The sequence below is a fragment of the Alosa alosa genome, chromosome 23 (genome assembly GCF_017589495.1).
Source record: "Alosa alosa isolate M-15738 ecotype Scorff River chromosome 23, AALO_Geno_1.1, whole genome shotgun sequence".
Classification (NCBI taxonomy): domain Eukaryota; kingdom Metazoa; phylum Chordata; class Actinopteri; order Clupeiformes; family Clupeidae; genus Alosa; species Alosa alosa.
In genome coordinates, this window is record NC_063211.1 from 21,952,984 (window position 1) to 22,082,741 (window position 129,758).

Here is a 129,758-nt window from a genome sequence, read left to right on the forward strand (position 1 = left end):
TTTAAGTGGAACATTGCACAGTGCAACAGTGTGGGTATAATGACATTGAAATTCTACTCTCTCCATCCATGAAGTGTCATTGTTTACCTGAGCAATGGTCTACTGTATCTGCTCTCTGTCTTTCACCAAGTAATGCAGCTAAAGGCATAGATATCATTTGCTCCGATCTTGACCCCAGTCCACTTCATCTGAGTCCTGAGGTAAGTCCTCATATTTGTTTATTTATTTTACACAATGTCACCTTCTAGGCGAGCTTATATGGCTTGGTGCCGCAGAGCTTGGCCTGTCTGGGGAAAGGCCTTTTGGATAACAAGTCACCATCACCATAAAATATGGCAGAAGGGATGTTTTCTTTCCTCGCGAAGGTCAGTTTGCAAAGTGTTGAGTGGTGCTTGTATATTGTGTCATGACCTTCAAGGGGACATTTATGCATTGGGCCCCTGACACCCAAGTTACCGCCACTCCAGTCCAAAAAAAAGCTTGACTAGCCAAAACAAATACGTCACTGTAATGTACAACTGTCAATTTCAGGCAATCCATTCTGAGGTGCTGTTCAACTCCCACTCCCGCAGTTTCTTACTGCCACAAATCCCACCTCGTGTAATTCCTCATTGTTAGTTATATATCTCAGGAATCGGCCATGGAAGCCTTTGGATATCATTACGGCAGATTGATCTGGGACTCCTCCGGAATCAGCATGTTTTGCAGGCTAGATATCACTGCGAGTGAACTTTGAGTGAGTAGCCCATCCGTTATCTCTGTAGCAGAGGCAATATCTACGGGACAGGCTCATTATGAGCGAGCTGGGAAGAGAGAGAGAGAGAGAGAGAGAGAGAGAGAGAGAGAGAGCGGCAGCTGGCGAGGGGGCACCGTATTTCAGTCCCACATTTGCGAGGCGCGCGTCTGCTGAAGGTTGCCCTTTCTTCCCTAGGAGTAGAAACGCGCCATTCATCAACCTGGTGCCGCGCTTAAGACGAAGAACTGCATCAGGAATTAAAGGAAAAAAATACATTGGGAGAAAGAAATATATGTTTCTCACATGGTCCCATTTGAACCACCCACAAGCACTCTGATTGCTAGAATTGGGAAATAAGACTGCAAAATGATTTGCTTTGTTTTGTTGAGGTGGAGGGAAATGCTTGCAACGGAAGCAGGCCTAGTCATGAAAGTGGCGGTGTGGGTGTATGTTGTGATTGCAAGAAACTAGGCTAGATGCACAATGATAAGACAAGGGCTAGATTTAGCACAGAATTTTTTGGGCGACCTGAAAAATTACCTGTTTTCTTTCTCACCCTACCTAGACCAGACATCCCCTGCAGCCTGCTCAGTAACGGCCACACCATATTCTACTGCACAGAGGGGGTTTGCCTATTTGGGTAGCAGGAGACATTGGGAATTTGTGAGGAGCCATTTTAAATCTGATACTATGCTAAAATCTATGAAGTTACCTGTAGCAAATAATATTTCTTGACAATTCTATTACACATGTGTGTGTAAATACACTTTGTACACTGACTTTAATCTTTAATTTTAATAGAACTTTAATCAACTTTCAAATTTCTTATCTAAATGTTAGGCCTATGCAAGCATGAAAGGTCATTCATTTTGAGACACATTATTGTATGACCCATTTCAGGCAGTTGTCTGTTGTTTTTTTTAAACATTTTGGGCTATTCTGTGCTCCTAAAATGTAATGCAAATGTAGCCATGAGGATTATGTTGTTCAAAGTTAAGCCCTTTTGACACGTGACATTAAAGTATGTTAAAGGGTTGGGGGTTACCGAGTTTGTGGTCTGTATTTACACTTTTATTTCCCGTTCTCGGGCTCTTTTTTCAAGCACTCTTGTGCTGCATTAGCTTTGGCTCTCCACCAGGAAGGAGACATGGAGAGATGGCAAGAGAGAGAGAGAGAGAAAGAGAGCGAGAGAGAGAAGCGTGCAAGCTTTCACACCACCATAGTCCACAGAGCAAGATCTCTAGGCAACAAGAGATGAGGGAGAACGCTATTTATACTCCTTCCCCGTTTATGGGCTCTCCGTAGAAAAAAAGTCCTGACCATCTCGGTCCTCGTCTGCTCTCAGAGAACTGTTGTCCACCCACCTCCTCCATTAGAGTCAAACGTTTCACAAATGCGTCACGTGGGTGTCGATATGCTTTGGTAAAGAGGCGTGAGTCCATTAAAGATGTATGTAAACATGTCAACATAATTATTCCACAAAATTCAGGCCAACGCTTTATAAAATGTCATACCTTTCTACATTTCATTAACCAACGTGCTCAGTGGTCAGTGGACAGAGGCAGCATATAGAACAGAGCACAGAGCTTGTTAATGTGATGACTGTGAGTGCTGAGTTTCACAGCATTTAGTTCTGGTGGCTCCTGGGTCTGGACCACAGCTGGACGTGAGGTGGGTTCTGACTCCCTCTGCTGGTGATTGATGACTTATTTCACGTTTTCTCTGAACATTCCATTCCTCTTTCTTTCTCTTTTCATCCTCTCTTTCATTTCTCATTCTCTCACTCTCTCATAGCCTCTGGCATAGTGCTACAGAGTGCTGAACTTTCCCATACAATCAAGCATGAGAACCATGGGGGAAAGTAACGTATACATATTTTTTGCACAAGTATTGCACTGAAGTTCAGTTTTGAGGCACTGGTACTTTCCATATGCAGCTTTAGGGCTCTATTTTGGCGATCAGAAATGGATGGTCAGAGGCGTAAAGTTTATAGACATTAAAGGCGTGGCCAGTCCACAATCCCTAATTTAATGGAGTGATTTTGTAATCAAACGTCGGGCGCTTGGCACAAAAAAGATTGTCTTGATGTTTCTTAATCAGTCTTGGGTGTGTTTTGGGCATAACATCCTTTAAACCAATGAGAATGACATCTGTCATTCCCTTTAACAGCAAGCAGCACTACTTCAAACAGCGCATTGGTATTTTGATAGTCAGCGGCATATATGAAGGAATCTGCTTGCACATGTGACCGTATGGAACAGGGATTCCACTAAACCATGCTTTACTAAAACCTGTTGTGTGACTAGCAAACTAACTAACTTCACCATGGTCTCATAGTCAATGACAAAACATACCTAAACAAACATAGCCTAAAAAAACAACACTTAATTGCCACACCCCTGGGCGCAAGGTTTAATAAAAGTGGAGGGCATGGCGAAAAATTCCTCACTTTATTGAGTGTAAGATAAGAAAAGCCTTGTGTCGCACTTTGCGCCACCTTGCGCCGGGTGCACGATAGGGCGCCTAAACGTCCACAATACCATTTCATCAAATCTTTCATATGGTTTAATTTCAATAAATGTTCAAATGATCCAATATCTCACCAAAAACTAGAAAATACTAGAGTAAAAAGTAAAAGAAAATATTTGTTTATCAGAATTTTTTTTTTCTTTCTCTCTCTCATTAATCATCTCATGGCCCCTCAGATTTATCTTTATAAGCTACTATAAACTTTACCTACCTCAAATATTCACAATATTCAGGTGAACTTGAGTTTCTCTCTCTCACACAAACATGTATACACTCTTTCTGTCGCTCTCTCTCTCTCACACACACACATATATATATTGTGCCTGTAAACTATACATGTTCATGCTACAGACTGAAGTCCTATGAGACTGAAGGCTCTGCTGCAGGCCACTGCGCACTGTTAATCAATCTTTGTCAATACAATGTATCCACTCACTCTTAAATCTCAGCTCTGAAATAAGCTACAATGACAATTCATGGCATTTGGCGTGGGGAAACTATGTGGAATAACTGTAATAATTATAGGAGAAAACACACAAGAAACACCTCACATTCCATCAAATAGAAAAAATAAAGAAAGCTTCTTCACAGTCAGACCCAAGGATATTTCACAAAACTCTTTCAATTGTCTTATTGGTAGTGTGTAGTGTGTGTTTTCAGTGTCTTCCCAAAAAATATGACATCCGCAATTGGCAAAATACAGCAAAGACAGAAATAAAATTATTCCACTATTTATTTACTGCTCTGTCTCTGCAGTCTGCACTGCACTAGAAATACCTACATTTAGAAATAATGCTTATAACAGTTATCACTGCATAGCCTTGCTAGAGGTGACCACAAATTAATTTTTTCTGACATTCGTTCATAACATACCTGGAGGGGAGATAATTGATTACCACACCTCCATGTATAACTGAAAAATACAGCAGTTCACCAGCAAATTCACATTCACAACATCACATCTCATTTAGGGCACAGCTAATATCTACTTGTCAGCACAACATTGCTTCTAAAGATCGGTAGCATGCCGGATATAACTAACAAGCTGGGGGTGTTCAGCAACAACATCTCATATGCATTTACCCTTATCACCGACAAGTATAATTGGTGACACTTAAAGTAGCAATCCCTTGGGAGGGCAACGATTTTGAAAACATTCCTTAATTAAAAGGCCTGTGTTTCCCAAGTGATTTTATTAGACCCAGAAACAATTCTTCCTCATTTCAAATGTACTGCATGGGAGACACTGAATCCTTTGTGATAGCAACATGGAGAGTTCCATTTAAGTATTGTGTCCAGTAAATTTCCATACAAAAAGGCGATTGATTGAGAAGACTTACTGTATGGTATATATTGCGGCTCTTACTTTGTTTTCAAGGACAGCTGCATACTGTAGGTGTAGGTACAATGGTTCATTTGTGTGTGGTTGAATGAACATGTGAAAATCATTGATTGGTTTTCCGTGCGGTGACAATGCTTGTGCTTTACCGGGGACATATTACCTCTCATTCTTATATTATAGGCTCTTAGCCAGTGAAAGGGTTCATTTCAGCATACAAGGTTAAGCCTATCTGTAAACCCTCATCAGTCAATTCCTATCTGCAGCTGTTATCCAAGCTTAATTCTCGCCTTTCAATAGATGAAAAATAAGAGTTATTACTGACTATGTACAATGGGCTCCATGAAGGCTGAAGGCTGGTATGAGGTGAGCCAACCCGACTCAAGGAACTTCATCTTTAACTGCACCCAGAGGGAAATGTAGCATGAAGACCTGGAATAATTTGTTGTTGCTGTATAGAAAGAGGGTTTGTAGCATGTATGGAGTAAAAAGGAGCCATTCATAGGCCCAGGGCCTCAGTCACTGCAGTGCTTTGATTATTGTTTGCTATTAGTATTGCTGTCCTCAGTTCTGGAGGGCCAGAGCTGATTACTCGGGAATTATTCTAGGTGGTGTCTACCTTAATTCTGAGTGGCCTATTTGGTTATTGTTTTTTCACCGCAACATCATTCACCTCTTCTGAAACTGGGTTCATATTAATATTATGAACTGACATAGCACAAAATTGCCTGTAAACATCTTTTTTTTTGCATACTCTGCACACAATCAGTCCCTTTTGCAGAGTAAACAAAAATGTCCCCTATCTGTTACTTACTGGCTACAAGAGATACTTGTATAGTATATAGAGCGAAGACCACTGTAATTAGGTAGATCTATTTACCCAGACCCCATTACAAAGTGAAATGTGGCCCCTCAACAAATAAACAAGGATGCAGTTTACAAGAAATACATTTCCGTAATGCATTTCAATGAGGCACGCCAGTGAACCATGGCTTTTAAACTGGCTGTTGTGAACCAGTTCTGCTCTATTGGTCAGTTTAAGGGTTGTTGGAAGCTAAGCAAGCACAGCACAACCAGAACCGAATATTTAAGAAAGCTTTTTGTATTTTCTCAAATATAAATATGTGCCTTCATCTCAGAAGCTTGCCATTTTCACTGTCTTTCACCTTCATAAACGGCACTTTTGTGTATGCCTGTGATGCGGTTCAGATTCAGGAACTTCTAGACAGATACCACTATGCTATCACATGCTGTTAAACCAAGAATTTAGTGTCTAAATGAAATGGAATCATGAAATGAAGCTGTACTGATGTTATTAACATTTTATTAGCATTAAATGTCAGATTGTTACTACTCATCTACTCATCTCATCAGAGTTAGCTGCTGTCAATGTATTCAATTGTAGATGAGATGATTGCTTTTGTGATTACAGTATCAAACTTGAAGGGATCCTTTTTACTTGAATGTGTGTATGTGTGTGTGTGTGTGTGTGTGTGTGTGTGTGTGTGTGTGGGGGTTAAAGAGGGTGTTATTGGACCTGAACACTCCAGATAAATTCTATGAGACCTTGGACCACATCGCACTACATTAATCCTACATGCTTTGAGTCACTGCACCTTGTGCACGTGGTAGGGTTCCCCGCCCCCTGGCCACCTGACACCCCATGCAATTTGTGAAATTGCTGACGTAGAATTATGGAACCTGGGGGGGAGAGGGCGATTAAGTCACTGGCAGAATAAAAGAGTCGCTCTCAGCAAAGATTTCTGGGCTATTTAACAAATGCCGCTATAATCCTATAAGGGTTTTACAAAGTTATGTTAAAAGCTTGGAAATCTTTTTAAAACCTGGATAGTCAGGCCTTAACCACATTTGATACAGCTTGCTGTGTAATTTTACATTCTGTTAAAGAGCCTTAGCAGCTTGTCTCATTCAGGGCGATCACAAAATAGTCACTACAGTGAGACCTTTCATTATGCTATATGTAAAGGCAGAATAAGGCAAAGTCTGGGAAAGACAGTGTACGAAGGATTCATGAGCAGTCATGCTGTTCACAAGAGATGTTGTCTTCTGTTTTGTTTTGCCTGAGTGTGACCTTGTTCCTCCTAAACCACTGTGATTTCACTACTTCCACCTTGGAGGTCCTCCATCACCGCGTCAGGCTTACGTGCCCCTCCAGGCTGTCTGTTTATGAGCTCATGAAGAGCTTGAAGGCTCTAAAGCGCAATAAGAGGTATCTGGACAGCCACCCTGCACTGTTTCATTGGGTATGTGTTTTTTTTTCTAGTTTACTCTAAGCCTGTTCATGGTCTGTCCATCCAGGACTGGGCAGCTGGAGTTAAAGATATCCTGCCCAAAAGCTGGCCAGGCTCCTGCAGTGACCACAGGCCAAGAGGAGACCAGAGAGGCTGCATGGGGAATCAAGCCCCCTGCAACACGATAGATTGTACATCTCACATACACACACGCATGCAACACACACACACACAGACATACACACACAAAAAAACACACACATACGCACGCAAACACACACACGCACGCATGCACACACACACACGTATGCATGCAAGCATGCACACACACACTCTATCTCTCTCTTGCACATATACACACACTAACACAAACACACGACGCACGCACGCACGCACGCACGCACACACACACACACACACACACACACACACACACACCGCCACTGCATTTTCACTTCAAAACTCACTACTTACTATTTCACTTACTTAAACTCACTATACTATTTCAATTATATACAATAAAATGAGGAAAGCATCATAGTGCCAACCAGCAACCAGTGACACAGATTGATATGTCAATAAGGCGTAGACGTCAGTAACACAGACATCTATTGCGACAGCCAACTCTCCCAGGCTTTTGTCCCATGTTTTTCCTCTCCTGTCACAGGCTCATTGACATCTCTACTCGCAGTGGCCTGTAAAGCCTGCAGGGATTTTAACCGTAGCATTGGCTCCAGTGAAATCCCCACAAACCCCGCCGGTCCACTGCTGGAGAAGGTGCACTTGAATGTTAGTATTCCGAGCGTGCAAAGTGCCTTATAGGCGCTTTTCCCCGCTAATGCTGTTTACATAAAGCCCCCCAGATGCCAGAGGAGGAGGAGTGCTCTGGGAAAAAGGGTCCTGCTGGCTCTTGAGATTGAAGTATGGCAAAAAAAGAAGTTGTGATGGGAAGGCCATTTTGGGGGAGGACTTTTAATGTGCATATGAACAGCAGACGCGGTCAGTCTCGTGAGGGAGTGGACTTGTAGCACGGAGCTGGAGCGTCGTGGCTCTCGTTTAACTGGATGTGGTGGTGATGCGCATGTTTTCCAGCAGAGTTATTACCACCATTGGCTCCTGAGCTGAGGACGTATGAGGGTGGGCAAGATGGGGGACTCCACAGTATTTGGGCTTGTGACAACCACAATGTGAGCACACAATTTGAACAGAAGATTATGATTGATGGGAAAGCCTCTTAAAGGTATACTATGCAGGTTTGGCGACTGTAGAGCTCCCCCTAGAGTCGCAATATATTTAAAGTGCATGAAAATGCACTATACTGTTCTTCCTAGGCTTCTTCTTCTTATTATAGTGCATGAAAATGCACTATACTGTTCTTCCTAGGCTTCTTCTTCTTCTTATTCTTCTTCTAACGCAATTAATGCATCTTCAACCGTTTAACGTAGAAACTTCATTCAAACTATGTTATGTAGGTCTTACTTAGGACATGTAGGCTTTGTATTTTTCATCTTTGTAACTTTTATACTTTTTAAACTATTTATTAAAAACTACTCAAAATTTCCCCATAGACTTAACATTAGGCTGATGACATCACAATGGTCTAATTAACTTGATTTGCACCTGTATCAACTTCCAGCTGCTCATCTAGGCCCCATCAAAGAACCAGTTCAACTGATTGATTGATTGATTGATTAAACTATTAATTATAAACTATTAGGCCTTTATGACATAACAGAAATTAGAATCTTGTGCCAGGTGGCCAGGCCACCTGCATCAACTGTCAGTTTCTCAGGCCTCATTCTTTTAATATAAGACTACACATCCTGTTCAACTGTTTCAACTGTTCAGTCATTCCAACTATATTAAACCTCATCTACCTAGCAAATAATTTTACCATTTAAACTATCCACCTATATTAAACCTCATCTACCTAGCAAATAATTTAACCATTTAAACCATCCACCTATTAACATTTTTCATGTGACGTATTCTAGGTTCTATAGCTTTGTTTACATCCACCTGGTAGGCAAGGGACAAGTTGAACCCATTGAACATCGTTTTCTACAGCTGCCTCTCAGTAGGCTACATCTCTGTATTTCAGCAATGTCAACATTTCAGGCATCAATAAAGGTGATGATGAAACGTTATCTCATTGTTCAATATTTGATAGCCTGTCACAGGAACGTTATTTCGCTAAAATCGCCCTGATTTGGTGCATTGATCTGTATCGATAACGTTATGGGAGAACCTGCATGTAGCCTAATGGTAGCCTAACTTTTTTTCTCTGTTCAAAACTCGGTTTACACGAAGACGATAGACTTTTTTAGGCCACCTGGATCAACTGCCAGTCTCAGCATACAAACTGGCTCTATTAAGACTACACATCCTGTTCAACTGCTTCCTCTGCCAAAAACGGTTTCAAAATAATAGGTCCTCACTACAATATTTTACTGTTAAACAATTTAACCCTTTAAACTACTGAACTTTTTAACTGTTCAGCCATTGTAACTGTTACTTGTCATCAGCTATGACTCCTACCCACTGTGGCTAGTTAGCATGGTTAGCATATTAGCATTGCTAACATTGTTAACATTTTTAGCAAAACTGCTAAAACTGATTAGCTAAGTTAGCTAAGTAATATGGTTTGCATAGTAAGCATGTTAGCATGCTAGTTAGCATAGTTAGCATAACTACTAAAAATTATTAGCTAAGTTAGCAAAGTCATATGGTTAGCATTGTTAGCATTGCTAGCATGCTAGTTAGCATTGTTAGCATAGTTATCATTTTTGACAAAACTACTAGAAAACATTAGCTAAGTTAGCTAAGTAACATGGTTAACATAGTTAACATGGTTAGCATAACTACTACAAATGAATAGCTAAGTTAGCTGAGTCACATGGTTAACATGTTAGCATTCTTAGCATAGTTAACAGCATTAGCATTATTAACATTTTTCAAAAAACTGCTAGAAAACATTAGCTAAGTGAACGATTCCCCTATTACAAGTTCGTTTACCATCAAATTGGCTTCGTGAAGGTTATATTAAGGTGAAAATCTTGTAGCTGGATAGTGTACTTTTAAGTCACTTATGTCCAGTTCAGTTCAGTTTTATTTTGTCATTGTTACAGGATAACAACGAAATGTTGTTAGAGCAAAAAAGACAGGCATATACTGTAGTTTTTAGTTGCTCAACCATTTACCTTATATCAATTAACATTTACATCTCCATGAATCACCCATTACTTTATACATAATTAACTCCCCATAAATGCCCCCTAGAAAAACCCAGAAAGTGCTAGTATGTCCAGTAAAGTACATCGAGTGTAAAGTGTATGCATTACTTTATCATCTCTTTTCTTTCAAGCTGTCTTCAGTTCATGTTTACACCAAAGGGCATTTAGCATGCAGCATAATAGCATTGACGCAGAATATCAGACCACTATTTACTAAGCTGGTTTCCAAAGTGGATCAAATCAAGTGACAACAACACTGGTGAAGGCTAGGCTACATAATTAAATGTTAATTGGTAATGTTTAAAGCACAGTAGCCAGTGGTGTATAAAGTGTCTGACATTGGGACGGGGTGGAGGGTGGGTACTGATCGTAAAAGAGGGGAGGGTGGTGAAGGCTATCTCAGTCGATGAAATGAAATGGGTATATTTCATGAATCATATTTGGCGTAATGCCAGTCCATCAATTTCTGTCTGCACTTTGCCACAGCCTAGCCTTCATTTTCCCCTCACAATCACGTAGCGTAAAATGGGGCCACAAATATTCTGAGGTGACTACAACTGTCCATTGTTGGACTTCTGTCAGACACCCACACCTACATGCTGTACAGTAACAGTACTCTCTACTGAGTCTGCCACAAGACAGAAGGACAAGAGACAAGTTACAGCTTCACCAAGCCTTTTTCAACACCAGCAAAAAACAAGGTACTGACAGCTAGAGAGGAGGTGAATGTGAATCACCTACAAAAGCATCCCTCAATACAACTGTGAATGCAGACACAAGCAACCATGGTTCACTTGTGAAATACATCTAGTGGCTGGGGTGAATTTGGGAGACGGAGTAAGAAAACAGCATTGTGTTTGGGGGTGAGGAAGTGTTTCAGGGGAAAAAAATAACAGATTCATTTGTAAAGGTGCTGAAGTAGCTTAACTCAGCAGGCCATCTTGACGTGACCACAATAAATAACAATGGCGTCAGTGGAATTTTAGTGCTAGCAAACCCGTGGACTCTCACAGCGAATAAATTAACCTGGGAGAGAGTACAGGGGAAAGCGGCGAGAGCATCAGCTTTCATGCATATCCCCACATCAAACTCAACAACATTAATATTGAGACTGAATGCTTGCGGCCCAATGTATGCTTTGCTCAATGGTCCTCGCTGGGATGTGGGTAAGTTTGTCATGCATAAAGGAAGAGGGACTTGCATTAAATGGTTATTTTTTTTGCCATCTTCTTACTTTTAGCCATACTGCATTTATGCAGATTCTGCAAATAAGCCACTTAATGCTGTGCTTGCGTTAGTCCTGGCTGACTTTGAGGAAAGTCAGAATATACTAAGAGGGCGGTTATTTTCAAAGCACTGTGTCAATTTGCAGGTGAGTACAGCCTTGTATTTTGTACAGGCCGGACGGGTACTTTGAAGCCTGGTGGGTTACAAATCCAGAGGGTGTCCTAGTTGGCCAGAGTATGGCTTCTTTCATGCCAAAACAGGCCTAGGAGAGTGGTCTAGATTTGGAGCCAGTTGTAGACTGAAATACCGTGTTTATTTAGGTAAAATAATTGTCCTACTTTCATGCACTGAAAACACTTGCCTGGCTCTCATGCCACTAGTAGCTCTGAATGCAGAACAATACCTGAAACAGGTCCCAAATAACAGAGGTCCCAAATAACAGAGAACTCACAAGGATGTCCGTTTTTGTGTTTACTCACAAGCTGGCTTACATGAAATTTGACAAATATGACTATGAAGTGTTAAGAACTTAAGTTGGTTCCAAAATGCAGTCCACCATCTTAATGAGTTTTCATAAATATTTTGTTCTTTTAAGTTTCTTTAAGGTATAGTCTGCTACTCAAGACCCTCTTCTTGTTTGTTTAGTGTTTAAACGAAAAAAAAAAGTGAAACTGGTGTTTGTAATCTACATAGTCCTGCCTCTTGTAACTTGGAAATAAACATAGTGACTCGATCGAGCCATAAACAGTGCCAATGAACATAGTTCTTCAGGAGCATGGAAAGGAGGTGTGTTATTGGATTAACTGTTACACTCAAATATCAACAACATTTGTGAAAAGGAATTACAGAGTGCATCTTTAAAGCATCTCAGCCAGGGCCATAATAATAATGTAGATCTAAAGCCAAATCATTGAGATGGAGATGCAACAAACAGCTTAATAACCAAACCAGGATTCAACGTCTTAAAAGAAAACCTTCACTGAACAACTGCTATAGTCTCTAAACAACTATGCACCAAACCTAAAAATGGTGACAGAGCTGGTTTGTGTGTGTGTGTGTGTGTGTGTGTGTGTGTGTGTGTGTGAAGCTGACATTGGTTCTGCCCTTGACAGAGGCACTCTTTGAACCTCTGCAGGAGAGTAACGGGGGATGGGAAGGGACAGGACATTCAGCATATTGTGCCCATTGGGCACCCCCTGCACGCCGGTCAAAAATAACGAGCAAAACATGGAAGAGCTTCCTGTGACAGATGGGAAAGCGAGTGAAGAGCATGAGGCTCCAAAACGTGGGAAGAAGCACATGAGAATAATGGACCACAGGATGGATGGATGGATGGACAGATGAAGGAATATAGATGCTTGGATGGATGGAGGGATGGATGGATGGGTAGCTGGATGGATGGATTGGGTGGATGGATGGATGAATGGATGAAGGGGTGAAATTGAATGGGTCTTGGAATGAAGGAGAAAACTGTCAGGGACTCAATGAGGCATGGCACTCCATATGCTGGTTAATTTCCCCCCCAGCCCATCCAAGCCAACAGGGCGATGCTGTTAGCACTGATTCTTACATGCCCTCAGAGTGGAGCGAGTGATGTGCACACAACAGAGATTGAATGTCTGGTCAATCAACTTGTACACTAATGAACTGTAATTGAGACTGAAGTGCTTTGCGTCCAGGCTACCATAAAGGACAATAATAAGATGACAGTGACAGATGCAATAACATGTTTCACAGTCAATAAAACAGTATAGGAAGCAATTAAATCAGTCTTTAGGAAGATGCGCAAGGGAGCTATTCATGAAATCACCAGCATAGCATGGAAGAAGAATCAAAATCCCCAGGGAATATAATGTTTTGCAGAGTACCAGCTGTTTAAAAGACTAACAATGTCAGAATGCTATCTACATAAGACACAATGTCTCAGTCTTCAGTTGTAGAGTGCAGATATATGCCACATTGTCAATTTCCAACACTTTGAGAATATATAATCTATGCTGTTTTTATGCTCTGAAATCAAACATGTGAAGTTTAAAATGTACATTTTTATTTTTTAAAATGTTAAAAAGGTAAATTATTGTAAATTATCATATTGTTTACGCAGACTAATCTTAACTACATCAACATAATGTTTGGATTATGTAGCATAAACCAAAAGGCAGAGTCTGTGATTCTGAGGTTATTGATGAATTAGCTCAAATTAAATAACCCTCCCTTCCTTACTCTTAAAGCATCATGTTGATTGACTGGAATTGTTTATGACTTACATGTACTGTAGTATGTGCAACTTAGTTTGTCTCCCAATTTACCGTACATTGTCAGGACTGTGTATGAACAGTGGAGTATTTCCAGTGCACTCACTACACAGGATGATAACTGTAAGACGCAAATCACTGAATTTGACAGATAGTGTATTTGATAAGAATCATGAACAATACCTTTAACTGAGTCTAGACTAGAAAATCTATAGACTCATTAAGCAAAGGCTAATGCCCACTGGTGTAATTCAGCGTGGCCATGGAAAGCTGGATCCATAGTTTACCTTTGCCGGGTCTAGACAAATGCATTTCAGCAAACCGTGTATTGTACTGTACTGTACTAGAGTATTGTTTGAAAGATCCACCCAATGAGTCTGCATTATGCATCATTATGACAATCAATATCAGTGAGTGAAATATCAAATGTCCTCAGTTGGGATCGATGTGATTGCAATATACTGTATGCTTTTTGCTAGAAGAATCATTCTAAACCAGTGTTCCCTTCAAATGATTATTGGGCCAAGTAAATTGTTGTTCCAATATGTTTTTAGCAGATGGTAACGTTCCCTAGAGTACTACACAAGTAGTATTTAGTTTTAAATGAATCCATATGATTAAAAATGCATAGGTTTCTCATTCATGTTCTTTGTTGAGACTGAGCATATACAGTACAGTAGCTGGGAAATTCTATTTGTTTTTTTCTAAATGAATTGTAACTGGGAAGTTAGCTCTTTGCAAAAATGTGTAATGTTAAAAAAAACAACTGTCTTTCGCTGATTTCACATTGTTTGACTGTACAATTGTTCAACTGTAAAATTTAATATTATGTACTTATTAAATATTATGTACTTATACATGCTATAAACTGAGCTCACAACTCGGTACACAGCATGTAAATCTCACACAGTTCTAAAGATTGCATACAGTAGGTGCCGATATTGTATTATATGGAAAATTGATTTTATAAAAAACAAACTCATCTTGGATGTTTGAAAACCAACAGCAGTTATAGCACACAGACTAAAGCATGAGGGCTGAATGGGAGATTTCCCCCCGAAAGCTGCCTGCATGTCAGCCTGTCTACCCCTCCATCTTGCTTCCCTTGTGTTGTTATTATCTGGATGTGAATCACACCCTAATATATTCCTTCTGAAATCAGTGCCCAATAAATTCATAATCACTTCACTCCAGTGTTCCCTTCCTCGAGGGTTCTCCCTACTGGCACGACTGGTCTGTCCAGCATGTTCGCATTCGGGGGAGATGAGCGAACTGCCAGGTTCCTGCTCAAAGATGCAGTCAGTTCCGCGGCCCATGAGATTGTCGGGTGAAGTAAAAGGAGATTTTGCCTCAAAGCAAACTCTCTCTGAGAATATTTTTCTGTGCATGTTCTTTTACTTTCATGCCATACTCTGTGCCTTATATGTGTGCCAAGCTGTGCAAACCATGTTCATGTTCCCTATGTGCAGTGTGCATGCATTGTAGTGTGTAGTCTAGATGTGTGACAGATATTTCATGAAGTACGCTTGGTAAATTACCATTGGAACATTTGATACCAATATCATACTGAAAAGTAGGCCAATGTTATCCATTCAATCCTATCCTATGTAGGGATGATGCATTCACTGGACACTGCAGCAAATGTGGCAAAACATTTGGTGATATCCCTTCCAGCACCTTCAATATTGCCAAAGAATGATTGATAGACTTGACCATGCCTCTGAGATGTAAATAATGTAAATGTGCCTATGTAATCCACACAATCTACATCTACAATGTCCAGAAACAGCTCGCTAATGATGCATTACCATGCTACAACTGAGGATGGGTCACTCACCTGGGCCACGACTGATTGGCTGATGTGTCTCGGAGAGACACAGTGGCAACGGCGGAACAGGAAAGCGGTGGTACATTTCAAGCTCACTTCCTGAAGCGCACTGGGGTCCTGGCGTTCCCCTCTGCTCTTCTCTTATCTCACTGGAGACACACGCAGAACTGGGGCCAGATCCAGGCCTGGCAATTAGAGAAGAGAACTGATACTCGGCCCTGAGAAAAAAAATGTGTCAAGTTAAACCTACTACTTGGCATGAAGAGCCACATAGGGTGGGTTGGTGTTACATTAACAATATAAAAACACAAACAAAATTATTGAGAATAAAGAAATGTCAGCAATTGAAAGAAATTAGTATCTTCTTTCATGGTTTTATTGAAAAGCCGTTACATGGTTTTACCTAAAAGCCTTTACACCTACAACATTACTGAGCGCTCCGACTTATACCTTTATACCACATAATGTACCGTGTCAGTATCAGTGGATGATTCAGAGTCTGCCATTGTTTTGCGCTGGACAGCATTACCGGTATCATAACAATTTCTTTTTTTCCTTAAGCAAAATGGTAAGTATACTCTTCCAATTTCATTTTCTTTGGTTTGTGTTTTCCATTTAAACTGTTGTATAGTGACATGACTTTGTGCTCTCTCTATATGTAGAAAAAAATCCTGTTTGTGCGATGTAGGTTGGCCGCCTTGTCCACCACTGCAAAAGATCCTCCTGCCAACTGTTTATGATTGATTCAGGCACACAGCTTGCAATTTCTAAAAGCAAACCACACTGCTGAAACAGATACTTCTATCTCTTCACAGAATACACTTTGCTCTACCTGATTCAGCAATTTAAGATGCTTATATTTCACCATGTGAAATAAGCCTATAACTGCATCTAAGGCTTAACACTAGATGCGTAATATGAGGAGTTTTTAATGCTAAGGTGTCTCCAAAGTACCAGTATGTACGCCAACATTTGCAACATAGGAGAAGTATGCCACCTTTATAAAAATCAGTTGTGTCTGCCATAACAGAGATACTGTATGTGTCCCCGGGGGCTGCACCTTATGCCAGCTGCACTGGTCTCACAGACTGGAGCACAAGGACAGGGTGTCCAGCATCTGTTTCACCCGTTCACACCGAAGGCAAATTTGGACACTATTCTGGGCTCTCCCTCCAGTCAGTCTGCACCACTCATGGTCAGGTCCGCTCTCTAGTGCATAGTGAACAGGACGTTTCCTGGTGGACACGAGAGACAAAGACAACGTAGAGACAGCGCTTTCCTAGATGAGCTCCCTCAGGGCCATAACCTGGAAAAGTCCTACAGAAAAAAATAATATAGGACATAATCTTGGTTTCCTCAACTGAAGTCACTGTCATGAAAACCAATAGTTCCCAATACATCATCAAACGTCAAGGTCCATGGGTTTCCCCCTGAAGGAAAGAGCTCCCTCATTTTTGTAACAGATAACATAAGACCTATTTTTAGGCTTCCACTTGATATGACCTGTTCTACATGCTCTTGTTTCATGAATTTCATTTTAATGATCTTCATTATGATCATATTGACTCAGTTTGTAATGACTGAGCTTGATTTCACTGGCAGCTCTGACACCTGGTGGTAGCATAAAGGAAGTGCACAATGACAAATATTCTTCACGAGGTTGCAGAGTAGCCTACCAATTACAATTCATGACATTGCTCAAAACGTGGCTCAAACATTAATTGAAATTGATTCATGAAGATAAAAATAATCACTACCTATGTCTTTCTGTTTTTATCCTGTGATTGTTAATAGTACAGGAAGCAAAGCCCCAAAAAGGCATTCGTTTTTGAGATACCTCCTTCTGAGAACAAAAACCAAACCATGTTTTTTTTATATGTGACATGTGATAATTGCAAGCTGTAAGAAACATGACCACATTACTCCAGTCCTGGCTTCCTTGCATTGGCTCCCTGTTAATTTTAGAGTCCAGTTCAAGGTACTTTTGATTGTTTTTTTAAAAAACTCTTAATGGGCAGGCCCCTATTACATCACTGACCTCCTCCATCTGCACCAAGCCCCCAGATCTCTCAGATCAAATGACAAAGCTCTCCTCCATGTGCCCCGGGTCAAGGCTCAAACAAAAAGGTGACCGAGCCTTTGCAGTTGCAGCGCCATGGCTGTGGAATCAATTGCCCCTGGACATTAAAAATGCTCCCTCCATCTGTGTTCTTAAGTCTAGGCTCAAAACCTACCTTTTTACCTTATCCTCTCCAGCTCCCTAACTCTCTGTCTGTTGCCCTGTCTGTAACTCTGTACATGTCTCCTGTTGTCATTGTTGATCTGTGTCTGTCTGTTGCCCTGTCTGTAACTCTGTACATGTCTGTTGCCCTGTCTGTAACTCTGTACATGTCTCCTGTTGTCATTGTTGATCTGTGTCTGTCTGTTGCCCTGTCTGTAACTCTGTACATGTCTGTTGCCCTGTCTGTAACTCTGTACATGTCTCCTGTTGTCATTGCTGATCTGTGTCTGTCTGCTTTTTCTGCTTTATTTCTTTTTTTGTTTCTTTATTTGATTCTGTACCGTTTGGTACATGTATATTTGGAAATAATGATCAGAAACTCACCAAATTTGAACTGTATGTCCACAGGTTCATACAATGAAGTGATAAATTAACCAGTTTTTATGAGTATATAGCAAAAATACATACCCTTCAACATACTGTACATGGAATGCACTGTAGGTAGAAATGGCAATGGTAATACAAAATGACATAACATAGCCTGTTTGTAATTTTAAAAGTAAATACATCAAAATCACCATTGAATGTAATTATATGTAGTACAGACAGATGCTTTTAGAAAGGTTAAAGAAAGAAAGGTTTTGAACAACTCACTTAAGCAGTTGGTTTGTCCACTCTCCGGCATCTTGTCAAAACCTTTCTTTTTAGTAAACTCTGTGTACACAAACAATGTTCTCAATGCTCGAGTTCATGTGTAGAGACCCTGGTGATATTTTGAGCAAAGTTTCATGTTGTGCCGAGACTTCTTAATGTTTTAAAAATAGCGATTTTGATGCGATCATAGTGCCCCAGCACTCCCATTCAAAAGGTCAATACGGTCCATGTTAAAAGTGGCGCTTCCGTCCTAATTATGCTTCTAAACTAAAGTTGGACTTGGTTACATTCACAAAAAGACCATAGGTTGCAATTTGGCGAGTGTTACGCTTTAAGCACAACAATTCGTAACTTTGATCAGATTTGGTAAAAAAACTTTTTTGATCTGATCAGATTTAGAATCATAGACACCTTGTATTTGGCCCCTGGGGGCCACGGTGGCCATTTATAAAAATGGCGAACAAATATGGGTTTTGTTACCGGTAAGTGAAAAGAGATTGAAAGCAGAAACTAACAACTATACAGTTACATATTATACCATAAATTTATGTAATTCTTCACACATACTCATGAACATGGCACTTAAATATTTAAAAATATATTTTTATATACAGTTTGGCTCCTGCCAAAATGTATATTTGGCTCCTGCAATACTAGTACCATACTGTATGCAAGTTCAGTATAAGTAAGTATATATACTCTTTTGATCCCGTGAGGGAAATTTTGTCTCTGCATTTATCCCAATCCGTGAATTAGTGAAACACACTCAGCACACAGTGAGATGAAGCACACACTAATCCCGATGCAGTGAGCTGCCTTCTACAGTGGCGCTCGCGGAGCAGTGAGGGGTTAGGTGCCTTGCTCAAGGGCACTTCAGCCATTCCTACTGGTCGGGGTCCGAACCGGCTGAAGTCTGAAGCCCTATCCAGTAGGCCACGGCTGCCCCTCAGTTCACGTAGTGTGACACTTTTATCCAAAGCGACAAAAAAGCGACATACAGTCCAAATTGGGTGAGTTTCTGATCATTATTTCCAAAGATACATGTGACAAAGTAAATAATGTCCTTTTTGCAGAATCCAGAATTTTCACAATTTCCGGTCTTGGGGAGGATTAAAATACCATAAAAAATATACAAATATTTTAATACAATACAACAATCCATTTAATAAACTAGACATATAAAAAATATTAAAAAACATGGTTGTGTTTTGTTTTACCCCCAGTGGAGGTATCTTTTGAGGGCTCTCAAAACATGCCTCTGTGCTGGATAAAAAAGCTTAAAAGGAGATTAAAACCTTTTGATCACTCTAAAATATGTCTATTTTCCAGAGGATCTTGCAAACTGCTGGACAGAATTTTCCCAACTTATTATGCTCAAATGATGGTACTATTGACCAAGCAATGGGTCAGTTAGTTAGCTTAGCTAACTTGCTGATGTCATACGGGCTTAATTGGCTTGTACAGTAGACAACTTACAAATGATCTCAGGCAATTTTGTTTAAAGAGTTTTTAGATTGTACCTACAATCAATGTCTTTGTCTCTGTGCATTTTAATGTTTACTTTTTTGTGAAAAATACATGCTCATTATGAATTTGATGTTTCTTATTTGTGTTTTTCATTCCATAGAACACCAAAAGTGACAGATCGGGACTGTAGACACTTGGACCCCTCTACTATGAAACCTGTTTTAATATGTGCAAAATGCAGTTTGACATTGTTTGTCTGAAATACCAAAAGCCTTCCCTGAAAAAAGACATAGGACCCTAATTTATAAGCCACAAAGGTTTTTTTGTGATTCAGGTGTTTTTCATGGAGTTAAATTAGAAAATTGATTTTAGTTATCTAGTTATTTATATTGAATTAGCTTCAGTTAGACTTAAGACTTTGCACCCATCAATGGGTCTGGGGAACATTAGTGACTTTCCTATACCTGACTTTTGAATAATATTTCAAGAAAAGTTTGGAATTAAATATTGTCCCAGTGGTTATCCAAAAATCCAAATGCTGTTTTCACAGGAACAAGTGAAATTGGTTTGTTTTCAGTTAGGCTACATCCTGTAGGCTAAGTGTTAATTAATTTTGTTTTTGTTATTTGAACTGTTTCTGATCCCTCATAAATTAAACAAAATGTGTAACAATAACAAATCATCATAATATCAATAACCATAAACATATAAAAAGACTGTGACTATAAGGAGAATGAATTAGTTAGGCATATACAGATGGAGTTTTTACACACTTTTTGAAAATGCCCAAACAACACCCCAGATGAAACACAAACCCAATGAGGCCATTGGCCTATTCATTTAAGTGAAAGTTTGTCAGTTCAATCTTTCTGAATGTTGTATTCAGCAGCCTTTTCATTCTTCTTTTCTTTTGAAGTGTAGGCTACTAATTATTGTGCCCAGACACATTTTGCATACCTCACTCAAGAACCTAATCAGGGTTTGTGAGCTTGGATCAAGGATGTTTGTGAGCTTGTGTGTGTATTTTTCAAACGATACCATTTCCATTTCTGGTAAATGTGGCTGGCAATTTCCTGATATTAGCTTACTACACTATTTAGCCTACACAAGAAAATGCATCGAATTTCTGCACTATTTAGGCCTACAATTGGTTACTAGAGTCAAATTCACTCAATTTCAGCCACAATTCAGAATTCCTGCAGAATTCCAACAATTTTTGGTTGCAACAAACACCAACCAAACAGCCTGACAAAATCACCTTTTTAAATAAAAAATAAAAAAGTAAATAAATCAAAATCAACCATTTGTATAGTCTCAATGTTCAGAGCCACTGCAGCTAAATGTATCTGGGCAGTCACAATATTTGGCAGTGACTGCTGAATACAACTGTCACGATTAAATGTTTCAGTTTCTCCCTTTTTTGTATGCTTACCAGGAACGAGATAGCTCAAATCTAATGTTATTTGAGGTGACGACTACAGTTCATTGCTCCTATTTGAACATTTTTTACGACCCTACGGCCCCTAAACAGCTTTATGCGTGCACTGCACAGAGAATTTCTTCGTTGCTGGTGCCAGACTTGATTTTGAACAAAACAGTCTTGCAGTAACATTGCATGCTGGGATGTCTCCCCCGGTATTCGGTGAGTCTTGTGGAAGTCAAGATGGCAGAAGATAGTAATATCAGAACAGAGAGTGAAACAGGCCTTAAATGAAGTTGCATAGATCTGTGTGTGCATTTGACACCATCGTTTAAGACCCGTTGCAGGAGCTAAATTTGATTTTGCTGGATTGCATCCGATCTGTGGCGGAATTGCAAATTCTAACACAAACACGCACAAACAACTGAGGGATCAAGTCTCGTATGAATTCCGACGAGAAGGAGGACTGTGAGTGTGCGCCACCACAGGCCGAATCCAACCCCACAGGAGGATACGACAGGTCGGCTTGAGTTTTAAGCGACAGCGGCGGCTGGCGGGGAAACTTGTATGTTATTTTAGCAAAGGTTGTCTTACAAGAGAAGGGGACGCACCATAACTCCAACTGGAAATGGTCAGGTTGGACTGGTGGATCATAGCGGTCTGAGTGGGTTTCTACGCTGCATTTGGTTTTATATTGAGTTGCCACGTTATTTTATTTTATTATACCACCACTGGTCAGACTTGCTCGATAGTGTTAGCTTGCTATGTAGCCTACCGATTGGGCATGGGGCCTTCACAGAAAGCTAGCTGGTTAGCACAGCTTCCTAGCACTAACCGAAGTTTGTGTATAGTTGAATCTTATGAACTTATCGACAGTATCAGCAGCGAACGTTAGTGTTTCCAGCAACACCGTCACTATAATCCAGGACACAGCAATTGCATACAGATATGAAGGCTACTAAGTGCATCGTGTAGCATAAAGTATAGCATTAGGTCGTTAATGAACAGTTACGTTGTTTTCCATTAAACTCGTCTGTCTTGAACAGATCTCCGAGCTCGCTAACTTATACAGCTAGCTTGTTAACTTTAGATGCATGCAATTTGTTTTCTATTGCCGTCTCAAACAACAGCAGTAGAAGCTAACTGTTTTACAAGAACAATAACGTTATGTGTTCGGTACCGCCTGGAAGATTTGTTTTGCGTGCAATCAAGGCATTTGACAGGGGATCAATCTGTTAGCTTGTAAGCTAAATGGTAACGTTAAGCTAGCTAATGTTTTTATGTTGAATTTCTAGCGATCGAAAACTATAGATTGCAAGTAGACAGCGTTACCGCCTCAAACAGTTCAGAAGTTATTAAGGTACAAAACAGTTGCAATAGTTTTAGTTGGATGGATAGCTAAATGAACGTGCATGTTAAGTTAAATCCCTGCACCTGCCTGGCTGGCATGTCGATGTTTTTCCGTGAATGTTTGATAGCATTAGCTATGTTAGTAGGCTAATGCTAATGTGCATGTTTTTTAGTCAGCTATCTACCTAGCATAGCTAATAGTCCAATAAAGTGTTGCAATGTACGTGTTGTTGACAATATATTGGGATCACTTGCTTAGCAGACATGTGACACTGTGTTGTTACAATACCATATGACATTACGGTCTGCCATTGTAGACCGCCTTCTAAGCAGCAGGGATATTACTGTAATGGTAGCGTAGTTTTGCTAAATGACTACAGTAGTTAGCTACCGCTAATCAACCGTCCTAGCCAACTTGGCTATCGCTAGCTGTCAAGCGGTTCCCTGAAATTGCTGCATCATAGCGAGGTAGCTAATGTTAGCTGGGCAGACTAGCCAGCTTCCAATCAATGATAGTCCTTTTATTTTAAACATTGCGATGTTTTGTAGTGTGTAGATCTATTTGGTCAAACACCGTTTATCTCACCTATTCCACTTGATAGTTAACTGTCATGGTCGTGCGAGGTGTTTTGTGTTCTCACTGTACAATCTTGATTGTAAACTAGCAACTGCCATGCTCCAATCCATAATGCAATAGTATCTGTCGTAAACGGAACCTGACTAATTTTTATTGCGTTTTAAATCTCCCCAATAGATTACAAGAGGAGTCCATCTTTGAAAACGCAGAAGCAAGCCGAATGTAAGTTGTGTTAGCTGTTAAACTTCCTTTAAGTCTAACAAGAGCTTGGACCATACTCCAAGCAGTGTTGGCATCATCTTTGAGTCTTGTTTCCCCCATTCTGCACGCGTAACGGATGTAGCCTATGAATGTAGAAGTTAGAGAAATTATTTCTATTAAAAATCAGTGCGTGTCAGAGAGAATCTCAGATGTGCAATCCCTTATGCTGCTTACTGTATAAGAAAATTTGAAAACACAGAAGCAAGCCGAAAGTAAGTTGTGTTAGAGGTATAAACTTCCTTTGAAGTCTAATAAGAGCTTGGAGTAGTGTTGGCATCATCTTTTTGTATTAATTCTCCCATGCTCTATGATTTTGTTGGCTTACTCTTTGCTTTCTTTGGTGGTCTTTCTTTGTTTGTGTATTAAATGAGTTTGCTTGCATGTGAAAAATATACAAATGCTTGAGCAAATCAGTCGGTAAAAATTAAACGTTACTGGTACATCTCCAAAAATCCTTTTCCCATTATTGATTCTGTCCAAATTTCTATTTCAACGATTTCAAGAAGTAGGAGGAATGTATGATTTATGTTAAAAATGTGTGTGTTTGAGAGAATCTGAAACTGGAAAACAAGTCTTGTAAGCCATAACTAAGGCACTTTTTGGTAAAAAAAAAAAAGGAAGTGTATATATTCAGAGCATAGGCAAGCAGATCAATACATTTCAACTCCTAGACCTTCATCTGGGTTCGGCAAACCCACAATCAGTCTGAAATAGCAGCTGTGTGTCATTTCACTCCAATGTCTGAGTACTTATGTGCAAGGTAAAATAGTCTGTTTGCCAAAATGCTTCTTGCTTTTTGACTGCAATGTCCAGAGGTTAGGTTTAGCATCGCAGGCATCCCGCTGCTTTTTCTTCCTGTTTGTCTGCATATAGTTCCTCTTTGTCTGTGAGTCCAGTGACTGCGCTCCTCAGGAGAGCAGAGGCGCACCACTGTTGACTTAACTTGCTTTTTAAACAGCACACTAATTATTTCTTTCAGTCGTGCCAGTAATAAGATTTTCATTATTTTGTGTGGTGCAAGGATGTGTGGTTCCTGAGTGTTTTTCAGCACAGTGTGATAAAGGGATGCTGTAAGGGTTTCATAAGTGAGCAATGACTGAACCTAAATCCACCACTCTCACTACAATCACATTTTCCCGGTGTAGATTTTTGAAGGACTTTCATGCAGACTTGCCACATACTTGCCAAGAGTCAAACTGGTTCACTTTATTAAATCACAAGCAAGTAATTCATCATTAGGTGCTTTAGCATCCATGATCATTGTTTGTCCTCTGTGAATGCTGTCCAGTTTGGTCATTTACAACATTACATTTGGCAGCATTCAATGTGTCCTGTGCATACTTGTTGACACCATTTTGAAAAATTGTATTTTGTCAGTCTGTGGTTTGCTTTTTTTCTAGATTTTTAATGATTAATGTCTGTCACAGGATTCCCTTTCTGTTGAATAACCAAACGCTTGGTCCCAATCTTCTTGTCACAGGAAGCGAGCAGCCGCCAAGCATCTCATTGAACGTTACTACCACCAGTTAACGGAAGGCTGTGGAAACGAGTCATGCAGCAATGACTGCTGTGCCTCCAGCCCGAGCTTCCACCGCATGGACAACAATGCAGCGGCGGTCAAAGCTCTGGAGCTCTACAAGGTCAACGCCAAACTGTGCGACCCCCACCCTTCTAAGAAGGGCACCAGCTCTGCTTACCTGGAGAACAGCTCCTTCAACAGTGCTGGACATCACAACATGGCGTGCGGTAACCGCAAGATGAACCACAAGGAACTGCACCCAGTTCGAGAGGATTTCAAAGGTGAGGGCCGCAACACAGGCAGCATGGTGCCACCATTCAAATATAATGAAGGCTCTTCGGCTACTTGGTTTGTTTTTTTGTAAAGCTTCTTGTGCAGCCGCCTACTCTCCCAATTCAGAGTTGGAAAGGCAGTATGCTGTATGGTTTTTTATATTTGCAGTTTGTTAAAATAAGATCCTTGTAAAAGTGTGTCTTTGGTGTCTTTGTGTGTAAATAAACAAAAATGTACAACACTGAGGTTTAATTATGTAATGAGTCCCTCAGGTTTTGCCTCCCTCATAATATTTTGGTGTTTTTCTTTTGTTGGTAGCTGGAGTTGAGTGTCTGTAGTTCTAGAACCTTCTAGTGAGCGGCTCACCAGTAAAGCCTATTGCACCCAAGGTGCACTCTCTGCCTTTGTCTTGTGTTGGGTCATGGCCACTCTGGGTTATTTGTGAATGTCACAGGCTGTAAACTATTTTTGAGTCTGCATTTGTCCGTCTGTCTGGCATTGAAAAAGACAGGTCTGTCTTTATGTCTGTCCCATTCTCCTGAGCCCTGCAGCAGTGACATATCCAACTGCCAACTGAAACATGTATTTCTCATGTTTGATTTCTATCTGGCACACATCTATATTCCACGGTAATCATATGCACCAGGTGTAGCCCTCTACCCATAAGTGTGCTTTGTCATTCTGAGAATATCCATCTGACATCTGGGAGTGCATGAAATGTCATTCTATAGAGTATATTATTTTTTGATGGGGGAATCTCATTATGCTGAGGTGTCCTGGGAACTTGCTTACAGGCAAAGGCGACTTCTCTGTGTAGCTCCCCTTCCCAAATGTCCGCAACATGGTCCTTAGTATTCTTACTAAAGATGAAATTGCATTGTCTAGATACAAGTTCTGTGTTTGGATTATCTGAAGTGTATATTAAGGCTGGTGCAACATACCATGGGGGTGAAGTCACAAGCGGGAGATTGGCCTTTGGCCAGTGTAGCCACACTGAAAATAACTTGACTACATACGGCCCTCTCTTTCTGGTTCCAGACGTGAACTTCCTGACGGAGGAGAAGGTCTACGAGATCCTGGAGAGCTGCGGCGAGAAGGAGGACTACTCTCCGCTAATCCGCGTCATTGGCCGCGTCTTCTCAAGCGCCGAGGGCCTTGTCCAGAGTTTCCGCCGCTCCAAGCAGCACACCAAGGAGGAGCTGAAGTCGCTGCAGGCCAAAGATGAGGACAAGGACGAGGACGAGAAGGAGGCGGCCTCAGGGGGTGCCTGCTCAGTGACCGCCATGGAGGAGGGTGGCGGCACGGACCTGGAGGCGTCCTCGTCATCGCGGTCAGGCGAAGGGGGGGACGGGCAGAAGTTGGGCCCAGATGAGGTGTCTGTGGACATTGAAGCAGTCCGCCGCGTCTACGGCCGCCTCCTGTCCAACGAGAAGGTGGAGGCGGCCTTCCTAAATGCGCTGGTCTACCTGTCGCCCAACGTGGAGTGCGATCTGACCTACCACAACGTGTACTCGCGCGACCCCAACTACCTGAACCTCTTCGTCATCGTCATGGAGAACGGCAACCTGCACAGCCCCGAGTACCTGGAGATTGCGCTGCCACAGTTCTGCAAGGCCATGAGCAAGCTGCCGCTCCCGGCCCAGGCCAAGCTGGCGCGGCTCTGGGCGTGTTACCACGCCGACCAGATCCGACGCATGATGGAGACCTTCCAGCAGCTCATCACCTACAAGGTCATCAGCAACGAGTTCAACAACCGCAACCTGGTCAACGACGACGACGCCGTGGTGGCTGCCACCAAGTGCTTGAAGATTGTCTACTATGCAAACGTGCTCGGCGGAGACGTGGACAGAGAGCACAATGAGGAGGTAACAAACAGCACAGGGGATAAAACAGGCCCATCACCTTAGTCCTGTTTGGAAAAAGGCCACTGTGTAGCTGCAGTTAAAGAGAAATGATTTAGTGTTGCGATACCAAATGTATGATTTTGAGACAATACCATACCTAACTATCTTGATACCAATGCTGAAATGATAATGAAAAACCTTTAACATCAGTAGTTGGAAGTCAGAATAGGCCTAGATGAGTTGAACCTTGAAACCTAAAATATATTTTTTATTAAATGATTAAAAATTAGCTTTTTATTAAAACGTGATTAACAACCTATTCTTAAAGAAGAACTATCGGTACTAATAGAATGAAAATATTATAACATTTTTAATATCAGGGTAGCACATTCCATGTGACCTCAGACAGAATGTAGGAAAGTGGTTGGCACACAGTGTCAGATTTTGCCGTAGGATTTGGACAGAAGTATTTTACAAGTCCTTGGTTTTGGGACCCATTAGTTATAGACAAGGTTTGAACAAAATGGTGCAGAAACAACCTTCTCTAATTTGACATGGAATGACCATTCTAGTCTTGTTGCATCATGCAAAAGTAATGTGACTAAATTAACTTTACTGCGTCAGTCTAGTGGGCCTGGGTATGTGAGTGGAGGCCAGGGAAAGGTAGAAGTTGAGCAGTGGTTAAACATGATTGTTATTGATTGATCAAAATCATTCAAAATCTCCTTGTCCTTAAATAGGAACACATTCTCAAGACAATATATTGCTTCCTTGTTGCTCAGCAAATAGTGGAACATACAGCCACTACATTTTACAATGTCTGCACTTTCAGACTTGGGCTAATCATCAGCCTGATCAGCTGTTTATGGTGATGTTTAGTTCCATTTTGAGTAGTTTCACTTTCAGTTTAAAATGAACACTGGCAGCTTGCGAGTTGACTGATGTTTTAGAGATATTGTTATTAACATAAATCAGGGTTACTCTGTATCTTATCTTTATCTCTGTTAGATAATATTACTGTAGATAGATTTTCTCGTGCCTCAGTACAGCCAAAGATTCTTTTTTAATTGCCAGTGTCATGTTGAGGTGTCATGGCAAGAGGCCATGACAAGAAGACACTTGTGTAATGTGTTATGGAGGCTTCCAGAAACAGGCCATTAAGGGTGAATTCACCTGTCCTTCTCACAAAGCGTACTTGACATTTTTACTTTGTACAGTAGTAAAGTGGTCATTCTGAGTCAAATCAGACAGAATACAAGAAATTGGTTGTGTCTCAGATTTTGTCTGTACAATAAGTTTGTCTACACAATGTTTAGGTCCCAAAGCTAATATCTATTGGATAAATATGAGCTAATAGCTCATTTAATGCCATGATATTTATAATTATGCCATGTTTGGGTATAAAAGTATTATTCCTTGCCTTACCAAACTTGACAAACATGTTCTCAGTTTGATTGATTGTTGATTGATTAATGATATTAAAATGTCATGCATGCTCAAAGACTTTATAAAAGGCCCTAGATTTGGAAAAAAATGTCCAAAAAGAGTGATATTGAGGTAATTGTTTTCTACCCACATGGCATCATTCAGTATTTTGTCTAGGTATGTTATGTTCTGCCAATATTTTAGCTCTCCACAACATAGGAACATGAAGATATTCGTTTTGTGATAGCATTTTCGGGGCATTTTCATAGAAATAAAATACAATTTGGGGTAACTAGTAGGAACATGAAAATCTATGTGGAAATAGCTCAGAGTGTGATCATTTAGGCCTAGTGTGTTATACATTCATAAATAAATTCACATAATTAGTAACATTGTTATACCTATGTATACTATTTTATTTTTATGATACAACACTGCCACTTTGTACACAAAATACCCATACAATGAGCTACTTCCACATAGATTTTCCAGGCCCTACTAGCTACCCCACATACCATTTTAGCCCTTTGAAAATGACTGAAAAACCCAACCTCCCAAGAAAGATTTGTTTTAATATCAATTGAGCTTTGTGTCCAATTGTCGTTCTGTCTGAGTCATTGATATCTCTTGTTGAAAAGGATGAGGACCCATGACTGGAATTGTGTATACTGCTCATCTGTTTATTTTCCATTTATGTGTGTGTTGTCAAAGTAACTGATAACTGATAACTGCGTTAACTGATATTAACTGTTATTCTGTTACCATGAATGGATTCCTGTCTTAATTTGTCTTGTTTTGTGTCTGTTGAGGAGCCACTTTTGGAATTGAGTGCTCTGAATCTTTTCACCCCCGGTTAACAATTCCTCTCACCACCTCTCTGTGTGTCTCGTCGTTGCCGTGGCTCCAGGAGGACGAGGAGCCGTTGCCGGAGTCGAGCGAGCTGACGCTACAGGAGTTGTTGGGTGAGGAGCGCCGCAACAAGAAGGGGCCGCGCGTGGACCCGCTGGAAACGGAGCTGGGCGCACGGGTGTCCGACTGCCGCCGGCCGCTCATCCCCTTCGAGGAGTTCATCAATGAGCCGCTCAACGACGTGCTGGAGATGGACAAGGACTACACCTTCTTCAAGGTGGAGACGGAGAACAAGTTCTCCTTCATGACGTGTCCGTTCATCCTCAACGCTGTCACCAAGAACCTGGGGCTATACTACGACAACCGCATCCGCATGTACAGTGAGCGGCGCATCACCGTGCTCTACAGCCTGGTGCAGGGGCAGCAGCTCAACCCCTACCTGCGGCTCAAAGTGCGGCGAGACCACATTATCGACGATGCGCTCGTCAGAGTGAGTGTCCCCGTCCACACTTGGAAACACGTCTCTAACTTAAAAGTGAATGTCAGATTTTCCATTGGTTTAAAGTCGACTCTATAGAGCTCAACAGTCCCGTCCCCCTCCGATTCCAGACGCTAGTTTTAAGTTATTCTTTTCCATTGAGAACTGGATAATAATCCATAAAGTCGTAACTGTCTACGGTAGACTCAAAACCAGCTATGTCATGATTAAGCGATGGTGTATGCTCTAACCAAAGCACCAAAAGTTCATGGGGCATCAACCTTGTTTTGATAAAAATGTGTTTTCTTCGCGATTCAATGGGAAAGTACTACACTACCCAAAATCCTGTAAAAGCAGAGCTTTTGATTGGTAGAGATCACCGTTGCCATGGAAATGTTTATGCCTGAACTCCCGCCACTGGAAGCATGTTAAATTATTGTTAGGCTGGAAAATGTTTGAAATGTATTTCGCAATGGCTGATGGGATGAGTTGTCCCTTTGCTTGGAAATTAAAATATGTACTCTCGGAGGAGGGGCGGGATTGTTGAGCTCTATAAAGTGTAGACAGTGATTTGTCCACGCTTTGATATGGTCAAATATGATACCTGAGTGATTAAAATATTTATAATTACGGGAGTTATACACATATTTTGTCCTTAATGATGAAGTTATGACTGTCAAAGTGTGTATTGCTAGAGCCTTCCCTTGCATTCATTAAGCCACCACTGGTGCTGGCTTGCACTTTGAGTAGTTGGCAGTGTGAGTGTTTGCTGTGGGTGCAGTTTGTTTATGCTGTCATTCAGCTCCTCATCAGTTCAATTAGTTTGAGCTGCCAGGTTCCCTGACCAGGCTCTGATGCCATCTTCTCTTCCTCCTCCTCCTCCTCCTCATCTTCTGCAGCTTGAGATGATCGCCATGGAGAATCCTGCCGACTTGAAGAAGCAGCTGTACGTAGAGTTTGAAGGAGAGCAGGGTGTCGACGAGGGCGGCGTGTCCAAAGAGTTCTTCCAGCTGGTGGTGGAGGAGATCTTCAACCCAGATATCGGTAGGTTGATGTCCGCTAAACCTACTTTTTATAGCATCGTAATATCAGTTGTGTGTTTGCGAACAACTGTAAACTGTGGATGTCTACAGGAATGTTCTCGTATGATGAAAGCACAAGGCTGTTTTGGTTCAACCCATCATCGTTTGAAAATGAGGGCCAGTTCACTCTCATCGGGATCGTCCTGGGCCTGGCAATCTACAACAACTGCATCCTGGACGTTCACTTCCCCATGGTGGTCTACAGGAAGCTCATGGGCAAAAAGGGGACCTTCCGGGACCTGGCCGATTCACATCCGGTACGTGCCATTCTGAAACAGAAGTGCATTTTGATAACATGCATATATCGTGTGACTTTTTGTCCACCCAGTGAGTTAAACTTTGCTGCAATATGCAAGAATATACAAAGGACCTAATTACAATGCTTTTATCTTGAATATGATCTTTGCACTTGCATGTGGTGTACTCAGCTACAGATAGTGTTTGTGTTGTATTTACAGTACTGTACAGGAGTACAGAATTTCCTGTCTATTAGCTGCACCACAGTATTGTATGCAGATGGAAAAAAAACTGTGTGTAGTGACTGCACCAGTCTATTAACCGCAGCACAGTGTATAAACCTCAGTTGAGTTTTATAGTGAAGTAATTGCTAAATTACGAAATATCGCCTATCGCTGGTTGTCTCCTGTAATAGTGCACAGAGCAATGTTGACTCACCTAAATGTGTGCTGTGTTGCAGGTTTTGTCTCAGAGTTTGAAAGAGCTGATGGAGTATGAGGGCTCAGTCGAGGAGGACATGATGATCACCTTCCAGATTTCCCAGACAGACCTTTTTGGAAACACCCTCATGTACGACTTACGAGAAAATGGTGACAAGATCCCCGTTACCAACAGCAACAGAAAAGTAAGTGAGCCCAGTTTGATATTTTGTTTTATTTGAATTATTATTGGAGGACTTCCTTTGAAGTCAGAGGGGGTACCAGAAAGTAAATTGGATGTAGTCACGATTAGCAACGATTAGTCAGTTGGCTGACCTATCATTAACTGTTACATTAACTGTCATTTTGCTGTTGTCAGATATTCCAACAAGTTTTTCTGTGTTATTTGTTTTATTTTTTTACTCTTGATTCTTGCGGTTAACTTAATTATATTTGAATGAATGTATATGACATGAATGACAGATAACATGAATTATCATAAAGTCCTAACTCATTTACATATATCCCCTCTGTGTAAAACCTGAACTGCAGAGATGTATTGTTGTAACGTTTGCACATTCTCTCTCTTTCTTTCTTTCTTTCTTTCTTTCTTTCTTTCTTTTTCTCTTTCTCTCTCTCTCTCTCTCTCTTTCTCTCTCTTTCTCTCTCTCTCTGTCTCTCTCTCTCTCTCTCTCTCTCTCTCTCTCTCTCTCTCTCTCTCTCTCTCTCTCTGTACAGGATTTCGTGGCCCAGTATGCAGAGTACATGCTGAACAAGAGCGTGGAGAAGCAGTTCAAGGCTTTCAGGAGAGGATTCCACATGGTGACAAACGAGTCTCCCTTAAAGTATTTGTTTCGACCTGAAGAGATTGAGCTACTCATCTGTGGAAGCAGGGTAAGTTAAGGGACATACACCACTTTGCATCACTTCATCTACATTCAGAAATCATAGATGTGTTTTTGTAACCCTATCTATTGTGTCTGCTTTTGATTCCAGCAGAACCTAGACTTTCAAGCACTTGAAGAAACCACAGAGTACGACGGAGGCTATAGTAGAGACTGCCAAATTATTAGGTAAGCAGTCTGTTGGCATGTATAGAGAAGGTATTAGTCACACAGTGCTGCTTGAAAGTGTGTGAACTAGGGCTGGGCGATAAAATGATAGCGATATGTATCGCAATAGACATGTAATCGATATCAATAAAAAATATGTTCGATAGAACATTCGATAATTAAAAGCAACACACACCTCCTTACGTTGTTCATAAATAAAGAGGCTAAATATATCTTGCATTGTAGCTATGTGCAACTCTACCAGAGTAGGCGATAGAAGTAGGCCTACCTACACAGACTCAACAATGAGTCCTTCTCAATGAGTCCTCTCTCTCTCTCTCTCTCTCCCTCTCTCCCTCCCTCCCAACAGGCGCATCCCTCCTCAGCATGCACGTAATCCAAACATTCACAATCGTGCAATCGAGCTAAATTGCTATTAAATCCGGTTAGCATCATTAGCAAGCTGCACGAATTTGTTCAAAACTGTTGCATTCAAATTGACTGCTAAATTCTAATCATCTCAAGCCCAATGCAAATGGAAAAGTACTTTCCAAGACTCAAACAGGCCTGTCCCAAGAAGAAAAGATATTAATTTGAAACTTAAACACACGTGGGGAAACTGAACAGTCTAACCAGTATGATATGATAAACTAGCAAATTAAGCTACTTTGTTTACAATATTTCCAGGCTTCAACCAGTGCTGCTTTTTATTCAGACTTATGTGCACATTTATTTATTTGAGTGTTCCCTGTTTGCTTTGATTGATAACTGAGGTAATTAAAATCAGAGGAAGGGTAAGTTTAAAATAAAAGGGTTTAATTTGAACTTTTTTCACTTCTGGTCCTTATCTGAAATAGATTTAAAAAATATATATATATATATATATCGATATCGACTGATATGAAATACTTATATTGTGATAGTTTTCAGCCATATCACCCAGCCCTAGTGTGAACTCTCAGACATGGTCAGTTGTTTTTTTTTTTACAAAAAACAAAACAAAATAACCTTATTTAATGCACATCCAAACCCCAATTTGTAAAGCTGACCTTCCAAATAATAGACAGAAACAAAAGAAAGTTATATAGTTTCATTATATATTTAACAAATGTGGTTTAGTTCACAAAAACTCAAAGTATGACATTTGCAAAAGTATGTGAACCCATGTCTTGTAGCATCTCCTTTTGCATCCACTACTTCAACCAAACGTCTTCTGTACCCATTAACCAGTGTCTCGCATCTGGTTTTGCACATTTTTGCCTACTCCTCCTTGCAGAACTCAGCCAGTTGAGAGAGGTTGGAGGGACAACTGGCATGTACTGCCCGCTTCAGATCTAGCCGAAACATTTCTATTGAATTGAGGTCTGGATTTTTCAGTCCCGCTCCCACAGCATTCTGTCCCGCCGCTCCTGCAATAATGTGTCATTTTTAGTCCCGCTCCTGCCCGCATCTGCAACATTAGGCCCCGCTCCCGCCCGCAAAAAGCCTGCAAGATATGCAGGAGGGATATTCAGTTTTGCCTTCTGTCTCTCAAAAGGAGCACTCAACTGAAAAAGACTGTCTGATTTTAAGTTTCTTGATTCTGAATGTAGGCTACTGTAACACAGCTATGCTAGCTGGCATCCGTTCTGTAGAAATGCACAAACATCTGAAGTGCGTAGTGGTGTCCTTCCTCTGTCATGCTTTCGATTTCGAGTTTTGACAACAGAGCAGCAGGAAAGAATTGAAACCCACGTAGAAAAGAACCCACATAGGCCTAAACGACAATATCCGTCTCAACTATAATTATATACTGTACACTACTTTAATCCTTTCTGTGTTATTTTACGCATGTATTTCATTTGCGGGAGAGCAGTGAATCATCTGTTTCTCCTGCAAACGCACCTCATCTTGCTCCCGCACAGAACATTCAAAACTTGTCCCGTTTAAAATCTGGTGATGATGCATCAAGAAAATCACGATAGAACAACAGAAAACTCCAAACTGTTTAAGGGGTTCACATACTTTCAAGCAGGACTGTATCTGCAAATATAGAATGACTATTTTGATTGATAATACAATTAGTATGTTTTTTTTTCCATAGTTATGTAACCTTCAAGGCTCACAACTTTTCACACATAGCTGCTTTAACAGCTAAATAATCAAAAATGTATGACACAAAATAATAGTTACGCATAGCTAAAGCCCTTTTGGTGACTTTCTTTGCAGGGACTTCTGGGAGACATTGCACTCGTTCGGTGAGGAGCAGAAGAGGCTATTTCTTCAGTTCACGACCGGCACAGACAGAGCGCCTGTAGGAGGGCTGGGCAAGCTCAAGATGATCATCGCCAAGAACGGACCTGACACCGACAGGTAAGGAACACCTGGGGCCTTATGGACAACGCCTTGTTGAATTTAAATTAGAACATAATAAATAGACACACAACACGTAAGTAGCTAAAAAGCGGTGTTTGCCCAATACAATTCAAATGGCCACGAGTATGCAGGATTTCTTGCACCTTTTCTTTGTACATCCTATCTGACAAATGGAGCAAACATGCATAATCTCCACACTCCTCCTTCCCTTCCTCCCTCAACTGCTCATTTTAATATGCTTATTAATGGAAATAGGCCAAGGCTACTCAATGTTTGGACTGAGACAAAATGGCAAAAGCAAGCAATAAAAAGGACATTTCAGGGAATGCAAGGTGCAAATGTTCTTCTCTAATGTAAATACAATAAATACAAAATGAGTGACATTTTGTCATTCAGTAACAGTAGAAACGGCAGAAAATCAGTGGAGTGGCAGGGGCTATTAATTTGGTGTGGTTAGAGAAGTGTTTGATAAAAATCCTCTGTCAGTCTGGGCAGTTGATGAGCAGTTGAACAATATAGCAACATAACTCCACTCATAACGGCACATAAATAAATCAAAAAGCCATTACACACCCGGTCACCTAGCATAGATGAATCATGTGTTGATCCAGACCACCCTGCCACAGTCAGATGTTCCTCTGGACAGACCTTGAAGAGGATTTCCTATGAAGCCCATTTCTGAATTCTGATTGTGTAAATAATTTTGAGATGTAAAAGTTATTACACATGGGGCCTACAGACTTCTAAACAAACTCATAATATGCATAGTTGCACTGCTTCTGATTGTGATGAAATCATTCGTAATGTGCACACAGCAGATATGAAGTTGCTGGGAAGTCATGCACAATTTCACATTCATCTCACTCTTCATATAGATTCATATACCTGATGCTGAGCGAGAAAGATGGATGTTTTTTTGTATAGACCCTTTCAAGAGTTCCATTCTCAGCATCATAGTTGGCTCCACAAGACTTCCTTTTTAACATTCCATATGTTATCTTAATGCAGAGGAAGTAGATTGGGGCCCAAATAGAACGTTCAAGCATTGTTTTTGTTTTTATTGTTGAAAGGGTCCATACGACATTTGCTCACGAGACCCCAGGTGTCCTGGGGATGGGTATTGCTGTGCATATGGTTTCTAATATCCGTCCAGATTCCTTTCTAACCCAAACATGGAATTAAAGGCAGAGTCTGCATTTCCAGGCGAAGGGCTGTTGATATTTGACTTCAACTACCAGTCAGGCTACTTTGCCATTTGTATGTGTTTTCAATGCTTCACTCTGCCTTTGTATCTGCAGGTTACCCACGTCCCACACCTGCTTCAACGTGCTTCTCCTTCCTGAATACACAACCAAGGAGAAACTGCGGGACAGACTGCTGAAGGCCATCACTTACGCCAAAGGCTTCGGCATGCTCTGAGCTCGCCCTGCTCAAGCAAACAACCACGGACTCCTTTTCGCACAGACACACACACACACACACACACACACACGCACACACACACACTCTCACACACATAAACATACACACACGCACACTTCTCTAGTCCCTATCTTACATCAAAAATAAACTGAAGCGACAAGTGTCAAGCGACAAAAAAAGAGGAAATGATTCACATTCTGAAGACGAGGAAATTAAAAGAACCGAAACAGAAGAAAAAAAAAAACAAAAAAACAAAGCAAAATGCTACAAAATGAAAGCTAAACAGGAGGAGTCCAAAATGGCGCATAAAGTTAGCGTGCTCTAGTTGTCCTTTTTGTTTCTTCCCTAGCCCCTAACCCCATACCCCTTTTTTCTCTTTTCCAAAATACCATTGTCTTGACTCAATGGCGCATCAGACCATATGATCAAATTCTACACGCCCGTGACCCAACCACTCCTTCAATCATCCTTATGTGAATGTGTTACACAGCTCATATGTACTGAACATTTCCCTCACTATTTATTTCAAGGTTTAAACTGCCTGATTTTTCATTCCCCCATAGGAAAGAAATGAGGCTAATGCATACTTAAGAGAGATGTGGTAAAACCAAAATAAATGTGTGGAAAAAACGAGCTGTAATGATGTATGTAAGACGTGGGGATAAGAAAGGAACTTTGGGTTCTTTTCTGCATGTGGTTCTGGTTCCTCCTGTTCTCAGATTGTGTACCCACCCCCATCCACTTCCATATCGATCCCTTTTCTTTTTCTCTCTCTCTCTTCACTTATCTGTACCCACGTGCATTAAGTCACTGTGAGGGGCCGTACATTTAATGGATTTCATTCCCATTCAAATGTCAAACAGTGGGAAGAGGAAAACAGAACACAAAGCAAAGATATGTCTGGGGGACATTTTGTTGGAAGATCCATTTTTCTACAGTAGAAAAACAAAAGTGTTTGAAAGCACCATGGAGGAGTTGGACTTATTTTCTTGACAGAGATTGTGTAAGTGCACTTAGACATTTTTCGAATGTTTTGTCGAAGCGTCCAGTTTCCACCTGTTTCTTGCTTTCCTTTCCCAAGCACCACTCTGAAGTCTAAATGGTATGCCCATGTTTAAATTTCACATGTTTTCCTAAACACGTTTATATTGAAATAGACTCCACTTTTATGTCTAGCTATTTGTTACATTCATTCTTTTTTGCCAAATGAAGGGAGTATTCATGCAGTAACGCGTTACAATTATTTACAGTAATTATCAATGTTAAGATGCTTTGGATTCGGATCTAGACTAAACATAGTCTCCCATAACTGAACATTTAAAAGTGGCACTTGTATTTTATTTTTATTTTTTGTATTATTTTTTATAAAGCTAACTGTGAAATGTTCCCTTGTCAACAGTAAATTGTGTATGGAATGGGACTATACTTAAACAATAACTGTTGACTGTGTCTATTAGAATGGCATAAATGCCTGTGTAAATGCCAGTCTGCAGCAGCATAATGTGGTAGCATCTGACAGTAGTAGTATTTACAATCTGTGAGTTTTACGCCAGTTTTTATTATGGTATGTTGTATACAGAAGCCCCGGTAAAGACCAGGTTTAAACAACCCACATTCTTGTGTTTTCTTTCAATGATATCTAAAATATATGTAACAGTTTTGCAAAGGCAACCCTCTTCAGTTGCTGAAGATGCCTGACTTAACCATGGTAAATATAGCAATATAACTTTTACATCCTTAAAACTGGCACATTGCATGGATTCTAACAAAGCTTTGGAAATTGAACAGTGCAACCATTACAGGAACCATCCTGAAAGAATGAGGGTTTTTTTTAAACTGGTTCTTTTGAGCCTATGTCCGGTGAACCACTAGGATAAACAAAACAAAAATGCCCAACTGCATGTCAGGACCCAGCCTGTCAGTTCTCCTCGTAAGCATTCTGAGCCACTGCTCTCATGTTTGCGTCTTTGTTTTGGGTTTGTTTGTTTCGTCTGGAGTACCTCTCCTTTTCGAACTGCTGGTGACTATGCTGATGATGATACCGCTGCTGCTGCTCCTCCCCCTAAACCTCCCACAGTTTAAAAGGACTCTAGAGCCATGCAGGAGAAAAATGTCAGGTTGCGTTCTCAAACGGAAGCCATTCCTTGTAGATGTGTTTTTTTTGGAAGACTGTTGCTCTTGAAATTATAAAAATATAAACAAAAGGTTTAATCTAAAGGGGAGAAACAAAAAGGCTTCAAGTATCACGTGGTGTGAAAAACATAATGCTAAATAAAAGTGACTGCTTTTTTCCATCTTGTATTTAATGATGAGTAAATTCTGGTTTTCACTATCACCAGCATCCCCGTAGATCAATTTCAGTACGTTATATCTATAATGCCCTTCTCAGTTAACTACTGTACTACAGAAAAGGTTTGTTAGAGGTTCTGAACATTACAAGTGGTAAAAAAAAGTATTGAACTGTTTGCATCACTGAAAAGTATCTTTTCAGTGATGCAAACCCTTTTGTTTACACTAAAAATAGGCATATACTGTAACAAGTAGCCTTGAGGTTCATCCTCAAGCAGGTGGTACTCCTGAAAACATAGGAGGCTAACTTGAAGATGAAGTCTGTTGTTGTAATCCCATACACTTCTTCGTGTTCATTCTTTAAAACGAATGTGTTGAAAATAACACAACTTGTGTTGTTTTTAACACATCTCTATGTTGTTTCTAACACATTCCTTTTAAGAGTGGGCATGCACAGTCCTGGCTCCAAACATGAGAAAGATAGTGGCTTGCATAGAGCCATGAACAACTATAGCCAATCAGTGCAGTGCTTTAATCCCACAGGGAGGGGTCATTTTATTGAATTTCTCTTAATTTGTAGAAATATGAAAGATTTTTGTCTAATGACCCCAGAGCACAATTTCCAATTACGTACCTTGTGTCTTCAGAAATCATGCCAGCATCCTCTGCCAAGTCATAATGGCTCAGCTCACAAATGTTTGACCCCATCAGTCAACAGAGGTTATATGCATTACTGCAGACACTTTCTCATGGATACCTTAAATTCTCAGGGTCAATAGTCAGCAGTCCCAATTCACATTTTTGTATACTATTTTGGGGCATCGTATTTAGTATACTCAATTAGTGTGTGTGTGTTTGTTTACTGGTCATTTGGAAGATTAGTTATCCCTTTCTTTAATACAAATTGTGATTGGCAATGTTTATCATTGCCATAGCTGCATATTTTTCAACTGATTGACTGAAGTTCTTGTCTAGTCAAAATGAACCTCAAGCTTAAATCTGGTAAAATATGGTTCATCTCCCAATGTCAAAGACAAATTCCAGAATGTAGTAGACATTCTGGAATTACTCAAGTCTCCAAGGTATTCTATGTTATCTATAATGCTACTCATAGACTGTATATACTGTATATAGTCATATATACGTGTGAATTGGAAGTGACCAAAGAATCCAGATTCAAAAATTGTGTTGGACCACCTGCTTATCTTAATTCACAAGCAATAGTGGGAGAGTGCAATGTATTTCAACTGTCAAAGCAGCTTTTATTCATTGAAAATGTACATTTACAAGAGTATAAACAACAGATTATGGACCACATTCTGACAGGTGAACTTCAAATGTTGCTGATGCGAAGCATCAAGTACATCACTGAAGATCAGGTGTTTTGTTTTTACTCTCAAACAAAGTATGGTGAATCTGAATGATTCACAAACAGCATGCCAGTGCTGTATTAAACTCATATGCAGTCCTTGGTTTAAAAAGAAGAGGAAAAATCCACACACATTCTGTTCTTCACAGCCTTTCCACTATGAGTATCAATACATAGTATATTTTTTATACATACAGTTCATTTGGAAGGTAGCCCTGCTATATTAGGTGAATAACTCAAAAAGAAAAAATAAATGCCCTTATGATCCTTTTTTGGTATAGTATGGTATATAGGCATTATTGTAATACTGTGCAAGTCTATTTCTTTTCTTCCTTCTTGTCTGCTACAACTTCTGAGAGATCCTCCTCCCTCAGATTTTTGCACCTGGCCTCCATGTTGGTGATCCTCTGCTTGAGTCTGCACTGACCGGCGGACCAGTCGACCATCAGCTTCTTCAGCTTGGCGGTCATGACCTCCAGATTGTTCTCCAGTTGGTCGATCTTCTCCTCCATGTCTTTGGGGTCTCCGGCTGCATTGGCCGCCTCCAAGTCGATCAGGTTGTCCTTCATCAGGATGGCTGTCCCCTTCTCCGCGATGGCCTTCTTGGTTTCGGGGTACTCCAGGAGTGCCTCCATGAGGTCATCCTTGGAGAGGGCAAAGAGGTCGGAGTAGCCCACGCTTCGGATGTTGGCCGTTCGCCTGTTGCCAGCTTTACTGCCCTTGATACCGAGGATACTGATCTCGCCAAAGTAGGCCCCATCACTCAACACAACAAACTGTGTCACCCCATCGTCTGCCACCACAGCCAGCTTGCCCTCCTTGATGATGTACATCTCACGTCCAATATCTCCTTTCTTACAGATGTAGTCACCAGGGCTGAACACCTGTGGTTGAAGCTTTAGCACCAACTCGATGAGCAGACCAACCTCACAGTCCTGGAAGATGCGCACTTTACGGAGGGTGTCCATGTGTACGTTAATGGCGATCTCGGCCTTCAGCTTGTCAGGAAGGTTCTTGAGCACCTCCTTCTCATCACAGGTCTTCTTCTCTGTCCAGAGGTAGTCAAACCACTTGACCACCCGGGCCTCCAGGTCTTTGGTGACTTTACGGAACTGCATGTACTGCTTGATGGAGTCGATCTTTGCCTGGAACTCGGCGCGGGAAGCATTCATGTTGGAAATCATGGCACCGACATTACCGACAATGGTGGCGAAGATCAGCACACCGATCAGGAAGTCAGCAACAACAAAGAGGTACTCGATATCCCTCACAGGCGGTGGCGTCTCTCCAATTGTGGTAAGGGTGAGGGTGGACCAGTAGAGACAGTAGATGTACTTTCTGGCAAGTCGGCCATACTCAGGGTGGCTGATGTTGGGGTAGACCCAAGTGTCTGAGCCGAAGCCGAGGATTTTGGAGATGGCGTAAAAAATGCAGGCGTTCCAGTGTATGATGATCAAGATGTACAACACAAGGTTACTGATACGGAAAATGTTAGGATAGTTGGTTCTGGTCTCAGTCCGGTCAAAAAACTCAAAGAGCCTTGCCATTTTGAACAGACGGTTGAAACGAACCTCAGGATTGTCATAGCCCATGTAAATCATAAGTACGTCAGTTGGGAGCATTGATATCATGTCGTATTTGAACTGTGGTGTTCCTTTGTAGTGTTCTTTTAGCTTTGCTATATCTTTCACTAACAGGCCTTGTTCCAAGAAACCTGTGAAAGATAACAAGCAGTTGTAGTTATACTCATACTCATGTATATTCTTGTTAAAGGTTTATTTATGGGATTTTTTGGCATTTATTGATAGGACAGTGGAGAAGACAGGAATGAGTGGGAGAGAGATGGGGAGTGAGACTGAGAAATGGCCTTAGGCCTGACCTTAAACCTGGGTCCTCATAGTGAATGCTCAACTGAAATTTCTTTTTTTTTACCTGTCCTTGATCTCACAAAAGTGTCCATGTAGTAGATCGCATCTGCTGTGTAGTCAAGAGCAATCCAAAGGTAGGTATTGCGTTGTTGTAGTTCATTAAAGCAAGCCCTGTGGAAACATAGGATTGTTAGACACTTTGGAACCTGGAAAAAATAACACTACCTTCAAATATTTCTGAAATATCTCTCACTTAATTGTTACAAGTGATCAGATTTATCTTCTTGGCCTTAGAATAGATTTTTTTCCTTTTACGAACATCATTATGTGCTATTGTGCATGAACAAATTTAAATACATTAAAACATGATCTGAAGGTAAACCTTGTGATGAGCAACATCAAATTGTAAAATGCTGGAACAGCAACTATTGTTAGCCAGCGGTAGTACAAGTCTGTGGAAGGATCCATAATCCAGTATTCCTTCCTAAAACACAAAATCAAAACAATGTTAAAATAATCAGTGGAACTGACTGAAAAGTTATTTTTTACTACATGCTTAAGAGGTTGCTCTTTGTTCTGCGTCATTCTCTACTGCTATAGACCCTTTCAAGAGAGTTCCATTATCAGCATCATAGTTGGCCCCACAAGACTTCCTTTTTAACATTCCATATGTTATCTTAATGCAGAGGAAGTAGATTGGGGCCCAAATAGAATGTTCAAGCATTGTTTTTGTTTTTATTGTTGAAAGGGTCCATACTTACGGAGGTTCCTCTTTCTTTTTATCATCCTTTTTGTCATCTTTCTTGTCATCCTTCTTCTCATCTTTCTTCTCGTCTTTCTTCTCATCTTTCTTCTCATCTTTCTTCTCATCTTTCTTCTCGTCTTTCTTCTCATCTTTCTTCTCGTCTTTTTCATCCTTTTTCTCATCTTTCTTTATTTCATCTTTTTTGTCATCTTTTTTGCTAAAGACAAGGATGACCAAACATTCATTCAGACACAACATATATTAATCTTGTATTCTGATATAGTCTGAGGACTGACAAAACAAATTACAGTTTGTACAGATACAGGAAAGGCTCAAATTTACACCAGAAGCCACATGACTGTGTTTGGATGTTCAGTGTACCTTATTGCTAAAGGGGATCTGAAAGGAAGTATCTAAGCACCTTTCCTAAGCATTTAGAGAATCCAAACAGCTCTTATCATCAAATCTTTCACTAGGGACCTTCCTAAGCAAAAAAAGACCATCCAAACAGCCATAGACATCGACTCTCCTCAAAGTGACAATCGACACTAAAGATTTCAGCCAGTAGGGGGCAGTGATACTCTCGCTTTGAATTCATTGTAAACTTGAAGCCTTGAAGACAGATGCAGTAGCACATTGGGATGATTGACAAGACAATCATCAAACAACAATTTATTTCCGATTATGGTGATTTTACTTACTCGTCTGTGTTGTTGCAGTTGTTCATATTATAGGTGGCAAGAGGCCATTGGCTGACATGACTGGAAAGGAGAGATATAAAGGGTTCAATTTAACATTTAAGTATAATGACAACAAATGATGGCATATCTTCATTTTCTTCCTGTTAGGATTTAGTGTAAATCACCTAAATACACAGAAATATTTTTAGGGTCAATTTCAGTCCATGATATGATACAAAAATACAACAGCAATCTTGCCTTGCTGAATCTCAGTTTGCACTACATAAAGAAACAAGTGCATTATCCCTCTATCATCAATCATGGACTGCATTTATATAGCACTTTCCTACTCCACAGAACATTCAAAGTGCTTTACAAGTTACTGCCTTACATTCACACACACACACACAGTAACATGACTACTGTCACCAGCTAAAAACCAAGCAGCTCTCTGGTATGGGCAGACTCACTTTCTCCTGCGTAAGTGGAGGGCCTGTTCTCTGGTCTCGGTGCAGGTCTCCTGGAACTCCTCCTCCTGGGAGTGCTCCATGATGGAGGTGCGCCTCCCGTCCTCTTGGCCTGAGGACATCCAGCCTTGGACCATGTGCACGAAACGCGACACTCTTATGATTCAAAGCAGAGATAAAGGCTTTAGCTGGTTCTAAAGCAGACATCTTTCATTACATCAGTAAATAGTATAACATTCTATGTAATAATCATACTACATACAATCATAATCATGATCTGTAATTTTCAAATAACATACCCCCCACCCTTCAAATTAATCTTTTTTCATGAAAGTCATACCATCGATTTAAGTATTTCTTCAACTACTTTAAAATTCTCTCATCATATTCTAACCTATGCATTTCAAATCATACCCCCCACCACCACCACCACCAAATACAAAAAAAAATCTATTCTCATCTATTCTCTTTGTTACTCCCTCCCCTCCTCCCACTCCATCATCCAGCCATAATCACCTCACCTCACCATGCCTGGCTAATGTTTTATGTGAATATAAGAAAAAGGCACTTTAGAGTATGCCTAATCTATTTGATGGAACACTACATTAATGAGTTAGGTATTTGCGTAATGCCTAAAATCTAAATAACTGCACCAGGGCACAACGACGCTAGCATATAACAGTTTCCAACAAAGTGAATAATCTGTTTTCAAATATTCTGAGCCCAGTAAGACACCTCTCATTCCATTATAAATAAAGTACATATCTTGTAAGTTAAATGATCATATATTATTTAATTGTCAATTTCTGTATGCTTCATGCGCTTCAGCTTCCTCATTCTTCATGTACTGCAACTTCACTAATGCCTTTTTAATCAACGACTAACAGCATAAAAGCTGATCGAGTACAAAAGATAGATTGAGCGAAGTGAAGCACTGAAAGCCATTAAAGTATGTCATTGTGTAACTGTCATTTTACCTGCCCATGGCTCCTGTGCCACTAAACGAGTCTTGTTGAGACCATGGTAGATCCTCATATTCCCTAATAAAGAACATGACATTAACATTACATTTACATTCATTTAGCAGACCCTTTTATCCAAAGCCACTTACAACAATCAAAAATAACATTCAAGCTACATTGCAAAGGACACCTTAGGTAACAATTAATACAACAACAATAAATGCTATTACCAGAGAATGAGAGTGCAGAAGGTTAAGTACTAGTGAAGTATAGTCGAAGGAGATAGTGGTAGAAGATGAAGGAGGTAGGGGAGGTAAGAAAAGGAGGTGCATGGGAAGTGCATGTTAAAGGTGTGCTGGCTTGAAGTGTTGGGAGGGGAGTCAAGTCAAGTCCATTTTTATTTCCATAGCGCATTTACAGACGGCTGAGACACACCAAAGTGCTTCACAATAAAGTGCTTAAGCACAATAAACAAAGAAATGACCTAAGGTGAAAAGAAAGAAAAGAAAAGGGCTACAAGACAGTGACTGTAGGAGTTAAAATAATGCAAAAAGAGAAGAGAACATTTAAAAGGTACTCTCTGAGAATTTGAACACTCTTGTCATGTATCAATTGTAAGTCTGATATTCAGTCTACATACAATATCATAGTTAGTCATAAAATTATAGGTACATAAGAACATGCCTGAATAGAATCAACACTCACTCACGTTAACACGAATATCTTGGATCATGTAACACTGGCTTGGTATATTGCCTTGAAGAGTATTTCACATAAATCTATACAATATCTTCTGTGTGTGTATGAAGAAGTGTGTGTCTGTGTGTATGCCCCCACAGACACACGTGTTTAAGTTCTCTAACCTCTCTTCGCCGCTCTCAAGCTGGTCCAGGTCACGTTCACGTGTGTCGGGTGACATAGGGGAGGGAGAGGACTGCTGGGTGCAGATCTTTGGCATGGCTTCTTGCTCTAGGCCAGCCGCCTGCTTCGGCTGTTCAGGGAAGCCTGTAGGTGAGAAAAGTGGTGTGTACAGTAGTCCAAATACACACAACTTTATAATGTGAACAGGTTGGAAATTCACCTTTTCAGGTTGAAAAGATGACCCTGGTCAGCTACAGACTAAGGAGAGGACAGGAAGTACAGTACACGCCCTTGAGTATTTACAAAAGTGTTTGCTGTGATACTTCAAAAACGGGCTTTTACGTTGTTGACACACATTGAAATAGATTTAATCCAGTTGACTTGATGTTATGATTGTTATGATATGATATGGAACCTCTACAGTACAATACCATACTTCCATGACACCAAACTACTACTGTGCAAACCTCTAGGGTCCTAGAAGGTCCTAGAAATATCTAGAGAGGAGGTATTCAGAAAGTTGCCATTGTACAGTTGTGTCTCATATCTTAAGATTGTGTAGCTATAATGGATGATTTTGTGTTGTTGTCTTTGTTGTTCATTCTTGAAATGGAGTTATTCTTTTATGGGGGGGGGGCTCCAGCCACTGTTCTCCAGATTGCTGGGAGGGATTGCCCCTGCCCTGGGGGTGGGGTAATATTTTTAAATATAGTGTACTAAGTCTACGTTCTCAGATGCTGACCAGAAGTTGAAAGGGTGGGTAAGTATAACTCTGAGTGCCTAAAAGAGGATGGGTAAGTATAACCCTGTGTGCCTTACTATTTTGTCCAACGCATCGCAATAGGATTGCAAGAGATTACTGAGCTTTGTCTGTCCATGGCCCAAGCTAAACAACTCTCAACCTTTTGATTCTCCTGCCTGGGAGCTATGCCTACAAACATAAACACTCCCAGAAACAAACAGGCTCGGGGTCAGGTGAGTTGATGTCATCCTTACCTCTCACCCCCTTAAATCGTGGTCAGAAATATTGTGCCACACACATAGAGTGAGCTATAGGCTTCTTGAAGTGTCCCCTAGGTGTACATAGCTAGGCTAGGTGTCTTCTATACTGGATATCTTCTACAATAACCATGTGTTCGTTCATTTTCTCCATCACCTGCACTTACCAGATTTTTCTTCTTTGTTTTCTTCTTCTGTTCTTCAGTGTATTTTTGTCCCACCATATTTATATAGCTGATTCACTCTTAATTTTCTAATTATAGCAAAGGTCTATCTCTGGGTAGGCTGGTTGTTAAGGAGTACAGGACTCAAAGAGCTTATACTAATGGGATTACCTGCACACAGCAGAACCAATGCTGGCTAATGTGCTTGGGAAGGCTCTGCCTGGGGATGCATCAGCATTATGCATTCAAATATCAAATAGGTCTACACACACGTGTCTAATAACAATGATCAGTAAACCCCATTATACTTCACCTCCTCTGACCCATGGCTGCATACATTGCATGGCATGCATGTACTTTATGCTAATCTTTGCAGAGATTAAGTAAACAGTGAACATAGGCTATTTTATCAAGTATCTTGTTTTTGGATATTGGCTAACTGTTGATACAAACCTGGAGCCATTATGAATCATGTCAATATTAATTATTAAGGTTTTGCTAATTAAGCTTAGTGCCATATTGAATTCAGTTTTGTTTCAACCCTTGTTTTATTTCCCTCTTTGAATACAGCAAACCCGTATAATGTTAACTGACCAGACGTAGGTAGGCTAGGCCTACTTGTGAAAGTTAATGAAGACACATAAAAGCCAACATTCAACTTGAATCATAACGTTTTAGAGGCATACCTGTTGACATGTCATCAACCCGGCCGTTTAAAGTCAACGCAATAAATCAAATGTTTGATCTTCTCTCTGATTTGTTTGGTTTTGTTTGGTGTAACGGCAAGGTATGCGAAACGCAAGCTAGCTTATAAAGCAAGAAGCAACATCTGTTTTTTTCCACGTTTTTAAAATATCTTGACAGGAAAAAGGGTTTAGGCTACTTTGTTACCTTGATGTCGACCATAAAACCGCTTCTTTCCTTTTGTCTCCTTTGCCAATTAGGTGAAGAGTTTAGTTCAAAATCCTTTCATGCACCTTGAAGTAATCCCATTTTGAACAGTCACAATCTCGTGTTTCTTCACATACATTTACTTCCACTTAATTCAAAAATTACAACATCTTCTCTGCAGTGAAATCCCCATATCAATAACACAGTTAATTTGCTTTTTAAAAGTATCGGACAATATCAGCACCACTGAACGCGAACAGCTCCCCGATGAGTAACGATTGGCGTTTCCTCCTCCCTCCTCCAATTCAAAATGCGATTTGTCACGCACCTCCCTCTGTGCATGCTGTAGGCCTAGTGTGTCTTCTCAAACAGTTGGTCATATCAGCATGGATGTGTACATGAGCTTAATGGATGCATTACATGTCGTTCACTTATTATGAACAAATATTTTGCATGAGGCTTAGTAGGTTAACTGTAGGCTAACTAACAAACATAATTCTCCATTATTCAGTCATTAATGTTCTCAAATATTTTCTACTGATAGAGGGATTCCAGAATATTATCCCCTTCTGGGGAAAATATTGCTACTTATGTGCACATATTCATTTAACTATTTCCTCACCGTATTTACATTTGACAGTGTAATACAATTTTATAAGTGATACAATTTTGTGACATTATCTTTGTTATTACATTTGTTATTACTAGAACGTTTGTTATTACCAAATTACACTGCATGTTACAGACTAGTCTGTTATTCCAGAGTGTCAACCAATAACCAACTCAGTTTTTCTCAGATCAGACAACCCCTGGCATTAACAGAGACACGTAACCCTCCACCCCCATGCATCATCTGTTGCCTTGGATATCCAAAACAAGACAGACGGTATTGTTGGATGCTTTTGAAAATGTGCAGCAAGTCAGAAAGGGTTGTGCACACCTTTCCAGAAGGAGCTCTCACCCACTCGTGCTCGGTAAGAGAGCCCACCCCCAGGGCAGGGGCAATCCCTCCCAGCAATCTGGAGAACAGTGGCTGGAGCTCCTAATCTTAGTTTAGCCTAAGTGTGTCCCTGAGCCACCTAATACTTTTCCCTGGATGTGGTGTTAAGCACTTCTCATGCAGGACTTAAAACAGCCAAAGAGGTAGAGTCAGACCATTAGAGGAGAGTAAATTCATGTGTGGCACTGAACAGATAGAACAGGGTGGTGGATACCACACACCGCCTGTAAGAACTGTCTAAACAAGCTTGTATGTTACCATATACCGTGGGTAGGCTTTGTGAAAGGTGGCAAATGCCTCTTCTATGCATATGACCCATGTTGTCATGAAGCCAGCAGCCTCATGATTTTTCAATAGAGAGGAAATAGCATATACAATAGCAGATCACAGAAAAATGCACTGCTATAGACAATACTTTCCCTTTCTTTCAAAGTGCTTTATGCTTTTGAAAATGTTCCTCTCCCGTATTTGGTGTTAAGTCATGAGGAGGGAAAAGTATCACATGTCTCAAACACCTTCATATGACTTGATTTTGTAATGACATTGATTCAGGACCACTGTGCTTTTTGTGTCTAACATTGTCATCTGTGTCTATAGTATTCCTAAAGCAACATGATTTGTTTGGGCTTACTGTTGAATGCTTAACTAATACTTGCATCATCAACAAATTATGCCAAAATTGAACCCTACCAGCCCCATTACCAACCTCTCTTAAACTTACTTAGAGTAAATAAGACTGCATTTGAAATGCACTGCACTGTTTCTGAAGCCAACCCAGAAGGCTTTGCTATGCTACCAGACGGCACAGTCCATCTTTTAGCAGGGATAAGCAACAGCAAATGAGATTGGATCTAATCTTTTGATGTCACTTCAACCTGAAACCAAAGACACATGTCAGCAGTGGATCAGGTGGCCTATAGGAGATGATAGATCTGGAGTGTGATGTTTTCATCTGACGAAATATACCTTGTACCACTGTCTGATCCTATTGGATTTTGAAAGGAAAGATGAGCTTATGTTTAATTTCAGTCTGAATATGATGAAAGCTGTGGAACAGCAGTGAACATGTTTATGAGGATGTTATATCAAAATATGAATTGCGTCCCAATCCTCCCAACAGATAATACAAAAGAATATAAGCAGATAATATAAAAGAAAAAAATGTTGCCAAAGATGTGGAATGAATGTTGAATGAATGAATGAATGAATATGAAAGATTGTTTCTCCTTTTGATGAGAGAATTTTTTATTTCAGACTCCAACTTGTTGTGGTCCCTGCTTGTTGAACATTGTGATCATCTCTTGACAGCAGCTTGTTTGGTGTTGTTGTTGCTAAGTCTCAACTAATTGTTGAGCCCATGTGTATTCATAATTGGCTGGCCGACATTTGCTTGACTTCATTTAATCTCACAGTCCCTATTTGTTGATTAATGCATGAATTCCCTAGCGCACTCATGCTTTACAGGGTTGTCCCCTGGGTGATATGGTTACGCACCCTTCCCCTGATGCGTCACTCAGTTGAAGTGAAATTACAGAGGAGTTTGTGCTATCCATATGCTGCAGATAGGCCTATACATCAATTTCTATCACAGAGATGTGTGTGATCGCAACGGGCCTATATAATTTTGACACCCAGAGTTGATAGTTTGCTAGCCTGGCATATTGATAATATTATGCCATTTCTTAGCACCTTCTCAACAACAGGAATTCTGACATCTCCAAATTCTCACCATGCCTCTATATGGGACCCTCTGTGACTGTGCAGTCCTCCATGATGGCTCCATAGGTTACTGTGCAGTCCTCCATGATGGCTCCATAGGTTGTAGTGGCATCATGAGAAGGAGAAAAGGCCCAGAGGATGGACCAGTGCTGTCATGGCAGAGCCCATGGTGTCCTTCAGCAGCGCCTCTGTGAGGTGTGTGGTGTGTTTTGGTGGATTTTTTGAGGAACCCAATGAGATTTTGAGGCTCATGAAATAGGCTAGAGGGGTATTTCTAAATGCATCAATGACACAGCTTCTTAATTGAAAAACATTTCAGGTAGTCAGAGACTTACAATTTTTAAAAATAAATCTGGGCTACCATTCTCAGTTTGATTTCATGATGTGAAGCTGAGTACCGTCTTGTAACTCCTTCTAGCCATGCTCGCCGTAGCTTACCACCTATAAGCACGGCTGTTAGGATATATTGCAAATGTCAGATTTAGCAACTTTTTTCACCTGCCTACTCTAGCAGCAACAACAACAAAAAATCACATCTAGTGATCAATCTGGGGACTCTTTGCACAACTTTGGCAACACCCTTTTCCAATCTCTGAATACTGTCATATTTTAATTTGCCTTTCTATTCTGCTCATGATCACTCTGTATGTATAGAACAGAAATATGGACATATGAGAATGAATACCCCTGGTAACATATGTGACATTCATCGTAATAACCCTAAGTAGATGTGCCATGGCATTTTGGTTTGACCTTTAGTGTGCCTTAGCCCCAAAAATGTTGAGAGCCTCTACCCTACAGGGCCTGGTATAATCAATTCCATTCCCCCACCCTGGGGTGGTGCTATGTAATACAGGAACTTAATTTGGCTTAACCCTAAGATGACAGAAAAAAGAATATAAAGAAAGAAAATGCTGTCTTACTGACATTGTAGTATGGAAGAATATGAATATGAAGGAAGAACTTCTCAGCTGCTTGAAGTTTGGAACGTTGAGTAGCCTGGTATAAAAGTTATATTTTTTATTCAATTTGCTCAAAGCAGTTTTCTGTGTCTGTTTATTTTAAAAACGACTAATACCATCTATTACATATGGTCAAAATAACTGTGTTGCTGGCTACTGCTTCCATAGCCATTTATCATCCAAATATGGTGTCAGTATCACCTCATGGTAGGCCTACTGGATGATTTCATTTGCTGAGCGGAGTTTTACAAAGACAACACTGCCCTCTGGGGTTAAGAGAAGTAACAACCTGAAATGCTCAGTAACATTTGTTTGTATTTTGTGTCAATTTTCAATAGAGATTAATTCAAATTATAGGATATTTATCCTAATGGAACTATTAATAATTATTTCAGTCAATATAGCCAGTGAATATAATTAAGTAACTTTTAAATCAGACCTTGGGCTCTTGTAACCTTAGTGCTGTTTTCAGATAGATAGGCTACTATTTTATTAAGTTCCAGTGTGAAAAATACAATAGGCTACAATTTCCTTGCATGAATCATGATAACCTACTTGTCGCTATGAGTTTATTCAATCTTTAGGCTACACTGAATTATAAAGTTCTAATGTTATAACAAGCACCTTAAATTCCACAAATGATAACATAGTGGAAACAAAATTACACTTTAGCTGGTACTGTAAACACAGTCATGTCCATCAGGAAAAGAAAATTGTGCTATAATCCGAACCATATGTAGGTGGTGCCGATGCAGTGATACTCGTGTAGTGTGCGGGCTGAGCGAGATCAGCTCGCTAATGTTTATATTTGCGAGCGGCGAAGGTTAAGCGTACACACAGGGACACACACATACACATAGACGCGGCAGCATGGCGAACGCGCAAAGAACTCAGAGTCCTCATAAGCTGTCACAGAGAACAAAGTCAACATGCCTCCCGCTTTTTCAGCTTTTGTTTTTTGCTATCTTTCAGGTAGCGCGGGCAAACAAGCAAGGTTGGTATTTTTTTGTTTGTATCTGGCAAATGGCACAAAACAGCGGCAGTATTTAAAACTCGGTGTTGGATCAACTAGCTATGCTACCTGGCTAGCCGCATTAGCTAGCTGACAAGGTTTAACATTATATTCACTGGCTAGACGCCTATTGCCTTTGTGTCAATCAATATAATTATCCAAGTTTCCATATGCAAGGTTTTATATCGTGCTGGTATCAGTGTACAGTCGCTTGAGTCGCGTTTGAATGGTCAAAATGGTATGGAACGATATGTAGAGAACGACAGGGCTTATAATTGTAGCTAGCTAGCAAGCAAGCAAGCCAGCAAGCAAGCATAGCTTCACTGCAAGTCAGCTAGCGAGCGTTAAGCTAGCTATTATATTGGCCATCGGATAAATTGGCCGCAGGTTGCTATATTGATCATCGTTACTCTACTTCATATTCTAAACGTGGTGCATGTGCAGAATACATTGAAGTTGGGAAACATCACAGTGTGTTGTTGGAGGGTTACGCTGTAATTCCTCGTCAACACGGGTGGTTTAAGTAGGTGATTTAGATTGAACAAATAAACGTTACTTCACTCGATATTGCTCTTATCCTGCGGATGCAGTTGAGCACATTGACATTCACATCTGTTCCTTAGGCTACATGTTTGTGGACCAGGGGTATCCTTTTTGCAACATTACCCTCACCTACTGATCAGCTTGTGCCAGCAAATGTTGAGATTGTTGCCTATCTCTTGACCCACTGTGGTTATAATAGAAATTTGATCGGCTCATCAATTGTTTACTATAAAAATACACATTGCAGTCAAATTCTGTCAGGATTGTGCAATTCTATTTGCCGTCTGCTTGGGCTTGTCACATTTATGGCTATATATTACTCTTGTAACCGAAAGACGAGGTTGTTGCAAAAACAAATAAGCTGTTAGTTCAAAGACTATACTAAGCGAAAGAGGAAGTGAGCTGTGAGGTAGGATTTCAGATATTTGGTTGAAGTTTCCTCTTTTTTTCAAAAATGAATCTATTACAGAGGTTGTTTGTAATTCACTGATAGGCCTAATGCATGTGGTTGCATGTGAATGTAATATGGAGAAGTGCAGTCCCCACTACCATATCGTGTGAATAGTGTTGTTGGAGTAGATTTCCTGTCAGCCAAACACTTTTTCATGTTTTTGATTTTTTTTAATCATAACTGCTTGAGAACAGTTGAGTCTTCACCGTAAACCTGTCTGCATAGTGGAAGCATCACCTATGGCCGAACTGCACTTTTATTTTTAATCACACTTCCTTTACATGCTAGACATGATGGGTTTGCAACCACCACTTCACCTTTTTTGAAAAAAAATAAATAAAAAAACAATGATTGTAGCTCACCATCACATGTTTGTCATAGAATTAGCACAACTTCTTAACCTCAGTGAACTACGAATCGAACAGACACGTTCAGTATCTCTTCTCTTGTAGAGGAACCTTAGTCAAGCCCACCTGTGCTACTGTTTCAGGGAGAAAAGCTCTGCTTGGCTGCAAGTGATTTAGTTTCTGCAGTGAAGGCCAGAGGATCATTCGACTGATCATTGTCAGGCCGTGAAGAGTGTTTGCTGGCCAGTGACGCTGCCACAAAAGGCCTTGCTTGGATGACCTGTCCAGAAAAAAGAGTGGGAGAGAGGGTGCAGAATGGCGTGTTTGACAGTCTGTGTTTGATATGCCAGACCCTGTGTGGCTTTTTAGAATCCAAGTATGCGCAGTGGTCCGTATCGAAACACAGGGGGTTGGGGCTTGCGATTGGGGTTGCCACAACTATCTTTGGTCTCCACACAGCCGTTTCTGAAAGCCAAAAGCAAAATGTTTTCCACCACACGCCTCCCCTCCCCCATCATTCATCCTCTCAGCTGGATGTCTCCCGACCTTTTGTAAGAAATCCCTGTTGTCATCAGGGTCTTTGAGGTAGGCAGAATTGAATGAACCAACTTTCACTCAATGTTTTCTCACAGGTGGAAATTCAGGTCTACGCGGCTGATGCCACTAACAACAGCGGTACGCTTAAGGCATTTCTAGTATGTTCTGTGGTCATTCTTTAGAGTTGTGTTCTTTTACTTTTCCTGAACATCAGCAAGTTTACTCAGACCTGTATGTTTGAAGACATCTGCGTAATATGATGGTTAAAATGCATACGTACATGTACACACTGTGTAAGTCATGTGAGTTGAGTAAAGTTTCTGCGGCTAGTGGCTACCGTATTGAGTGTTTGTCGTTGTCATGCAGTCAGTCTGGTGAAGACTTCTCAGAGGCTCAGGCACTGAGGGGAGGAACGTTTTTCTTTGGAAATGAGTCACCGATCCACCAATGACCATGCATGTGGTTGCAAGCACCTTCTGAGTCCAGCCAAGCCACCCTGCTCTCTCAACTCGTAACCTGTTCAAGTTATCTGGTATCTGTTGTGGTTGTTCGTTTCAGGTGGTGTTTATAATGGAGCTGATCTATATGGCTGCTTTCTGTTTGCAAGATTTTTTTGTGACAATGTGAATCTGAATTTTGAATGTGTATCAGATTCAACATGTAGAGTTAATCTTTGTGAGCACTTCGCCTGTTGAGTCTCACCGAATGTACTTAGGCCCCAGCTATTCGCTTTGATTTTTGGTGTCCAAACCGCCATTTTACCCCAGTCATTTAAATAACCACTAAGTGAGCATCATCATCATTTTTTCATTGTTGTTGTATTTATTTGTTTTTGAAGTGAAGCCTTAGCTGATGGTGGTTGCTGCTGTGATCTTTGACACATCACCTCATACACTTCAATGGCAATACAGTCTGAGGCCAATCAAATCTTAACTTATCGTATTACCTTTAACACCACCATTGCTTTTGATCAAAGTGTATGAACATAAAGTGTGTGTGTGTGTGTGTGTCTGTCTGTCTGTCTGTCTATGGGAATTAACAGCTGTCTGTCTATCTTCACAGCTTTCATTCAGTCAGACACCATCCTAGAGGTGCTACATTTTGGGGAAGCAGGCCTCTTGCAGGTAAGCTAAAAGCAGTTCATAATGATCTTAATTATCGGTCGTGACCCAGTTAATGCCGTGTACTCAGACTTATACAAGCTTCGGCCGTGCCTCCTGTGGAACACTTAAGAGCTGTTCTGTGTAAAGTGTACAGGAATAAATCTCTGATACCCCACTCTGTCACTAAGTAGCCTTCTCTCGGTAAGGTTTAAAGTTAAATATACCTGCAGTTGCTGAGGATCCCATTAATTCTCATCACTGGTTAGACAGAATGCTTTGTTGCAAGACACCGGTGTCATCATTCAAGACAAGTGTGTTGCTGAAGGCATTATCAGGTAGAATTAGTCTTTAGTACCAAGTGGCTTTGGGTCGAAGTATGTGCTGGATGTAGAAATGTATGGAGTTCTGTCCTGTCTGTTCATCTCTGTGTGGCTCTTTCTCTTTCTGTGTGTATATGTGTGGCTGTCTAGCTAGCTAGCCTGGAGTTTGTTTAACCATACCTCACATGGGGATGGGTTGTTTAATCAGTCCCTGTCTCTGTGCTGAGCTCTTTGTCATTGTGAGCCACTACTGCCCAGTGATTCAATAGATAGACCCACAGGTTGAGATATGAATGTTAGATAAGATTTTGGGTGTGTGTGTTTATGGAGAGATAAAGAGCCATGTAGTAATTGTGAACTTGGTTTTTTACTTATTTACTTTACCTTCATACCCATTTTGCACAGGTATACTAGAATGAGTGTGGACATAAAATAACTGTTTAATTCCCTTGCTTTACCTTGTGGTGTTTTATTGTTGTGTTCTAACAATGTCTTTTAACTCTTGTGTTTTGCAGACAGAGTCTGACATTGACATTAGTTCATATAATCAAAAAAGGTAAGGCTAATTCTACCTCTCCTCACCACTCCCTCACCAGTGCCTTTATTGTTGACTGATGTCATAGACATACTGTATGTTTGACATGCTTGTATCTTGGGTTATGCAATCACATGGCTGTCCTGGTGACAATGACCGTGATTTATCATCTGTTTGGCACACTGGAGATGTTAAGAAACTTGGTCAGTGTGTGGCCTCAGACACAATGGCCTCAGTATTCCATGATGTAGCTCAAGCGACAGTCCTCACTAACTTCTCACATGCTTGGTAGTCAGTGATTCTGAAATGGTTCTGCCGGGTCCTTGCCAGATTGGTGCCAAATCAATGCCAGTCAACCATTATTTGGGGGCCGCACCCCACTTTTCAGCAGAGTGGAGATTTATGTTTACAGTTATTCATTTATCTAAAGCGACTTTACAGTGAGGACTAACATTCAAGCTGTATCACAATAGGTTTTTAGACAATCAAACTTGCCTAGTGCTTTAAGGTTTCTGTCTGAAAAAGTACCCATAAAAGTTGCTGGACAGCCTTTGTGCACTAAATAAATCTCAGTGCCACACATCTCTTCCACAAAACGTCCACAAACTAGAACGTCAGCTTTTCCCAAAACATTGGAAAACATGGGGTCTTGTGGTGACATACGATTACAAATAAAATGCATGCAAAATTAAAATGAGCAGTTTTGGCTACTGAAAAGCAGAAATCAAATTGCTCAACACAACCCACAGTTGTGGACAGCTCTAGATAGGGCTGCTGTTGTCACAATAATGCTGACTAAATGTTGCTATCACCATGGTCACAATTTGGAAGATTGTCTGTGTCTGTGTCTGTGTCTGTGTGTGTGTGTGAATTCTTCAGATTCAGCAAGCCTGTCCGACTTCTTGTGTTGCTGTTGACTCGACCTTCCATTTTTGAGTTGACGTGCAGCCTTTTTAATGGCTGAAGGAAGGAGGCTTGGCTTCCAATCATAAAGAGACAAGCAAACACACACACTGAGGCATCCAACTTTTTTGTGTACCCTCAGTAACCTTATCCAGACAACTTAGAGCCAAGCATGCCAGACAAGTGACACTCCTTGTGAAAATTCTTTAAGCCTGCTTAGCTGCAGACTCTTTTTTTATTTATTTTTTATAAAAACAGAATGTGTAGTATTTAACTGTAGTCCTGTTCAGGAATTTAAGTAAGGTAACTTTATTTATATAGCACGTTTTAATGCACAGAGTCCAACCCAAAGCGCTTCAACACAAACAGCAAAGAAGTCGCCAGCGTACCTGTTAAATGAGTGTGATAAGCTACATAAAACTCACATGACCTATACAGCGACATACCAAACATATCGACAATTAATAAAGTCCATGGTCAATGGTGACTCGAAACAACAGCAGCACATACAGTAGGATCTTTAAAAGTCCAAACCCCAAGTTGCACTGGGCTGTAGCTTGATTCTCTTGAACACCCGTTGCTCTCGAACCGACCAGGTCATCAGCAGAGCGTCGGAGACACAAATCAGTCCTCCGCAGCTTCTCCAGGCAGCCGCTATTTAGTTTTGTTGAATGTTGAATTAGTTCAGTTATTGAATGTTGAATTAGTTAAGTTTTTTTTTTTTTTTTTTTACTGTGAGTATTTTTTTTTTTGTTAGGATTATTCTTTCATTCCTCTAGGCATGTGCTTGAGGCCATCTTTTGACCTTAAAAAACATGGGAATGTGTTTGAATACCCAGTGTGCAAAACGAAAGGGTCTAAATATCTGTGACTTTTCTATCTGTGACAAGTGGCTAGAGATAACAGGTGAACTCTTTTGAACACTTAAGCATTGTGCTGGACACTTTCTCTTACTTACTTACACACAGACACAGACACGCACTAAGCACTCTGGACTGACATCTGTAATCTTAAATTATCAGTAGAAGTTTAACCAAACAGAGAGCAGCAGAGGTGAGTGCGTGCGTGTGTGTGCGGGTGATGTCAATCGGCAGATTCTGAACAGCTTTTTTTGCACACTTTAATTGGCTTTCCTAGAATGAAGTAACTTTTAGCGTGGAAGTCGTATCGGCCTAATTATTTATACATACACACACACACGCACACACACACACACACAGACACAGTTAAATTTGAAATAAGCTCATCAACACAAACTATTTTGTTTTGCCACCCCAGTCTGGATGTGGCACTTTGCTCAGAATTGCCACTTCATTACAATTCGTGGATGAAAAGCTTAGCGGAGGCTGTGAGAGCCGCTTGAGGTCATTTAGACTCACTCGTAATGTGGACTTGACTGCACTGAATGTTCCCAGCAGTCACTCATAGCTGACACTTTAACAGCTAACATTTTTACTCAGTCACATGAATGTGGCACAGACTGCAGCACGTGTGACAGACTTGTTTCATGAAAGCCTCTCAGCTGTGCTGAGGGATTCAAGCAGCCATGACACTTAAATCTCGAAGACACTTGGACAAGTGCAGACCTCTGCCAAGGCCTAGTGCTCCATCTCTCAATGTTAACAAATGAAAGATAATTTGTCGGTCCGCCCTGCAATTTGGAGCTGCTTCAAAATGTAATGGGATCTTCTTTGGCCCATTCAACCCTTCATCAAGCTTCCGTAAGATAGTTAGTGTATAATCCTACTGACAAACAAACAGACAGTGAGGGAAACATAACCACAAAAATGAACTTGACTGATGATGTGTTTCTGTGTGGATTTTATACCAATAAAATCGGCCTAGTTAATAACCAATGTGTCTATGTAAAAGTTAGGAGAAAGCTTCTGGGAGCACACATTCTGCTCCTGTGGAACAGAAGTTAACGGTCACATCTTTTCCTTGCACAGTGAGGAGCTTTGTTTTGTGTAAGATACTAAATTTAGGCCATATGTGCTGTAGTTGTTGGTGCCCTTGGTGCACTACCTCAGTACCCACCCTTGGGGAGTGAGATTCAGTGTGTTACAGACTCTTGTTTTCTCATGACACCTGCTGCAGTGTGATGATCTGATTTTGTTAGCAAATCGTAATCACTTTCATATCAAACTATAAGGCTCAGAAGATGACTAGTCGTGCTCTCTATCTATATTTTAGCCACAAGGATGGGGCTATTCAATGTTATGATCCACTAGCCTACAGTGAGTAGAAAGAAATCATGCCCATAAAGCTGCAAGCATCAGACTAACAGTGTCAGGAATGTTTCATTGTGCTTTTGGCATCATTGCTTAAGGTGCTGTCTGGGTCACCACCACCACCCCTAGTCCCCCTACCCCACACACACACACTCTCTTACACTCATTTGAAGCCCTCTGTCTTCGCTCGATGGCGTTTTAAGCCCCCACCATCGACTTCAAGGCAGCCCTGCGGCCGTCGACTTCAAGGCACCTAACCCTCACCTTTACCCTAACCCTTGCCTAACCCTAGTGCCTTCCATGCAGCGTTACCTGGAAGACTACATTGGGGGCTTAAAACACCATGCAAGTCTGTGTCTTCTCTCCATAAAGCTCTGGAGGTTTTTGTGGTGGCCACGGCACACACCCTGACTCGAACATGACTGATGATCTGAAAGCATGGCTGCTAATGTTTTGTTCATCATTGTGAAATGCACAAACACACCCTCAGCCACCAGGCTGGTTTGACCAGACCCCCCCCCCTCCCCCCCTTCTCTCTCTCATGTGCGAGCATGCACACACACACACGCCCTCACACACCCCCTACGTGTACAAACGAAAACAAACTGAGGCACTGGTTTGTCCACTACAGCAGATCCTTCTTGTACCTGAAGCAGCACATGTGTAATTTGACGATGAGCAGAAGACATGGCGTGCGTGTTCTACACAGCCTTATGCTTCCTCTCCTTTGTCTCTTCCAGCCCGCCCTTGCACCGGGGAAACTGCAGGCCCATACGCTTCGAGCCGCCCATGCTGGACTTCCATGAACAGTGAGTTACTCCCTTGGCCAGGCCCACATGCTAGAGCTGTGATTTCTCTCAGGTCTACTCCTGCAGGCATGTGGGACCATGTTTATATCTGTTCCCTCCATCCTGATTGTAGTCATGTGGAAGTGTCACAGAGTTTTATACTAACTTAAATTAAACTCATTTGGTAGAAATTATTGTCTGTTACCAGTATGTAATGCATTCTAATGTAATACACAATAGAATTACACAATATTCCTGTTTTTATCTAATCTTTTTTATTGTACATGTAATCTATTTGCTATTTTCTCTGTGCCATCTATTTTGCACTCTTTGGTCTTGGCTTTTGCAACGGCTGAAATCCCTTCAAACACACACACTGAGGCATCCACTGAGGCGTTGTGCATTCCAATTGGTTTGTTAGTGGTCACAGTTGGCGATGTGATTTGGCTTTGCTCTTTTACCACATTCGATCGTGTACTATGGATACACTTGGATTGATACAGCTGGTTGCATGAGGTGCTATGAACAATCTTTTACTTCTATGTTTGTTAGCTTTTGGTCGTTTTTTTGGCTCTGCTTATTGTACAGCTGGAAGTTCATGACTTCAGCAGTACAGAAGTAATTGTGTCAGTTCCGAAGCAGTGCAAGTATTGTATGCTGTCAGAAGTTAAAACATAATCTCCCTCAGTTGGTCTATCTAGATGTGAGTGTTTGCTAAATGATGCAATGTTTGTAAATATCAGCATAATATCTGTGGTCACACTGAGTCTCAACTTCTAGGTAATGTGTATTTTTGTTAACTCAAAATTAGTCATTGCAAAACAAACTTGGTTAGTACCGGAGGGCTTCAGATTGGAATTTAGCTAAAGGGAATGCACCTATTTGTACCCAAACAGGATGTGTTTTTTTATGTCTAGTTTGCTATTTTTGAATTCTGATAGATAGTTTGACGGTGAAGAACCCTCTTTGCATTTAGTGTTTCCTGTCGAAAGTTGTGGTTACCATTTCCGTCTAAAGGTTGTGTGTGTGTATGTGTGTGCTTGCTGTGCATGCTGGCATACGTTTATGTCATGCATTTTACATCATGTCAGTATTTTCAATATGCCTAAGGATAACAGGGAAATTAGTGTTTGTTTTCTTATAGTTTTCATTGGCTGGATTTCATGACTAGCATGTGTTCAGCTGAAGCATCTGTTGAGTGTGTAGAGAAGTGTTTCTGAAATTACACATCAGTGATGCAGATATGTATTGAGATCCTGTTTGTAATACATATGTGTGGAAACTAGAAAAAGATCAGGTTTACTTTAGAAAGAAGTTCAGCATAATGTGTTATCTGTCTTTCCATAAACTTGGACAGACTTATTGGGATTACTGACTGAGTGGGAAGGGGAGACAAACCATAACTCATGGTCTCTTTCTGTCTTACACACACACACACACACACACACACTTATTTTTCATCTCCTCACATCAACAAGTTTCTACTGTACCTTAATTCAACCTAATTTCAACAAATACAGATGGTAGGCCTACATGTAGCCCATCTGCCATGGTTGTGGGTCATCTTTTACCACTGAGTCAGTAGCTTCCGCATCTAACCGCTCTAGATGGCTGGTTTCCTGAACCCTGTAGATCTGTTAAAGAATGTCACAGGAGGCCTCCACGAAAGTGCAACTTTTTTTCGCAGGTTTGTGTTGAGTCTAAGCAGACAAACGCACCATCAGGCACATTGAGAATCAGTAAATTGCCGTCAGAAAAATGAAACATACACAGTTTGACTCAGCTTTAAACTTCTACGATTAAGCATAGTACATACAACTAAACTTATATGTACTATGCTTAATCGGAAAATTGATTCAACAGCCATTTCCATTCCGAGGCCAATTTTCTGACCTTTTTGTGTAGACCATGATTAGATTAAACATTGTTCTTTTGGCACCAGCTTTGAAAGAGTAGTCCACAAAGCCAGGGAATTGGCATAGTCAATAACTGTCTAGACGCCACCATGGACGGCACAATGCCTTACAACCAGCAACGCATGCCTTGGGCTGTGTGGGTCTCTGTACATTCACAAACACAGATAACACTCTGGCTCTCAACGTCCTCCTGACCGCATAAAAAAAGCCGTCCGCATTCCACGTTGTCATGCTTTTATTTTTATATCTTTTTTTCCCCATGTCTGAGTAACGATGACGCCTAACAATAAGACCTTAAGTCAAAAGCAGTCCCTCATTCAGACCTTTAAATCAGGTCTGTGCTTGTCTGAACTTGTCCTCCTTTCTGACCCCTCCCCGAATGTAAAGGCCGAAAGAAGACTTGCAGGGTGAACTTTTTTGAGACTTGCAGTTAGTAGCAGTGTGAGATCAGTGTCATTAAAGCGCAGCCTGCTTTCAGTTCTCCTCTCTTTGGACACATTGTTAACACTTCAGATATTGTTAACACTTCAGATAAAGTCATCTACATATCCTATAAAAAGGAGTCAGTTGAATGTTGTTCTCATACATAAATGTGAACTTGAAACAGGAGCTATGGAACTGTTGTTGTTGAAGAGTCTGTTTGACACCTGTGAATTTTGCATGGTGATATTTCAATAGGAACACTAGAGGTGTTTCTATATTGATCTGTAATGCATGTTTGGGAACGCTTATATAAATCTGATTTCTCTCTCCTTCTCTCTCTCTCTCTCTCTCTCTCTGTCTGTCTGTCTGTCTGTCTGTCTGTCTGTCTGTCTGTCTGTCTGTCTGTGTCTCTGTCTCTGTCTCTGTCTCTGTCTCTGTCTCTGTCTCTGTCTCTGTCTCTGTCTCTGTCTCTGTCTCTCTCTCTCTCTCTCTCTCTCTCTCTCTCTCTCTCTCTCTCTCTCTCTCTCTGTGTTTGTTTTTTCTTTCTCCTCAGGCCTGTTGGAATGCCAAAAATGGAAAAAGTTTACTTGCACAATCCTAGTTCAGAAGAAATTAGTTTAATATCTATATCAGCGACAACAGCGCATTTTCACGCTTCTTTTTTTCAAAACAGGGTAAGTGAAGTGTGGCGTTGAACCTCTGCAGAGAGAAAGGGGGAAATAAGTCTCCTTATCCTCCCCTGGTAAACTCTCCAGGCTGAAAAGGCCAGTGTTTTTAGAGTGACCGCAGTGCATTTTCTGACCACTCCACTAAATGCCTGCTTGGCAATGTGATTCTTTGTGCCCTTTTTTAAATTCATGCTTGTCTGGAGCAGGTCACCTAGAGTCAGTGTCCTTTACCTAATAAGCGTATGGTTTATTTAATGTCCCATGCTGCCTACCATCAGTATACTGACATTGGACTTACTCCAGTTTATGTTTTCTATTTAAGTGAATAGCCGACATTTATGGAGGAGTTGAAGTTGTTGGTGGTGGTATTGATCCAAAGCGAGGATATTGCTGTACGCTCTCTAAGAATTTTCTCCAAACCAGCTCTCACGTTCACAAAACAAGCAAGCTTGAAATATACAGAAATGGAGGCTAGTCAGCAATTCCTCTGCAATTAGAATGAGGATGTTGCTTGCTTGCTTGGATCCAAACAAAATAACTTCTCCAGTTCTTTGGAAAAAAGCAAAAAAACAAAGTCAAGACAGAACAAAACAAAGAAATCCTCTGATATATTGCATTGGTCCCACCCCACCAACAACCTGATTCATGTTTGGAATTTCAACCTTAATGACTAGCTGCCATATTTTGCCTTGTAAAGTTCAAACCTGGAATGGCTTTAGTTGGCTTTAAGTGTCACTTTGAGGAATCTCCTTCCCAGCTAAAGCTCTGTTTTTGTAGAATTCACCAATGTCACCGCATACCTCTCCCATGAACCTTTGTGCTGAATCGTAATTCTTCAACTCTTGTTTTGGAAGCCACCTGAATATTAACAGGTTAATGATTGATAGAACATGCATATTTTTGTGGTGAGCTGTTAAACTTTTCACGGCATACATTTGAAGTTTCAATCGTTGTCTCTCCTTGTCTCCTCTCCTCTGCAGATCATCCCTCCAGGGGGAAACACATCATTTGATGTGGTCTTTCTAGCGCGAGTAGTAGGCAACGTAGAAAATACTTTATTTATTAACACATCACACCATGGAGTGTTTACATACCAGGTAGGCATCTCAACAACCCACAAGAAAAAAATCGACACATTTCTTTCTCACAACCCTGCTAAAATTTGATAAACAAGTCATGGTTTGCTAGAACTTGATAAACAAGTCATGGAAAAGTTGTGTGTACTGTACACCACTTAGATCACACTGATATGCCCATGTCTTCCTCTACTCCTGACCACAATATGTTTATCATCACACATCTGCACCTACTGCATGGTAACAACATTTCCTGTTTGCGTTGTGTTTGAAAGGTGTTTGGTGTGGGCATTCCCAACCCATACCGACTCAGGCCCTTCATCGGGGCCAGGGTGCCTGTCAACAGTAGTTTCTCTCCCCTCATAAACATTCACAACCCACACAGTGAGCCCCTGCAGGTGAGTGCGCCGCCCGTCCACAAATCAGTCACAAACTACATGAATAATGAGTATGATTACTATGAGGTTTTGTTCAGACACAGACGCCTAATATCAGTGACTAAAGGTGACCATACACACGGATACTTTTACAGTAGTGTTGCGTGACTGATGTTGTTGCATCACTTTCCTGCTAATATTAGACAACACATTTTTATCTAGAGATCTTAAATCTGTAGAAACTTGTCACAATCATTCAATCAGAACATCAGGAACCTGTCATCTCATTGCTCAGCAACGTTGTTCAAAACATTGTCCCATGCATAATTGCCTTAAAGGTTCTCTTATTGGTTGGAGGTTGTGTAGATCACTAGTGTTTCCTCTTGTCCCGCCTCCTCAGGTTGTGGAGATGTACTCCAGCGGGGGCGACCTGCACCTTGAGCTGCCCACAGGGCAGCAGGGAGGGAACAGAAAATTATGGGTACGAACCTGGTCACCTACACCGGATCAGTGCCATTCTCTATGCTGTGGCCTTTACCTCCCTCACTCCCCAATGACTGTGTGTGTTCATGATGTGCTTCCCATGTCTGCAGGAGATACCTCCCTTTGAGACGAAGGGGGTGATGAGGGCAAGCTTCTCGTCACGAGATGCCGACAACCACACAGCCTTCATCCGCATCAAGACCAACGCCTCCAACGAGGACGAGTTCATCATCCTCCCCATGGAGGTCGAGGTCACTGCAGGTCAGTTCAGCTCTCGGAATGCGTCTTCAGAATTTAGAGTAATCTAGTAGTAACATGATTTTAAGGAGTTCTTTGAAATGACAGCAGGAAGTACTAATGACCACGCTGAAATTGTAGCACATTCGCTTATTCATCATTTAGCTGAAGCTCTTATCCAGAGCGACTTACAGTGAACTACAGGGGCATTCCTTCCTCTAGTGAACTACAGGGGCATTCCTTCCTCTAGTGAACTACAGGGACACACCTTCTCTAGTGAACTACTGTATAGGGACACACCTTCTCTAGTGAACTACAGGGACACACATTCTCTAGTGAACTACAGGGACAATCCCCCTGGCTCAACTAAGGCTTGAGTGCCTTGTTCATGGGCACAGTGGTGGAAGTCCCTGGGATCACTCGTAAGCTTTTATGTGTTTGGAGGCACCTGACCAACACCACTCAAATAATAAGTTATGGAATATGTTACGGAATATGTTACAGTAGACTTATGACATATTAAACATAAATGTCAAAGAGGTCTTTGCCGTTACATTTGACATTGTCATTGCATGAACTATACAGTTGAAAAATGTGTTTGCTTTGTTTGCAGCACCTGGTATATACTCCTCCATAGAAATGTTAGACTTTGGTACACTAAGATCTCAAGGTAAGGCCACACCTAAATCCATCTCAACAACCACAACACTGAATTTAATTTCTCTCGGGGCCTTTTAAGAAGCCTCAAACTATATATATATTTTTTTTTTATTCTTTTTTTTTTTTTAACAGATCGACCAAAGCAGTTGAATTTGCATCTGCTAAATTCAGGAATGAAAGATGTACCAATCACAGTGAGTATTGCACTGTCAACTGTCCCCGTCCACCTGCATGAAGTGCGCAGGCTTCTCTGCCTGCTGTCACTAACATCTGTTCTCCACTCCACAGAGTATACGACCAACGCCATCAAATGATGCTGTGTCAATAGAATTCAAGCAAATCACGCTTAAAGCTGGTGAAAATAAATACACCAAAGTTGCAAGTATTAGTTTTGATGGTAAGTCCTGTCAAGTCAGTTTATACAGTAAGTGGATGTTTTGTTGTGTTGTGGGATTTTAATCCAAACTTCAAGAATAGTGAAAGAACATGCGGTAGTTAGAGCAGATTATTCTGCAGCCCAAGTAGATGACACACCTGCTTTTGTGTTTTGTTACTGTGATGTTGCACACATGGAACATCTCTGTTGTGTTTTAGTGCTTCTGTGTTCTGATTTTCACCTTACCACCTTTCTAGCGAAGATCCTTTAATCCCTCTATATCCCTTCCTTTAATCCCTACCTATAATAATAAATATAATCCCACTGGAACATGACCTTCTTTTCGATCACAATATCTCGCATGCCACAAATATAGCTGAGCGCAGCAAGTGTTATGTAATGACGGGAGGCCCCGTTCAATCATTACTCTGAAAAATGAGATCCATGAATCCATTGGCTTGTCCAGCTGCTGTGAAATGAAACGGTTGCTGTGAGGACAAGAGAGTGTTATATAAGTCAACCGTGAGCAGAAGACGCTTGTCAAATTGTTGCCAGCTCATCGTGCATCATCGAAGCTTTCTGCTGTACATCAGAAGACATAATGTGTGTCTACTTTGTTATTTTTTGCTTTAGAACAAATGATCGACACAAAGCTTACAAAGCCAAAAAAACACTATACACACGGGAATGTGATCTTTAACGACGAGAAAAGCCATAACAGTGGCCTTGCGGAACTCTTAGCTTTACACTTGCACTGTGTGGGGCTCCTGATGGTAAGCGATATGCCGCTGGTTTAGCTTTTCCTTTCTTTTCTTCCCCCCAGCGTCAAAGGTGAAAAGACCACCACAGACATCTGGTAAAATAACAGTGAAAGCGAAAGAGAAAAGCTACTCCAAACTTGAAATTCCATATCAAGCTGAAGTTTTAGAAGGGTATGAACACTCTCTTTAATATCTAATATCGTTTCATAGAGCTAAAATATCTATTTAAGTGTTGTTATTACGGCAGAGATTGGATAATGTCTTGCTATTTTAAAATTATATATACAAAAAAACCCTTAAAAAGAGTTGAGTTGATTGCAGACTTGAGGTGGTAGACTTTTCTGTATATACAAATGTCTCCAGTCCCTCACCTCTATGTGTTTGCCTGGCAGGTATCTGGGCTTTGATCACACGGTCACCCTGTTCCACATCAGAGACAGCCCCCCAGACCCACAGGACCGGCCCATAGTCCTCACCAACACCTTCAACTTCCCCATTCTCATCCATGACGTCTCACTGCCGGAAGAGGCCAAAACCATGTTCAGAGTGAGTGAGTGTATGAGTGAGTGAGTGGTCTGTGTGTACCCACGTATGTGTGTGTGCCTTGTGAAGTGTGTGTGCATGTTTCCAGAGGTCAGTTTATTGAAGTGTGTGTGTGTGTGTGTGTGTGTGTGTGTGTGTGTGTGTGTGTGTGTCGCAAGCCTACAGGCATGTGATTTTCCTCTAAACAAATCTTGGGCTGATTAGCCCGTCACTGATAAATGCAAGTACAAACAAGCAACAACCAATCTCTACCTCTCCTCCTCCTCCTCTCCCTACCACCCTTCCCTGACCTCATTTCTCCTCTCTGTCCTCCATGTGTCCTCCTCTCTGTCTGCCAAATAATCCCTCTGCCCCCCGCTCTTATTTTTCCTCCTGCCATATCTCTCTTTCCTCCTTTTCTCCTCTCCTCCTGCCCTCTCTCTGCCCACTCTGTTCCTCTCTTTCCATCTGCATCTAACCTCCTTCCTCCCTCACCCCCCTCCTCTTCCTCTCATCCCTCCTCTTCCTCTCCTCTTCCTCCCTCACCCCCCCTCCTCTTCCTCTCCTCCTTCCTCTTCCTCTCATCCTTCCTCTCATCCTTCCTCTTCCTCTCATCCCTCCTCTTCCTCTCATCCCTCCTCTTCCTCTCCCCCCTACTCTTCCTCTCATCCCTCCTCTTCCTCTCCTCCTTCCTCTTCCTCTCATCCCTCCTCTTCCTCTCCTCTTCCTCCCCTCCTCCCTCCTCTTCCTCTCCTCTTCCTCTCCTCCTTCCTCTTCCTCTCATCCCTCCTCTTCCTCTCCTCTTTCTCCTCCCCTCCTCTTCCTCTCCTCCCTTCCTCTTCCTCTCCTGTAGGTGCAGAACTTCAGTGACTCTGTGTTGGTGCCGCCCCGCGAGGCCCGCTACATCTTCTCGCTGCACTTCCGCCCCTCGCGGCCCTCCATCCACATTGACAGCAACATCCTGCTGGTCACCAACGCCTCGCGCTTCCACCTGCCTGTGCGGGCCTACACCGGCTTCCTGGAGGTACACCACACCCATGATCTGTGCCGTTTGTTTACTCTTTCGCTCACTGGGTCACTCACTCACTGGGTCACTCACTCACTGGTTCACTCACTCACTGTCCTCCAAAAGACTCCTTTTGTCAGTGGGGTTTAAACCTGGTTTAACAGAGTGAGAATCAATAGTAATTCAGCACCGCTGCATTTAGTCTGTAATGGGAGATGGTTGGGGCTGTTGAGCTCTTTCTGCAGGGAATTATTCATGTGGCTTGTTTTTTTTTCAATACACCAAAAGCACTCAAGGCACTGTCCAATTTCTAAAACATAAAGTGTATACAAAAAAAAAAATCCAATCCAATCCAATTTTTTTTTTAAATAATGCTGATGTGAGAGGTAAGACATGTGTACTAATGCTTTCAGCTGCAGTCAAAACACCATGGGCACAGATGATCTCTCAGATTGTTTAGGTTTCACTGGCACCTCCTTGCTGAGTTTGAAATAGCTGCTTGAATAGATGTCTTCATTCACTGGAATGTGTATGTAAAACTCTACCACTTCAGTGATTCAGACATGAATAGCACTTTGTCAGTTGATCTGCTGTCTCTTAACGTCTTTCTCCTTGCTTATCTTTTTCTGCTTCGTCCCCGCAGCCCCTGGTTCTGCCCCCCAGCCTAGAGGAGCACCTCCTGGACTTTGGTGTCCTCAGTGCCACTGACAGCAGTAGCATTGTGTTTGTGGTGGTCAACAGTAATCCCATAGAGGTAATGTCACCAACTGCCTACCATGATTGATGCACTGCTTGTCTGTCCATATTACACGTCATTTGAATTTGATTCTTTCTTCTGTGTCTGGAACACCACTTCTCTGTCTCTGTGTATAGAGTCTTAAACTCACTTACTTGACCTGTTTCTGGAAGTCACATGTCCATCTCACTGCAAAACCAAAGGGCCCAGTATGTCCATAACTTTCAAAGATACAGATGGCAGCAAATCTGCCTGTCATGTCTGGGTCCCGGTTGTCCACTATCCAAAATTTACTATGTGTGTGTGTCTCTCTCTCTCTCTCTCTCTCTCTCTCTCTCTCTCTCTCTCTCTCTCTCTCTTTTTTTTCTCTCATTTTTTTTCTTTTACTCATCAAGTAAAGAAGTTGACAGGTGGGGCTCTTCTTGACCCAGTGTTCTAGTTTCATTGGTTGGTAATTTAGATCTCCTCACGTGTGTTATTTATTTTCATGGGTCTGGTGGTTTACTATTGTAAAATGACCTAGAAATCCAGCTGATTTCTAAACCATGCCATCTCTTTGTAAAAAGCAGATGGCTTACATTCCATTTGCCGAAGTCATTCTTTTTTTTATCATGTGTACCTTCTGTTGGGTAAACATCATCCTCCCTGAACTTGCAGGCTCAAGATATACAGATTGCTTCAACAAATATTTAACAGGACACGCATGACGGCGGCTCTAAAGATGGCCCCCCTTTGACTAGTGTGCCACACATTTGCCTTGACCTTGATCGCTGTGAGGGCAGCTCTTTGGGTTAGGTGTCTAGCCATTGTAGTGGATTCACATGGTTACCTGAGGATTAAATAAAAATAAACAGTAGATGACAGTTCTGGGTTAATAATACCACAGTTACCTAACAATACCGAATAGGAGGTGGAGCTCTGTGGCACTGTCTAGTTACCAATTATCCTGATTATGACCTCTCTTTTGTTCTCTAGCTCCAGTAGAGAAAAGCAGCATAGGACAGTAAATAGGACGTGGGGGTTATCAAAAATACTGAATCCAATACTGATTAGCTCTTTTTTTTTTTTTCCATTCTTAATGTATTTTATTTATTCTGTTGCTCCGATTGCACTTGTCCCCATATCAAACTGCTTCTGAGAGTCAGATCTTTAAGCACTATTTTGTGCACTAAAGCAAGACTTCACCGGTGCCATCCTATACCTGCATTCTGGACAAACAAGTGTGACTTTGGCAGTATTGTGCTGTATTTGTTGAAATATATTGAAACTGCCATTTCTTAAAAAGAGGATTATGTTAAATATTGAAAGATACAGTATATATGAAGGGTAGGCGTGTGTCTCTTGATCCCTTTCGAACCTGGCCATTTTCTTCTGGCCCTCAGCTGGTGATTAGGCCTTGGCTGGTGACTGGGGACAGTCTGTCCATGGAGCTGCTGAGGACGGAGAGGGGCAACAGAACCACCGCGCTGGCCCGGGTCAAAGACCTCCACAACGCCACAGCCTCCACACACAAAACGGTAAACTCACCACCACAGAGGGACAGGAGCCCAAGAGGCCGGGCACGACCGCAATGTTGTGTCCAGACTTACGCCTTGTCCTAACCGGACGCAATGCGAGCGAACGTTAACGATACAATCCGTTTAATTCCATTGTTTTCAATTGGAGCGTCCTGACTGCAAGCGACGCAAGCAGTGCGATGCAACGCGACATTTTGAGAGAACTTTTGTCGGACGCCCCGTGTCTATTTTCTTTCTGGCGCTTGCGTTGCACTGCTATTTTGAATGAGGGATATGACTCAATAGAAGGGCATATTTAACGGATTCTGCGTAGACGGATAACATTGACAGTTGCTCTCTCGGATCCTGTTTGGACTAGGTGTTACACTGTTTTTAAACTGTATCCTCTCTATTTTTGTCATGTTGTATAAAGCCTGCCCTTTGCCTTTCTGGAAAAAAAAGTTCTGTACCAGCTAAATGAGCCATTGGTGTGGTTAGCACATCAAGGCACCAAGAGGTCTGCCTGAGTGCTTTCATGCTAAAGCTTGATGATGAATGCTTTAATCCTCTACTGTGTCATTGACTAATGCACATACATACATACATACATACACACACACACACACACACATACATACATACATAAGATGTTAAGCAGAATGAGTCATTTGGAGGCAACATGTTTGTGTAAAGTACCAAGTCAATGATACTTTGTTCTTGTTTGATGTCCAGATACGGTAAAAGAGGAACAATCTTTATTTGGTGCATCAGCTGATGTTGCTTCCTGTTCTGTTTTGAGTGATTCTAACTGATATGGAGGATGTTTCTTGTGAACGCCATTGAATTGGTAAATACGCAGCATGTCTGTAACTTGCCATAATGAGGATTATTTTGTTGTAGTTTTTTTTTCCTTCCGACATACTGACATCTTTTTTTTCTTTTTTCTATTGCTTTAGTGCATTAGGGAAGAGTAGTGCATTACTGCCATATATTATCATCATCCCTGTCAATGATCATGTTCTCTCTTCTCAGTTCAAACACTCAAAACAGAGAGACTGATGCAAAGCCATTCAAACACCTAGACATTTATTATTGAAGATCATTTTTCCCTCTTGTCTATATGAGGTCATATCCATGACCGTTACTGGCTAACTGTTTCACCTTTTAAAAGGCTAAATAAATATTCCCTTCAGCAGTTATCTGCCCAGGGCCTCTTAGCATTCGTACAGCGGCGTCAGTGATATGAGTGGGGATATGGCATCCCTGTGAAGGCACCATTGTTTGTTATAGTATAAACACATAGCTCATTTGAGTCATAGGGAAAACGGTATGAAAATGTGTGTGTGTGTGTGTGTGTGTGTGTGTGTGTGTGTTCCCTCTCTCCAGGTCATCCTGGCCTCTGGTTATTATGCAGCTTTCAGGGTAACGTTGGTTGCTAAGGACCTGGAGGGCGTGTACGACGGGGCGGTGCACATCACGACAGATTACGAGGTGAGCCTCTACGCTTGGCCGTGTCCGCTAGTCATAACTCTTTACTCTGTTTACACTGCAACTGTTATTGGGAGACCATGTTTTCAGGTTTTCTCTTGACTGCATAGTAACTCTGGTCCAACCTCATGGACTTTGAACAGTGTCTTGTGCACTGAATCAGACCTATTGCTGTTGCCTCTACAGTATGTACATCACTTACAGTGCTGGCCAAAAGTAAAGTTGACTGAAAAGAGGAATATAAAATCATCTTTTGGAAATTGGTCTTAATGCCTTAAGTGAAAAATGAGGAAATATCTAACCTTTAAAGACACCAATTTTCTTAGTGAATGAATAATGTATCATAAATAAATAAATGTTCTTCCTTAAAATACAGGGGTCATAAGTATTGGCACCCCTATGTTAAATTCCCATAGAGACAGGCAGATTTTTATTTTTAAAGGCCAGATATTTCATGGATCCAGAATACTGTGCATCCTGATAAAGTTACCTTGGCCTTTGGAATTAAAATAGCCCCACATCATCACATACCCTTCACCATACCTAGAGATTGGCATGGGTGTTATTTCAGTTAGCCTATTAGCTGGTTTGATTTGCATTGAGCTCAATGAGCAAAAATCTGCCTGTCTCGATGGGAATTTACCATAGGGGTGCCAATACTTATGACCCCTGTATTTTAAGGAAGAACATTTATTTATTTATGATACATTATTCATTCACTAAGAAAATTGGTGTCCTTAAAGGTTAGATATTTCCTCATTTTTCACTTAAGGCATTAAGATCAATTTCCAAAAGATGATTTTATATTCCTCTTTTCAGTCAACTTTAGCATGGGTGCCAATACTTTTGGCCAGCACTGTATTTGTGTTGATTAGCCAATAAGCACGGTACTGATTGATTTATTGCTGCTTGATCATATCGGCTTACGTTGAATGTTATATTGCCGTACCATTAAAGTCCACTAAGACTATTGAAGAGTTCCTCAATGCAGATTTATGGATGTGTTTTCATGCCTAGATGTGTTTGTGTATCCTTTTTTCAGATATTGACCATTCCGGTGAAGGCTGTGGTTGCAGTGGGCAGCCTGACCAGTTTCCCGAAACACATCATCTTTCCACCATCTTTCCCAGTAAGATTCTAACCTACCTCATCTCCATACAGCGTAACATACAGTAGCATAGTGTACCTACTGAAAACATGTTTGTACCTTGATGCCTATTAAAAGCATGTTTGAGCTTAACATGCATGAACTGAAGTAATCAGATGATGTGAACAAAATTGTTGTCTTATCGCATTACCATTACTAAAATATGGTAAAACGTATTCAGTAGGGAGTAAAGTGTGTGTGTGTCTGTGTGTCTGTTGTCTGGTAGTGTATGTAACAGTCATGTTGTGCCACACGCAGGGTAAGGTGTGTGTGGCAGTGTGTGTGTGTGTGTGTGTCTGGTAGTGTATGTAACAGTCATGTTGTGCCACACGCAGGGTAAAGTGTGTGTGTGTGTCTGGTAGTGTATGTAACAGTAATGTTGTGCCACACGCAGGGTAAAGTGGTGCACCAGTGCTTGAGCATCAGCAGCTCATTCTCCCAGAAGGTGAAGGTGCAGCACATCATGTCGCTGACAGAAGACCCACGCTTCTACTACAAGCGCCTCAAGAACAGCAAAGATGAGCTTGAACCCAAACGCAGGTCCAAGGTACAGCCAACTTCTCACACCAGGGATTTATATCTCTTTAAACTCCTCAAATTAAATCTGAATTTGGTAAATTAGCTTTGGAATTTTTTTCATCTAATAAATGGAACAAATTGCAAGAATTGTTAAAATTAGATAGGTTTGTGTCACTAGACCAACTCAAGGGTATGATTGATGATGTGGCTGTTGACAATGTTCTTGCTTTCACTAATATTTTTACCTTTATTATTATTATTATTATTATTATTATTATTATTATTATTATTATTATTATTATTATTATTTATACATATATACATATTTCACTTCTTTTCTTACTATTTATTATTTGCCTTTTGTACCTATTTATTGTTCTTGTTTTGTTATTTTGATTATTGTTGTTGTATGTTTTGTAACTCGGGGCATTGCTGTAAAAGAGCTTGATGCTCAGTCAATTTCTCCCTGAATAAAAAACGGTTGATGATGATGATCATACCCGTCACTGACAGCCGAGGTAGTTTTTGTATCAGAAAGTGATGTGCTCATGAAGTGATCAACATAAAACATAACACAAAACATGAAAGCCTAAAACATAAAAAAAAAGATCTCAGGCACTGCGCTGCAGTTGAGGTGTGGGATGGGCTGCTTAATATAAAACGGCTGACAATGACCTTGACCATTTTCTGGCACAGAAACTTTCCTTGCTTTAAGCCTTCAACTACCTTGAAAGTCACCTCCTCAATACAGACACACACAGAGGAGTGTTGGCAGTAGTTGGCATCTACAAGGACTTGTGCCTGAGGACTCGTGTAGTAACGTGATCCCCTTGAAAACATCACTGTGAAAAACACCCCTCAGCAATGCTGTACAGTACACACACACAACAAACATGGACACACAGTCTGAATTGGGTCTTTATTATTTGGTGAGATGTTGCTTTGTTGTTTTTTGCAGGTCGCAAATATTTATTTCGATGCCAGTTTACAGTGTGGCAACCACTGTTATGTAGGACTGCCTTTTCTGAGAAAATGTAAGTACATATCATATCATACACTACTCACAAAAAGTTAGGGATATCTGGCTTTCGGGTGAAATTTAATATTTCAGTACAAAAAGTACCGAAACACTAAACTGCTGGACATGTGCATTCAAAATTTAGAGGTGGTCACATTAAGTTCACCCGTAAAGGTTATAGTGGATTTTAGGTTCATCCTGAAATTTTACCCGAAAGCCAAATATCCCTGACTTCTTGTGAGTAGTGTATATGATTTGAAAAGTCCCCCATTTTATTTTGGCACCTCTGGTAATGCCATGGCACACCTACTTGGATGATCCTAATCCAACTAGTGTACCCAACTAAACTTATTTCATACCTGACTCAACTTATTTCCCTCTGCCTTAAAATTATAGAAATTAAAAGTTTACAATAAAGCCAGCATCTGCTAATTAGTCCGTCACCTTGTTGTGTGACATTTCATCATGCAACAATGCACTAACATTTGTTTGCAGAAACAATAGAGCTTTGTTGCCTGCAACTCTGGTTCTTGGCCCTATTTATTGAAGTTGAACAAGTGAAATTATTGGGGTCCAAGCAGTAATCTGTCTGAGCAGTTCTTGTATGTTTTGGTTTTATTCTACTGTAAATGAAGGAGCATGCCTGTGTCCCCTATGCGTCCCCTATGTCTTCCCCTCAGATGAGCCAAAGCCCCACGGGCCTGTGATGCAGGAGGACCTGTTTGATGGGGATGCAGACCTGCACCAGATGCTGCTCAAGACCTGGGAGGAGATCAGGGACAGCTCCAGACACGAGTGAGTAGCCCATGGCTGTACCACTGCCATTTATTAGGGAAAGGGTACGCTCATCATCACCCTCATTATCAATAATTTAAGAGTTGGCCGAAGAATGCATATTATTATGATGACTATTTCTTGCAGTAAATTATTTTTTTTTTTTGGGGGGGGTTCACTTTGGATAAAAGCAACCACTAAGTAACACAAACCTAATATTTGGCATTGTTGTTCTTGTTGTCATCAAGCAATCATTTTAACCATCTGCACAATTTGAAGGGTGGAAGGCGTCTTTGAGGTGAACACTGACCTGCAGAAAAACGTGCAGGCTCGGGTCAGTGCCCGCGTGATGTGGCCCTCCCTGGTCCAGTCGTCATGGCAGATCGTCTTTCCTCTCACCAACACCAACAGCTCCTCCGTAAGCATCTCCACATCTCACTCACAATGCTAGTGTGTCCGTCAGCAGCTTAGCTTTTTAGTCTAAAAGGCCTAGCCCAGCCTTTTAGTCTACATACCCCCTGCAACCTATTTTTGACACTTACTTACCATGGTTAGACGGAAGTGTAGGCATAAAGTTTTTTGTGAACATTTCCTAGACATCTCCAGATGAGTTGTCCGAGAGTGAGCTTTAAATGAGCTGAGTGAGCTACACTGCCTTCACCCTTTTCAAGAAATCCTTACGCTGTTCTTGTGATGTTTGCAGGAAGTGGAAGTTTTACTTGAAAACCCAGCTGATGTCCCCGTCTACGTTCAGATCGTCCCCCTGGCCCTCTACCCCAACCCTGCAGCGTTCGCTGAAAAACTCTTAGAGAGGTAAAGTCTTTGAGTACAGATATGATGTATGATAATATGTTTATCAACACCGTGCAGGGCTCTACAGTGCGCCCATTTCACTCGCACATGCGAGTAAAAATAATTGCGTGCGAGTGCAAAAAAATATTTAGGCGCACTGGTGCGAATGACTTCTAGCCAAGTCAATGTTGGTCTACATTTTCGAGTACTCAACATCGCGAAACATTACTGGTGCGAACCATAAAATCACGTCGCCAATATAGCATAAAACTCGCTAGTTGCTTCTATCAAATTTAAGGGTGCGTTGAAAAAGCGGAAAGTTAGACTAGCCAGCCAAGATGCAAAGTAGAACTAATTTCTTCAATCCACCGAATTCATTGGATATATGAGGAACAGGATGAGATTCTAAGAATGCAGTGAGGGAAGGAAAAGGTAACATGCCTTTTAGCCCAGTTGACATTGGCTGCAATATGCAAAATATAGCTGTAGCTTAACAGGCACAAAAGTAGCCTCCCGTAATACTCTCCGCTTTATTCAAAAGTAGAACGCTACAGACAACTCCAGGCTTCCATGCATGCTTGTTTGTTTTACAATCGAATACAAGCTGAAGTGCAAAACGAAAGTAAGCATAGGCCTACCATCTGCCTACTGCCTCCATCAGTGCAGATATTTCAAATAAATATAAATATCATTGATTAGACTATGTTGGGTTTTGTTGAAGAGAAAGTTCACGGTTTTAGTAGTAGGCTAGTATTGGGCAGTATGCAGTCAGATAGGTCACCATGGGCATATTTGGATTAGCTATAGGTGGATTCACAAATAAATAAATTGGCCTAAGGACCTACATTTGGCAGGATAGCGTACTTCATACAGGCTATATGCAAATATGGCAATGTATTATATTATTTTACATTAACAAAATGTAGAAAAATAGGACGGACTGAAAATAAAGTAGGCACTGATGTTCTTTAAAATCTTGTTTCCTGTAAATGTTGTCAGTCATTCGTAATCTTCGTAATTGGTGCATTGGCATGTTTAACTGTTAGCTGCAGTGTAAAGTTACATTATGTGTAAGTTAAGTACAGAACTGACTGTGCCCCCAGATTTTTGTCTGTGCTCCTACATTTTTTAACTTGGGCGCACAAGTGCTCCTGGAAAAAAATGTTAGTGTAGAGCCCTGCCGTGATATATTCTTTCTGATAACTGTACAGTGTAATGCCATTTTGAAGTTTAGTAGTAGTGTTTGATTGTGTGTGTGTGTGTTTTCTCTATCTTCATCTGCAGGCTCCCAGTCAAAAATCTCCCCATTGATACAACCACTTTAGAGTTCCAAATCCACAGGAATCAGGTGAGTAACGTGTTCTATTATTTCCTCCATGTTTCAGTGGAGATGCAGTGTTTTTAGTGAGCTTGGCCTCTTATTCATTGCTCATGGTTTAGGAAATGTGTCATTTGTTTTCTCCCTTTTTTTGCATCAGGTCTTTTTCCCATTAAATGGTTTAATCTATGTAGATTTGGAGATGTAGAAGTTAAATTGATTTGAATAGAAAATACCACAATCCTTTATTTTTAGCCACCCACTGCACCACATGTTCTGTGTGTGACATTTAAAACATTTTTAATATAATAATAAAAAAAACATCACAACTGTAATCTCATTTTCCCATTTTTATTATTATTGGTGGCTTCACATTCATAATGATCCGTAGCGTCCTGCTTCTCGGCTGACTTGGCTATTGTGCGGGAGTCGTTGCCAATCAGATAAAAAGGCAAAAGTCAAGTGTGTGTGTGTGTGTGTGTGTGTGTGAGCATGCATCAGTGAATATGCTACCAGGGACCTCACTTTGTCTCCGTTTTCATTTCCTTGAAAAGCCATTTGAATACTGCATGAGGCCCACACAGGCATGGGTCTGAAATAGTATCTCATTTCCCCAGAAGTCCCGCTCCCTTTCTTCCTTTTTTGTCTCAAACTCAAAAGTAGAGGCGTGTTTTCTCCTGAAACTCGAAAGTGGTAGCATGGTATGCGTCTTGGAATGCTGGCATGTGTTTGCCTGAAGACATGCCAGCATTTTTTTTTCCCCTTTCTCTCCACTGTACAGCACTGTACTTTCTATTCACTTTGCAGCACTGCCATTTGCAGGTTGCTGTTTGTAAATGTAGATCCCACGCAAATCCATGTACGGTATTGGGATAGAGAGCCTGTTTGTTTATTTATTTATTTTTATGTGTGTGTTTTGTTTATCAGATGGCAGAAAATCCTTCAGAGCCTGAGACTTTCTTAAAGAAAACTCCCTCTTGGGTGTTAATTTCCGAGGAGTACAAGTGATTTCTGTGATTTGTGCTTTTCAGAGCTCTCTGACGAGAACCAGCAGCGGCTTCACAGAGGGGCAAACTCGGCCGTTTGTTTACAACCTGCACCTCCTCCCAGGAGAAGCCAAAAGCTTCTCGGTGAAATTCAGCCCCATCAGTAACCACACACTGACCTCCTTACTCCTCATCAGGTACACAGCACGGCACTCTTCCATTGATTTCCAGTCTATTGGATATAGTACCGCATGTGGTTTAAAACTATATATATTACAAGAGAGCCGGGTCGACACTAGCTGGTTTGCTAACATGCTGGTTTGCAATCTAACGTTACCTGGGCAACGCAACATAGGCATTTTTGTGTTTGTGACTTTGTATCGGTTGTTTCTTCCCACTTGGCTGATGTCTCTTGGTCATTTTTAAACGTTTTAAATTAAAATTGCTCCATATACCACCTTTAAATATGGCACACTATTTTTTGCTTTTACAGTAGATTCAAAATAGCAAACAAACACTGGCACAAACTTCATTTAAAACCAGTGGTACATTTTATGCTTAGATTTGCAAACTAATCATGGGTTTGGCCTGGAGGGTTGGGGAAATGTTTGTTTCCTTCATGCCCTGTGGCTTGGCAATGCCTCAGGGATATTTTAGTCTGAGATAATTGGCTGAACGTGAATTTATTTTTGGGGGTCCACAGAAGCGAGTTTGTTTCATCCATTTGTAATTTTCTCCAGGCCAAGGCGTTTATCCCACTCATAAACGAGCAGAAAACTCCCAGAGAAGCTGTAGCCTATGGCCTGTGGGCCCCCCCTCTCCACTCGTCCCAGAGTGCTTTTGCTGTGCCTAGGGTACATGTGGAGAGTGGTCACGGCGCAGTTGCAGCAGTGGATTAGTGCCTTATCTAATAAAGCTGTCCTGTCTGCCCATGTGAGCAAAGCCATCACTAGAGTAAATGCATGCAGAGGTCAGGAGGGTCTGCTGGACCGCAGTCAAGAAGACTCCCTTTTTATGACTTAGCCTGCCCTGGCAGGGCCAATAAGAGATGACCTTTTAGATTTTGAGATGAGCTCGTATTTCTTCTGCAGATCATACGTGAAATATATTAGATATATCAGTGGTTAGTTATTATCGAGATCCATCAAGATTTCACAGAAATTGACCCGACCAAAGTAATTCCAGGCTTTCTTGGAAATGCATTAAAAACAAATAATGAATAAATAAAATAAATATCATGAGTCATGACCCTCTGCAGACCTCTAGTTTACACAGCTGCGAAACTCACAGACTTGTTTATGGTTTGGCTCAGCACAGGACCCCACACCCTAATCATTTCATCTTCCAGTGAATCTGACTCCAATGGCTGACGCACGGAAGGCGCTTTCAGGGTGAAATGTGGTTATGGGCACTGATGTAAATGCTAGCTGGGTTGTAAACTTCTCTCTGGCCTTTCTGACTCTGTTAAGCCATGGGCTAAGAAGTCTGGGACTCCTTTTCATCACGGAAAAAGTATACAATTTATTGTTGCTGAAACAATATTACTTTGAAATATGCTTATGGGCACCCTTGCAAACTTACAAAAGCTATTCGTTTTTAATTGTAATAACATCATTTGTAATAAATGTTAATAATAATCAGTCACCATTTAGATGCTTTTTATGCATCTTAATTTATTTTATTTTTTTCTGTTCTCTAATTGATAATGATTAATAATGTATTTATTTATTTGTGTATTGTGGTGTTGTGTGCATTTCTCCCTGTTTGTATGTTGGAGTGGTGCCAGTTCCTGGCTCTGGAGAACGTGTCTACAACCAGGGATATTATAAAGCTTTTCTTCACACGTGCACCTTGTGACCAACCTCCATTTTCATTGTGTGTGCGTTTTTCTTCCAGGAACAACTTGACGGTGGTGGACTTCTTGCTGGTGCATGGCCAGGGCACCTACGAGAGCCTGAAGATGGCGGGCAAGCCCCCTGGACCAGGCAGCTCCCTACGCTTCAAACTGACCGAGGCACTCCTGAGGGACTGCTCAGAGAGTGAGTATGAGCTGAGGGTCCTGTGGGTCAGCAGTGAGGTCGGGCCACCCAGTGGTGTGGCCACCAGGGCACCAGAGACGGCCACTCGGACACTCGCCAGGGGGAAAGGACTTCTGATGGGTGCATTGTGCCATATGTTTATATTATGTATGTATGTATGTATGTATGTATGTATGTATGTGTGTATATATATATATATATATATATATATAATGTTATGCTATATGCTGGAAATGTAAAATGCACACAGCATTGAGCAATGTAATGTGAGTGTTTTGCATTGCTTGGAAATCCACAATTCGCTGTGATAAAGTGTGTTTAGTAAAATGTTGACACTGATGGTTTGTTTCCTGTATTTTCAGTCATGAATATTGTCTGGTTTTCTTTTCTTTCTTTTCCCCCCTTTGTGGCCTTTGTCAGAAGTGAAGCTGAAAGAGCCCAACTTCAGCCTAAGAAGATCCTTTAAAGTTGAGAACACAGGCCGGCTGCCCCTGCACATCAAAGCCATGGAGATCAACGGCTACGCCTGCGAAGGCTACGGCTTCAAAGTCGTCAACTGTCAAGAGTTTGTGCTCAATCCAAACGTGTCCAAAGACATTGTTATAATGTGAGTGGCTTTGTGCAGACATCTCTACTTGTTATTAGTCAGATTTATATAGTGTATCAAATTAAATCTTTTTATGTAGTGCCTTGTGTGCAGTGTGCAACCAAGCAAAAAGCAAAGAGAAATGTAATCATCAAAAAACAGAACTGGCAGTGTAGACATACCAGTAGATAAATGTAGAACCACTGTAGCGTTCACACAAAATTAGATTTTATGTATAAGGGTTATTGACTGTGTGTGTCTTTCAGGTTCACGCCAGACTTCACAGCGTCGCGTATTATTCGCGAGCTGCGGCTGGTGTCAGCGGGCGGCTCGTCGTTTGCCTTCGTGCTGAACGCCTCACTGCCCTACCACCTGCTGGCGTCGTGCGCTGAGGCCCTGCCCCGGCCCTCCTGGGAGCTGGAGCTCTATGTCATCATCTCCATCATCATGAGGTGCCAAGGGCGTGTGTGTGTGTGTGTGTGTTTGTGTGTACATGGCATAATGCAGTATTCGCCTGAAACTACACAAAAAAAAGACTTGCACATGAATAGGAGAATACGGCCTATAGTCTGTAGTCAGCTGTAAAATCAAACATCTTTACCGATAGTAACTTTTAGCATCTTGAACTTAAACATGCAATGCATTAGGACATTTAAAGTTGCATAACATCACGCCGACATCATGTCCTTCACAATGAGGTAAAAAATGCAGTCAAAGCTTTTGGTCAAACTTGGTGTCATCAATCACTGTGTTTAAATCCTGATCCAGTATGTTTAATGAGGTCACAGCACAGTCAGCATCAGAACTTGCAGGGATAAAATTAAATTTGCATAAAATATCAGATTAGTATGTTTTCAGCTCTCGGCCAATGCGGTCAACCAAGGGAACCACATAACAGAATTGTCATGACCCAGTGCCTGCCCCCAATGTCCACAGCTTCGCATCACTGGCGTAGGGATCCATATGAATCTGGTCTTGTTGTGGTCCAACAGTGATTAGAAACAGTCGGGCTCACTGAGTACACGCGTAGTCTCAGTCTACTCCATCTACCCATGTCCTTGATTGCCTAGCCTTTCTGCCCCCCCACACCCCACCCCCATCCCCAACACACACACACTTACATCATCACTGTCATCACTTCACATACATACAGCACTCCTCTACATACTTTGCACACTGCCCCCACATACACAGCACATTGTCTTCAGGATCTTCTCCAACACACATCCTCTACATACTTACAGCACCATTGCCCCACCTACCCACACACACACACACTACACACAGTCACTGCTCCCTATCTTCAGCACCCCCAACACACACACTTACATCACATACATACTAGCGACACTGCTTGCACAGTGCCCCCACATACTTGCTGCACACCCTGCCCCCACATACACACACATTGTCTTCAGGATCTCTCCAACACACACATCCTCCACATACTTACAGCACACTGCCCCCACCCACCCACCACACACACACACCACACACACAGTCACTGCTCCACCCCCCACACACACATCTTCACTGTCATCCACTCACATACATTACATACAATTACTCCCCTGTTTGCATAGTAAGTCCCTGACCCCCCAACACACACACACTTACATCATCACTGTCATCCACCTCCACATACATACGGCCTGACACTGCTTGCTACAGTAAGCCTCCTCTACATACTTGCTGCACACTGCCCCCCACATACACAGCACATTGTCTTCCAGGATCTTCTCCAACACACATCCTCTACATACTTACAGCACACTGCCCCACCTACCCACCCTACACACACACACACACACACACAGTCACTGCTCCACTCCCCTCCACCCACACACATCTTCACTGTCATCACTCACATACATTACATGCAGTACTCTGCTTGCAATGAAGCAGTCCCTGCCCCCCCTACATACACAGCACATTATTTCATCAGGGAAGCTTCTCCAACACACATCCCCAACATACTTACAGCACACTGCCCCCCAATACACAACACATTTGTCTCATGAGGAAGCTTCTCCAACACACATATTGCACACTGCCCTCTCCCCACATACACAGCACACTATCCCATCTCCCTGTCATCCCCAACACACACACAAGACCCTGGCATTTGGGTTAGCCCCTTGAGCCGTGGATCTGCCCAAGGTTTCTTCCTTGGTAGGGAGTTTTCCTTGCCCTGTTGCTCTTGGGTGCTCCTTGTTGGTGCCCCCACCCAATCCCAATCCTCCCCCACCTTTTTATGCAGCCCCTTGCCACTTAATCTACTAAACCCCTCTTCTACTGCACTTTTACCCCCCATTAATGCACAAATAGGCTGACACCAGACATAATTTCACTGCATTTCTTACTTCCAGTAACTATATGCATGTGACAATAAACTTCCTTGTATCCTTGTATCCTAGTCAGTGTTGGAGATGTAGCAGAATGTCAGGCTCCTTTCAGTGTCCATCAGTGTGCATCGTCTCCAATGGCAACCAATCCCTCTGCCCGCAGTGGTTGTCCGTATATGCATGCATGCATAGTTACGCCCGTTGCAACTCAGTGTTTATGCCATATCTCCCAATGAGTTACAAGGATCTTCATCAAGTCTGACATGCTTTGCCGCTATTAGAGCTCAATGAACTGATAAACTGCACAAGGTCAGGGTGAATCAGTGTGGCTCAGGCCAAGTCATACATAATTCCAGGCAATTTTAACATTGCTTCAGAAACATGGACGAGCTCAAATATCCACTAACTTTCACCAGAAACAAATCGTGCTCAAATATCAATAACCTTTGCCAGAATTGCTTACTTCACCTTTGATATCCATCACATGTGTGTGCATCGTCCATGTTGGAACCAGTTCAGAAAATCTGTAATGGCATCTGTTCAGATAAAATGTTTAAACTATATTGCTGTTGTGTGTGTTCTCTGCAGCTCCATGTTTCTGCTGGTGCTGGTCACAGCTTACCTTGAAGCGTTGGGGATCTGGGAGCCGTTTAAGAGACGCCTGTCCTTCGAGGGATCCAACTCCACCATGGAAACGGGGCGACCTTTTGACCTCAGGGAAATAGTGCGAATTCATAACGATTCAAAGTAAGTTGGGTCTGGGAATTTTTTTACATTTTTTTTTTTGGATCTGGATTACGTAATTAAAAAAAAAAAAAATCTAGAATCATTATTTTTTTTCCTTGTGCTCTCAACATCTGTAGTGAATTTGAGACATGCTGAAAGCCTCTGCCATATCAGCCTCCAGAGGCGGGGTGTTTCACAAAAGATTAAATGTTTTTTCTTTTGAAATAGTGACCCGCTCTCACCTGTATCCCTATTAACATGGTGTGTCAGAGCTTCAAGCTAGTTTCTGTTAAACATATTAAACTGAAGCAATGGTGGAAAAATGTAGTTATGATAGTAGTAGTTTTATAGTTGTAATTGGTTATCTAAATTGGTTTTATAGTTGTAATTGGTTATTTAAATCTGTTCTAAATCTGTTCTCAACAGCACAAGTGATAACAGCAGCGACAGTAACCACTCCTCACGGGGAGGTGCGTACAGCAACAGGCCAGGTGGGAGACAAAACACGGCCCCGTCCCACCACAACAACAGCAACGGCCACCTGGATCGGCTCTCCAAAGGGGGCCCAAGCAGAGCAGCTATGCAGACCATCCCCAGCACACACAGCCCCACGGCCCTGCCAATCAACCGCAAGGGAGGCCGCGGCTCCAGAGCCCAGAATCAGTCCCAACAGAACCAGAACCAGAGTCAGAGCCAAGCGCACCAGGAGGGCAGCCAGCGCCGCTGCTCGGACGACTCTGACTACAGCAGCTTAGTGGAGACGATGGACCGAGACCTGGACCGACCCGAGTCCCCAGTCACCACAGAGGTGTTCCAGGAGCAGGCCACGTCATTAGCACAGGCCACACACAGCAAAGGTAGGCTCACGACTGTGGCTACGTATCTGTGACCGTACATTTTATCAATTATTTTAGTTATTTTTTAATTAAGGTTTTTTTGATAGGTCATGCTTTTTCAGTAGGCCTGTAGTTGTATATTTCTTGTTTGACCTCTGAATCTTGAATTCAAGCCCAAAGGAGCCATTGGGTTCATAGCTTTAAGTTTGAACATTTGATGTACTCCAGAGTACTCACTCCAGCCGTGCCAACCCTCTGTTTCCTCAGCCTCGCAGCCTAAGGGGAAAGCCCAGCAGCAGCAGCAGCAACAGAAGAAGTCGAAGGCCCAGAAGAAGCGTGAGGAGAAGGAGAAGAGGACCAAGAGCAAGCCTCAGGCAGAGGAGGAGCTGAAGCTGGTGGACAACGACGACAGCTCCTCCACTACCACCGAGGCCTCCAACCCCGACGTTGAGGCCGGTGTCAAAGATGTACGTCCACCCAGCTATGTCTTTTAAAAACCTGTTACAAACCTGTTCTAAGCCAGTTAAGAAACTGTTGACCTGTTGAGTTTGAGGTGGAGGGAAATGTCAGCCACTGAAGGTCCCCAGACACTTACAGGCTGTTGACATCTGGGGAATGCCTGGGGGGTATTCCATCAACCTCGCTAAAGGCCAAACCTGGCTTATTTCGATAAGTCTCGCTAATTTTATTGAGAATTCCGTTCCATTAATGAGGTTAACGTGAATCCCAGCTTGGTAACCATGGGAATTTATGCCACAGAACTAACCTGCTCCGTAGCAGGTTAACTTTCAAGCTAAATTAAGCTGAAACAATCAGTCGGAAAACGAGTCCAAAAAGATGGTTCCGTCAACCTGTGCTCTCGTCACCTGTAGCCTACAACTTTAAAAATAGAAGTAGGCCTATAGAAATGTTTTTTTCCGACAGTGCACCAAGCATGGATTTACACATTCACTACCTCCAAAGAATGTATGGAGATTATAACGATTAAACATGTTTTAACTTCACATGCGTGTGGTTCTAGGAATCGTGCTACTCTAAGGCCACTTACTTTTCGTGGTGGTGTAACGTGCAGCAGACGGTATAGGAAAGGAATTACATTCTTAGCGTGTTCGCGAGGTTTGGCCTTCCCATACAAAGTATTAAGGCTACAATATTTATCACCTTGATATTGGCATTTTTAGTTATAATCTTTGATGAAAGACATATGTCTACTGCTGATAAAGGGTCATGCACATTTGGTAGGCTGTTCAGTGATATATATATATATATATATATATATATATATATATATATATATATATCTCTGATGCAAGCCAAAGGATAATTATTCTGTAGCCTAGGCAGCTAATAATTAAAACTGCTTCATGTGTCGACGATTGTTCATGAATGTCAAATCAACTGTGTGCTACACAGATCAAAAACTAGGCATAAATTGAATTGAAAGCCATTGCATTTCAGATTGTTTTAAAAGTATGCTTTCATTTTTCTCCAATTTCTGTAGGCAATCTATTTTTTTTCTCTCGATGTTCTTTCGACTTTCGATGAAAATCCTGTAGATGGCGCTTGCCTATCGAACAGAAATCATCTAGTATTGTCTTAATTTTACGACATATATCGTCTTTTCGTCAATCTACTGTTTTGGTCTACTTTTCTACCTCGTGCCGTCTCACAACTTCAGGACTGCTTTGAAACAACAGACTGGGATATCTTCAAAACAGTTGCCACCCACAACAACCACATTGACATTGAGGAATACACAGACACTGTGACCTCCTACATCACCAAATGCATCGATGATGTTACAGAAATAAAACACATCACCACTCGGGCCAACCAGAAGCCATGGCTGACAGGAGACGTCCACAGACTGCTGAGGGCCAGAGACAAAGCCTTCAGAGCTGGAGATGTAGCTGGCCTAAGAACAGCGAGGGCTAACCTGTCCCAGGGCATCAGGAAGGCAAAAAAGGATTACACAGACAAAATAACAACACACTTCAAAGACAGCAGAGATGCACAGAGCCTATGGCAGGGCATACAGGCCATCACTGACTACAAGCCTGCGCCACGGGCTGTGAGAACAACACCCTCTCTGCTAAATGACCTGAACAGTTTTTTCGCCCGTTTTGAAGCACAAAATGACACTCACCCACAGAAAACCCCACGACCAACCCCTGTACCTGTCCTCTGCCAGCGTGAAGAGGACACTAGCCACCATTAACCCACGCAAAGCAGCAGGCCCAGACAACATACCAGGACGAGTGTTAAAGGACTGTGCAGAAGAGCTGAAGGATGTTTTTACAGACATTTTCAACACCTCTCTGGAGCAAGCAGTCATCCCATCACTTTTCAAAACTGCCACCATCATACCCGTGCCAAAGAAATCATCACCATCATGCTTCAATGACTACCGTCCTGTAGCACTCACGCCCATAATCATGAAGTGCTTCGAACGGCTAGTCATGTCACACATCAAAGCCACCTACCCCCACCCTGGACCCCTTCCAGTTTGCATACCCGAGCCAAACGATCCATGGAGGATGCAATCTGCTCTGCCCTCCATCCAGCCCTCACCCACTTAGACAATAAAGGCTCATATGTGAGAATGCTGTTCATAGACTTCAGTTCAGCATTCAATACCATAATACCACAACAACTCATCAGCAAACTGGACAAGCTAGGATTCAGTACCTCCCTCTGCAACTGGCTGCTGGACTTCCTGTTGCAGAGACCACAAGCAGTACGCGGTCGGGACAACACCTCAAGCCCTCTGACCCTGAGCACGGGGGGGCCCTCAAGGGTGTGTGCTCAGCCCCCTGCTCTTCACACTGCTAACACATGACTGTACAACCACTCACAGCTCCAACCATCTGGTGAAGTTTATGGACGACACAACACTGGTGGGCCTCATCACTAAGGGCGATGAGGCTCACTACAGAGAAGAAGTAGACCTGCTGGCTAAATGGTGCACAGACAACAACCTCCTGCTAAATGTCAGCAAGACCAAGGAGATTGTTGTCAACTTTCAGAGAGGCCACAAACAACTGCCACCACTGTCCATCGACGGAGATGCTGTGGAGAGAGTGAGCAGCACAACATTTCTGGGGGTGCACATCAGCTTAACGACCTCTCCTGGACCACCAACACAGCATCACTGGCTAAGAAAGCCCAGCAGCCTCTACTTCTTGCGCCAAATTGAAGAAGGCAAGTGCCACGCCTCCCGTCATGACTACATTCTACAGAGGGACCATCGAGAGCATCGTCTCCAGCAGCATCACAGTGTGGGGCGGAAGCTGCACAGATCAGAACAGGAAGACCCTCCAGCGCACTGTTAACACAGCTAAGAGGATCATTGGAGCACCACTCCCCCTCCCTGCAGGACATTTACACCACCACTCACCCAAAGCACTAATGATTGTCAAGGATACAACCCACCCTGCACACAAACTGTTCAGCCTCCTGCCCTCTGGAAAGCGGTACAGGAGCCTCCATCCCCCGCACCACCAGACTGGCAAGTAGCTTCATCCACCAAGCAATCAGGATGCTGAACACTCTACCCACTCTCCCATCACTGACAGCCCCCACCACCAGCCAGCCAGGAACCTAGGAAACTAGGATCCTGTCTACCCTAACCCCCAACACCGCCCTGTGGAACTGCACTGTGACTGCAAGAGCCTAACGTGTTGCTGCTTCACATCAAGCCTGATATACTTGAAATTACTGCATACTGCATATCAATGTAAATATACAGGTCACACAAGCACAAGTTTAAACTTCATGTAACTGTTAAGACTATATAAATATACAACACAACTACCTCTTTTTTTTTTTTTTTATATATATGTCCTATATTTCTATTTTGATACATACATGTTCTATATTTCAGTCTTGCACTTTAATTTAATGTTTATTGTCTATGGCTATGTCTATAGTATGTCTATGTCTGTATTTAAAGTATGTCTATGTCTGCATGCGAAAGTAAGAAACGAAATTTCAATTCTTTGTATGACCAGTGCATGTAAAGAAATTGACAATAAAAGCCGACTTGACTTGACTTGACTTGACTTGTGCACGAGCAGAGATGAAGCTGAACTAAACCTCGCTTGAATAAACAACGCCAAGATGCCGCTAACTTGAGTTAATGAAACGGCTTCAGCCCCAAGTGAAAGTCTACGCTAGTTCAAGCCAGGCTATTTCTGTTAAGCGCCGCCTTTATTTGCGAGGTTGATGGAATACCCCCCTGCCTGGTGTGGTCAGGTGTCTGCATTAGTGGAACTCATTCTTGACATTCAGACATTTGTCTGTCAAGCTGTGTGCTAATCCAGTCGTTTAATTCATCTGTCCTGTTCATTGCGCTGACATGATCTATGCCCAATAAGAAGACATGACTTGCCATCTCCCATTTTTATCTATCTAGCTTCCATCCACTTTAGTCCAGACACCTGATTATTCCTCTGTTTTTTCAGCCTTACAGTTCAGCCAACATACAATTTTGTTGTGTCCACACAGGAGCCAGTGAATAATAAAAAAGGCCGGTCAGCACCAGTCGCGTTGGAGAAAGAGAAAGAGGAAGCCCCTGAGCCCCAGTCTAAACCCCAAAACAAGAAAGCGGCCAACACAAAACAGCCAGAGCCCCCAACAGACACAAAAACCAGGTGAGATATCACTGTTCCAATGAAAGCAGAACTGGCCTGCGATGCTAGCTGTTTCCTCATTTTTCTTTCTGCTCTTCCAGTTCATTAGAGCTGCCATACGTGACCCCTCTGGAAACCAAACAGCGCAAAAAGTTCCCAACAAAGAATTTGATGCAGCAGGCTTTAGCCAATACGCCCAAACCAAGACCAGCTTCAAAAGCAGCAACAGGTCAGTGACCGATTCTGTTTTTGCCCTCACATTAGTTCTCAAATGCTGCTTCACTGACACTTTTGGTTCACTTGAACTGTTTTTCTCCTTACAGTCCTTTCATGGTGTGCAAACACAATTGGAATGTGTACACAGTGCTGGCTATGCAACTGCAAAACAAACAATAATGGCTTCTTGTTCAGCCAATTAACAGCTTTCTTCAGGAGCACAAAGCGGTGGTTAATCTCAGATACCAACCGCTTTTCCAGGTCTGAATCAGGGGACACGGCTTTAAAGATGGCTAAATTCCCTGACTAGATCTCAGACGCACTTTAAGTCGATGAGCAAACCCTGATAATGACCTCTGCTCTGGATCTGCTTTACCCACCAGCAACAGAAGAGAAGTTGTCAGAGTTCCGCTCGTCTCCCCTGGGCAAGATACTGTCCTGCAGCCCTGTCCAGGACCTGGTCACCAGCAGCGGTTCAGAGGGCGAAAAGGACACCTCGCCCCCTCCAGAGTGGGACTCCGTGCCCCTCCACAAATGCCCTCTGAGTGAGTAACTACCCCACCACAGCTCCGTACACCCACCATCCAAACCTCTACAGTAGCCATCACTGGACCGCACTACGCTAGCCATCAGTGTATGATTCTGCTCTAGTCAACACTACATAACACTGAACTAACGATCACTCCACAACACTACTCCAGTGACCTTGTAAAGATGAAGAAGGCCCGTATCACATCATTATCGTACCCCTGTACACTCATCTCTTAGCTATAATCTGTTTCTCTAATGCGTCTTAAAACTACACGAGAAAAGAAGGGAGAGAAGTTCCAAAGACGACCCCACATGTTTCTTGGACCCCATGGCACTTTTAAACATGCTTATCTTGTATACATCTAGATACATTTTATCAGTCAAATTGAGTTCTGTTAAAATCAGTTTTTCCACACGAAGGAACAAGAAGTACTGAGATAGATAGCAGAAGTTGTTCCCTTTAAAGGTTTGGGTTAGATGTTGAGGTCTTATCTTGAGATAGATAAACTCCAAATGAAATTACTCTTAAAGCACTGATTCTCTATAGAGGCACAGACACTCTTCAAATGTAAGCCCTCCCTGTGATCTCTGTTGCTTTAAAGGGCATGGATACATGTAATACCAGTTTCCACCACTATGATCGAGCACTACCTCTTCTACCTTGTGATGAGTGTGAAAAGGTTACATTCCAAAAAAGTGAAAGATTTAAGAATTCTGATGTATGTGATGTATCTGCAGAGATCCGAGATATTCTGTAGAACATTCATTCTAAACACAGACACTGGTGTGACGTAACCCTGTCTCCTTCTGTGCCCCCTCACACACACACACACACACACACACACACACACACACACACACACACACACACAGCTGTGGACAGCCTGCAGCAGATCTCAATGCAGACCCTGAACGCAGACCCCTTCCTTAAGCGCTCCAGTGGAAGTGGCCCGTCCTCGATGGGGCCGGTGCCGTCCGCCCGGACCTCCTGCTCGTCACCTCCCCCCTCCTCCCCCAGCCTGACTCCCAGAGGCACCTACAGCAGCGTGCTCAACACCAGCAGGTAATGACGGACCGGCCGGTGATGCATCAACGCTGCTCATCGGTATTTTAATGACCATCATGTGTAATGATCAAACTCATTCATCACTGCCGATGCCATGAGTTACACCTACACACGTTTATCACTGTCTTCAAGAATAAGGCAGAGCGTTAGGGTTGTTTTAGGACATGTTTGAGCATGCCTGTTGGCAGCCACTCTGAGTAGTGAAAGGCGATTCAAAACGAGTCAGAAAAGTCGAGACAGGACCAATCGTCAAAATTTCGGTGTCCACCACTCTAGTTCATCCAAAACAAACAGAAAAGGGACTTGAAGTACTAAATACCGGAATTTTCCGCCCAGGAAAATCTCAGGAAGTCTCAGGATCTCTTCATATTCCAGTCCACCACACCATACCATACCACCACACGCTTCACTTTGTCACCAAACAGAACGTGGAAAGTAATTTACTCAGTAGTTCATGAAGTTTTCCCTCTTTGTGACTGCAGTGAGACTGGCTCCAAGGGCTCCACTGGAGCGAAGAATAAGCTCACCAAGTCCGTCTCTCTGCCGGGACAGAACGGCAATCCCACATTCGCTGCAGTGGCGGCCGGCTATGACAAAAGCCCAGGTGAGTGAGGGAACCCTATGGCACTGTGTCTGCAGCACATTTGAATCAAGTAATAATTCAATCAAATCACATGTGGTGTACCGGTAATGCCTTTTGTGGTGGTCATATTCGAAGAGCTTACCGTGCTTATGCTGATAAGCATTGTTTGTATGGGTGTGTATTTTTATGATCAAGTAGTTTACTGTTCTTGTGTTCTGATAAGGAACTGATCAAATCGACTCACTGGGGTGCTTGTGTTTGTTTTAGGTGTGGCTTTGGTTATGAAAGGTATCATATTAGCTTTTGTTTTAGGTGTGCAAATAACATAACATGCAGTGTGTTTGTTTAGCCATATACACACAAAAGGGTTCGGTGCTTCGGTGTTCAGTACTTTATTAACATGAAGTAGTGAGAAACGTAATTTCGATCTCTTTGTATGTCTGGAACATGTGAAGAAATTGACAATAAAGCTGACTTTGACTTATGTGTGTGTGTGTGTGTGTGTGTGTTGTGTGCACGTGTGCTTTGTCAGGTGGCAGCAGTCTAGCCAAAGCTGCCGTCAGCAGAGCGGACACTCTGGGCAAGGTGTCCCACACCACCTCTGTGGACAGTGATGGATCGGACAGGTAAGGCCCAGCATAACGCCTCCATCAGCAGATCATCGCGCCCCTACAAGGCATTTTGCCACAGCCTAACACACAGGGATGCTAAGTTGACCTCCAGAGAGTTTATTTGAAGGATTGGCTAACATGGTTATGCATGTGTCGCCACTGGAAGGTGTCAGCCCAACCTGTGATGCCAGCATGGGCACAAGTTATTTTGTCTTGCCACTTTTCACTCTCTGTTTAAAGCCTTACTCACTTAATTACTTAATTGAGAGAGAACTTGTAAACCCAAAATAAGTATTTATTCTGGGCTCTTTCGAGTTTGTCACTCCACAAAGGTGTCAAATGGACAAATCTGAATGAAAAACACTGCCGAGTATATTAAATTAGGTGCTGCCATAATTGGCAGTCTCAAATACTGTGGTCAGGTCTGCTGCATGAAGTTGAAGCCAGGCCCAATCAGGGTTAAGGTCTGGCATCTCTCAACTGTCCAATCACATATTTGTTCCAACCATTCCCTAACCCAGCTGATTGCAATGTGCACAACTCTCCGTCCAGATAGATGAGTTAATCATGCTATGTTGGTGAATGGGGACATTTTTAAATGACACCTGTGTATATTTTGTTGTGTATTCTGTGCCGTCATGTTGCCCCTGTGTTGTCATGTTCCTGTGTGCAGCACTGGGCTGTGGAGTCCCATTGGTAACGCCAGCAGTCCAACCTTCAGTCCAGCCAATTCCTTCTCTGCGTTTGGGCCCAGCAACACCTTCAATCTGTCTGGAGGTAACCACACAGAATCTCCTTAGCCTTGATAGTTGCTTGTGTAGAGTAAAAGAATATTTTATGTATTTATTTTTTTGCCAATCAATATTTCTCAATGCATTTATTATTAATGTTAATAGATGTTGTCATTCAGTTACATACAAGTGAGTGAGCGGCAGTATGCCCATAAAATACTAATGGTATCAGCTTTATTGATTCTTAGGACGATATGATGGAAAAAATAATATAAATATTTAATTATGTCGGAGCAGTCTTCAGTGGGATGACGACCCCCAAGAGCAGCGAGCCGCCCCAGAGCTGGTCCGAGTTCGGCTGCTCCTCGCCCTCGTACTGGGCGGCTGCCCCCGGCACTCCTACCGACCCGCTCCACTCCTGGCCCAGCAGCTCCGGATCTGGACCCACCACTCCAACCACGGTACCGACCACTTGCTCACTGACCATAAGCTCTCTGATAGATCACTATATAAAAAGAGAGCTGTGCTTTGCTGTGAAGCGGACACGCCACTTCCCAGTGTACTGCCTCATTATTATACATGAGGTGTTTTGTTGTGCCTTTTGGCATTCATGTATTAATTGGATTTGATGTGGTAATAATGTAGGGACTTCTGGCCTCTCCTCCCATATTTGCCCTTTCTCACAGTCTTCAATGGAGCAAGGAAGTCCGCTGTAGGCTTTCAATAGATAATGTGATCTTTAATGACCATCCAAAGAGTGCATCTTTCATCATGAGGTACTATCGTTGATCACCCCTGCGTGCCTTAACTCAGTCTCTGCCCCTCCCTCTCTAGTCCATCCTCGGCAACAGCAGCCTGTGGTCCACCAGCGTCCCCTTCAGTCCCTCCATCTGGTCCACCAGTGGAGACACCTTCCCGCCGCCTTCCGCCGCCCCGACCTCGCCCATCTCGGACCTCATCGGCCCCGCCACCGACAGCGGCTGCACCTCACCCACGCTGGGTGCCGTGGGCAGTGCCGTTGGCCACGGCGGGGTGTCCCCCGTGGAGTTGAGCCGCACCTACAACCCCTGGAGCATGTGGCGGCCCACCCTGACGCGCCGCAGCTCCGAGCCCTGGCCCAACCCCCCCGACGCAGGCAACTAAGAGGCACGACACCACCTGGAGCCTCCAGGACTCTAGAGGGCGACAGCTAAGCTGAGGTGGTTTAGGTGAAAAGCCTGCCCTGTGTTGTCAAATGCAAAATCATGGTTATGGCGGAGAGCTCAGCAAACTGGACAGGCTTTGCCAACCACCTCAACCAGTGGATCCCCTCCAGAGTCTTTTGGAGCATGTAGTGTCTTGAGGTAATTTATGGGAACCCAATGCGGGGGGAGAGGGAAATGGGATTTTTGTTTTGGTTTCTTCTCTCACACAGTTCAGGCCTTAAAGCCAAACTTGTTTTTAAAAACAAATGTTTCATTTGAGGCCCAGTCAATATTAGTGAACATGACATGCTGCTGCATTTATTTTATAAATTCTCAGTTTTATCACCTGGACAACAAGAAAAGGTTAAGAAATAAAAAGCCCCATTGTGGCTGTTTGCCATTTTGTTATATGGCGTTGTGGCAGAATTGGGAACCAGTTGTTCCTAACTGTTGTATTGAAATGAGCACTTTCATGAAGCCCCTATACTGAGGGGGAAAAAAAAGAGGAATTTTTTTCTGTTTTGCGAGGAAGTTGTAAATGGTTAATGTGCAATAGGAATGTAAAATGGGAAAACCTGCAATCTGAGTAAGAAAATAGACAAAAGAGAAGCCCGGAAATCATTGCCACGCAGATTTAAATTTAACAGTCAATGTGGTTTCCTCCACCATGACTTTTGGTTCTTGGTTTTTAAGTTTCAAAATTGGGGGAAAATGTTTTACGTGAAATTTTATCCTTTTTTAAGCAGGAAGGATTGGCAGAATGTCTATCTTATTTGTTTTTTATTTGTTTTTTTATTTTGAGAAGTTGTGGTTATTGGATTTTGAGGCTGGATTAAAAGCGTCAGTTTTTTTTTTTTTCTGTCAGGATCAAAATGTGATCACTTCCCAAGTCAAGAATAAAACCACATGGCAGAACACCTGGTGCTGTGCTTGATTTTACTGAAGATCCCCCCCGAACACACTGGCACACACACACATACATGCGCACACACACACACACACATATATGCACACAAACGCAGCCTCGCACAATCTGAAATCGTTTACAACTGGAGCCCCTATAGTTAAGTCAAGTTGATTTAAATAGCGCATTTCATACACAGAGGTCATTCAATGTGCTTTACATAAACAAAAGCAAACCGGAATAGCTGATAAAATCATAGAAGGGCAATAGTTAAAGAGTACATAAAAAGTAAAGAATGAAAAAAATTATAATAACAAAACATAAAACACACAAGGTAATAGTACATAAAAAGTAAAGAATAAACTAAACTAGAAAATGTAATGCCAGAGGAATTACAATAGTGGATGGAAAGCTGCTGGCTTAATGTTGGTAGGGAGATTCCTGAAAAAAAAATTGAATCACTTAATCTTTGAGTTCATACAAACCCTCGTACCAAAAACCTTGTGTGTCAAAGCGTTCTTGAGATATAACACTCAAGGTGTTTTTCACATTGACATTTGACCTCTAACTAGTGCTGGGCGGTATGACCAAAAATGTATATCACGGTATTTTTCAAAATTCTTACGGTTTCACGGTATATGACGGTATTTTTTTTTCATGCATAATCAGATGTTCACAGCATTTTCTACAGGTTGAGAGAGGAATTGCTGCAGTACATTGACTAAGGATGGTCTATTTTACTGTCATGATGTAGAATAACTCCACACTAGTGGTAATGATGTTTTGCATGGCCCCAGAAAATGATGCTGTTTACAAAGAGCCACTCATGATTCTAATGAAGAATCTAATCAGAATGCAAAGACATTATTGCAGTCAAAATACAGAACTTTTACTGTGCAAATTTCACAAACATCTTATATAACCAATGAAACTTATAAAACCAATACAAAAAGTAGTGCAACTTGCAATAATTATACTTTTTTGAAAATTATACAATTTAAAATAAAACCTCTCTGCTAATATGCTTACTCTGTCAAATAGGCCTATCAGAAACATGCCTTATTGTTATTGTGTGGTTTGCATGACGTTAGTGGTAGGCTAACGTTAACTTCATGTGGATGTAGATGTCTTGTTAGCCTGCCATGAGCTTCGGTTCGGTTCGCTAGACAAAACATTAACAAAAAAGTTTGTTTTGGTGCACTGATGACAGTCAGGATCATTTCTAACTAGCCAGCTAGAATTGCTCAGTTCATGTCTATAACATGCTTTACTTGCTACCTGGATAATTTCAGCGAATATTCTTAAGGTGAGATGAATGATAAGATCATTAAACTTCACTGTGTTCGGTGGGTTGCTAACTAACGACATCACCTACTAGCCAGGTAGTTACAGCTGTTGAACAATCTCAATAGAATTTCCGTGACGGTAAATCCCTTTCAACGCAGTATCATTTAACGTACACTAAAGAAACAATTGAAGGTATTCTGTGCAACACCCTTAAATAAACCCCTTACCTAAGGATAAATTAAGCCTTAAGCGTCATCCTTCAGGGGAAAAACTTAAGGTGTTTTGTGTTTACCCTCACTATGCCTACCTCGCAGTCGCACCATGCCTGCGTGTGAAAAAAGTCCCGTCTGAAACACTGTCGCGCGGCGCAGCGTTCCAAACGTTGTGTAGCCTAATCAAATACACCGGTATGGTGTATGGTATATTAAAAATTCATATCATAACGAAAATATACACCGGTTTACGGTGTGAACCGGTATACCGCCCAGCACTACCTCCAACATCAATTCACTTCATCTTTGAGTCCATACAAACACTCATACCAAATTTCAGGCATGTATGTCAAGGCATTTTTGAGATTTCGCACTCTGAGTATTCATGGACTTGACCTTTGACCTCCAACATCAACTCACTTAATCTTTGAGTCCATACAAACGCTTGTACCAAATTTGAAGCATAAGCCGTTCTGGAGCTATAATGTGCTAAGAATGAGATTTGGCTGTGACTTTTATTTTGACAGACGGGAAACACTTAAACAGGATCTGTAGTTTTAGAGAGCGCCAGATTGTATGCATTAGAAGCTGAGACAATTTGATTCACAGGTGACACCTGTGCCAGTGTTCTGATTAGCCCGGGAACTTCTCTGGGAGCTTAAAGGTGCGATTTGTAGGATTGTTACCGAACGTTCTGTAGGCCAAAATCAAAACACTGGTGAACGTTCTCAAGACTACCAGACGCGAGCCTCTTCTGGGTTGCCAGATGTAATGAAGACTTAGCTAACGTTAGTTGACCTGCAGCTGCTTTAACGTTTCTCCAACCATGACCCAGCTACACATTACGGAAACAGTGAAAACAAAAAATACCTCTCTAACCAACCTAACATATTTAGCTGAAGTTTAGCCTAGGCTACCTGTCGGAGAAATATGGCCAGCTCTGCGTCAGACTTGATATTCTTCGTTTGACGAAGACGTCACCATCTCAGGAAGCTCCTCCGATGTCCACTTAATTTGTTTTAATGTTTTAATTTTGGAAATTTGCCTGCCTCTCGTAGGCGTTCATGACTACAACTGACAGCTGTTGACAGTTGGCCTTTGCTAATTTGGCAACACAAATAGGAGGACGCGTTAGCCCATTATTAATACGCTATTCTAGAATGAATCGTTCAAAACATAAACGAAAACTAGAAAATGTAATTTTGAGGAAATTACCAGTGCATGAAAATATAAATATACTGTATATTAACATAAAATGCAAAACAAACTTATTTGGAAACAGTTGGCAGGAGTCATAGTTGATAACAACTGACAGTTGAAATGTCTAAACAGTTAAATAGTTGAGTAGTTCAAATAGTTAAATTATTTAATAGTAAATTATTGTAGTGAGGACATTTATTTTGAAACAGTTGTGGGCAGAGGAAATAGGAACAGAATCTGTAGTCTTAATAGAGCCAGATTGTATGCTTAAAGCCTGAGACAGAGTATATAGTTTAAAAGTTGAAATTAGTGTAATGGATGTTGATAGACAGAAAGTTGAATGGATGTTGATAGGCAGATTGTTTAATGGATGTTGGTGGATAGTTTAATGGGTGGATGAGTGAATGGTTTGAAGAGGATGAATGGATAGAAAGTTGGATGGAATGTGCCTTATATCCTTGTAGAATGGAGAGACACAGAGAGAGTTGGCCTAGTTAAGCAGAAAGCAGTTGATACAGGTGCAATCAGTTTAACTGGCCCTTTGATGGGTCCTAGTAGTGAGCAGCTGGAAGTTGATACAGGTGCAAATCAAGTTAATTAGCCCATTGTGATGTCATCAGCCCATGTTAAGTCTATGGGGAAAAATAAGCTTGTTTTTTATTAATATCTCAAAAAGTATAAAGTTTACAAAAGTGAAAAATACATTCCCCCACGTGTCCTTTTTCAAGACCCACGTTACAAAGTTTGAACTAAGTTTCTACGTTAAACGGTTAAAGCTGAATTAGATGCAGAAATTTGGTGGGAAGAAGAAGAAGAAGAAGACTTCGGATAACAGAACAGTGCATTTTCATGCACTGTAATCACTCATTTTTTTCATGGGTTTTACGGGTTAGAGTAATGTTGTCAAATAAGCTATTACTTCAATTCATCGTGTTTCCTTACTCTCTGACAACATATGGTGATCATTTTTGGAATGGTTACAGTTTATTTTCCATTATTTCCTACATACTGGACCTTTAAAGAGTGCAGCTGGCTTTAGGCCATTATGACATCATAGCCATACAAGTCTATGGGGGAAAAATGAGCTGTTTGACATTTTTAATCTCCTATTTCTCAAAAAGTATAAACTTTTAAGAAAATCTGAAAAAGTCACTCTTTTGTTAGTCCAGTGGACAGAAAGGTGAACCCGGAAATGTTGAGTACACCAAAGTTTTATGATGGAAATATATAGTATGGGTTTCCAGCATGCAGAAACTGCCGGATGCTAATTTGCATATGTTGGGCAATTTGTGTAATTTAGCTAATTAGCATAAATTAGCATAATCACCTATATTGATCATATTATAAGAGCTGATTGGCCAAAATGGACCATGTTAGTATGTTTTTAGGGGTTACTGGAGATGCTGAGTCTATATCTGACATTTTCAAGATTCAAAATCACTATTTAAACTTGGTTTGGTCAAGTTTTTACTCATTAAGCTGATTTTGCTGAGTTTTTGGGGGCGATTTAGACGGATTTTTGGAGGATAAAAATGTTCCGTGTTTAGGAATAATTTGGATCCTCAAGTTATTTTTGAATTCCACAATCATTTTGGAAATAGCTACTCACTGGCCCTCTGCTGTGACTCACAATTGAGTAACAAAGGGAAGAACTAGCCTCTACTACTCCTCACTGTTCTCATCCGTTGTCCTGTCGCCATCTTCTCCAGACTCTTCATCCCTGTCCTTCTGCTGTTTTTGCTGTGTAAATATTTTGACACATGTAACATCACTGCCTTTGCAGAAACAATAATTAGTACAGGCCAAGCCTGCAGCTGCACAGCTGCACTTTCCAGATACATGTATACACAGTTTTAACCCAGCTTTGCAGTTAAAGATGTTATCAGCATCTAACAAATCAGGAGGAGCAACAGGACTTGAATCGAGGGTGGGCAAGTTCCTCTCCTTTCTTCATACCTGTCTTCTAACTCCCTCCAAACGCGGTTATATCCACAGCCGGTGGATCAGGACGGTCTGCTGCTTTCCAAAGCAGCACCTGTAGATGGGCACGTTTTCCATGCTTTCCAAAGCAGCACCTGTAGATGGGCACGTTTTCCATGCTTTCCAAAGCAGCACCTGTAGATGGGCACATTTTCCATGCATTCTGTAGGAGACCGTGTCTTCAGTGCTGGAGGAGCCGGGAGTGGGAGACCTCACCGCCAGGGATGAATTACTGCACGGGCCTACCGGGCCTGGCCCAAGGGGTCAGGGGGCCCTGAAGCCTTTGCATGAAATCATTGCCTCAAGTCAAAGTCTGCTTTATTGTCAATTTCTTCACATGCCAAGACATACAAAGAGATCGAAATTATGTTTCTCACTATCCCACGGTGGAGACAAGACATATTTTACCAAATCCAGTCCACAGACAAACATAACATTCAAGTAAACAATAAAAAGTAAATAAGAATACAATGAAGAAATAAGAGCAGCAAAATTGGGTTGAAATTGTGCAATTGTGCATAGACAGTCAATATAATAGTGCAAAGTCAGGCCAATAAATGGCTGAGGTAGTTCTGTTTTACCTAAGTAAGCAAGTGGCATAGTGGTGCAAGTTATGTAAGAGCAGCAGAAGTGTGTTGCGTTTTCAGGACAACAGGACAACAGCAACAAGTTGCAAAGTGTACAAGTGGAGTAATGCAAGGCAGCCATTGTGGGTCCAAAGTCCAGGATGTTATGTAGCTGAGGGTGGAGGGGGGAGAGAGTTCAGCATCCTAACAGCCTGGTGTATGAAGCTGTTGGTGAGTCTGGTGCTGGAGCGCAGGCTTCTGTACCTCTTCCCAGAGGGCAGTGGATCAAACAAATTGTGAGCGGGGTGACTTGCATCACTCATAATTGTGGTCGCCTTGCGGGTGAGGTGGGTGGTGTAGATGTCTTTCAGGGAGGGGAGTGAAGCGCCAATAATCAACACATCAGGATGTAGGCTATGAATCTAATTGAATTTAGTATTGGCCATCCCCAAAATGCACCAGAATACAGGAAATCACATCAAACAAATTAAAACATTTCTGACCCCCAAACCCCCCTTCCACATCTGCGACAATTAATGGGGGGCCCTTAATACATCTGGGCCCAGGGGCCCGAAAGTTCATAATCCGTGCATGCTCACCGCTAGGTGGAGGCCCAAGCAAAAGGATCCGAAGAGAGCCCTTGTAAGGGGTACTAAAAAGCTTACAGAGGCCTTCAGTAGAAGCCGCGGGAGGAGACCAGCCGTCGCCTGGGCCTGGAGGAGTGCTTGCCTGAAGAGGGTCTCGATGCAGTGGCCACTGCGGAGAAAGACTTCACGCGACTGGGAGAGCGGCCTGAGGAAGCGGCCTTGGAAGATGAGGTGGTGACACTGGCCTGGGTGCTGACTTCACCGTGAGAAGACCTGGAGCCCCTGCCCCCGCCGGGCAGCTTTAGGCTGGAGTTGGCGGTGGCCCTGGCTGCGGAGCAGAGCAGAGGTGGAGCGGCAAAGAGGTGGTGCCTTGAGGACGGACGGTTGGCGGAGCCTGTTCGAGTCGGCTTGTTCGCCGGTGCTCTTTAGAAAAATAAGGGCGAAAAAAAAGTTTGTTGTGTGAAATCCGATGACACGAGCCAGAGAGAAGGTCTAGGCCTTGGCGCGATCATGGTGGTGTGGAGCGGCCGGAACAGCGGAGGACAGCTCTGCGATAAGGCAGCAGAGGAGGGACGCCAACGTTGGTAGCTGTAGCCTGATTGCGCAGCGTGGTCCGGCTGCGATGGAACTGACTGGCGAGACGACGGAGTGGAGCATCGGAGGTGCAGTGCCAGTTACGGTGCTCAGCGCCGGGGAGTCTGTGGCAGTGGAGGCTAGGCCCCGCCAGATGTTGGAGGAACGTTGCGGTGGTGCACACTGCGAAAGTGCGACCTGAGGCCGTTCTCTGAAGGGAGCTGGGGACGAGAGGCGACAGACCAGGTGACTGCTAGCACGCCCCGCATTGGGTCGCTGGTGGTTGTGGTTCCCCAGGGTGAGTAGGGCTCTTGCGGTGTGTGCACCCCACCTGCTGTGTGGCAGTACCAGAGACTAATTGTTGGACTGAATGTGGGAACGTCCGCGCCGAGGATGGCAATGGCCTGTTGGGGGAGCTGTGCAACGCCAGCGTGCTGGACTGTGCTTGAGATTCCCACGATGTTTCGCGCTGGGGATTCTGGGAGAACTGAATGATCATCTCAATACCAATGTTTCCCAAAAGGCTTGTCCCAAGGAGAACAGTATTACCTTAAACACACATGAGGAAACTGAACAGTCCAATCAGTAGACTAGGATAAGCTAGCCAACTATGCTACTTTGTTTACAATATTTCCAGGCTTCAACCAGACAGCTGAGTGTGCTGTCATAAATATCAGACATTCAGTATTCTCTCTTTTTATATCAGGATATAAAATAATAGAGATATATTACATTGTAATCCTCTGGTGTTCTAAGGTAGGCTATTGAAATGTCTAGCCCCCCCCTCCAAAAAAAAAAAAGAAAAATCGAGGTTCGTATCAAACCGTGGGTCAAAAATCGTGATACGAATCGAATTGTTAGGTTGGTGTATCGTTACAGCCCTATCCTCCAAAAATCTGTCTAAATTGTACCAAAAAACTCAGCAAAATCAGCCTAATGAGAGTAAAATGTGACCAAACCAAGTTTAAATAGTGATTTTGAATCTTGAAAATGTCAGATATGGACTCAGCATCTCCAGTAACCCCTAAAAACATACTAACATTGTCCATTTTGGCCAAGCAGCTCTTATAATATGATCAATATAGGCTATTATGCTAATTAGCTCAATTACACAAATTGCCCAACATATGCAAATTAGCATCCGCAATTTGTTGCATGCTGGGAACCCATACTACATATTTCCATCATAAAACTTTGGTGTACTCAACATTTCCGGGTCCACAATGGGGCTCTATAGGCTGTCCACCGGACTATGTCCAACTCCAGACCTACAAAACGGTTATTTCAACATGTCTGTACGTTAAGCGGTTAGAGTCGCATTCATTCTTGAAAAGGTAAAAAGAAAAAAGGTTATAATAATAACTAGAAAAGCATTTCCTGAAGGAAATACAGTGCATGAAAATGCAAAAAATATGATGTAAAATATCATACAGAGTAAAAACAAACTATATTAGTTGCTAGGTAGATGAGGTTTAATATAGTTAGAATGACTGAACAGTTAAATAGGTGGATAGTTTAAATGGTTAAATTATTTGCTAGGTAGATGAGGTTTAATATAGTTGGAATGACTGAACAGTTAAATAGGTAGATAGTTTAAATGGTTAAATTATTTGCTAGGTATGAGGTTTAATATAGTTGGAATGGCTGAACAGTTAAATAGGTGGATAGTTTAAATGGTTAAATTATTTGCTAGGCAGATGAGGTTTAATATAGGTGGATAGTTTAAATGTTAAAACTAGAAAAGCATTTCCTGAAGGAAATACAGTGCATGAAAATGCAAAAATATGATGTAAAATATCATACAGAGTAAAAACAAACTATATTGGTTGCTAGGTAGATTAGGTTTAATATAGTTGAAATGACTGAACAGTTAAATAGGTGGATAGTTTAAATGGTTAAATTATTTAGGTAGATAGTTGACGATAACTGACAGTTGGAATGGCTCTAATGTTTGCTAGCAGTTATGCTAACTATGACAACTTAATAGAACAATGCTAACTATGTGACTTAGCTAATAATTTATAGCAGTTATGCTAAAATACTAAGAATGCTAACACGCTAACCATGTTACTTAGTTAACTTAGCTATGCTAACAATGCTAACTAGCATGCTAACAATGCTAACGATGTGACTTAGCTAACTTAGCTTATCCTTTTTAATAGTTGTGCTAACTAGCATGCTAACAATGTTAAAATGTTAACTATGCTAGCCATGTGACTTAGCTAATCATATGTATTAGTTATGCTAACTATACTAACTAGCATGCTAACAATGTTAACATGTTAACTATGTTAACCATGTGACTTAACTAACTTAGGTTATCATTTTTAGCGGTTATGCTAACTATGTTAACTAGCATGCTAACAATGCTAAAATGCTAACTATGCTAGTCATGTGACTTAGCTAATCATTTTTATTAGTTATGCTAACTATATTAACTAGCATGCTAACAATGCTAACATGCTAACTATACTAACCATGTGACTTAGCTAACTTAGCTTATCATTTTTAACAGTTATGCTAACTAACATGCTAACTATGCTAACCATGTTACTTAGCTAACTTAGCTAATCATTTTTAGCAGTTTTGATAATAATGCTAACAATGTTTGTAATGCTAACCATGCTAACTAGCTACAGTGGGTAGGAGTCATAGTTGATAAGTTGATAACAGTTAAAAAGTTCAGTAGTTTAAAGGGTTAAATTGTTTAACAGTGAAATATTGTAGTGAGGACTTTTATTTTGAAACAGTTTTTGGCAGAGGAAGCAGTTGAACAGGATGTGTAGTCTTTATAGGGCCAGTTTGTATGCTTTAAGCCTGAGACTGGCAGTTGATCCAGGTGGCCTGGCCACCTGGCAGAAGATTCTAATTGCTGTGATGTCATAAAGGGCAATGTTAAGTCAATGGGGAAATTTTGAACAGTTTTTAATTAATAGTTTAAAAAGTATAAAAGTTACAAAGCTGAAAAATACATAGCAATCTTGTCCTAAGTAAGACCTACTTAACATCATTTGAATGAAGTTTCTACGTTAAACGGTTGAAGCTGCATTAAACGCGTTAGAAGAAGAAGAATAAGAAGAAGCCTAGGAAGAACAGTACAGTGCATTTTCATGCACTGTAATAAGAAGCCTAGGAAGAACAGTACAGTGCATTTTCATGCACTGTAAAAAGCCTTGGAATAACAGTACAGTGCATTTTCATGCACTGTAATAAGAAGAAGCCTAGGAAGAACAGTACAGTGCATTTTCATGCACTGTAATAATAATTAGAAGAAGCCAGGAGATTTCAAGATAGTGGATTCCATCCACTATAATAATGATAATAGGAAAACATAAAACACACAAGGTAATAGCACATAAAAGCTTAAAAGGGCAATAATTTGAAAGTGTTTTAAACAAAAAACAACATAGAATGATTATACTAGTCAAGCACCCAGTGTACAGCAGCACTGTATGGAGATTCTTGAAGTAGTTCCAAACTGCGCACACACATTTTTATTTCCTTTCAGGTCCAAAATGGCCGACCACAGGGCTCGATAGTCCACCTCGTGGAGTATTAACACCCAAATAGTTAACACTCAGTTTCAGAGGAACCCGGTAGAGATGTAACTCTCAAACCGTAAAGAACGAGCTGTTACACTCTGACTGCCTGATCTGTGTATTCTGTTAGAATGACCGCACAACTACTTCACAGAATCCCCCTTTGCCCAACTAAGGACCGCAATAGTACTACAAGAAACAATAGTACTCACCTGAAGAGTGCTCTGTAAATTGAGTAATGAGGATCTTACCACATACATTTGTGCTATACTGTACAGGACAAATGCAACAAACCTGAACATCACTTAAACTTTAGTTGTAAAGGTTTAGTTGAAGAGATCATATTTTGTAGGGCTGTAAATTGCTTAATTTGTGTGTGTGTGTGTGTGTGTGTGAATTATTTGCAGTGTAGAGGCTGGCTGAAGATGTTTGAGGAAGTTTGATATTGAAGCAGATGTAGCGTCTACTTTCATCCACAGAGTGGCAGTATAATGCCAGTAAAGCAGAGAAATCATCTCTCCCTCAGTCCAGACGTTTTTAATCAAATCAAATCACATCAAAGCAGACCAATTGTAAGTGTGTGCAGGGGGGAAAGTGTTGAAATTATGGATTTCAATTAGACACTGTACTTAGCTCTAAATTTGAATTCTTAATCGCCTCGTTCATTCGAAAGGTAAGCCGGTCCAATTGCTCTAATTATACGCCTGTCTGGTGATTGATTGCTGTTCAAACCTCCTGCCTGTAATCGGGCTCATGAAAGTTTGAAACCAGATTAGCGGGATCATCCGTCTGGACGCAGAGAACAGATTATCGCAGATGGTCTTTGTAATGGGATTCACGTACCCCATCACAAAGGCGGTCCTGCTGTGCTTAACTGATCCCACGCAAGCTCCATATATTTACCCGTGAATTCCGCCGTCAGAATGGATGAGTCATATTGGGTATAAATATTTGAGGGCACTGACTGTCTTTATTTTCCTGTGTAAGCACCATAGGGTTCAAGTAATCCTACTGTACACAAACACCTTGTATTTGGCTCTAGCCTTTGGGTGTGTGAAGTGCTTTACAGGTATGGTATGTTGGAGTTTATGATCAGCATAAGAAAAAAACTGTCACTGTATGATCATTTTTCACCTTCATGGATATCAGCCTGTTAGTACAGCGGCTAAGCACCAGAGTCGTTCAGTTTTTGCAGAAAGCATGAAACTTGGCACAGTTATACTACTACCCCTAGTGATCAAAAATTGAAATGGACCCCAACACATAGCGCCCCCTAGTGGCCACCATCTTGAATTCAAATATGGCTACCATTCTTAATAGAATTGTTGATACAACTTCAAAATTAAACAAGATAAAAAAGTATTTTAAGTTCTAACACTCAATTGTTAGGGTCAAGGAAGCTATTGACAGGATTTCCAAACAAACTTGATGTTGGCCATTTTGAAATCCAATATGGAGGAAACCAAATGTGAAAATATAGACCATCATTATTGTTATTCATGATAGAATCATTCATTCATATCATTCAAAAACAATTTAAAAGTTTGAACAGTCATTTTATCACATGACAACCTCAATAATATACAAGGCATCAAGTATAATCTGGTAAGATTCCAATATGGCCACTATGTGTAAGAAAATAAGGCAATTATTCTATATCTTGGTTAATTGAAGTAACTACCTACATCATCAATACATTCTTCTTCTACCTTCTTCTCTTTCTGAGCAAACCTTAACTCTTACTTACTATACACTGCTCAAAAAAATATACACTTCAGAAAAAAATAAAACACATCAGATGGGGAAAAAACATCATGCTGGATATCTACATTACATTAGGCTGACGCATTTTTAGCCAAAGCGCCTTACAACCTGGTAAACAGTTTAACGCTTTTAAAACAATTCTCTCAACAATTCTAGAACAATTTAAAACAATTCAAAAAGGTAGAGTACAATAGGGAAGAGTGCATAAGTGAGTACTGTTTTTATACAGTTAAGTCAGGTGGTAAGTGCTAGAATTAGCTAGTTGTAAGTAGTGCTATGAGAGAAGATATTCTCTGAAGAGCTGGGTCTTCAGGAGTTTTTTGAAGATGGAGAGGGATGTCCCTGCTCTAGTAGGAACTGGTAGCGCGTTCTACCAACGAGGAACAACAGATGAAAAAAGTTTGGATTGACCTGAGCGTACCGGTGGCAGAGCTAGACAATGTTTGTCTAAAGAGCGCAACGGTCGGGGGTAGCATATAATGCCTGTATGAGGGCATTCGAGTAGGTGGGAGCAGTAGGTTTAGCTGGGAGGACCAGCAGTTTGTTTTTTGAGAGGTTTAGCTGGAGGTGGTGTGCCTTCATCCATCAAGATATGTCTGAGAGGCAATCCGTGGTCCGTGTAGAGACCAAGGGGTCATCAGGTGGAAAGAACAGATAAAGCTATGTGTCATCTGCATAGCAGTGGTATGAGAAGCTGTGCGAATGTATAATCTGTCCCAAAGAAGTGGTGTGGATAGCAAAGAGAAGGGGGCTCAGTACTGAGCCCTGGGAGACCCCTGTGGTGGGATGGTGAGGTGCGGACAGATGTCCGAGCCATGATATGTTAAACGAGCATCCTGTGAGGTAGGATTCAAACTGATATGGACTCGGTAATATGTTAGGAACAAAAGGATGCCACTTTGTTATTTGGGAATGAAAATGATCAATCCACAGAGGACTGAATTCAAAGACCCCCCGAAAATCTAAGAGGAAAAACTGACACGGCAAGCTAGTCCATTTTGCTTGAATTTCAGCGCAGCAACTCATGATGGTACTCAGTAGTTTGTATGGCCCCGACATGCTTGATGGCATCGGGGCAGGCTCCTAATGAAATGGCGGATGGTGTCCTGGGGAATCTGCTCCCAGATGTGGACATGGCCATCACTGAGCTCCTTGACAGTCGGTGGTGCAACCTGGCGGTGTTGGATGGACCAAAATATCCCAGAGGTGTTCAATCGGATTTAAGTCAGGGGAGTGGGGAGGCAGGTCAATGGTATCAATGCCAATGCCTTCATCCCCCAGGAACTGCCTGCACATTCTCGCTACATGTGTCCAGCCATTGTTGTGCACCAGGAGGAACCCAGGGTCCACTGCACCAATACAGGGTCAGACAATGGGTCTAAAGTTTTCATCCTGATGCCTAAGAGTAGTGAGGGTGCAGTTGTCTTGCCCGTAGAGGTGTGTGCGTCCTTCCAAGGATATCCCTCCCCAGACAATCACTGGCCCACCACCAAACTAGTCATGCTGAATGATGTTGCAGGCAGCATTACATTCTCCAAGACATCTTTAAATGTCACATGTGCTCAGGGTGAACCTGGTCTCATTTGTGAAAAGCACAGGGCGTTAATGGCGAACCTGCCAATTTTGTAATCTATGGCAAATGCCAATTGAGCTGCACAGTGCTGGGCAGTAAGCATAGGTCCTTCCAGAGGCCATCGGGCCCTCAGGCCACCTTAATAAAGTCTGACAAGTGTGGTCAGAGACATTCACACCAGCGGCCTGGAGGAGGTCATTTTGTAGGGCTCTGGCAGGGCTCCTACTGTTTGTTGTTGCACAAAGGAGCAGATACTGGTACTGCTGCTGGGTTAAGGACGCTCTACCATCCTACCCAGCTCTCCTTGAGCAACTGTCTACTGGAATCTCCTACATGCTCTTGAGACTGTGCTGGGAGACACAGCAATCCTTCTGGCAATGGAACGTATTGGTGTGCCATTCTGGAGGAGTTGGACTACCTGTGCAATGTTTGTAGGCTCCAGGTACTGGCTTATGCTACCAGTAGTGACACTGACCCTAGCCAAATGTGAAACTAGTGAAAATCAGTCAAGGAGGATAAAGATGGAAAATGTATCATTTGCCACCACCTCTAAAAGTCCTGTTTTTACAGACCTATCTCCCTTCTTCCTTTCTTGTCAAAGTTTTTGGAGAAAATGGTCTTCAAGCAAGTCTTGGACTTACTATATCAGAACAACCTGCTAGACCCTATGCAGTCTGTTTTCAAGAGTCATTCTACTGAAACTGCTTTTCTGTCTGTGACCGAAGCATTGACAGTAGCTAAGTCCTCATCTAAGTTGCTAAGTCATTAGTATTCATTCTACTAGACTTATCTGCAGCCTTCGATACTGTTAACCATGACATTCTCCTTTCTACACTATCTGAACTGGAATGTCTAGGAAAGCCCTTGACTGGTTTAAATCCTACCTTAAAGGGCACATGACCTCACCACAGGTGTGCATCAGGGATCAGTATTAGGGCCCCTACTTTTCTCTATTTACACACTTCCTTGGGTGAGACCATTCGCTCCCATGAATTTGATTATCACTGCTATGCGGACGATACTCAACTTTACCTGTCTTAAGCTTTTGGTGTTTCCACCAGACTTGGCGCTGAACGCACTAGCAAGTGTCCTAAAAGTGCTGGTTCACTGACTAGCATGAGCCCTAATGTGTCAGGAGGGAGCTAAACTCATAAGGTATTACATATTTAAATTAGCTTCATTGACAGGCATAATCATTTTATGGGATGCAAAATATTAAACTACAATAAAACAAAATAGACCTTTTCAAACAATCACTATAAGCCTTAAAAGAAACTTTAGCATATGCTAATTGGCCCCACCCACCTCAATTGAATTAGAAACAGTAGGATGTGTTGGACTGGGTTATGTACTAATTTATCTAACTATGACTGGGTGCATGTACTAATTTATCTAACTCTAGGATAGAAAACAAAATAGCTAATTTCCCAAAAGGCAGCATATGTTTTTTTTAAGAGACTTGACAGACGCTAGCATCTAAGGGTTTTAGCCTCCTTGCTAGCATGCCAGCCTCTAGGGGGCAAATTAGAAGGATTGAGCCCAGGCAAATGCAGGGTTTAGTCACACAGTCAAAACTTCACACATAGCCCAAACGCACCCCAGTTTTTGACTCGGTGTCAGAATGTATGGCTACTTCCTTAAAATCTTACATGTATGCCATTTTAATTATGCATGATTGTCTCATTATGTATTTCATAATGCTGAAAGATGGCTGTAGACATGTCATATTATGTGTTAAAAGCAGCATAGCATTATAAATGTAGAAAAAAGGGCATATTTTGGTGGCCATATTTGAAGTCAAGATAGGGACCACTAGGGGGCGCTATGTGTTGGGGTCCATTTCAATTTTTGATCACTAGGGGTAGTACTATACCTGTACCAAGTTTCGTGCTTTCTGCAAAAACTGAACGATTCAGGTAAAAATCTGGCCTTAGCCGCTGTACTATGTCAGTATATATTTATACCACTTTGTTAACTATAACAGATTGAAGTAAATGTGTTAAGTGCACATCACTGTAGGTCATTGGTATGTACGCTCAATAATAATAATAATACAAAATGCAGTCAAATCTGTTTTTATTTCATAATAGCCATACCGGCCTGCAGCTTGGACTGTCCTCATTTGTGAATTCTAAAAACAACTCACAGGAACTCCATAATCAGTTCTTGGAGCTTTGCTAATCGAAAAGCCAGTGCTATGGGTGGCGTTCCTCTCATTCAGGTTCATATGTGGATGTCAGTTGCTTACTATATGGAAACAATATGCTGACTATGAGACTTTGTGACATAGGGGCAGAGGGTGCTACACAGTCCTTGGGCCTCATTCATGGTCAAACCTCTGTCTCTGAGTAGCAACTGAGAGGACGGATGTATGTGCCAAATTTCATGAGATTCTGGTGCTTGGGGCCTAACTTGAAGGTTATCATGCCGTAGGCAGATACCACTATGGATTTGCGCAGAGGGAAGGCATAGTCTATTCCTATTATCTATGACAAATGTAAATTGGGTGAAAAAAAATATTGCATGGCATTTATTGTTGAATAGCCTACTATATTACCTGTATGCCTGTTCTCCAATGGACTGTGACAAAAAAAAAGTTTTTTGTTGAGAGACAAAGCTTAAATGCCTAGATAGGTATTAGACGCTTTGGAAAGCAATGGCCTGCTCTATTATTCATATGTTAATACTTGGTATTTCTCCCTGCGATATCTATTATCTCCAATCTATCTAGCCAGTAGCAGCCCGACTAGAAGGTCACAGGAAATTAAGGGGGAAAATAAAATCTCATTTCTCTATAGTTGCAGGAAATGATTTCCAGTTTCAACAGCGATTTTCCTCCCATCCTGAAGGTCACTTCCCTGATTAGTCTTAATGAGTGCTGTAACGCTGCCTTACTCTCCTGCCTCTGGCCAGGCAGTCCAATGCCAATATTGTTGATTTACAGACGCAGTCGGCTCTGAGAAGGAAGGCTTTACTCTGTAGGCAATAAGAGCCCTGAATGGTGCTGCTGACAGTGACTCAGTGCTACCGCTGGCCTGCTGTTGAGGTGAATACAAAGCAGTAGCCTGCGATCCTTCTCATGCGGAACGCCAGGGCCGAGCACCCTCCCGCCCATTTTAGGCTCACCTGCATTGCCAGACATTTGCTGAGTAGTAGCGATGATGATGTGCGAGTCTGTGTGTGTGAGAGAGAAGCGGGAAGGTTAAGAGGTGAGTTTAATTCTTGCCAGCTTGCCTCTCAGCAGACACCTGTCTTGGTCGGTGTGGTGCCAATTTAATCTCCACCTCTGATTAGGAGAAACTGGGACGAGTAGGGATAATAGTGTTTGGGCTCTGATATCATCTTTTGCTCCCTCGCTTTCACCCTGTCACTTTCATCCCCTTTAATCTGCTGATTCTTCCTCTCTCTATCTCTCTCCAAAATTCCCTTCTTCCTCTTCTTTGTTTCACTCTGTCTGTTAGTCAATGCACTCACTTTCCAATCACACAAATTCCCCGACTCTTGACAAGTTCATCACAGATAACAGAAGGGGGCAGCAGAAACCCCATTTCTTTTTCCTGCTCCCCTAGGGAACACACAATCACTTCTCCCCCCTCAAAGAAAAGAATTAAGTAGGAAAGCACTAGGGAAAGTACATTGAATCATTATTCAACAACATTTAAGAGGTGGGATATTTTATACTTAAGCGAGCTAATAGACGTTGCCTTTCAGGTCTCCACAAAGACATCAGTAGTAGGCGCTTAGGCTTCCCTGGGTATAAGCGAGTCAGTCTATGGTCATTACGGATTGCAGCATTGACCGCACTGCATATCAATGATCCCATTACGTGCTGATGGACGAGTAGTACTAAAATACATGTTCTGAGCATCGGTTTCAAAGATGCATACAAGTCGACAGTAGGAGGTCAGGACAGATGACTTCTCTCTGTGTAACAGCACCTCTCACTGTCAGGCAGTGACCTTCATACAGGTCAGGCAGCTGCAGCGGCTAATGTGATTAGATGTCAGTACCTCATCTACTCAGCTAAATGGGGCCTGGGAAGTGACAGGTTCTTGAATAAGAGAGAATGGAGTATTGGTGAAGAATAGAATGTGAAGACCTATCAGGGAAATGAGAAATATAGGCTACAGATGTTATCATGTCAGACACTCCCTTATGTCACTGGAAAAATTGTACTCAAGTCCATGCTCTCTGTTGAATCTAAAACTCAGTGGGTCTTATCAGAAACGCATGAAAGGTCATTAAGGGCATATGGTTTTGTTTTGTTTTGTGTAAGCACAGTGTAGGTTTGTGATGTGGGTTTCAGAGAGATGGTGCAAACATGTGAATACAGAATGTGTCTCGGGGTTTCCTTTCACGTCAAGGACATAGGATAATGTCACACTTACACGCATGAGTAGCCTGCATTAGGCTACCTTTAAATTCTGTATTACTACGAAATATCAATGGAAGGTCATTAAGGGCATACGGTTTTGTTTTGTGTAAGCACAGTGTAGGTTTGTGATGCGGGCTTCATGAGTAGCCTACCTTTAGATTCTGTTTTACTACGAAATATCTTACACATGCACACCTCGATTGCAGGTGCACCTTAAGATGGGTGTGGATAGACTCTTTCCATGAAATCTGCTGAGGTCATGTTAATGCTGTGGATCTAGCAGTGTCATCACGACTGCCTGGCCACTACAAGGAATGTCTGTCTTAAATTCACTGCGACATCATGTGCAGTAACCTATTCAGTGCACTTGCGTACTCACCCATGCTTGAAATGGGCTCTCCACAGCTTAGGCTATGATACTGATGCAATGTTGTCATCTCTCTCTTTCTCTCCCTCTCTCTCTCTTCTTCCCAAACAGACGCACGCATTCATGCGGATCACATCACATTAGTATTGTTTTTCAGTTGGTTGATCAGGCTACGTGGTTAGCATATGTACCGAACGGGTAGGTGAATGGGTGTGCGAGGCTGGTGCGCACGCCGCTAATAGCTGTACTGTCTCCCGACTCTTCGAGCTGCGCTCCCGGCGCCCAGGCTAGCATCAGCGTTCCTCTGACATTGCAGTGACTTTGCAGTACACATGGTCATACTAAATATCCCGTTCGCAGGAGGGAAGACAAAGCCGCCTTCCGGCTAGCCTATTTCCCTTCCCTCCACTCTTTTCCCAGAAGACAATACACACAGTCTTATAACTCTCTGTCAGAAGGCGGAGGTGCGGCTTTAACGGTCCACAAAATCTGCTGTCTCAAGAGGCTACGATTACAGCCTGTTCCCTAGACGTCTGTGGAATCACTGCAAAGCCGTTTATAACCCACCAGACAAGGGCATCAAGGTTATTTTCTAATTCCACATAATAAAAACAGGGCTATTTGAACTTATTAACCATGAACCTAGGAGTCTGACCCCTGCTATGTGAATTTACTTGAGTCACCCAGGTTCACCCAAGGGTTGTTGAAAAGAATGATTTGATCTGTGAAAATTCCTTTTGAAATATCTCTTTTTCAAACAGAGCTAGAAAGGAACTGTGTTCCCCTTGCATTTCTGCATGTTAAGTCTTGATCATCATACCATTTGAGTTATTGATTGCATGCCCTTATTGAAATTGTGAACGTGTAGCCTATGTGTCTTTCTTCTGAGTGAGTGTGTGTGCACACCCCTCTGCCCCTCTGTGTGATTCCCTTTTCACAAGTATGGGGGCCACCTCCTGTGAAATGTCACGTCGGCCTGACGGCTCCGGAAGCGCCGGGTCACCACCAGCAGCCGCACCATCACCTCTGTACAGCACTACTGCTCCTTTCTGCTACCACACGTCTGTTTTTTAACAGACCTTCTCGCATTCTGGGCAGTAAGAAAAGCAGTTCCATTCTCTCGCCAGTGCCTCTGATAAGAGAACTGCCGTTCTCAGCATGCCGTGTTTTTGCCTCATGCGAAATGTCATCAAAATGATTGCTGATCCAAGCAAAGGCATATCAAGTGAACATGCAGAGTGAGAAAGAAGCCGAGAATAGTCTCCTAACGTCCACTAACTGTCAACTGTGCCTTACACTGCAGTGGAGCAGAAACTTGGATTTGCGGTGTCGGGAATTGGCATGTTTATTTTCACTGTAGAATGATAAATGCTTATAAAGAGTTTGAACAGTCCACATAAAGTAGGAATGACTTTACAGCACTTGTGGTAATAAACTATAAAAGGGTGGAATTAAAAACTTGGACCAACTTCGCTAGGCCTTTTGTCTTTGCTTTGGAAACTGTTCTGCACAAACCCAGTCTCCACTCCCCTGCTGAAAAAAAACAACCTGATCAGCTTGTTTGACCACCCTATGATGGTTGACCTGCTAGACCAGCAAAACACACTGGTCTACTTTGCTGGTTCAACTGGCCATGCTATGCTGGTCATTCTAGCAAACCAGCATGACCATCTTACACCAACAATATCAAACTTGGCAGGCTGGTCACCAGCATGACCATCTTATCACCAGCTGTATCCCACATGACAGGCTGGTCACACCAGCATGACCAATTTCCTCAGATAGTCACGCCAGCATGTCCACCTGTTGACCCAACCAGCTACACCAGCAAAGAGCAGGAAGAAAACCAGCAAAAACTATCTAAAACCAGCTATCAGCATAAGCTGGTTTCTAGCTGTATTTTGTCAGCAGGGTCTAATTGAAAAGAACCCTCTGAAAATAGTTTCATAGCACTCTGAGCAACAGGAGCTGGTCTATGTTTGCATATTTGACGAGTCTTTTTTCCCTCTGTAACTTCACCCGTCATATGACGTCTGCCAGCAGCCCCATAATGTAGGCAAATTCGGCAGACACACCACCTCAGCCACTCAGGTGCGATTCCACCTTGAGACAGAAGCAACTGTGTTAAATTAGCACCTTTTTGACAGTTTTAGCAATTACACGGTGACGTAAATACCTTCAGCTCAAACAAGTTTTAGGTGCAAATTTGTCAGAGAAAGTCGAGCCCTCTGTGTGCTAGAGGTCTGTTGATAATGCATTGGTGTCAGTGTGCAGAATTAGGTTTACCGAAATGCCCTGAAACAGAGAGAAGCTGGTAAAGTTTTTAAAACAAACATGACAGCGCATAGAGCTCAGCTCCTGCTCCAGGGCTTTATAACACCTCTCCTCGAATGCGTTGACTCACACAGAGCCTCATAGCAGAGGAGATTATGTAATGTTGGAGTGTTGGTGGTGGAAGGGGGGGGGGGTTCACTGGATAAGCTTTCTCAGTGGATAGGGGTCCCTTCTCTACCGATTCTTCGGCTGACCTGTGGGGGAGGAAAGAGCTCTCGACAGCCCTGCATGGCTGTGTGTGTGTGTGTGTGTCTGTGTGTGTGTGTGTGTGTGTGTGTGTGTGTGTGTGTGTGTGTGTGCTGGCTTAGTGGTATGATTCATCAGCTTTGAGTGAGGGTGCAACAGAGAGTCATGTTTTTGGGCCTTGAAAACTCCAGACATTCAGCTGTAGAGTTTAGCTCAAAGTGTTAAAGAGCATCTATACACACACAGAACACCAGCCAGCAGGGTAATGCTCTCTAACACCAACCACAAATGATCCCTTAGAGGCATTAATATCCAGTGTTCTGCTCCACAGGATGTTAATGGTTTCATAGGCTGGTGGCTTTGATCTCATGTCAAGTCAATTATGTACTGGATTATTAATACCAAATTACATGCAAATGCCAGATATGGGAATTGGGTCTGTGACTATATGAGTATATATTTGTGGTATGTCAAAATGCAGCATGGAAAAAGAAAATGTCAGGTCTTGGTGCAAGCTCAGCACGTGTAGTTGAGGGGAGTTTGGACATTATCCCAAAAAAGTGTGTGTTGACATGTTGCTCCAGGCCACGCTGATCCTTGATGTGCTGTAGGACATGTTTTGGATGATGCTGTCCTCACCTTCTCCAGAACAAGCCCAGTTTCCACTGAGAACTCCTGCCACACCAATAGGAAACATCAGTTGCCAGGCAGCCCGAACAGCTGTCTCCTAGCAACAGAGTGACATGCGATTGAGATGGGATGACGTAATGGTGAGTTCCGTGTGACAAATGCTGCAGTTGGATGAGCTGTGTGTGTGTGTGTGTGTGTGTGTGCGTGTGCAGCGTGCGTGTGTGTCAACACCAACCACAAATGATCCCTTAGAGGCATTAATATCCAGTGTTCTGCTCCACAGGATGTTAATGGTTTCATAGGCTGGTGGCTTTGATCTCATGTCAAGTCAATTATGTACTGGATTATTAATACCAAATTACATGCAAATGCCAGATATGGGAATTGGGTCTGTGACTATATGAGTATATATTTGTGGTATGTCAAAATGCAGCATGGAAAAAGAAAATGTCAGGTCTTGGTGCAAGCTCAGCACGTGTAGTTGAGGGGAGTTTGGACATTATCCCAAAAAAGTGTGTGTTGACATGTTGCTCCAGGCCACGCTGATCCTTGATGTGCTGTAGGACATGTTTTGGATGATGCTGTCCTCACCTTCTCCAGAACAAGCCCAGTTTCCACTGAGAACTCCTGCCACACCAATAGGAAACATCAGTTGCCAGGCAGCCCGAACAGCTGTCTCCTAGCAACAGAGTGACATGCGATTGAGATGGGATGACGTAATGGTGAGTTCCGTGTGACAAATGCTGCAGTTGGATGAGCTGTGTGTGTGTGTGTGTGTGTGTGTGTGTGTGTGTGTGTGTGTGTGTGTGTGTGTGTGTGTGTGTGTGTGTGTGTGTGTGTGTGTGTGTGTGTGTGTGTGTGTGTGTGTGTGTGTGTGTGTGTGTGTGTGTGTGTGTGTGTGTGTGTGTGTGTGTGTGTGTGTGTGTGTGTGTGTGTGTGTGTGTGTGTGTGTGTGTGTGTGTGTGTGTGTGTGTGTGTGTGTGTGTGTGTGTGTGTGTGTGTGTGTGTGTGTGTGTGTGTGTGTGTGTGTGTGTGTGTGTGTGTGTGTGTGTGTGTGTGTGTGTGTGTGTGTGTGTGTGTGTGTGTGTGTGTGTGTGTGTGTGTGTGTGTGTGTGTGTGTGTGTGTGTGTGTGTGTGTGTGTGTGTGTGTGTGTGTGTGTGTGTGTGTGTGTGTGTGTGTGTGTGTGTGTGTGTGTGTGTGTGTGTGTGTGTGTGTGTGTGTGTGTGTGTGTGTGTGTGTGTGTGTGTGTGTGTGTGTGTGTGTGTGTGTGTGTGTGTGTGTGTGTGTGTGTGTGTGTGTGTGTGTGTGTGTGTGTGTGTGTGTGTGTGTGTGTGTGTGTGTGTGTGTGTGTGTGTGTGTGTGTGTGTGTGTGTGTGTGTGTGTGTGTGTGTGTGTGTGTGTGTGTGTGTGTGTGTGTGTGTGTGTGTGTGTGTGTGTGTGTGTGTGTGTGTGTGTGTGTGTGTGTGTGTGTGTGTGTGTGTGTGTGTGTGTGTGTGTGTGTGTGTGTGTGTGTGTGTGTGTGTGTGTGTGTGTGTGTGTGTGTGTGTGTGTGTGTGTGTGTGTGTGTGTGTGTGTGTGTGTGTGTGTGTGTGTGTGTGTGTGTGTGTGTGTGTGTGTGTGTGTGTGTGTGTGTGTGTGTGTGTGTGTGTGTGTGTGTGTGTGTGTGTGTGTGTGTGTGTGTGTGTGTGTGTGTGTGTGTGTGTGTGTGTGTGTGTGTGTGTGTGTGTGTGTGTGTGTGTGTGTGTGTGTGTGTGTGTGTGTGTGTGTGTGTGTGTGTGTGTGTGTGTGTGTGTGTGTGTGTGTGTGTGTGTGTGTGTGTGTGTGTGTGTGTGTGTGTGTGTGTGTGTGTGTGTGTGTGTGTGTGTGTGTGTGTGTGTGTGTGTGTGTGTGTGTGTGTGTGTGTGTGTGTGTGTGTGTGTGTGTGTGTGTGTGTGTGTGTGTGTGTGTGTGTGTGTGTGTGTGTGTGTGTGTGTGTGTGTGTGTGTGTGTGTGTGTGTGTGTGTGTGTGTGTGTGTGTGTGTGTGTGTGTGTGTGTGTGTGTGTGTGTGTGTGTGTGTGTGTGTGTGTGTGTGTGTGTGTGTGTGTGTGTGTGTGTGTGTGTGTGTGTGTGTGTGTGTGTGTGTGTGTGTGTGTGTGTGTGTGTGTGTGTGTGTGTGTGTGTGTGTGTGTGTGTGTGTGTGTGTGTGTGTGTGTGTGTGTGTGTGTGTGTGTGTGTGTGTGTGTGTGTGTAGAACAACTCCTAGATTTCTTGCAGTCCTGGTCGGTAAAACAGACAGGGAGTCAAATTTGATGTTGATGTCGTGGTGTATGGTAGGTTTAGCTGGGATGACCAGCAGTTCAGTCTTTGAGAGGTTCAGCTGGAGGTGGTGTGCCTTCATCCATGTAGCTATGTCTGAAAGGCAATCCGAGATCCGTGCTGAAACCAGGGGTCGTCAGGTGGAAAGGACAGATAGAGCTGTGTGTCGTCTGCATAGCAGTGGTATGAGAAGCCGTCTTGACGGATAATCTGTCCCAAGGAGGTGGTGTAGATAGCAAAGAGGAGGGGGCCCAGCACTGAGCCCTGGGGACCCCTGTGGTGAGATGGTGAGGTGCGGATAGCTGACCAAGCCATGATAACGTTAAACAGCGCCCTGTGAGGTAGGATTCAAACCAGGAGAGAGCAGAACCGGAGATTCCCATGTCAGCAGTATAGAGAGAAGGATACGGTGATTAACCGTGTCAAAGGCAGCCGATAAGTCAAGCAGAATGAGTACTGATGACCGGCGGTCGCCCTGGCTTCTTTAAGGCTTCTGTTACAGACAGCAGAGCCGTTTTTGGTAGAGTGGCAGCTTTTGAACCCAGACTGATTTGGATCCAGAAGGTTGTTCTGTGAAAGGAAGTCAGAGACCTGTTTGGAGACTGCTCGTTCAATGCCTTTGGATAGGAAAGGCAGTAGTGAGACAGGGCGGTAGTTCTCGACTTGAGCAGGGTTGAGAGAAGCTTTCTTCTGCATGTGGCATGAATTTATTCACGTACAATTTATATACAATTTATTTATACAAGAGATAGATAGGTTTGACTTGGCCTTTCTTTGACTAATTTCACTATTATATCCCAGTGACTGTGAGTTACTTTGTCAATGCCAAGGAAAATGGCTTGTCTTTCCAAACAGATCACAGTCTCAACATATCCTCAATTCTCACACACACACACACACACACACACACACACACACACGAGTGTATTTACATCACAAATGGCCCCCATTGTGTGTTTGTTTTGAGTTCGTACCCACCTCCTGTAACAGAGCAGATGATCTAAGACAGTGCAGTGGAGAGACGTAGAGGGAGTGCTGAATCACGCACAGGAGCACCTAAGGGCAGGGAGGTATCACTGCATGTGAGGCTGGTGGGCTGTAGGCTAGTGGACTATAGGCTGGTGTGTTGTGTAGTGACTGTAGGCTGGTGTGTTGTGTAGTGACTGTAGGCTGGTGTGTTGTTTAGTGACTATAGGCTGGGATGTTGTGTAGTCACTATAGGCTGGTGTGCTGTATAGTGCATTATAGGTTGGTGTTCTGTAGTGCACTATAAGTTGGTGTGCTGTTTGTGCACTATAGGTTGGTGTGCTGCTTGTGCACTATAGGTTGGTGTGCTGTACTGCACTATAAGTTGGTGTGCTGTAGGCTTGTGCACTATAGGTTGGTGTGCTGTAGGCTTGTGCACTATAGGTTGGTGTGCTGTAGGCTTGTGCACTATAAGTTGGTGTGCTATGGGACACACTGGTGTTGCTCAGTATGCTTGTATGTGATTAGATTCTTCTGTCTGGATTTCCCAGCTCTTATCACAGACACAACTTCTTGTGAATCATGCCACTGTGTGTTTTGTCACCCGATTCGGACACAAAGTGGCTTCTCTGGTGGCTGCCAGGTGCTGTGAGTAGCCCCTGGGGTTACGTGTGAATCTCATGAGCGAAGTGGGACAGCAGGCCGGGGTAATCACACCGTATTGTGTTTCAGTGGTGGAGTAGAGTTACTGGCCAGGTGCTTGAGTGACCAGAGGTGTGTGGATCACAGGAAGAGGTTGCTATCATTACATGTGCATAAGGCTACCTAAATGCTGACAATACATTATAAACACAAAAGGTTAGATTACATCAAACGGTTTATCACTTAACCTTTCTACTCTAAGTGAATAATCTGTTAATGAAAATAAAATTTGCATTTAAGTTGCTCCGTATGTGAAAACTAAAACATCATTAAACATCACTAAAAGAGGCAATACAAAGAGCTCTTTACCTGAGTATTATGTGTTGTAGGCTACTTATGCAGCTTCCTCTAGGATAGGGGTTTTCAAATTGGATAAAGAAAATAAGGGACATTATTCGACATTATTCAAAAAATGCTTTTTTATTTCCTCAACAGACAACTGATTTGTGTTCAGATCATAAAAGTACATGATTTGCCATGGTACAATGGTGATTTGCCGAATTCGTGATACCGAATCACAAACCAGTTTCTAAATGTGACCTGCATGTCTAACAAGTTCCAAGCTCCTCCTGGGAAGTGATGCTGCCACCTGAACCACCCACACAGGACTGGATGGTTTTGATAGCTTACACAATTATGCATGCGATTTCTGCTGTATATTTAGCAGCCGAGTACACAGTATGGGTTGGATGACTGGGCCTGACCCAGAGACCCCAGTCAGACAGATGAAAGTGAGAGTGCTTGTGTAAGGGTGTGTGGGACGTGTATATGAGATGTCTGGCCCGCTATTCACTTCTGTCCTTTCCGTAGCACACACCTACGCAGTAGGCTGAAAAAATATGCACATTCAGTCAGATTCCACAGTCTTATGTCCTGTTTTGAAGGCTGGACTGCATGCGCTGGGAGGATGTAGCCTTAGCTTTAAATAGGAATGTACTTGCCCTTAGGAATACACTTTTGTTTAGTTTTGCACTTTTAAAATGAATAATCTTGATACCTGTCTGCCGATGGTTAGTGCCTTGCACTTCAAAGGATTATTATTTCAGCTTTAAATCTGTATTGTTATATATAAAAAAATCGAATTAGTTTAACACTGACATTTCAAACTCTTGTAAGCAATCAGGTGTCTTTCCAGACAATGTAGGTTCTATCCACCTGCTCTGTCATAATCAGGGATGTGTTCCCTTATCAACTAAACACAGTAGTGGATGTTGGAAGCAGATGTTCGTTTCATTCTCTCACAACAGTTGCCCCACTTTCTCACACAGCGCAACCTTGGGAGATGCAAAAACAATAGAGCACTGGGGGAAGCTGAGATTGGCTCCATTCTGTCCTCTTGTCTTGGCTGACTACAGAAAGACCTTTAAACTTGAAGATGGATAAAGCTCTTCCCTCATAACTCAACTAGTTTATTACTTTTTATACAACAGTTAGGTCCGGTCAAGCTATTTATTACTGTCTGGTTGGATGAGAGGCATTCCAGAGTGGGGATTTCCCATTACATCCCAACTGCAATTAATCACTCCGATGTGACTGTTCCTTAAAAGAGTAGTGATTTCAATGTTATTGTTATTGAGTAAATGGAGTAGGGTGAATGTTCAATTTAGCATGTGGCATAGCGAGCAATTAATTCAAGCAAGAAATGATAGTGTGCCCAAGCACATAAAGGCTCTCTCACTGAACTTGGAATTCTTTTTTGGACAGAGGATGAAACCATAAATAGCACAAATTAATGTATTAATGTAGCTGTTGTATTTGGTGCTTAATTAACAGACATCTGTGAAGTTTCTAATAGTGTTGGCTGGGACAATATACAGTTAAGCCATAGACTTTCTAATGTGGAGACACAGCACTCAAAAAATACTCCATAGAAATGCATGGGGCTAGTTTGTCACGCCAATATGGCCGTTGTCTACACATATCCCACCCCTTCCTTGGCAAAACGTCGACATGTGTATACATTGGGCCAATCATGTGGTGTGATGTGAATACATTGACCCAATCATATGGTGTGTTGTGAAGACATCGTGCCAATCATGTGTTGTGATCTCGCCGCTGGAGCAAGATTAGTGTCGTGAAGCCTCGCGCATTTCTACCGAAATGGATGCCCGACGAGTGCCCAAAAAGCGTTGTCAAATGGCCGCTGAGTGTAGGAACTTGACTAAAAGGACTTTGGTTAAGCCAATAAAGCTGATTCTGATTAGCATATTATTGTGCCAAATAATCTTTATGTTGTCCTTTCAATTACAGTTACCTGACATTTAACCAGACAACTGTGGCTCTAGCTTGACATAAATATCTGTTTTAACTATCACAGCCCACTTTACTAACAGCTTGGCACTAGACAAACTCTTTTTTTTCACATCATTTTCTCACTGTAAATGTCTAAAAAGCATAGGCAAGGACTAGAGACAATGTAACAAGGGGCTGATACTCTGTTAAGTCAAGACCCCTCTCTGAAAAAGTTTCTTGAAAGGGAAACATAATAGCTTGTAGCCCCAGGTCATGGAGATTGTTGCCAGGTGACAGTAACTGTTGTCCACTCTTGAATGCCATTTCATTGGCTGGAGAAGGGAGATATCGGATTTTGGGGCTGCCTGTCTGCCTGCCTCACCCTCTTGATCTGGAGTAGCTGCTAGCGAGATAGCGCCGTAGGCTGGAGCAGGGGGGCCCACAACAGGGCCAGCTGTGGGCTGCAGTCAGATGCTTTAGGGTTTGACATTTACTGTACTTTGCAATACATAGTAACTTAAAAGTGTAGTGCATTTTGAAAGACATTAAACAATTACATGAATTTAGCGAAGTGTGTTGACATCTGTCAACAAAATTAGAGAACCAACCAAGTTATATCTGTCTTGATATGGCTCAAATGACGAGAAATATATTGCCATGCTAAAGATTTGTTTTACTTCATTGTTGTTTACATGCCTCTCTGACTTTATCCTGATGTTTTTTTGTCATAGAAGTTTTTGTCTTGTTTTATCTTATTTTTTTTATTTTTTTATTACATGAAGAGTGAATTTAATACTATCACTAATGTTGTCATTTGTTAATGAGAACCTAACACACGTTTCTTTCATTTTGTGTGATTCATTGAGCATCCAGGCTCTGACCTTGAGATATAGTTTCTTCTCACACCCTCTGTCTCAACCCTTAAGAAGAAGGCTTGACCTCAAGATGACATTAACTCCCAGCACTCATGAAATAATTAAAGAGGCACTAAACATGAGGTAAGACAGCATGTGTTGTGTTGTTGAGGTGAAATCTTGTGTGTATCCCATGCAGTGTGCTTTCTCAATTGAATGCTCACAGCACTGTGAAACCTTGTGTACTGCATAGATTGTGTTTCACGTACACCACCCACCACTGCTAAGCAGTTACTGCTTGGATTACCCTCAACTTGTATTTTATGCATATAGAACAATGTACTTTATGGACTGACATTTATGGTAGTGGTTTATACATGGCTCCAATGTTACGTCAAAATGTCAGTTTAACTAAAAACACATGCATTTTGTGGTTTCATGGGAGAACCAAATCACCCTGGCTTTGGTTTATTCCACTGGAATAACAGGAAGTGTTTCCCCTTTTCAGAGCTCTATGAACGTTTCAAGAGATGCTTGGGAACCCAGCCTTTGCTCCCACGCAAGAGAGCCATGAGCTCTTCCCAATATTCTGAGCCAGTATCACATGACTCACTGAGATCAGTGACTCACTCTATTGGCTCACTGTTTTGTTCAGGTTGACCTTTCACCCCTGAATGAACAAGCCACTCACTGTGCAAGTGGGCAGCCCCATCAAACAGCAGAGGGGTCACAGCCTATGAAAGGGACAGAAGGGAGAATTCTAGAACTCTTGAAGGTTCTTCATGAGCTCTGTGAAAAAGTGAAGCGACTCCCACAAGAAACAAGCAGGGTTGTAATGGAGGTGCAATGGGGAATGTTTACTATGTTAACAACATGAACACATCATAGCTATTTGTTAAGTTTGAGAAATAGCTGTGTTGTCCGAAACTAGGATCACCACCCTAACTAATGTCAAATGAGCTCTTTTGGGGATTGGGTGGGACAGGGTGGGAGTTGGTGGAGGGTGGTGTAATGTACAAGAGCACACCTAAAATTGCCTTAAACTTATCACTGCCTTCTCTGCTGGATTCCTGTGACCTCTTTTTAAAGCTGACTCCAGCTACATTTAATGAAAGGAGTGTTTGTATGTAGGACAAAGTGATAGAGAGAACTGAGAGAGAGAGGGGTGGGGGTGGATATGTCAAATTAGCTATGACGAAACTTTAATTATATAAAATGTCACAGTGCCAGTACGGAGATTTATTTTCAGCAAACAGCCTATTTTCTTGTACACTGAGGTGCATTCTGTGGTGATATTTAGGTGCACAGGCCTGTTGAGGTGCATGTTATATAAACTCAGGGGGCGCCATCGATTCGTATCCCTGTAGGCATGTTAAATCTGGAGCAATGGAGAGGACAGGGAGGTGAAGACCAAGACTGATATCTCTGCAATGTGTGCCTATCGGATTTGCACTTAACACCCCACACTTCAGCTGGTCGATTGAGATCAAACATCATTTACATCTCGCAGTGAAATGTACTCTAAATATGTACCCCCTTCATGCAAACACACACACACACACACACACACACACACACACACACACACACACACACACATACTTACTCACAGAGAGAGAAAGAGAGCGTGTGAGGGTGACTCATGACACATGCACACCTCAATCCAAAACATCTGCTGGCTGACTTATCTAGCATTTAGGGCAAAATCAACAGGCTGACAGTCAGACAGACAGCCTTCTGCCCATACAGCGTCAGACAGATAAGCTGTCCAGCTCTGATGGTCGCTAGCCAGGGGCTCTTGCCAAGATGGGACATTGCCCCAGTATACTATAGCATCTGTTTCTCTGGCATGAATTAATAAGCCATTTGGGGAATGATGTATGCAGACATTCTGAGTCATTTTCAAAGCAACACATACAACAATTCAACACTTTTTGATTTATACTTTAATCAGGGAACTAGTTTTGGTATTGTCTTCAATTTCATTCTGATGGTATATGATCATGTGATATGATTAAGAATAGGCAAACATACTGTATGTGCCCTGTCGTTCCCATCAGCGAAGCTTGAGTTCTGTGCCTTGAGCTGGAACACATCTCAAAAATGAAAATAAAACCTTTCATTGCATGATATTGCAGGTTATATTGGCAAAAGCCACCAGTTATCATGTTCTCAAACTTCTAGTAGTGCAAATTCTGGTTCTGGGAGGTGTTTGCAAAGGTTTACATGCCTTTTAGGTAGCTAGATAGCATAGTGCTGCTTTAAAACTATGAGGTGTGAGTAGAAGGATAACTCTTTTAATTGATCCTGCATGTGGAGATTGTTTAGGGGTAAAGTCACCTCAATTTGATATTGCTTTTGTGTTTTAAAGGGAGTTTCATTCAAGTCAATGGCCAATATCAGTCATTAGCTTAACCAATTGCGTATCTGCCTATGTTTAGACAAAGATGACCTCATTTGTTGTGTTGCTACTCTGGCTAACATCAATAAATAATTATTGCTGCCCGCTCAGTGTGGCGAGTGAACGAGTGCTCTGGCACCATTGGCTACGCTCAAAGCAAGGACTTGTCCAGTGGCAGCTCTTTCCATACAGGTACACACGAGTTGGCCATGTGAGAGAGAAGTGTGTGTGTGTGTGTGTGTGTGTGTGTGTGTGTGTGTGTGTGTGTGTGTGACGTCACAGGGGACCCTGAACAGGCGTCTGCTAGAATACTAATATACTAATATAGACATTCTCTCTCTCTCTCTCTCTCTCTTTCTCTCTCTGTCACATGCTCACCCACACTCATAAACATTCACACCTTTGACGGTGTGCAGCCAGCCTGGGCTGTTGCCATGGTGCTCGGGTGGCTAAAGTGTGAAGGGTTCCATGTAGCATCACACACACACACACACACACACACACACACACACACACACACACACACAGTGTCTGCAGTATGTCCCTCATAACCTCAATCTAAATATGTAGAGGAAGATTCAGTTCAATCACATCTTAAGTCAACTGTTTTGAAATTGACCTAATTGTTTGGTAAGCCCTGTCCTATAACAACAGAAATAACTAAGTGTGATCGATACACTGCATTAAAGTTCTCTGTCTCTTAAAACATGGTAACATGGTTTTACCCTCTTTGTGGTTTTGATTTAATCTTGAAAGGCCTATTTTTAGACAAAGTATAGATTTTTGAAATGGCAAAAATTGTATAAAATGGATTACCCTTGGGTCAGACAGGTATGGAGCTTTTCAATGGGGTTGTAATTCTGTCAAGAATCACTTTTTTGTCGTTATTATAATTATCCATAATTACTCTTGATTGGAAGCCATTCGCTTGCAATTCAGTAACCACATAATGATCCAATGCAATGTAGTTGCTCTCCCATGTTCTCTCACATATTTTTCAGTCATTTCATAAAAAGATATGAACAATCAGCTTTTCTCTAGTCAATTCTTCTTCAAAATAGAACAAATTGTAGAGGAAACAAAGCCTTACCAAATTGAAACACCTGTGCTCAAGGTAAAACAAAGCAAAACCATGCTTTTCAGATTCGTTTCTTGAAATGGGCGGTTATATAAACATATTTCACGGCAAAAGTGGTCAGAAACTTTGAAAATTTTAGATTTATTGCAGGGAAAAATCAGAAAAGTCATTGAAAGCCATTGTTCCTCCACTAAAATAAATCCATGCAGTTGAAAACATGATGCATTAATCACATTTGTTGTGTTTCCTGAGGAGAACAGTTTACCTGCATTAGCGAAGAGCCTTCCTGATACTGAAGTACTTGTGTCCCTCTAAAGGCAGGCCAGTTTACCAGTTAGCTCCGAGACACTAAATCCAATTAGGGTGAAACCAAATTCCACTGATCCTGGATCAGCTCACTGTCTCCACTGTTCCCCGCTGGGTTTCGTAACCCCATTATCCCCAGTTCTCACCCCTGTGGAGTTGGCCAGGCTCCTCTGCCCGCTTCCTCCTTCCCCCTTTTGCTGCGTCACTCAGCTGATCACTGCTATTGTCACAGCCGAAAGTGTGCACCAAAATCCCCCACCCCCATCGCCGATGTCCTGGTGGCTTCTGTCTTTTCTACCCACAAGGCAGGAGGATTTCACACCACCAAACCTAAACGGCTTCACAGAGATAATTGCGGTTTTAAACGGCGATGCATTCGTCACAGAGGACAAATTTGTTGACAGGCAGCCAAACAAGCCAACCTCCAGTAATCAAGGACATGTGCATAATACTACAGTATTCACACAAATGGTTCCATTGTAAGGTACATAGATTTGTGAATGTCATGGCAGTTTAGTGGTTAATCTGATAATAAGTGCTTTATTGACTTTCCCCCTCAATTTCCCTCCCTCATAATAGGGCCATAATAGACAGAGCTATGCAACCCCAATGACTATTTTTATTGGTACAAGAAGTTCTCTTCTACACAGTCATTATACCCCAATTTAAAAAAGTTTCTGTGCCCGTGTTTTTATGACAGTATCCTTGAGTCCCTGGCCTTTTCTAAATTGAATCGCAGTTATTTTGAAAAGCAGCCATACTTGATGGATTTGCCACAGGCTGGCTGGGAGAATGCCTCCTTCTTTTCAGGCAGGTACTGAAGCACACTGTGTCCTGAAGGGAAGATGTTATCTGAATGTATCTGCAGCTTCCAACTCCACTGACCGGAGGGACAGAGACTGACCAGAGGCAGAGAGCAGAGATACAGATTCCCATTCCCTGTTAAAGTACTATAACAGTAGGAGAAATGCTCAGTATTTCTCATAAAGCAGGATCATGAATAAATGTAATGCTGTCTATTTTTGTACATATGTTAGTCTTCTATAGTTCATAACTTTCACTTAGTGAGGGTAGGAATTTGTCTTAATGCTGAAATGTATACCATGGTCCGTTACACTGTAAAAATTCTCTCTCATCCTCTCGTCCTAGACCTAGACCATCATAACAAACATGGAGGACCGAGACAGGAAGCCCCTGAAGGACATCCCTGGGTAGTGAGAAGGATTCAACAGACCAGCCATAATTCATCAGGCATCACTGAAGGCACTGTAATTGGCTTCTGAAGAAAGATTTGATCACTCAACAAGAACTTCTGCAATCAGTGTCCGTGTGTGTGTCTGTAGATCCTGGTGTGACTGGGGTGTTGATTGTTGACACTATCTCTCTCAGAATTCACAGAGCATGCCTTAATTTCTCAACTGACTGTACTTGTTAATTTCTCAACTGACTATTATATTTTTCTACATTCGGTTCCAATCTGTGATTTTTTATTCATGCTAAACATTGCCCTAAGACCATGGTGGAGTACAACAACCTTAGTACTGAAGTGGCTTCAGTGCTCCCATGTTAAACAGCAACTCTGCAGTTCTCCAACTTCTTAACTATTTTAAAAATCCATCTCTTAATATCTTAATTAGGGCCTTCACGGACACTTCATCGAGAATGCAGTCACACTCCATGCCTTGTGCAGATCTGCAGTGTAACATCAGCACCAAAACTGGTGATTTTCTATACATTGTTACATCCTGAGATTTCTGGGGATCAATAGTAGTTTAGAAATACAATATGCACATGGTCTATTCTGACCTGATATGTTGTAATACCAACCAATACATATTTCAATGCTATGTCGTGATATATGACACAAATAGATATTCTCATCCTGAGATCTCTGGGGGTCTAGAGTAGTTAAGAAATACCCATGATACATA

General features: G+C 42.0%; 4 protein-coding genes across 9 annotated transcripts; 2 read left to right on the forward strand and 2 right to left on the reverse strand.

Moving 5' to 3' along the window:
* Nucleotides 1-21,389: 21,389 nt before the first annotated feature.
* LOC125288402 (ubiquitin-protein ligase E3A-like) lies at nucleotides 21,390-36,927 on the forward strand. 6 transcript variants are annotated; one of them, XM_048234736.1, is made up of 12 exons: nucleotides 21,390-21,681; nucleotides 23,266-23,310; nucleotides 24,830-25,149; nucleotides 26,180-27,006; nucleotides 29,318-29,749; nucleotides 30,637-30,781; nucleotides 30,871-31,076; nucleotides 31,517-31,681; nucleotides 32,214-32,369; nucleotides 32,472-32,548; nucleotides 34,736-34,879; nucleotides 36,181-36,927. In XM_048234736.1, exons 1-12 carry the CDS (start codon nucleotides 21,605-21,607, stop codon nucleotides 36,299-36,301), a joined length of 2,715 nt encoding a protein of 904 aa, XP_048090693.1. In that variant the 5' UTR covers nucleotides 21,390-21,604; the 3' UTR covers nucleotides 36,302-36,927. The 6 variants fall into 6 exon arrangements, with proteins under 6 accessions (XP_048090693.1, XP_048090694.1, XP_048090696.1 ...); XM_048234737.1 differs by having other exon boundaries at nucleotides 32,475-32,548; XM_048234739.1 differs by having other exon boundaries at nucleotides 21,390-21,629.
* Nucleotides 36,928-39,830: 2,903 nt separating this feature from the next.
* Nucleotides 39,831-42,454, reverse strand: LOC125288403 (cyclic nucleotide-gated channel cone photoreceptor subunit alpha-like). The gene is made up of 3 exons (XM_048234742.1): nucleotides 42,213-42,454; nucleotides 41,895-42,001; nucleotides 39,831-41,676 (listed from the first exon to the last, which is right to left on the reverse strand). Exons 1-3 carry the CDS (start codon nucleotides 42,413-42,415, stop codon nucleotides 40,280-40,282), a joined length of 1,707 nt encoding a protein of 568 aa, XP_048090699.1. The 5' UTR covers nucleotides 42,416-42,454; the 3' UTR covers nucleotides 39,831-40,279.
* Nucleotides 42,455-43,203: 749 nt separating this feature from the next.
* LOC125288409 (cyclic nucleotide-gated cation channel alpha-3-like) lies at nucleotides 43,204-46,730 on the reverse strand. The gene is made up of 5 exons (XM_048234753.1): nucleotides 46,712-46,730; nucleotides 45,548-45,689; nucleotides 44,700-44,762; nucleotides 43,726-43,878; nucleotides 43,204-43,336 (listed from the first exon to the last, which is right to left on the reverse strand). Exons 2-5 carry the CDS (start codon nucleotides 45,640-45,642, stop codon nucleotides 43,273-43,275), a joined length of 375 nt encoding a protein of 124 aa, XP_048090710.1. The 5' UTR covers nucleotides 45,643-45,689; nucleotides 46,712-46,730; the 3' UTR covers nucleotides 43,204-43,272.
* Nucleotides 46,731-52,107: 5,377 nt separating this feature from the next.
* On the forward strand, nucleotides 52,108-95,829 carry LOC125288458 (transmembrane protein 131-like). Its single transcript, XM_048234846.1, has 41 exons — nucleotides 52,108-52,274; nucleotides 55,233-55,294; nucleotides 56,109-56,149; nucleotides 60,003-60,071; nucleotides 62,943-63,063; nucleotides 64,038-64,154; nucleotides 64,409-64,531; nucleotides 64,911-64,991; nucleotides 65,104-65,254; nucleotides 65,844-65,900; nucleotides 66,023-66,084; nucleotides 66,179-66,287; nucleotides 67,090-67,198; nucleotides 67,420-67,573; nucleotides 68,403-68,573; nucleotides 69,199-69,309; nucleotides 70,674-70,808; nucleotides 72,174-72,278; nucleotides 73,318-73,404; nucleotides 73,817-73,969; nucleotides 74,900-74,975; nucleotides 75,640-75,754; nucleotides 76,013-76,151; nucleotides 76,437-76,546; nucleotides 77,810-77,873; nucleotides 78,875-79,026; nucleotides 80,726-80,868; nucleotides 81,289-81,475; nucleotides 81,721-81,906; nucleotides 84,388-84,546; nucleotides 84,952-85,382; nucleotides 85,629-85,828; nucleotides 89,868-90,013; nucleotides 90,094-90,221; nucleotides 90,592-90,753; nucleotides 91,613-91,802; nucleotides 92,288-92,409; nucleotides 92,921-93,014; nucleotides 93,673-93,776; nucleotides 94,028-94,191; nucleotides 94,565-95,829. The coding sequence occupies exons 1-41, from the start codon at nucleotides 52,151-52,153 to the stop codon at nucleotides 94,871-94,873; spliced, it is 5,523 nt and encodes a 1,840-aa protein (XP_048090803.1). The 5' UTR covers nucleotides 52,108-52,150; the 3' UTR covers nucleotides 94,874-95,829.
* Nucleotides 95,830-129,758: the final 33,929 nt, after the last annotated feature.

Coding starts and splice junctions, on each gene's coding strand:
- LOC125288409 (XM_048234753.1), bottom strand. CDS start 45,642: ATGCCAAAGATCTGCACCCAGCAGTCCTCTCCCTCCCCTATGTCACCC. Junction 43,879..44,699: donor GGCACAGGAGCCATGGGCAG/GTAAAATGACAG, acceptor TTGAATCATAAG/AGTGTCGCGTTTCGTGCACA. Junction 43,337..43,725: donor CTCCACTTACGCAGGAGAAA/GTGAGTCTGCCC, acceptor TCTCCTTTCCAG/TCATGTCAGCCAATGGCCTC.
- LOC125288403 (XM_048234742.1), bottom strand. CDS start 42,415: ATGACGCAGAACAAAGAGCAACCTCTTAAGCATGTAGTAAAAAATAAC. Junction 42,002..42,212: donor TTGATGTTGCTCATCACAAG/GTTTACCTTCAG, acceptor ATGTTTCCACAG/GGCTTGCTTTAATGAACTAC. Junction 41,677..41,894: donor TTTTGTGAGATCAAGGACAG/GTAAAAAAAAAG, acceptor TATCTTTCACAG/GTTTCTTGGAACAAGGCCTG.
- LOC125288402 (XM_048234736.1), top strand. CDS start 21,605: ATGAATTCCGACGAGAAGGAGGACTGTGAGTGTGCGCCACCACAGGCC. Junction 21,682..23,265: donor CCCACAGGAGGATACGACAG/GTCGGCTTGAGT, acceptor TCTCCCCAATAG/ATTACAAGAGGAGTCCATCT. Junction 30,782..30,870: donor GATCTTCAACCCAGATATCG/GTAGGTTGATGT, acceptor GGATGTCTACAG/GAATGTTCTCGTATGATGAA.
- LOC125288458 (XM_048234846.1), top strand. CDS start 52,151: ATGGCGAACGCGCAAAGAACTCAGAGTCCTCATAAGCTGTCACAGAGA. Junction 85,829..89,867: donor TTGAGGCCGGTGTCAAAGAT/GTACGTCCACCC, acceptor GTGTCCACACAG/GAGCCAGTGAATAATAAAAA. Junction 94,192..94,564: donor GACCCACCACTCCAACCACG/GTACCGACCACT, acceptor CTCCCTCTCTAG/TCCATCCTCGGCAACAGCAG.